Below are 143864 nucleotides of genomic sequence, written 5' to 3' on the forward strand. Positions count from 1 at the left end.
CAATGGCGTCGTCATCGTGGTTACAATCTTTGCTCAATCCGAACAAGAACTGGTTCGCCAAGCAACACATGCAAGCCCTCTCCAATCGCCTCTGCAATTACGGTTTGGACCTCCAATCTCTCTCTCTTCTCTAACTATAGTCTACGCATAGGTTGTGTGTGCGTGTTTTATTAGGGTTTCTGATGGTTCGAGGGGTGATGATTTGCATTTCTAAGGGCTCAGGTATGACGATCTGTATGATCCGATGTCCGATCTGGAGATAAAGGATGCTCTGAATCGGCTGCCTCGCGAAATCGTAGACGCCAGGAACCAGAGGCTCAAACGCGCTATAGACCTATCTATGAAGCACGAGTACCTTGCTGATTATGCGTTCCAGCGTTTGATTATGCGTTCAAAGATTAACTATGATTAATATAAGATTAGAATTATGCAACTGCCACTGACAATGTGTACCGGTTATCAAATTTGCGGATATGCTTTTTACTGATTACAGTTCTTCGAGTGTTCAATTAGTAATTGAATTTAACGATTATCCTGTGTTGTAATTTTCATCTTAGTACGTGCTTCACACCATTTTATTCGGAATTTTCTTTGATGTCAATAGCAATACAACTTCTGTGCATCAATCTTTCAGCTCCTAATCCGGATACCATACTTTATGACTTAACTCCCTATCAAGTTCCTAATTCTGTAAGATCTCTTATGATTCCGATCAAGATCTATAAGACATAACGTTTAAGAGGTGATTCCTATGATTGTAATGGTTTATGATCGTGCTTGTTTTCTTGCTACTTTAGGCTAGATAAAATCTAGCCATGTCTATTGAAAATACCAAAATGCCTTCACCTTTTCCCTTGACTTCTTAGGAGCTGTTTAAAAGCCTTCAGAAGTTGTCAAATGCTCGAAATAGAAACCTTTAGTTGGTAGGGAGCAGGTGCCTTACAAAATGCATATATTTGAGGTTCACGACCAAACAATCTAGGATTTTTTTTTTTTTTTTTTAAACGAGTGAACCACAATCAATTTGTGACATTTCGCTAATGTTGGTTCATCTTATATGAGAGCCATATGTGATGATCTGATCTTGAAGAAACAACCTTGATTATCTGTTTTGATTTTGCAGGCAGTACAAACACCATTTAGGAGCTATCTTCAAGATATGCAGCACTTGTGAGTGCCCCTTGGACCCTGGTCATTATTTTTTACTGAGCATAGTCTCCTGTATTGTGTACAATAATTGACTATATTTTGTCTTTTTGTTAATCTCACTATGGTTGGAGAAGAAAAGATCTAAGAACTCCTTTTACATTTCACTAGTTACATTTCAGTAGTTACTTTATACCTCTTTTCCAACAATGCTAGTTGTTCTAGCATGTAGAATGTACTAGAATGATAGAATCATTTATCATTTTTATCTATTTGGGGTAATCTCTGGTTGTATTTGAATGCTCATTCCCAAGGATAGGTTTTGTGTTCCATCTAAAGCTTCCATTAGTTTGCTGTCATCTTTTTTTTTTTTCTAAAAAATTATTCTATTAATAGAAGGTTTTTAGATGCATGTTGAGGGGGCGAGAAGCCCCAGCTAACACCCCATTACTGTAATAAAAACAGTAAAATTGGATTTGGGAGTTGTTGGGACCAATAAACACCCTGTTGTTTCTGCTATTATACTTTTCCAAGGTCGACGTGAAGTGAGTGCTTGAAAATATGACTTTCAAATCTTCTAGCACATCTTAAATAGAGGTTGGAATCTTCCTGTAAATACCAAAAAAGAAATGCTTGTTATAGAAAAAACAGAGCTTGGGCTCAAGGTCGGCTCTTCCATTAGGCGACTTGGGCAAATGCCTAAGGCTCCTAGTGGAAGATGGCGCCCCCAAAAAAATATCTAAGTAGAAAAGTATCAAAAGTATCAAATAGATATTATGTCATTATTAGTTTTAAAAGTATTTCACATAATAATTGTTTCACGTACTCTCCTTCTAAGAATACACTTTTCTTTTGTCGTTCTTAGTTTAATATACAATGTGAAAATTATAAATAGTAAAATCTATTTTTCGAGTGTTCATAAATTTTTTTTGTATAATCCTTTGAAGAGGCAAGGGGCCACTTTTCTGAAACTTGTAGGTTATTTTTAGAACTTTATTGACAATAATGATTATAATTGCTTCTAGGGCTCGTTTAGATGCTAAGAATATCTCAGTACATTTGTGAATAGTAATGAAATAGTTTGAGTTAAAATGTTTTATTGGATTTTGGGAAATGAGAGAGACAAAATTGAATTTAAGAATATCTGAGAATATATGAGAATACATGAGAATAATTGTGTTTCTAAACGGGACCTAAGAGGCTAAGAGTCTAAAGCATGTCTTGTAAAACTAGATTTGGAAAAATCCTCTCTAAATTGAAGATTTCTAATAAAGATTAAGGCCCGGTTTGGATATACAAAATCATCTCATCTCATCTCATCATTACAACTTTTTCAAACTTTTACACAAAATATAATAAACAATTCAACTTTTTCAAATCTCAAAATAAAAATAATATTAAAAAATTATATTCTAACAATATTTTATTCAACTTTCAACAAAATATCTCATCTCATCTAAACTGCATAACCAACGAGGCCTAAGTCGGGTATTAATTGAAAAGGTGGTATAAAATCTTAATCAATAATTTTACTTTGCAAAACTATAGGATTTTTTTTAAAATTAAAATATAATTTAAAAATTAAAATCAAAATCAAAATAAATTTATTTAATTTTACTTATTAAAATAAATAAAAAAGCTTCAATCAAAATTTTAGCCTTAGGCCTTGAAACCTATTGAGCCGGCCCTGGCTGGGATGTGGCTTATTTTTTCCTATGAGAAATGCCTAAATTTTTAACTGGCTGATTGGTGGATCGTATTTAGAATTTTAGACAGGTATCTCAGCTCCATGTTGGCTTGGCATCTGTTGGATATTTCCATTTCCGTGGATGAATAATTTGCAATTGAACTTGTAATATAGACACATGCATATCTATTAACTAGGTGTTTACCAAACCGAAACCCTTACTTGTTCATCATCCTGTGCTGCATTGGCCTTCTTCTGTGGGGGAACCACCGATATGTTAGCACCAATATGTGAAGTTACTTTTTATTATTCTTATACATTTACTTATAAAAAAAAAATATGTGAAATTGTTCAGTTATCAACTTTGTTTTAATAGCAACGGTGTCAAAAAATGGTATCTTTGTTGAACTTTTTTTTTTTTTTTGATAAGTAAAGATATAAACTTTATTGATGTGAATGAAATAGGCATATACCTAGTACACAGGAAGTATACAGTTGAACACCTAGATACATTCTAAGAGCGTTAAACTAAAGATAGGAATTCATGTATATCATCCCCCATTTAATACAATAGCTGAAAACCAAAGCAATAAAGTGTGCAGAAAATAATTCTTCAGCTCCAAGTATCTTTGTTGAACTGTAGCTTATACAATTTGAAATGGGCTAAATGGCAGGTTAAGAAGGAGAGAGCAGAACGCGAAGCATTGGGAGCATTACCCCTCAATCAACGTACAATTCCATGACTAGTCCTGTTGCAACCAATCTCGAGTGTCGCTGAGTAATAAAAATCTATGGGTTACATTAGACAGGCTACTGGATGACAGATTGGATCAATATTAAGGCTTTTTTTTTTTTTTTTCTCTGAGTTTTTTTCACATTATTATTGCCTGGATATTAAATTAACTTTGAATAATACTGTTCCAACCATTGACTCTTTGTCTTCATTCAGGCCAAAAATGAAAAAGTTAACGTGGGTACTTCTGTCAAATGCGGAGAGGGTTGATATTATTAGTACTCTTTTGTTGTTGTTGACTGCTTTGTTTTTGGCAATGTCGTCCATCATTAATCTCCAATCCCTCCAGGTATGATTTATACGTAAATGCAAATTCATATTGCATAATAAGGAGTTAAAATTATGGGAGAGGAAGGCATGTAAAGAAATTTAAATTATATTTAAATTGTAGTAACCTGTGTTTTCTCGATCTGGTAATTAGATGAATGGATGGATCCCGTGAAGTAGTTTTTGTGATGCTACTACGGTGGCTGTGGAATTTGCAGTCCATAATATATATATATATATATATGTATGTGTGTGTGTGTGTGTGTGATTGAGGAGTAGTCTCTATTCCATGATGGAATTTTATCAGGCTTGACCGATGGTAGATAGTGAGTCATCAACTTGTTCCAAGTTCTTATGATGTGTCCTAATTCGGTTGGTCAAGCATGGTGTGCATATACGCTCGCTCGGTTGGACTGACGTGTAATGGTGTGATGTTACCCACCATGCATTGAGCATCTTCGGTTGAAAATTTCTCTCTTGAAGCCGCCGATCTTCTGCTGCTATTTTTTTTTTTTTTTTAAATCATATCTAAACCGTCAAGAAAAAATTTAATCATTTCGTTCATCTACGTCTGCGAAATCTACAAGTGAAAAGCAGTAATAGTCAATAGTGACTATTATCTGGTGTATGGATCATGCGAAGTTATTGTTTATTATTGCCAACAGGAAAATGCTGGATATGCATATCAATTCATCTTATTTTTATTTTCTTGTATAACATTATTCGTCTGTTTTTTAATTTACTATTATTAAGAATAGAGACCGAGTTAATAGTTTACGATCAACCGCATCAACACAATATAAATGAAATTTTATTGTTACAGATGTTTGAGACTACAGACTCTCGGCGAGGGATTTTTGGCAATTACGCCTCAAATAACTTTAAAGAAAAAATTCTCTGTCTGATGGCCTCAACAGTATGAATGTAGAATTTTCATAGCGTGAATGAGAGTTATGCTATGAAATGAAATAAGTTATAATATAAATAAATGTTTTAATCATAAAAAGTAAACTCATCAATTTGATGTGGTATGTTAAATTATAAAATTACTTTTATTATAAAGTATATCTAATATATCATATAAAATTTCAGGTTTATTATATATATATATATATGAAGTTTCTTTTATTTGAAGTTTAATTATGGGTAGTATGAAATTGTGTTGTCCATTTTAACAGCAGCAACGTAACAAGACGAGTAATTTAACATTAATTTCGTGTATGCACGCGCCACTATAGCCGTCGGAGCATTGTCTTTTTATGTTATTTTAGTGTTTTTTTTTATAATTTATTTCGTGTCTTGTTTATCTTTTTTTAAAAATAAAAAATTCAAAAATTTTGTCCCTTCGGACTTTGGTCCGAATGGTGTGATGTCCCATCTCTACTTTGAAAGTGTATGGAGTTGGTGTACCCTACTCCGCTTAGCTGGGATATGGGTTTTGTTACTTGATTACTTTTTCTCTGTCGGAGATAAAGATGTGTACGAAAGATTTTTTAGACTTAGATCTTTAGCGATCTGTCGTCTAGACAAGACCATGTCAACCACGGTAATATGCTGAAGAGCTGTTAATGTTTATATTTGACTTTTTAAAATCATATTTATATGTTTTCTTTTATAAATTATATGTGATCCTTTTATAATAATAATAATAATAATAATTAAAAAAAGAAAAAAACGTAACAAGACGAGTGGAACATGAATGAGCCAAACGCGTGGGCCATGGCCAGCTGTAGGGGAGAACAGTCATGGACTCACGGGGGCTGCTTTCTGGGCAGGAAAGTAACTGGACGTGGACGCGATGCCTGATCAAAGTTGCCTGGCCAACTTCCCCTGCACGCGACAAAGAACAGAACAGGGCCGGCTTTCCCGCAACATGGGTGTCGTTTATGTAAAATTCTCCAAGTGGCACTTCATATATGATATACCTCCAAAACAAGGCCACCTTCCTTTCTCAACAGATAACCACGTGCCTGTAAAATATCTTTCACACTTTAGAATTGTTTTCCTTCCCATTCCAAACTTTGATTTGGTATCAAATATTGACCGTGAAATAAATGCCCGTAAAATCCTCCGGGTGGCACCGCCCAACTCAACGGCTTCTCCTCTTTATGATGAGGCTACTAGATTGATCGTTGATCTACGTGTGCACCACACGTGTTCATGCAGAGCTCTATAATCCCGAGGTGCCCTCCAATGTCGGTGGAACGGATAAAAATCTATTTATCATCTTCATACAACACATATCATATTTATTTTTTTTTATTTTTTTAATTTTTTCTATAACAAGTATGTGATGTATAGATGATAAATAGAACACCTCAATTAGTTTAACAAAAATAAAATAAAATAAAAAATAATTTTAAAATAGCTATCTAAAAACATTAATCATATAAAATAGCTAATCGTCACCTATATATAACATTAATCATATAAAATAGCTATCTAAAAACAAACTAAATTATTAAAGCTGTCGATCTGAACCTCTCACTTGGACTTACACCATGACTTATTTGGAAAAGTGAAAAAAAAAAACCCATTTATTGTAATGGATTATTTGGAAAGAGAAAGTAATAGTTCTAGCATATTATATCAAAACATGATAGTTATAAATTTATTTTTATATAATCCCTTTATGAAGGGAGCACTTCTAATTGATACCATTTCCACAACTATCATATTTACTTAGAAGGTTTTAAAATGTTGCCAACTTTATTTGTGGTACCTAATTATTTTACCTTTATATTAAAAGTATTTTAATTTTTTTCTAATGGCAAATGTTCGTATCAAATACGTTATAATAGAATAAGCAAATGATAAAAATTAAGTAAATAAAAATAAACTTTTTTGTTATAAGATTGAATATTATAAAGTCTTTATAATATAGATAGAAATAAGCATGTGAGTAAGATTTGTTATCTTCACTCTTAATTATTAGCTCGATAGTAGTATATATGTACTTACTAACAAAACTAATCTAAATAAGCTAGTTAGTAGAAGGCTTGAAAAGAAAAATATAAATAAATAATTTGTAAAAAGAGATCAAGATCTTTTATTGTCTCTTATGAGATGTGAAAAAAATAAATTAACGTGAGAATGTAAGATTTTATTAATCACAAAAAAATAGGTGCAAGTATAGAAAATTTGTTGACAAATAAAAAGAACCTAGACAACTAAGTGAGATTTTTAAAAATGTTTTGGGAGATAAATTTATTTTATATTATGACATTTAAAAAAAAAAAGAATGAAAAACTTGAGGACAGGGACAGACGTGCAATAAAGGTAGGAAAAGAGAAAAAAGGGGACGAGCTTGACTTTTTCACCAAGTATTGACAATGGCTTAATAAAAGGGATCTTAAATCAGATAGTTAGGGACTTCGGGGCGACTGAGAGAGAGTTTCTTTAATCTCAAGATGAAAGTTTTAGGGTGAGTTTGGATGTTGAAGTGAGTTGATATGATAAAATATTATTAGAATATTATTTTTTAATATTATTATTATTTTGAGATTTGAAAAAGTTGAATTGTTTATTATATTTTGTATTGTGATTTGAAAAAATTATAATGATGAGTTGAGATGAATTGAAAGTAATTTATGTTCCAAACGCACCCTAGTTTTATTATTTTTTTTTAGGCTGTAAGGGTCACTGACCTGTTTGTATAGTGAGTAATGAGAGATTATGAGAGACTGTAAAATACATAATTTATAATAGAATTACCTTCTAAACGATCCGTTTACATAGACCATATGTCGAACCACATAAATTTATGTGTCTCATTCCTCATTTATGTTTGCTTTATGTGTTTTCTATTTACTGAAATAGTTGTATGTACGGATATCGTACCGTCGCTCCGTACCACAGTCAAGGATTCCAAACGACACTGATCCAGGCTCAAACCGCACCAGAGGCCAGAAATAACTTTTTATCCTCTTCCAGCTTGTTCCTACAAAATAGGTCTTGATAGTAAGATTTAGAGGTGAAAATCAAAACCGGTAAACCGGCCCGAACCGATTGATTCGGTCTGGTACCGGTTTCACCTTTTGAAAAACCGGCTGGAATTGGTCCAGTTATGGTTTTCCTTTTTCTAGCACCAGACTAGACTGTATTTATTTTTTATATATAATATATAATTTTATATAAAATAATTTTCTATTATATGCTAAATTACTAATTAATATAAAACTAAATTTTAAAATCCTATTACTCATAATAATAAAATAACATAAAATTAATATAATATTTGATATAACATAAAAATAATATTATAAACTTTAATATAACATTTGATATAACATAAAATAAAATTAATATAACATAAAATTCTAATCTTAAACATTAACATTTGATCATATATTATTAATATAAAATATATATATATCGATCATATATTATTAATATAAAATATATATATCAAAGATAAAATATTTTATGGCATAATAAATTATAATATATTTTTTTTCATAAATATGTTTCTATACATTTGATCATATACATTAATATAAAAAAGATATGTAACCATCATATAATATATTATCACTAGCATATATGTAACAAGTATCATATTAATTATTATTACTGACATATATAATCAAATATATAAATAAGCTAGACACTAACATATTATCACTAGCATATTATCACTAACATACATAAATTATAAATAAGTTAGACACTAACTTATTAGTAGTTAAATAGCTATTACTATATCACTATTAGTAATCCATTGTATATAAATAACTATATAAATTATCATAACTATATATAATATTAGTATTAGTATAATATATAGTATTAGTATCAATATAATAGTATAATATACAGTATATTAGTATCACTATAATAGTATAATATATAGTATTAATGTATATATATAATACATATACTATATATATTATATATATGTATATATTATATATCATTTTATGGCAGCTAGTAATATGAACTTGTAGTAGATTTTTTTATAGCAGATTTTATATTTTTATAGTAGATTTTTCTATAGCAGTTTTTTTTATAGCAGATTTTTTTATAGTAGATTTTTTGTTATAATAGATTTTATATTTTTATAGCATGTTTTTCTATAGCGGATTTTTTTATGGTAGATGATTAAAATTGAAAAACTGAACCAGAACCGAAAGTACCAGTTTAGGGATGTAACTGGTGCGATATCGATTTTTCAAAACTCAAAACTAGTATATAATGATTCGATTCCAAAATTTATTTAAAACTAAATCGAACTGAACCGGTTACATCTCTAGCCAGATCGTTTACGTTTTGATTCTCGTAATCTCTTTATGTTAGGACCGAAACCACAATATTCATTGTTAGATTAATAATCACAAAACTACACCAATAGCAACAGCAACAACACTACATTGGATGTTGCTTCCCAACATCCCGTCGCAGTTGAGCAGTTTATTGCTTGTTGCCACTTAGGGAAGTAGCCAGAAATTTATAAAAGATGTAAATATTGTTTGTTTTTATAGATGAGATAAGATGATATGAGTTAAGATTAAAATTAAAATAAAATAATTTTTTTTCGAATATATTTTTTAATTTTATTTTTATTTTAAAATTTAAAAAAATTAAATTTTTTATTTTATTTTTTATGAGAATTTTAAAAAAATATAATAGTTTAATAAAATAAAATAAATTAAGAAGAATTATGAGCCTAAAATGAAAAGTAAAACAAGAATCCAAAATTATCCTCCCCTAAATGACAAGAGAAATGATTTGTACAAGTCTCAAATAAATAAATTTTATACAAGTCTTTGTAAAAAAGTAGACCCCACCTTAAAAAAGTATAAAAAAAAGTATTATTTATTAATTGGACTCATTATTTTACAAAAAACTTGTATGAAATTTGTCTATTTAAAACTTGTATATAACATTACTTAAATGACAAATTATGGGTGAAAACCGACTCCATCGGCGCGGTTTTGGGGTAAAATTGACGCCGACCAATAGTTTATTTTTGGGGGAGGAAATTGACCGAAACTGATCGATGGGGAGAAGAAACACCGGCTGTCTCGACACCGGCAGTTCTCTGGTAGTTCACGATCGATTCATCGGTGAGTTTCGTTTGAGAGAGTAGAGAGAAAGAGAGTGTCGTAGAGGAGAGAGAGGGGATGAAAAATGAGATTGCGTCACTGGGAAGAAGACGCCCGAGGAAGAAGACGACCTAATTTTAAAAACCAAACGGCGTTGTTCTATTTAATTTTTTTTAATACGTTATGAATAAAACGACGCCGTTTAGTATAATACCAAACAACATCGTTTCAGTTATGTTAAAACATAACTACAGACTTAAAACGATGCCGTTCCACTTAAATTTAAGTGGAACGAAATCTTTTTGAATACAAAATATATAAAAAAATAACATTTTTTTAATTGACCAGTTCAACAGTTTGAACCAGGTTTGAATCCAAATCGGCCAATATCGATTTACGCTATTTTTTACAACACATTGACTAGTTCTTCAGCAGTTTCGACTGATTTAAACTCTCACAACTGGTCTGAGACAATTTAGGTCGGTTTCTCAATTTCTTGTACAGCCTTACGACAAATACCGACCATCGGTCGGTGATGAGTCGTTTCTGAAAGCGCCCTCAAAGAGGGTGCAAAACTGACCGGAATAGCCGGTAAAAGGTCATAAAAGAAGCGAATGGAAACCCCACAACCCCCTCATATCAAACCGCTACGTGGCCGATCTTATCCGTTTCCAATCCCTCCACCCTTTAAAAATAGTAAACCCCCAACTATTAAGCCACCTCTCTCCCACCTTCTTTTCCATTTTTGCTGTCCAAAAAAGCTCTCTCTCACACACTCTCTTTCTGAAAATCTTAAGCTTTATCTCTTCGAACCCCTTCTATATGGCTGCGAATCTCATCCCCTTCCGACCATCCCGGATCCGAGCTTGCGCGACGTCGGACCACCGGAATCCCGATCAGAACCGTCCAACAAGCGTCTCGTCGCCCAACTGGTGGACCCCGATCTTCGGATGGTCCGCTGAGCCCGACTACATCGACTCGGGGAGCAACAAGCAGATCCACAACGGCTCCGAGAAATCGGACCAGGATCTCTACCCGAAGTCTTCCCGAACCAAGTTCACCCCGGGTTCCTTCACGGAGGAGAAGGCGAGACAGCTCCGGATGATGACGAAGGAGACGGAATCGTTTCACGACGTCATGTACCACTCCGCCATCGCCTCCCGCCTAGCCTCGGATTTCAAGAAAAGCTCCGATCTGTGACCTGCGGCGAGCTAAGGATATATTTGGAGATCCGTAGTATCGGATTTTTATATGTATTTTTTTTCTTTTAATTCAACCTTTTCTTTGCAAAATTTAAGATAAAGAAAAGTGGAAAATGTTAATATTAGGTGATGTAATTACGTAGTTAATGCTGTTAATTAATTGCGTGATGGACACGACGATGTAGAATTTATGGATAAAGATGTGATGTTTTCAGAACTTGCTTTTTGTCAAAGATGATTCAACGTAGAGCAGATTTGCAGCTAATAATTGGATCAGGTTTTAATTTTAAAAACTGATATAGATATAAACAAATTATATAAAAAAAAAAAACAGATTTATTTTATATTAAATAATTTTATAATTTGAAACATACGTTATTCTTGAATTTATTATTTCTCTGTGAGATGTCACGTAGGCATGAGATCATAGTCCATGTACAGGGTTTTATGCTAAGGAAAATGCTGTCTCGTTGGGAGCTTCGCTTCTGTTGGGTTTAGTTTTTTTTTGTGTTTTTTTTTATAGATATTTTTAATAATTTTAAATATTTAAAAAAAATAAAATAAAAATTATAGTATTATTTTAATCACGAAATAGAATAAAAATTTTTATTCTACTTTGTGATATAATTTTTATTCTATTTTGTGATTAAAGAAATATTTTTTAATATTTTTTTTTATTTTAGGATTAAGGAAGTGTTTTTTAATGATATTTTTAATTTATTTTATTTTTTAAAAATATTTAAAAGTGTAAAAAAATTTATATAAGAAATAAATTAAAAAAATATACATAGAAAAGTACATGTTAAGTCTAGCAGAGGTTGTAGCATGATCAAAATATTTTTTTTTAAAAAAAAATTATAATATTATTAAAAAATACTTTCTTAATCACGAAATAAAACAAAAAATTATAAAAAAAATATTTTTATAATTTTTTATTTTACTTTCTGATTAAGAAAATATTTTTTTAATGATGTTTTAAATTTATTTTATTTTTTTAAAATATTAAAAAATATTAAAAAATCTATATAAAAAATTATTTAAATAAAATATATGTAAAATAATAATACACCCCTAACAAGAGCTCTCAGCTGTGACATCACCCTTATGCTAATCCGACTTCATTCTGCAATTATTTCCAAAGTTGTAATCAAGCATAGCATCTAAAGGCGAATATGCCTTTCATGTGTCATTTTAATTATACAAAACCTTGATGAAAGATGAATATTATAAGTTTTGATAATTTGAGTAATTTAGGATTAAAAGATGTAGAATGTTTGTTTGATTAGATTGGGAAATTACTTAATCCTTAATTCAAAGTAATTATTATATGGTTAAAGAATTGGAAAATAAAATTGCATAATCATTCTTTGTTGGAGTCTTATGGAGAAAAGAGACATTTCAATCCTCAATTATCATAAAGCAGCTTCGCAGAAAAGACATTTGAGAGAAAGTTGAGAAAAAGCGTACACTCTTGACCAGACTTTTCTCCCCCCTCTTGTTTCCTTTATTGTCATTTGTCATCACCTCAACTCACTTTATAAAACAATTTGTTCCTTTTTTTTTTTTTTTAAATTTTTCGTACAATTCATCCATAAATTTCGAGGAACTAAACAAATTAGAGAAATGATAATAATAATTATGAGTATATAATTATCGTATAATTATTTTAAAAAATATAAATAAATATAAAATTTACATAAAAAATAATAATTTTTTAATAATAATTTTTTTTTTTAAATAACTACACAATACTTACGTACTTCACAACTGTATATAACATTACTCTACAAATTATAATCCATCAACCAATTCCCTGTTAAGACATTCAACGACATCGTACGTCATTGGTGAATAATATAGATGCCAACAAATCAGAAGTCACCACGTGGTATTTTGCTTCCACCTCAACTATCTCATTTAAAAAATAAATTATAAGATGAGTGAAATTCGTGATAGCTTTTAATTGGCTAGCAAACCTTGTATAGCCATCTCAGAAATCAACAAGTGTTAGCTTTTACACTTGACCTGGAAATGCAGACACTATTAACCAAACCTTGTATAGATAAATACAAGATCCATGGTAGACAGCTCCACCAAACCTTGTATTTGTGTCGTTCATTCTTAAACACACCATTCAAGCACTTTCCTCCAACCATAATGTTTTCGGAGATTCTAAAACTCATATTGAAGGACCCCTCTACCACAGCAAAAACTACAACCGATTTAAGATGCACAGTTCCTCTCCAACCTCAGTAATATGTTCCAAAAATATGAAATTTCTGTAAAGAAAAGCAGCTTCACCATTTGGCAAATGGCAATTATTTCAGTTGCAACATGAGATGCAACACGTTGCAGGTCTCAAATGTTTGGCTAAATGAAAAAAAGTACAAGATGCAGCAACTATAGTTTAATCGATGAGAAAAATACAATCAAAATTTCCCATTTTCCGTAATCTATTCATCAAGTTAATAGATTATCTGAGCTGAACAATATCCGCAAACCAATTAAAGGGGAGAAATATAGGCAATCAAATATCTAAATCCATGCTCCAAGCTTTCACTTGCTCTCTATATCGTACTGATCCGTTCTGAGTATGTCTATAAGGAAAAACAACAACACATAGAATACAAAAAATATAGGGTCCTCGTCAACAGTAAGAGAGGTTCCAAAGTTGTAGCTCCTCATATATTATCTGAGTACAAATTCTTGAATTATCACCGTAATAAAACAAAGTTGTAGCTCCTTATAAATTCAGTGCAACTTATTTGCCTACTTGAGTCTCTATAATATAAGAAAACCAGTCCAATAAAAGGATAAGAATTGCAAGGAGGAATATGACCTTTTAAAGATTGAGTAAAAATGAAGGGGACCGAAGAACGTCATAGCCAAATCCAAATTACTTCCACCAAAGGCAAGAATGAAGAAAGACTGGTTGAAAGCCAATTCAAATGCAGCCAAAAGCCAAATAATGCATAACCATCTCAACAATTGTAAATGGTCAGAAGTTATGCCACAGGGATGAATATAGTACTGCACAGTATTTTTTTTACAAAGTTGTCAATTTTGCAGTATAGTTTATTTCGGAACCAACTCTTGTCCACATATTTGCCAGAGGTTCAACAAATGCCATTACTTCTGGTCAGTTACAAAATAAATGACTCGGTTATTGGTGAAATTGTGTTCTCAAACTCCAAAAGATGAAAAACAAATCATCCCACTTTTATGTGTTTCAATTATCATGAATGATGAAAAAAGACATTAGACTGCAATAACATACAGACAGCAGTTCAGATACGAAACTCAAGGTTTTTTTTTCCTTTTTTGGTTATGAGAGCAGAGGATAATCATGCAGATCAGATCCCCATGACTTCAGCTGGAAAATATGTTTTACATGCTTTCACCAGAGCATCCTACCCATACTGATAATGCTCCTGATATCTTTGTGAAACCAAATTTTTTTTTACAAGGGACCTACCAACTCTTAAACATCAAAACTTCCCAAAGGATCACATTATTGCCACATTATAGGAGATGGACATGCTGAAAATCTTTAGTCTTTAGAAAGAGAAATTACTCTTTCAACGTCAACATGAAACGTCATAGTGATAGCCACTATGAATTGCTAGAGCCTAGACAAATTAAGAAGGAATACAAATTCTAACAAGCCATGCTTTTTTTACAAGTACAAATTCCATTACGCCATGATTCATAAGCTATTAAAATAAGCCATAAGTTTTTATTTTATTTTTTATAGGTATTTTTTTATAGCTATCGTATAGTGTTCAATAAAAACATGAAGATATGATCTAGTGTATGCTTTTATACTAAAACCTCTATTCCCTAATCACCAAAGCGACGCATTTATAACTATTTTTTTTTTTTATAACCGTGGGTGTCCAAACCAGCTTGCACACACCTCGACTAATCTCATGAGACCTTGAAGTTAACAACCAGGTAAACCTCCAGTGGCCCTAAGGGGACTCAAACTAGTGACCATTGGGGAGCAAACACAAGGCCAGACCAGCTGAGCTACCCCTCAGGGTTGAGGCATTTATAACTATAGGAGCTAGGAAATTTCTAAATATATGTACCCATTGAGAAGTGCTTTAAATACAATGAAATTAATTCCACTTGTTCAATTACCCAACTACTTTTATTCAACAAGATTCTTTCAGATGCAAACATGCAGGGACACAATCTCCAGAACTGGGATAGTTGCCTTCCTCGAACACGGAAGGAGAAAGATCACCCCGCTTTCTGAGGAAAGGTATATCTATTTAATTCAATAAATAAAAAGTAGTAGAAACTATCAATGCCAAGTGCCAACCTGCTCTGGTCATAAACAAAGTCCAGGAGGAACCATCAGGAAATTTAATTCATTTTACCACGACAGTATTCACTTCATGAGACATAATAGTTATAGTCATTGTATCACGAATCTAACACAGCTTGAAGAGTGGTTTTAGTGAAGCAGTACAACAAAAACAAAATTTATATAAAAATAAAGAGTTTTTCAATTTCCATATGGCATACAACCACAAGGTGAAAAGTTAATTAATCCATTCACAATATAATCAATGGTAAAAGCAACCCAGGATCAGAAAGCATAGTGACGCAAAAAACACATGCAAATTGAAAAGGATACACCAAATACATGCCATGAGCAAATGCCCCTGCCAGCACAAGCGTAAACAAACGATCCCTTAAAACCGGGTTCTTCCTCAGAGAGAGTCGGACTGAAAATCAAAATTCCCACAAACCGTATTGTAACTATTACTCAATTTGAAAAGGCTGAAATTGCACAAATGAATAGATGAAATTAAAAAGAAAGGCGAGACTTACTGAGAGGAAGGACAGGGGCATACACAAGTGGAAACAAGAACTTAAATGGGGGTCCTTTCCGTTGCCTTTTTATCGCGGCTTCCCTTTTGATAAATTCATGCACACAAATTGACAGAATAATTAAAAGATTGATGGGTTTTACAGATCAATCTTCAAAAAAAAAAAAATATATATATATATATATATATATATATGGACGTGGGCGGTTGGTTTGTTGTTAAGGAACTTACTGGACGGAAGGATCGGACGGCGAGGCCATGGCGGTGATGAAATTGAAGAAGGGTCGGCTTTCTATTGCCCGTGCTGTACGACTACGAAAAAATATATCAAAGTTGGTGTGCGATACTGCGACCCGCTTGGCGCTAGGCTTACTATAAATTTCGATTTTTTTTTAAACGATAAACACGCGATTTTATGTTTGGATGCTGAAGTAAGTTGAGTTGAAAACTTGAGATGATAAAATATTGTTAAAATATTATTTTTTAATATTATTATTATTTTAAAATTTAAAAAAGTTAAATTGTTTATTATATTTTATGTTAGAATTTGAAAAAATTATAATGATGAATTGAGATGAATTGAGATGAATTTAAGATCTAAACTCATTCTAGAGTTTTAGCAACACTTTCGACAATTATATTTAAAAATTAAGAATATTTTTATAAAATATTTTATAAAATAACATCATTTTATAAAAATATTCTCATTTTAAAATATGTATTATAAAATATATTATATGAATATCTATAAATTGAGATTTGATTATTCTTGCTACATATAGCTCGAATATATATTGTATTTGAGTAATGTTAGATATAGTCGTAAGTTATAAGAAACTGTATATTTTTTATAAAAATAAAATATAATTTATAATTAAAAAATTAATTTTTTATATGAATACCATATATACTTATTTTTTTTAAAAATAATTACGTGATATTTAAACTCTATAACTTTGCTCCTAGAGTGCTCCACTTTGCCTCGTTGTGCAATTATTTTTTAAATATTAAAAAATACACTTAAAAAAATATACATTTTCGAAGCGGGGTAATTTGGGAGACAAATTAGCATTTAAAAGAAAAAAAATTATACTTTTATATTAAATTATGTTTAAATATTGAAATGAATTGAATTGAGTCATAAATAATAATATTTTATAAATTTTATTAAGATGTGTTTAACTTTTTTAAATTTAAATAAATTTAAATTTTTATATTAAAATATATAAAATAGATTTAAATTGATTTAAATTTTTTTATAAAATTTTTAAAAAATAATAATTTTTATCAATAATTAATTTAAAATAAATTAAAATCAACTGAATTGATTTAAAAACCCAACGCACCCTTTTAAGGGACAAAGTCGGGTTTAGAGACAAACTAGCGTTTTCTTTAAAAAAAAAAAAAAAAAAAAAAAAAAAAAAAAAAAAAGGGAATGAAGAGTAAAAGCGGACAAGAATCGGACGGTGAAAGAGTGTCTAGAACAGAGCAGAAAGAAAGTAATCAAATCCAATGGTTAAAAGAGTTGCGTCAAATTAAAGCCACGCAGAAAGTGAGAAAACCTTATAAGGCACCCCTAAGTCCCAACCCTCCTTTCCCTCCCCTCTTTTCCCATCATTTCTTCAAAACTTGTCGCCGGTCTCCTCTGTCACTTCGCTGTTCTCTAAAGTTTCGGATTCCCTCTTAGCTCCGACGCAAATCAAATGGTACGTCTCTCTCTCGGAGTTTGGCAGCTGATCGTTGAGTTTGATGCCCATTTCCCGTGGTTAGGGTTACGGTTAGGGTCTAGGGTTTTAGCTCATCGATCTCTTTCCTTCTCTCTTTTTCCAATTAATTTTTTATTTTTTTATTTTTCTAATTTGCTTTTGTAGGCTCTACCGAATCAACAGACTGTTGACTACCCGAGTTTCAAGCTCGTCATCGTCGGTGATGGAGGCACTGGTATATATATATTTTTTTACTTTTTATTGAAAATTATGAATTTTTATATGTTTGTTTGTAGCAAGTTGTGAAGGTAGGACTGGAGTTTACTCCTACGTGGTCTTATCATTTAAACTGATTCTATCACCGATAAGAAATTCTGATTAGGCTGTGGTGGTTCCGATTGATAATTCTACTCTTTGTACTATATAATATAGGCTCTATTTGGGCTTTGCCTACTTCATTCGTATCAATAAAATTTTCATTTTACTTATAAAAAAAAATAATATAGGCTCTATTTGTTTCAAAAGAGTGTTGTTTCTGGACATATTTTCTGTAAACTGGTACACTATTTCACAAATGAATTAGTTTGTAAAAAAGATGACCACATGCTCTCGGTGAAACTAGAGAAATATGCCGATCGCACTGAGTCTTTCATGTTTTTTTGTTGATTTATCCTGTCGTTTTGATACTGTAAGAGTCTAGATTTTGAAATGAAATGAAATTAATAATCAATGTGCATGTCGTTATTTATGAATTGGTGTGCAGCTCTTGCCATGTAAGTATATTTGTATATTTGTACATATGTATATTGATCTCAAGCCCTGTGGTATTGATTAAGCTGAATGTTTTTTAACCGGACAGGGAAAACAACTTTTGTGAAGAGACATTTGACCGGGGAGTTTGAGAAGAAATATGAACGTATGTCTCCAATGGTACCTTGCTTTTAGTTAATTTTAGTCAGTGTACTCAAAATATGAAGATATCATGGAGCTTGATACGTCCGAATTTCTTATTTGGACATTTTAACTTCTAAGATCACTGTTGTAATAATTTTTTTTTAAGAAACAAGGTAATTTTTTATTCATGTCTTTGGTTTTTTGGCAAATAGCTACTATTGGCGTGGAGGTTCACCCATTGGACTTCTTCACTAATTGCGGGAAGATCCGGTTTTACTGCTGGGATACTGCTGGTCAAGAGAAATTTGGTGGTCTTAGAGATGGATACTAGTGAGTAAATGTTTTTGGATTCATGATATTGTTGTTGCCTTGTCAGATTTGAATGATTGTTCCTATTCTTTATGTTGCATTCAGTTAGTCAGATATAAATTCTGATTACCTTGTTATTTTCCCATTATAGCAAAGTATAATGTCTGACCTTCTGGAGCTTCTATGGTATCAGAAGAATCAGTAGAATAGCTAATAGCATAAAAAACAGGATTCCTGATAGCCTAGCTCCAACAATTCGCTGCAGATTCCAGTTAAGTATGAAGAAATAGGGTTTGGGATTTCTTGTTAGTCATGCAAGCTGAAACATGACAAATCAATTTTGATTTGTGGATCTAGATGGATATCCATAAATTTGATTATGCTGCGGTAGGATAGACAAGATTCAAAGGAGAATTAACCTGTAGAAAGAACATTGTCGAACTCCTCTACTATTGGGAGAGAGGGAGAGGAGCAGAAAACCAGTGGAGGTTATTTTGTATGTTAGTTATGGTTTGATATATGATGTTTAATATACTTATAAAATATATATATGATGTTTAATACTTGTTAAGGATTTCTTCTCATTTGTCAAAAAGTTTGAATTTCATTTCTCAAATATGGATGTAAGTAGTTGCTTTACAATGTTGATATGACTGGTTGGTTATATTGATTTCTCTGATGGCTCCCTTGTGCTGCCAGGTTGGTCTCACATTACATTTTCTATTTATTTTTTGCAGCATTCATGGGCAATGTGCAATAATTATGTTTGATGTTACAGCCCGGTTGACATACAAGAATGTTCCCACATGGCACCGTGACCTCTGCCGGTGAGTTAAAAAATGCTCCACTTTAAATGATTTCTTTTATATATATATATATATATTTTTTTTTATCTTCTCATTTCGTGATGTATTTACATGGCTTCTGCATTGCAATCATAGGGTTTGTGAGAATATACCAATTGTTCTTTGTGGAAACAAAGTTGATGTGAAGAACAGGCAAGTTAAGGCAAAGCAGGTTACATTCCACAGGAAGAAGAATCTGCAGTACTATGAGATATCTGCAAAGAGCAATTACAATTTTGAGAAGCCTTTCCTATATCTTGCCAGAAAGCTTGCTGGGTAATGAAATAGCATAGTTGTATAATTCTATTTTTAGCGTGCCAGGTTGTGTTTATAATTCTATTTTTAGTGTGCCAGGTTGTGATTGAAACTTGAGCTTGACGACTTCTTTTGTAATTTAGGGACCCTACTCTCCACTTTGTGGAGTCTCCTGCTCTTGCTCCTCCAGAAGTACAAATTGACTTGGCGGCACAGAAACAGTATAGACTTCCCCTTTGCCTGCTATTGATTTGGCGTAGAATATTTTTATACTTTTGTAGGACCATTATCCTGTCTACAAGAATATGTTAAAAGCTACTCCTAATAGAAAGCAATTGGGGTCACGAGAATGTTCTCCACGTGCATATTCTCGTTGATATTTTTACTTCACTTGGTTATTTTCAATCGAACAGACGTCGGAAATTCTTTTTTAACACAACTTGATTAAAGCAAATGCTTCTTTTTCAGAAGCTAATTGATTCTGGTATTTTAAAGTATTTGAGTTGTGTAGGTCCTGGGGCAGTCTTAAGTTTGTACTGAGGTTTATGTGTAAACTCATTTAATCACTTTTATCTACGCAAATAGTTAGTCGTTTGCCCCTTCTCTTCTCAACTCACGGTTAGTTGTGCTGTTTCCTACAGGCATGAAGATGAGCTTGCTGCTGCAGCTAGTCAGCCTCTTCCTGATGACGATGATGATGCATTCGAGTAAAGCTGGAAATCTTGGAGAGGGCTTTGAATCCATCCTTTTTTTTGTCTTTCTCTTATGCTGCCTTTATATGTGCCCAATCTATCCCCCTTCGAATTTTTCAACAATATATATGGCAGGGTTTAGAATTCATGGAGACCTTATGTTAGTTAGGTTTTTCCTTCAGCTTTTGTTATGTCGTTGGTTGTGCTGGTTTTAGTCTGTTATTATTGGAATCTCATGTGGGTTTTTTGAGAGTTACCGAACTAAATAGCAGTTTATGCATCCAAATTCACCGTTTCGCAATATATCACCCGATGCCGTGCTGTATGCCTACCAAAGGAAGAAATATTAAGGGCGGAGAAAAACAAAACCAGTTAGAAGATATCATTTTTCAACGAGTGAACCTCTCTTTTAGGGAGGGCGAAGGACTTGTGAAGCGACTTTATTTTGGCCGAACTTGGAGATTGAAATCCTCTCTATTTCTTGATGATGAAGATAAGCTAGCCGGACTCGAGCTTGGATAGAGTTTTCTTTCAAATTGAGAGGAAGTTTCAACCTATTTAAGGAATTGCCTTCAGTTTTTTTTGACTATGTGAGAAGTACATGCATTTTTACGTGTTAAAATTTTTATAGATGGATTGAAGGAAATCCAGGTTAAAGGAAAATTCTGCCCATCCAAACTTTCCTTTAATTGGCAATTTACCTAAGAAAATAGGCAGGAATATAATTTTAACTTTTACCAGTGAAGCTCAAGCAGATCCCAGCTTATCAATTGATTCAATTTTGATTTAATTTGGAAGCCCCAGTATCAAAAAAAATATGAAACAAACCAAGTGGGGAGTCGGGTATTGAATTTTACTGTAGCTTATTTTGTTAGGCAATGGCAGTGAGAGCATTGGGTCCGGGTGCTTCCAGGACCATTAACATTACCCACGATATATGGGGATGCCTTTCGGGTCAGACAGGCTGAAATGTCTGAGCCCGAAGGTAAAAGTATTACCGGTTGAATGAATGTCTTCAAAGACATGTTCTATTTTGTGTCTGTAGTTTGGACAAGTCAGAACCGGCACAAACCTGACTACATTTCAATGTACCAAAACAACACCAAAGCCAAAAACCTGACTCACATGTGAAATCTCACATGGCCGCGCATAGGAAAAATCTAATTATTAACGATTCTACGTACTAATACGCGCATCTATTCAATATGATTAGTCAGAAAGTAGATTTGATTGAAAATAATACTAATTTGAATTTATAATATGAAGTCAACAACATTAGTACGTAAATTGGTATGCAAACTTGCTTGTATATAGCAAAACTCTCGGGCATAAGGTACTTGCTGCATATATATATATATATACACATTTCTTTTGGTGGCACAAAAACACAGAGCACCCACTTGTCCACAAAACAGTCTCAAAACTATCCAATTTGCCAATGCAAATGCTGCTGTTGCTGCATTGCCCATTGGCACCAAAAACAAAATGGGCTCCCTCGACCTAGGTCTTCTCCCCCCTCCTAAGTTAAAAACATGAGTTGCAGTCAGTCTCTCCCACATTGGCATTTGGATTTGTCCTTATCGGTGTCGGTTCGAAGAACACTGGATGCAACCTTTTGGGGGCGATCATTGTGGACACTGCACTCAATGCACGCCCACTACTCGTCTACATCATTCCAACCAAGTGTGGGGCATGTGAAAGCTGTTCCTTAGCCCTTGCCAGCATTTGTCTACCATTTTTTTTTATTTATTAAAATTTTTTTTATGTGGGGTTTTCTCCCAAAGGACCCCAGTCCAAATTTCAGGACCCTTATTACCTCTCACTAAAACAACAGACAGGCCCCATACGTAAGAGTGCAGGGGTTAAATTTTTTAGACATTAGGCAGCAAACTGTGGCTTTCACTGTCGGTGGGTGGTCGGAGGAGTTTTGCTTGGGCTTGGTCCAAATCATTCAAAAAAGCCATACTCTTTCTAAAATCTTTTCAAAAGTCAGTTTCTATTGCTATTATCCTCAATGGGCTCCCTTTGCTCTGACCATCCATCCCTCTCCTCCTATCTTAGCTTCTTTCTGGTGGAATGGCTATTCTTTCTTTTTCTTCTTCACAAGTGATAATTCCTTTCTTTTATTCTTTTTTTTTTTAAAGTCCCTATGGATTTCGTTTTTTGGGTCTAAGATTTCATTAATTATTCTTTCAATGTATACGTATGTGCATGTGTATTTCCTCTGCATATCTTACTGTATAATAATGCCAAGAAAGAGGGGTAGAGGGACATGACATGACACCTAATTTTGGTGGTAAATCAAGTCTCTCATGTGTATGATATTGGAGATCTTTCTGTCCCGAATACACTTAAGTACCAAACAAAACCATTTGTCCCCCCAAAAAATAAGAAAGAACAAGAAAACATAACATGTAGACATTACATAAAGGAAGGAAAAAGAAGAAGAAGAAGAAGAAGAAGAAGAAGAAGTGTGGGGAGGAGGAGTACTAATGAAAGATTGTGACTTATCATCAGATGCCCATCATGTGAATATACGAAATTCAAATACAGAAAAGAACATAAATATGGAGTAGTCGTCATGGTAGGGCAAAGGTAGCATTATGAAAAGAAAAGAAAAAAGATAAGAAAAGAAATTGAATGTTGCCTGTATTTCATGTAAACTTGAAACAGGACATGTTCTGAAAAGAGCGCATGTGCCTACACATAAACGGGGAAAGGGGGCATAAATAGGAGGATAGGAAGCAACTGTCATTGTCTATGCCATATGCATGCATTGTTGATGGGAGTTTGAGAATAGGGAAACCTGAATTTATTGTCCAAAACACTGGTAGGTTCGCCTCTCTGTCTCTGTCTCACCCTGCTTGCTCATCATCATCTCCTCGGATTTTCATTTTTCACTCTTTCTACCTCATTTATCACCTAAAATGCTCGACCACCATTTATTTTTTTCTTTCTTTTTGGGAAGTAATCAAGCCACATTCTTCATTTTTCTTGATTGATACTGGGTGTTCTACATATTCGATAAGGAGTTTTCTACAATTGCATCCTAATCTGACGATTCCCAAGAGTATGAATCCAAAGTTTTAAACCGAGAATGCCTAAGCAGCATTATTTTATTTATACATAGACTTTTGGGCTGCATTCCTTTGCTATACATGTTTTGTGCAGCTATAAAAGAATAAAGAGCATTGATGTATTGCTTGTATAGTTTTTTTTTTTGAAGAATTTTTTGCAGACAATATACTCTGCATTTTTTTACCAATATAATGACAGTGCAATAATGGTTTTCTTTATTAATTATGGAAGAGATGAAGATGTAGGGAAAAGGGTTTCGGGGACTGGGATAAAGAAAACACAAGACGTTCTATCATGTCAAGAAACGATATGTATAAGACTCCAGCCAGTTAGAGAATTTATGCTTGGATTTGAAGCTTGTGCTTTTCTGCATAAAGCATATCATCATTTTTCCTGTCATTTCTTGGTATTGACGTTCATTTTGCCTTCATGTTTATTGGCTGTATTCCCCCCAAAAGTTGATACAAAATCCTCCTTTCTTACACCTTTTAATCAGTTTTGGATTTGCATGTGACTACAAGTGTTCACACCTTATTCTTTATTAGAAAAGAAAAAAAAAAAAATTGTGAAATCACAACAACTTGTTCTAAAAGTCTATACTTTTGAAAAGATTAAAGTTCATTTTATATATAAAATATTTAATTAAATGAGATGAAGTTTAGAATTAAAGTTCAAAATTAAGATTTTTGTTCTGATACCATATGTAATCATCACTTTTCTTAAAAGATTAAACTCATGAGAAGATGTAGATTTTCTTATTTAATTTATCTCTTAATAATTTTTTTTTAAAAAAAAAAAAGATAATTAGTGGAATATCAAATTGAGGCACTAAGAATTTATGGTAAATTTCTTCCACTAACGTTTTGTGCTCTCCATTTTTAGCTTCATGCACTATACTAAACTTTGCTTCTATGGCAGGAGATGGAGAATTTTTTATGCTAGTAGTAGGGGTGTAAACTCAAACTAGAAAACTGGAAAACCGGATCGGACCGGACCGAACCGGACCGGTTTTACCGGTTTTGAACCGGTCTGGTCCGGAACTGGTTTTTAAAACGTAAAAACTGGCCGGTTCCGGGATTTTTTGGACCGGACTGAACCGGACCGGACCGGTTGATTAAAAAAAATAAAAAATAAAATTTTTATATATAAGTTTTATACAAAATATTTTATATATATTAAATATTAATATATAAGTTTTATATATAATGTATAATTATAAATTTTTATGTGAAATTTTATATATAACATATATATTCATATATGAAATAATTTCTTATTATAATTTATAAATTATTACATAAAATGTTAATACTAAATCACTAAAAGTTTATAACTAATATTAATATATAACTTATAACTATATCAATAGTCTAATATTAATACTATTATATAGTCTAATATATTAATAAAAGTATTAAACAATTTTTTTTAAATCAATTTTTTTTTTTTTTATAAACAAATTTTTAATGACAAATTGTGAAATTTATATTTTAAAAAAATTGGAAAACCGGACCGAACTGGACCGGAAACAGGTAAAATCGGAAGTACCGATTTAGGAGGGTAACCGGTGCGTAATCGGTTTTGAAAAATACAAAACCGGTACATACCGGTTCGGTCCTAAATTTTATCCAAAATCAGACCGAACCGGACCGATTACACCCCTAACTAGTAGTATAGAATTTCTTTCACAAACTATAACTACAGCATTTATTTCCTATATAAACACCAGAAAAAGACATTCCTCGGGGGTATTAAAATGATATTGCACCACATATTTGAGTGGTGGTTTTGTTTTTAATTGAAATATTATATTTTTAAATTACTAAAAAATTAAAAAAATATATAATTTATATAATTCAACTTTTAAAATTATGTCAAGTCAGTACTTTGCTCATCCATATTAGATATTACAATGTAGTTTAAAAGCATGAAATATAATTTTATTTTTCAAATATTTATACTATATATGGTTTGATTTATATTTTATTGCAAACCCATAAATGATTAATTTAAAATCATAAAGTAGAAAAGAAGCAAGTGAAACATATAACAGAAGGCATATTTGGGAAATTTTAATTATATATTATATAGAGAAATAATAATTACAGTCGTAAATAAATAAATATTGTACAATCATTTTTAAATAAATAAATAAATATGAGACTCATATAAAAAAATTTAATAATAATTGTACTATGTTTATACACTCTACGATTATATTTTACGTTATTATTTTATTATATATTATATATTAAAGAAGAGAAAAAAGAAATTGGAGAAAATAAAATGATGAAAATAAAACCTTATTATTTATTAAAAGTACAACTGAGAAGACATGGCCGTTGGAGAGAGACATAAATGGACAAGGATGGTTTTAAAGAGACAAAACATAGAACATGAAATGTAGTACATTGTGTTTAGTTTCCCTTTTATTGAAATAAATAAATTTAAAATATCCACAATAAATTATTACAAAGTTGTGATGTTTCTGAGAAAATCTGGGGAAGTCAGAAATAAAAGGTAAAATAGTCATCATAGGTGGCAGTGAATTGTAAATCAAACAAATAAAGAAGACAGAGAGAGATAGAGATATTTTTTTTAATTTTAATTTTAATTTTAATTTTAATTTTTTTTTAACTGAAAAGGTGAAAACACTGACCCTCGATTCACGAGGGTTTTGGTTGAAAAAAAATAAAAATAAATTAAAGAAAAAAAAAAAGGTACGGAATTTCCTTTGCCTCTGATTCTTATATATTACTGCAACTGCCAGAGGTTGTTATCTTTGTACTCAAAAACAAACCTGACCCTGACCCCTGCCTTCTGCCCCTCTCTCTCTGTATTTATTATATATATCAGAAGATTTTTGGAACCATGTGATTTTTCTCTTTTATTTTTCCAAAATACCCTTGTCATTCAAGATTGGGATGGCACAATTCAATGGGCATAACTCATGATTTCATCATTACACATTTCAGTTACACAGCTTTTTCCTTTTCCTTTTTTTTTTTTTTACTATTTAACATCCTCCACATTTTTTATTTAAATATTTTCTATAATTTAGAAAGATAAACATGAGAAATTATAAATATATATATATAATCAAGACTTTTTTATAATCTTATTTTTAATAGAGGGTAATTATGTAAAATTGAATTGTAAAATATATTAATTAATTGTGAAATAAATTGTAAAAAAATTTATAAGTATATTATACAAAATTGTGGAATAATCATCCCAAGAGTAAGATTGTATTTTGACACTAATTATGGAGGAAGATCTAGGAAATAATAACACCTTTTGATTAAAGAGAGGTTATTTAATTTAATAATAATAAAATGCCCAAGAGATAAAAAGGCAAGATACCGTTATCACCACTACTCATTACAAGTTCAAAGTTTTTCTATAGCATAATAAAATGCTTGGCTAGCACCTAAGTAGCTAGGTCAGAAGTGATTCTTGCTTTGAATTTATTGAAAAAAAGCACTCAATTAATGACAAAAAATAAGGGCATCTCTCCCATCACCCATATGGCATCTCCATTCACCTCCAACTTTTGTTTGACATGGAATGCAAGTAAATTAAGAATCTCATGTCACAAAATCAATTTTAGGTTATATAACTTGATGAATTGGATATTTTTTATAACTATTTAAGAAAAGTTCAGGTCGCATTTGTATTCATATTTTAAAATAATTAGTTAAAGTTATAATTATTCTTTCTTTAAAATTATCTATATTTAATTTGGAGTAGTACAGTTCAAAATTAGTTATACATGGACGAAAATTGGTTATACGTTATGTTTGTTCTTTATGCACATGATCAAGTTAAATGTGACATGTACAATGACTCGGAGGATACGATTTTGAGTACTCAAATCGAAAAATCTTCAATCCAAAAAAACGTTTTGTTTTGATAATCTTTTGGGTATCATTTCTAAGTCATGAAGAAAATGTCATGATCATGAATCACTTAGATGATCTTGCTTTTATTAGTTTTTGAGTTGACATTTGGTCTATATATGATTTGTTTTGTCATCCATTAATTAGGATGTAATGCATGTAACGATACAAAGGAAAGAAAGAAATTAAAAAAACATTGATCAGAACATATATACCTAGCTAGCTCGCTCTCCACCAAGTCGATGACTAAGAACAATGGATGCAAGTTTTATGCACCTTAGTCGATCCTTGTGCATGGTAGAAGCGCGCATGAGATTTCTTATTTGCCAAATCATGTCGAATCACTTATTCTACTTTGATTTTCCTAGTCTTGAGCTGACGTTTTAATTTAGTCTATGATTTGTGTAATCAATTGAGAGATATTGGATTGCCATATAAAAGGACTTATAACATCATTCTCCACTAAATTAAGATCATATATGGTGAAAAGATATATATATATATATATATATATATATATATATATATATATAGGAAGATCAGGAGGAGGAGGATCTTCTAAGTTGACCCCAAAATCTAACACAAACCGATGGGAGAGCGATCGAGCGAGCTAGGCTAGCTAGCTTGCTTTTAGCAAAAGCATGCGCAAAACAAACGCATGCTAATCTTTGGTGGTAATTATAAATAAAATTGCGCTTTTAAATGTTGATTTTGAATCTCTAAGTGCGCATGCATGTATGTCTTGATCACCATCATCGATCGACAATATATGCATATTTTAAGCAAAATTTATGTAGTTGTTACTATTTACATTATCCCCACTAATGAAAACTTAGCACCAATTTCTTATAGAATTGGATTTGGCATCGAGTAGAGTATCCATGGATTCTTCAAGAGCTAGCTACCTAGCTAGTTTTATATTAATTATATATTTTGTTCATCATGTTGAGGTCAACGAATTAATTTCTTGTGAAAAAGATGGCCGGGAAAGAAAATAGTACTCTACCTTTTGGTAGAAAATAAAATATAATATAAAAGAAAATAGATAAACGATAAAAATCTAGGGAAATATATGTTTGAGGGTTACATTTTTACTTTCTCAATTGTTATTGAATACAAAGCATACATTCATATTTATAAAAAAATTACGTACATTGAAATCAATAGGATATGTTAAACATTATAAAAATCAAATCAAAATAATATCAAATTAAAATGATTTTATAATGATGAAAATCAAATGAATATAATATATATTAAATCAAATGATATCGATTATCTTCAATATCTTTTAACGTTGTTTGAATTAGGTAAAGGATGATCATATATATTTTGACTATTTAATCACGGGAAATAAATAAAATAAAAAATCATATCGTGGGTATGGGGATTTGACAACGAATCATACATAGGAACATATCCCCTTTTTTGCCGCTCTTCATCATGTGGCTTATAATGTTCACCAACTAAATCTTTTATCACGCAATTTCTAAAGTTTCTTAATTATTCATGATCTTCTACAATTATTATCAATTATTTCCATGGAATTAAGCAGCTCCAAATTAAAGTCTATCGTTGAATTTTGCTAGCTTTTCTCTTCCACCTAGTCATATATATACAACCACATTTTAATTGTATATATATGACTGTTTTCGGTCACATCTTCTCAATTATTCAACCTATCATCTTATATATAATTAAAGCATTACAATTTTTAAACTTTTCGTTCAAACTTTAAGATTTAGAATATTGAAGATATATATATATATATAGATAAAATGTGGTCTTTGTAATAGCAACAATTTTATGTATAGTTATTTTTGTATATTCTTTTGCGTACAAATCGACGTGATAATTGGTTAAATCACTTTTTTTTAATATAAAATAAATGTTGAATTCTACCACAGTGTTAAAAAATACGTGTAATTGACTTTATATATCAGAATTCTTGTAATACTTATAGTTGTCTGTATATATCTTTGAATAGTATTAAATGCTTAATGAATATTCCGACGTCTACATATTTAAAGACATTTTCACAAAATAGACACATTGAACATTCCACTAGGATTGACCATCTAGATAGTGTCACATCTATATTCACATAAGGAAAATATTATTTTGACATCTAAATTTGACACATCTTTTATTTTTATTTTTATTTTTATATTTACTTAGTGATTAAGGAAGTAACTATTAATGTATTGATTTTTTTTTATATTTTTTAAAAATGATAAAAAAATATAAATTAAAAAATTAAAAATAAGATGATGAAATTGTGCTAGTCTACCGTCCAGCATTGCGGCACGTTCAACGGTCAATGTTGGGCAGCAACCTAATACTACTCATTCTCATAATTTTTCCTTATCTTCTCGGTAAGAAACTAATAAATTAATATATATATATAGATATGTTAAATTAAGATTTTTTTTTTTAATTTTTAGATTGAAAAGTGCAATGTGTCAATTTTATTAGTGCGCACTAATAAGAAGAAAATTGAGTTTGGTTATTCGGCATGGTTTGTTCTTGATTAGTACTTGTGTTATATCTCGCATGATTGACAACTTAATTTTTATATTCCGAAGTGACCAATGGCTATTTATAGAAGAAAAGTGCTAGAGATCATCCACTGTAGTGGTGCACACAATGTACACACTACGTGGATGCCTCTCATCCACTTGTTTTTTTTTCCTTCCTTCAAATGCAGCAGCTTCTCTCTCTCATCTCTCTCTCACCAGCGTCTCTCTCCCATCTCTCTCTCTCATCATCTCCGCTCTCTCTCATCTCTACTTGCTCTCTCTCTCTCTCTCTCTCTCGTCTCACTCTCTCTCATCTCCGCTCTCTCTCATCTCCGCTCTCTCTCTCTCTCTCTCTCTCTGCTCTCTATCTCATCTCTGCTCTCTCTCTCTCTCATTTCTGCTCTCTCTCTCTCTCTCCTCTCTGCTCTCTCTCTCTCGTTTCCGCTCTCTCTCATCATTTCTCTCATCCATCTCTAATTTTAAATTTAATAAATGTGTGGTGTAAATTTTGACACATAATGTGTATAAAAATGACTGCTATAAATAGTGACTTCTACCAATAATATTTCTTTATAGAAATTACAGATAAAATAAGAACGCACTAATTGCTTAAATTCTAGAATTTCAGCTACCTATTTCCTTGATGGAAAATGATTCTTGGCTCTCCTCGAAGTTATCGCTTGGGTCTTTTATTTTATGTTTTATTTTTTAATTTTTAACAAAGTAATTATTAGTGAAATGATGTATTTTTTTTAAAAATATTTTAAAAAAAATCAATTGCACTAATAATAAATTTGAAAGGACAAACTCAATGAAACTACTAGCAGCAGCCTTCCTTCGAGATAACCATCGAGTGGTACTTGGCATGCATGTATTACTTGAAAAGCAGGTGCTTAATTAATTAGCAAAATCGAATTTAAATGACATTAGCAAAATCGAATTTAAATGCTATATATATATATATATATATATTCCTCTAAGTTTTTAAACTTCGAAGTGACCGAACTGAAAATGAGATCATGTGAGGTCGTTATTCCATAAAACTTATCATCAGTTATCACATCATGACAACATTTTACAATAATTAAATAGATCAAGGAATTAGTGATTAATGGAGATTAATTGTCTCCATTAATATATATATATATATATATATATATATAGAAGTTTTACGTAGCATTCAGCAGAAAGATAGAAGAGCTAGGCATCTGGTTGGAAATGGTGTTGATCATCATGTTCTGTCAAACAAAATCTAAAAAAAAAGGGAATGAAATTTGCTTAAATAAAGCAAAGGCCAGGGGGTGCGTATATATATATATATATATATATAAATGATATTTATAGTTGTGTAAGTATTGTGTAATTTTTTTAAAAAAAAAATTAATAAATACAAGATTCATATAAAAATATTTAATTTTTTAATAATAGATCTTAATTTTTTTAAAATGATTGCACGATGTTTGTATTTTAATATTACTCCTATAGATATATATTATATATATATATATATATATATATCATCAGCTATATACAGAGAGAGAGAGAGAGAGAGCTGATGAGATGAGTTGCAGGCTTTTCCTGGTTGGATTATTTTGGTCACTTTCGAAAATTCCACCACTGGTTCTAGTGATTGGATATTGAAGCTTGTCCTCTTGTTTTCTTTTATACAGAGAAAAATATTTGTAGGGCAATGCCTTCGATCCCGATTCTCTTATTTTTCCCCCAGCTGGCCCTTTCCAAAGTTTCGTTTGTATCGGCCAATATCTAACTAAAGTTAGACAGTCATGAACAGAAGAAGTTGGAGCCGGACGAATTCAGATCTTCCTTGGAACTCTATAATTGGATGATCCAATCCCTCTCTCTCTCTCTCTCTCTCTCTCTCTCTCCAGAAAAATATGCATTTCTTTTTCAGTTCAAATTCAGGACCCTAATTTAGACAGATGATCATTTCGTGCTATTTGAAAAGTGGTGCTTGAGGTCCTTCAATTCCAATCTATATCTTTTGCATAATTAAGACATACATGCTAAAACCATATAATCACAATCAATATATAAAATTCATACCAAATTATAATATATTGTCCCACATATATGTATATATATAATCCCACTCCTCATGTATTAAAAAAACAAAAAAAAGTCACTAAACGCCCAAGATTTTGTTTATACATGAAAAAGTTGAGCAGAGTCCAAGTGTAACTCATGTGGGGTATTTTATTTTTAGTTAAAAAAAAAAGAAAAAGAAATAGAAATGGTAGGACCAAGAGAGGGGCACAGAGCCCCAACATGTCTTGGGCCTATTAGGACAAGATTAAGGAAGGGTGCCTCTAAGTGGGCACCCCATGGTTGGGTCGACCGGAGCATATATCCCCACCAAAACCACACAAAGAAACCCTATAATAGACAGCCTTGTTCCCATGTGCACAAATTTAAGAGCAACATTCCAAAAAAACAACCCCCTTTGTGCCCTTCTCTCTCTCTCTCTCTGCCCAAATCATCTTTTCGGGAACAAGCTAGGAGATCAAAGAAGCTAGCTGTTGGGAACCACATGACCCAGCCCAGCCCAGCCCCCCCGGCTTCTCACTCTCTTCTATCCCCCACTACTTCTTGTTCTTTTCCTCCAAGCTAGCTGCGCAATTTCATGACTAGCTAGAGTGCATTCTAAGAAATGAACAGCCCCCAGGCAGGCCATTTCTATATATATATATATATATTCTTAATTAGATTAAAAGAAAGAAGAGAAGTAGGAAAGAAAGAATGATCAGATGATGCGCGCATAGAGCTGACTAGTCTAGTCTATATATATGCAGCCTGGCCTGGACCGTTTTGCAGCAATATTATGAGTTTTGTCACTTTCAATACACAAAACCAATTGCTATATTGATCATAATTTAATGCGTCCCCACTCCTTTTCTTATTACCTGGATCCATCGCTCACTCTTATACTACTCATATATGTGTGTATATGCACGAGAACGGTCTTGGATGCGTTAGTCCCGGACTGCACCTAATATAATGATTTAAATAAAATAAATAAAAATAAAAAAATCAGTAGTTTATTAAATGTAGATGATGATCTAATTAATTAATTCATCCCATTAACATGATGATGATTAATTAATTATGTTCCGGCCAGTATCATTTTTTTCGTGAGTTTTAATTAATTTGGGAATTAATTAATTAATTGATCTCAAAATAGAAGTGTGGTACGTGCATTGGGTAATTAAATGAATTACATTATGCCTAGCTTGTTTACATCATGATCTGATCATCATCTCATGCACGTAAACGACTAACCTCATGCCATATATATATATATATATATATATATATATATATATATATACACGTTAGACGTACATACCTCTTTCAAATAATCAGCCATTGCTAATTACAGCTAGCTAGTTATATACATACGACCATCAATTTCCAAGATCCCTCAAATTAATTAACCATTCTCCAATTTTCGACCCTTTGTTTATATATATAATATGGTCTATTTTTCCTAATGCAACATATATAGATTAGTACTTATCCATTTTGACACTCATTATATATATATATATATATATATATATAAGTAAAATGAGTATTTATAATAAATTATTTGTAATAAGAATTATTATTATTTGTGACGAAAATAGACTCATTTTAATATAAATTATAATTAATTTCTCTTACTCAAAGAATATTGATTTTCCATTAATGTATATATGCATAAAGTACGTAGGGGAGGGGAACAAGGGTCAAAACAGGCATGGTGCATGCTTAGGGCGGCCTCTTTCATTTCCATAGTGAACCCTTTGGGTTAATCATATATACTACTGAAAACAAATAATCATATAGATATATATATATATATATATATATATACACGTACGTGGAGATCATGTTATATATACAATATTTAATGCACATGATATTATATTATCTAGATCAATTAGATCATCCAAGTTAATTATATTCATATTTAAGAATATAAATTTCTCTACTAATTGATCATATTTAGATATGAAAATTTGTATTCACGAGTCGGTTATCATGTGTAGAGCGCTAGCAGATTTAATAATATGCTTACAAGATATAATTTGATCAGTAAGATAAATTTTAAAATTTAACTGATCTTATAAATAAATCAAATATGATTATTTAAATAATATGAATAGTATTATGCTTTAATACATACCGATTTGAGAATAAAATAACTCTTTAGATAGAAAGAAGCAAGAATATATAACTGATCTTTAGATATTTGGAAACAAAAAATGTATAAACCTCGTATAGATGCTACTCGATCGATGGAACTGTTGAATCAATAGATCATATATATGGCACTAAAAGGGTTATACCAAATTAAAAAAGTTGGACAGTAAGTATTTTAGCAGTTAATTAATACGTACGTACCTTTATCGAAATTAATCGGTTAGTTCATAATGTTCATTAATTCTTGACCATATAAATCAGCCTTTATTACAATAATATTCTATATATAATGTGCACATGATCATCATGATTCTTATATATATTAGAATTAATGTCCTCCCTTGATTTACTTCCATAATTTATATCTGAATTTAGTTCCCAAAATAACGTCCCCTCAAATCAGGTAATTCCTTAAAATAGACGAGTTAATTAACTTTTAGTTTAATTTCCATATATCCATGATCCCTTGGAAAAATATAAACGTTTTGGAAAAGTTTACTTGCAAGTGAATTCGAGCACCAATATGCGCTCATCGATGCTGACATGTAAAGCATCCGTTTAATAAAACAATGCGAATTGAAACGAAAATAATTTTCGTGAGAAAGAATATTTTCTTTTTCTCTCAAAACTTTTCTTATTTTTTTTTCTTGTCAATAAAAAAAAGTCATGTCTATATCAATACACAGTTTGGTGCACTAAACTGCTTGTACCTAGCAAAGCTCAAATTTTTTATTCAATTTTTACTCATTAATTCTCTCTCTATCCTCTTAATTGCTAGAAATGAACATTAATAAATTTAAAATATTTTTCTATATATATAATAGAGAAAGGTTTACTGAAGGATATATACAACTAATTACTCATATAGGAAAAAGAAAAAAGGTCAGTTATTTTCAGTCAAAATTTGGCTAAATTGAACTGACCAGCCAGATGCTAATTAATGATCTAGAATTAAAATTTTAGAGAGAAAAAAAAGGAATTAATCTATTTTACAATTAATATTCAAATAATCAATAAAATCATGTCACTCCATTAAAAATAAATTTTAATATTATAAAATTATCCTCTATTTTATATAGAGTTGTAAATTAATTATAAAATAGTTGTAAGGTAATATTTTCCATCTAGTTAAGAAAGATAGCCAACATGCATTTTTCATAAAGCTTATTATGTACACACACAGGTTTTTAACTAAAAAGATAGTAACAGAAGAAGACAAGGGTAATATCGTCTTAAAATGATTAAAAAATTAAAATACCTTCCTCATTCGTTGACCCTTAGAATTCCAATGGCGGCCCCTACGCCGTTGGCCTTGCTTTGCCCCTCCTCCTAACTAAAACCTCTCTCTCTCTCTCTCATCTATGTAGTATTAAAGCCAGCACACTACACAACAAGTAAACAGCATACATAGGCAAAGCAGATAAGAAGCAACTGCTAAGGCTTCTCTGCTACAAACAGACACGAGAGAGAGAGAGAGAGAGAGAGAGAGAGAGGTTTTAAAGAATTCAAAGCTAAAACAAGATATGGAGGAGCTCTTGTCTTGGCTTAAGCTTCTCGTCATATGGGTGATGTTCTTAGTGTTAGTGCTGAAGGTGGTGGTATCGCTTTGGTGGAGGCCCAGAAGAATTGAAGACCATTTCTCAAGGCAAGGGATCAGAGGACCCCCATACCGTTTCTTCATTGGAAATGTTAAAGAACTCGGGGGGATGATGTTAAAAGCCTCCTCTCAGCCCATGCCTTTCTCTCACAACATACTCCCCAGAGTCCTCTCCTTCTACCACCACTGGAAAAAGATCTATGGTATTGCTATTCTTTGTTTTGTTTTGTTTTTGATCAGTCACAGACACACACACACTCACACACTCAAAACCAGTAATTCTTTTTCTTCTTGTTCTTAACATGGCAGGGGTTCATTGCATTAACAATGAGTTTTATTGTTTTAATAAACATTTTGGAGCCATTTAAGGGGTATTAATGTGGGTTTCCGAGCCTTCTCTTTCTTAGCTTTCTATGGCTCATACTTGATAATTATCCTATTCTGTGTGTGCCTTCAGTTATGATGTTTCTTTAGCCGGTTTCACGATCAGTCCTCCAGAATTCGTGACTTTTCAGAGGCTTATTTTTTAGTTAGGGTACTTCTTTTCACACCTTTTCAGGCTTTTTCCGAGCTTAGATGCTTGATGTTGAAGCTCAGATTTTGGACTGTTGCACTTCTTTCTTTTCTTTTCTCTTTCCTCATTTTCTTTTTTCATCCATCCCTCCTCCTCCTCCTCTGGGAAATTCAAGAACGCTTTATGGAATAAGATTTTTTATATACATGTCTCTGACCATTCTAACATTGTAGTGATTTCAATTTGTACTTTTCTCTCCCAAAAAAAAAAAGAAAAAGTTAAAAAGAACCAAACTCCAGAATCCTCATGGTTAAAATTTTATGACTTTGAGGCCCTTGGATGTGGAGTTTCCGTTTTTACTTTTCAGTTTTCTTTTGTCCTTTTTTTTTTTTCGGTTTTGTTTTGTTTTAATAGAAAGGATTGGATTTTGACAATGAGGTTGTGTCTTCGACAGTAGCTCAAATTTTAGTTGTCTTCTTCCCATCTTTATTTTGTTTTGTGCCTCCTCTGTGGGTGTGTGTGTCTGTGTAGGGTCTACACCATCCATGTTTACTCTGAATTAATGGCTGTCATGTTTCCTGCTCATTCCTCTTTTTGCTAACTTGATACTTACTGCTCAAGGATGTGTGGTAGTTCCCTACTTCGTGAAAAGCTTATCTTTTTTTCCCGGCCTGTGTCTGTTCTAGATCTCATTCTAATTACTACCCAATAAACATAATTTTCTTTCCCCCCAAACACTTCCTGATCTCAAAATTTTTCTTTTTTATCACACTAATTAATTATACCATGAGATCAGTAACTTATCATGTACATGTCATTAATTATTTTACAGGTGCAACATTTCTCATGTGGTTAGGACCCACGGTTCGTCTCACCATTTCCGATCCAGACCTCGTCAAAGATATCTTCACCTCCAAGTCAGAGTTTTATGAGAAGATTGAAGCACACCCACTTGTTAAACAGCTCGAAGGTGACGGCCTCCTCAGTCTGAAAGGAGGAGCAAAATGGGCTCACCACAGGAAAATCATCACCCCTACTTTCCACATGGAAAATCTCAAAGTAAGTTCATATAATTAATTTTTTTTTTTTACTACAAAAAGGAAAGAAAAGAGAAAGGTACACATATATAGAGATACAAAGTTTACCATTTGTTGTCGTGTACGTATTAGCTGTTGATACCAGTAGTGGCAAAGAGTGTGGTGGACATGTTGGAGCAATGGCAGCTTGTTGCAATGTCCGAGTTGGGAGAGGTTGAAATTGAAGTTTCGGAATGGTTTCAAACCCTAACAGAAGATGTCATCACGAGAGCAGCATTTGGCAGCAGCTATGAAGATGGAAAAAAGGTTTTCAGATTACAAGCACAGCAAATGAAGCTAGCTGCAGATGTTTTTCAGAAAGTTTTCATCCCTTGCTACAGGTAACCAAAAAAAAAAAAAAGATGAAAGAAAAAAGTCATGATCAGTCTCTCCCTTATAGTAATACCTCTAGTCAAATCAAGATTTATATGTTCTTGATGATGATGATCAATCAATGTCGGTACAAGTCATTATCAGGTGGTCACTTATCTTAATATGCCATACATATACAAATTACAAGTATATATGCATGAGATTAGTGATTAATTAACTGAATGAAAAGAAAGTTAAGATTTTTTTTTTTTGGTTGGATGAACAGATTCCTGCCCACAAAGAGAAACATGAATTGCTGGAAGTTGGATAAGGAAATCAAGAAATCTGTGGTGAACTTAATCGAACGGCGGAAAGATGAGAAAAATAATTCTGGTAGGGATTTATTAATGCAAGAGAAAAGTCCAAAGGATCTGCTGGGCCTCATGATTCAGGCTTCAAAGTCTTGCCCATCATCAAATATCACTGTCCATGACATTGTTGAAGAGTGCAAGAGCTTTTTCTTTGCCGGCAAACAGACCACATCCAATTTGATGACGTGGACTACTGTTCTTCTGGCTATGCACCCTCACTGGCAGGTACAGGCACGTGAGGAGGTCCTGAGGGTGTGTGGATCACGTGATGTACCCAGCAAAGATGATGTTGTCAAGCTTAAGACGGTAAGCTTTTGTATTTGTATGTTGGATATTAGAAAGGACAAAGAATCATGTTTTTGTCTCTTAGCACATGTTTGTTTCGTGTTAAAAACCAAACTGCCACCTTTCGCTTTTATTGTTTCTTGTTTTGGTGGGAACATTTAGTGGCATTCTTGTCATTTTGAAAGAGTTGCATTTGGAAGATCAAGACTCATGAATTAAACCACCTTATTATAATTAAGAGACTTGGGATATATATATATAAATTACAAAAGATCATGTTAATGTACTGGGCCATGATCATGATCGATCATCTGTTGTGCAGCTAAGCATGATCTTTAACGAGTCCCTCCGATTATACCCCCCGGCGATCGCAGCAATCAGACGGGCCAAAGTTGATGTAGAGCTCGGAGGCTACAAGATCCCATGTGGGACCGAGATTTTGGTTCCAATCTTGGCCATCCATCATGACCAAGCCCTGTGGGGCAACGATGCCAACGAATTCAACCCAGGTCGATTCTCCGAGGGCGGGGCACGGGCAGCAAAGCATCCGGTTGCGTTCATTCCATTTGGCCTTGGTGTCCGCACATGCATCGGACAAAATCTAGCCATATTGCAGGCCAAGTTAACGCTGGCAATCATATTGCAGCGCTTCTCCTTTAGGTTGGCTCCAAGCTATCAGCATGCACCGACGGTCCTGATGCTACTCTACCCACAATACGGTGCACCCATCCTTTTCCAATCCCTGTCCCATCCTGATCAGGGCCACAAAGATCAAGGGTCCTCCTAAGATGATGTTGCTATCTCTACAGAGACCCAACATCCCGATCGAGTGTGAGCACGCCTATATATGCTAGCTGCATTAATATTAATGTTGAGTGGGCATGCAGAAGTAGTACCCATCATGATTGCCTTGCCTTTGCATTATTCCTGAGCGAGCGAGCGAGCGAGCTGATCAGAATTATAAAGATATATATAGGAGCTGCTGCTGCTAAGCTAAGCTAAGCTAAGATCGATCGATCGATCGATCATCTTTTAGGGAGAAATGTTTGTGATGTTATTCATGTTGGTATTGCTTGATGACGAGTAGTACTACTGACATCCATGTCCATGGTTTTTTGTTTTCGTTTTTGACCAGAAGAATGTTTTACCCTGGCATGTAACCCCGGGCGGCCCCCCCATGCATGGTTTTTCACCCCCCCCAAGTCCCTTTTTTTGTATGTAAGCTCTGCTTTTAGTTGTAGGATTTAGTAAATGGCTAACAGTTGTAGGTTATATAAAGCTAGCTCCTAGTGGTCTCATATGTATGTATTGTATATTTTTGCACATTTTCTACACAGTTTTGTATTAATTACTATGTTTTCATGAATGTTATTAATTGGTTGGATATACATATATATATGGCTCTCTCTCTCTCTCTCTCTCTCTCTCTCTCCATTTAATTAGCAATGATAAAAAAGAAGAGAGTACTAAAAAAAAAAAAATACTCCATTAATTATTATTTACCAAATGAATGGGATATATATGGAATTGGCGCAATTATATTGCATGCTTGGTTAGGTACCCTTGTGACCACCTAAAACAAGGAAAGACAGCAAAGACTTCAAAACTGCTTAGTTGTTGCCTAATATTATACAAAGGACGTATCTAGCTAGCTAGCTAGGTCTCTTCTTTCTTTTCTTTTCTTTTTTAATTTTATTTATTTTCTGAAATGGACGTTACAACCTATATATATATATATATATATACACATATATTTACGTGGGGATTTACAATTAATATTGAACTCCATGCATGCACTTATCAATGCAAGTGAAGATAGAGATGATGCACATAAAACTTTGCTTGTTTCCCGGGATGATGTTGTTTTATGCTTTTATTACTACTTATAAAATTTGGTTTAATTTGTTGGTTACGAGTTAATTAGATTAATGCATGTGAAGTCCCTTACGTAGAGATTTCTAGGTTTCTTAATTAATTTGTTTGCTTGTTTTTATCTACATGAGTATTTAAGGCATTAATATATATTTATTATAATGATATTATTGTGCGTACTCGATCGATGATCTTCATGATTTATCCACCAAAGGGTTAATTGCATGCTCTAATTTTATATATAGCAATTAAAAATAATGCTGTTCTCAACAAAATTAACTAATATTCCTTTTAGATTTTTAAAAACAATTAATATTAGAATGAATGAGAAATACTCTTTGATTGATAAAGGAGAAATTATATTTGCAAGGTTAAAGGTGCTTAAATCTCGTGTGATTTATATGAAAAATTATTTTTTAATAATAGACTTCTAGTTTTTTCAACAAATATACATAAAATTTATATATTTTAAAGCTGTATTTAGCATTACATTAATTAAAAATAGTTTTATATAATTTTGCATTCGCTGCTAATTGCTTGTTATCATACGTACAATTATGGGGTTTTTATCTTTTTGTCAAATGACCCAAAACAACGTATTTAAATATACACCAAATGCTAGGGTGCACACCAAATGTACACTTTAAATATACACATTAGTGTAAATAAGTTTTTTTTTTAGGTTTTTTTTAAACATCCTTAACAATTATGAAAAAAAATTAATTATATTCATAAAGATTTTTAATCATCCCTATTTCATTGTCATTTATGCGATATTAAATTTAATAGATAAATAAGAAAATTAAATCACTTTCTAGTTATAATTTGATAACACATTCGAAGATAAAAAATAAAAAATAAAAATTTTTAATAGTATTTTTTAGAAAATAAATAATTTATCAGTCATTTAAAATAACCAATGAAATAATGATAGTTAAAGGCTTAATTAAAAATATCTTCTTCTTTTTTAAATGATGGAAAGTGACTTCAATTGGGATATCATTTTTAATAATATAATCAAATTAAAGGCCAAATTACTTATATCTTTATCAACTTAGCATAGTTATCACTAACTTCAAAAATAAAGAAATATATCAACTTCATTGGACCATCACATTTAATTAATCCATCAAACTTCCATGAAATGTCAAAAACACACACTAAATTTCTCTCACTCTCACCCTCTCTACCTCATTGGATGTTTTCGTTTCTTTCTTTCTTTTTCTTTTTTTTTTGGAAAGAATCATAACTAAAACCATGAAAATAATAATAAGAAGAAGAAGAAGAAGAAACTCTCTCTCCCTTAATTATCAATTAGGTCACCAGTAGTTGTAATATCCTCTGTTTTTCTTTGAGAGAGTAAAAGAAAAAAAATAAAAAATTCTTTGTTCCCCAAACATTCTTCAAAAAAGAAAGATTTCATGCATTATGGGAGGGACAAGATAATGCAGATGGGATTCTCCACACTGAAGAGAGAAGTTTCCTTCCCTAGCCTCTTGCATTGGGGGAAGGTTCCCTCTGCATTAAAATAAAACAATTAGGAGCACCCAAATCAGTGAGCCTTGTGTTACTACAAGATTAAAAGCAAGGACAGATGCAGTAACCAAGGCATGAAATGTTCTTTAAAAGCAAAGATAACTGTAGTCCAGCATGCAAATCCACTTTTTCATTTGTTTAAACACATTTTCCTTTATGGGGTTTAGGAGTACTTTGAGTTAATTAATGTAATATAGTTATAAGAAGCTGTAAGATTTGAGAGAAACAACATTTCCATCGTTTTGTATTACTTTTTGGGATCTTCTCATGCTCGATCTTGTGGGGAGAATTAAGCTTTTGATTTTCTGATTTTTATGGTCCCCAGGAAGCATGTGGTCAGATCTCTCACCTCTTCTCTTTGCTACTTGGGGGGGGTACTGTTTCTTAGCTTTTGTTAAAGGAATCGATAACACGCCATGAAAGCATGTGATCCCATCTAGTTTTCAATTCCTTAACCCATCTCTTTCGGCATGTACATGGCCCTTCTCTCCCTCTATCTCTCTCCTTGCATACACACCGTGCGGTATTAATGGCCACCATAACCTGTTTATTCTCCCTTATCAGCTTCCTAATCTTGAACAACGTGCATCAAGGACAACCACATTATTATTATTATTATTATTATTATTATTATTAATTATGATTTCTATTAATATTTCAAGTTGTTGTTATCATCATTCATTCTTTCTTCCTTTCTTTGAGTCCTTGTGGCATTCCCTAAGGGCATGTACCCAAACAGCCAGCTGACAGCATTGCCTTATAGGGTACCCCAATTGCATAAAAAATGAATATAGTATCGTTTCACGTACTCTTTTCTGCATTATTATTTTTTTTTAAATGTGTAACGCGCTTCTCCTAAATACCAGTAATCTATGTTCTCATATCTTAGTCTCAAATCCCTTTTTTTTTTGTTTTCCTTTTTGTGTTGGAGGCTTCTGCTCGTTTTTGTTCTTTGTCTTTAGCATGCTTCCACATCAACATATAGCCACTGTCTCCTTCCAACTTGCTAGATGACAAAGTTTACATTCCAATGTGTCTATCTCAAAAGGTCAAGCTACATTAAAAATGATTACCACTTCGGCTTGTGGTCCTCTTGCCTCTTATATGAGAAAGATCAATACAAATTCAAATTAGAGTTGCCTGAAAAACTTCTTTTGCAAAAACGTTTTGAATTCATAATCTCTTGATTTAAGTGATCTGTAGATATCATGATCTAAACCATTCAAAACAGTAAATGGTTTAAAATCTAGGGAACATTAGATAATATGATTTCACTTTGTGTTCTTTAATTTGCAGAGCATGTTCTTCTTGTGCCATAGAAGGTCCTGAATTCAGATTACATGTGCATCTCTGACTTTAAGGAAATAACCAGACTGTTGACAAAAGGAAGTAGTAGTGGAAGTCCAGTTGTGGTGCATATAAACCAATATTATTCAGCTCCAAGGATGTACAAACTAAGAGCCAAACTATTGAGTTTACTTTTACAAAATAGACTTGAAAAATGTTTGACAGTACTTGAAAATTGAGAGCCATCTGGTTGAAAATCATTATAGGGCAGTCCATGTTATCTATATCCGACAATGTGCCAGCTCATTGCATTATCCTAGGAAGTAAAATGGATTGTTCCCTTATTATGGCCCAAATTCCAAAGCAAATACTTAAAACCTGTAATTAAGGCAAAGTCATCTCAAATGAAAAACCACCATAATAAAGTAATCCCAAATGTCCCCTGATTTTGCACTTGTGCCAAAGCAATTGAGCTGGCTAATGTCTGCCCTTGATTAATGCGACCTTGTCGGTCTGTCATATAACAAAGGGCAAGGGCTCTCTGTTTTGCATGATTGGCCAAATTATGCCCCATAAGCATGGCACTTCCCTATTTTTGTACAGCATCCATATCCCAGTGTTTCTGTTAGCAGAGAGGTCTTAATTAATGCCATATGATTACTGAGAAAGACCTGGTTGTATTGGGCAGTTTGCCAGATGTAATTGCATTAGTTTTTAGGGAAAAGGTTATAATGAGGGCACCCTTCATGGCTCATGCTGATTGTAATGAGACCTTCTCACATAGACATTAAACAAGAAGTGTATGATACAGAAATACAATCAGATCCCAAGATATGCTCCTATCCACACCTTTAAGAGATATTTATCTTTGAGGCCGGGCTTCCAAGACCCTAAGACAATTACTATTTACTGCAACCAATATTTGACAAACAAGATCCATATTAGACTTTCAGATAATGCAACAGGGGAAAGTGCAATTTTTGGTTTTCTTCTGTAAGTTTTACTTTGTCAGGTGCTTTAATTTCTTTTTGATAAAAACATAATACCATGATGAACATTCTGTTGGTGGAAAGAAAAGAATTTGGAAGTATTTGTGAATTTCTATCAAGGAACAGTTGGTGGGGGGGGGGGGGGGGGTTTGGCCTAATAGGGTTGAAACATTAAGAACTTTAGGTCAGGATTTTGGACTGTTAAGAGCACAACTTTCTATCTCTCTCTCTCTCGGAGTCAGAAAGGGGCATGATCACATGGGAGTTCCAATCATGAAGGAAGCAAATGAGACAATGGCAGAGGATTTGGTGGAGCCACATAAATGCATGACTCATCTGTAGGCTTTCTATCTATCAACCCCACTTTTTAAAATCTTTTAAAGCCTTACAAATAAAAAAGAGGCAACTCAGCAATCAATCTCAAATAAATCCAAGGCATCTGAGAGTACTCCACTCACGCATTTACATTGTGTGTCAATTTAGAATGTAGCATCTGCAAAATGAATGACAGCTTGGAACCTTGTTGGTCATTTCAGTGGCCAAAGCCACCGATGCCATTGCCCTTTTAATTAATGTTTGATGAGGATTTTATGTAAACTACAATCTGCAGAAGAAGAAGAAGAAAGGAATCTAGATGTGTTCATTTCCATTGAAAAAACTGATGCCGAGTATCATTGTGATTTGTGCCAACCAGATAGAAGCTGTAACTTTATTTTCGGTTGCCACTGTACTCAGCAATTTAAATATTTTGAAATCAAACGTTTTAAATGTTTTTTTTTTTTTTCTCCTCAACTAGAAATCATGTCCACAAGGTTCTCGTAGTGGGATTTTCGGGTAGAGAACTAATTTTACGGTAAACGAAGGGCTGGGGTTGGGGAGGTTGGTGTATTTTAGGAAGGTTTCATGGCTTTCTGGATTATTAGGAGCTCTCTAGTATGGGTTAAATATTTTCTTGTATATATCCAGTGTACTTAATTACTCTTATTGATATATATATATATATATATATAATATTTTTACTTATATATAAAAAAAAAGTTATATAATGCAAGTTAGCGATTATGTGGACTAAAATGAGGTGATACAAATTCGGAAAGTGGCTGAAAAGTATGCAAATCTTCACCTAAAATTAGACCAATTTACAGCTTTGAGATTCCTATATAAAATGTTGACGCCTTTGTTTTAAGTTACAACTCCCCTCCAAAACCAAACCATTTCTTTACAAATTTTCTTTTTTCAATTTAATCATACGGACCAAATGATTACTGTTACTAAATACCAACTTCTATAAAGCCATGCATTCCATCAACTATTTCATTAGAGGGCTGCTAGAGATACAAAAGAATCACACACACACACACTGATGTGGCACACTATCAATGTGTGCCATGTGTCCATTTTCCCTAGCCCCTTATTCCCCCACTTTCCCTCTCTCCTCCTTCCCCCTTCAGTCGTGCGCCTCACCCGACTCTATCTCCCAACCACAGAAACGCTGCTGGCCACCACCAACTGCCTTTCCCCCTCACAGGTGACCTCCCGACCTGACCCAACCCCCCACAGTGCAACCCCTCTCCTTCTCCTCCTCCCGAAATCAAAGCCCCTCTCACACAGCTTCTCCCTCTCACTGCTACTAGCGCTGCCATCGCAGCCCAACTGCGCCACCGCACCTAGCCCCTCGTCAACATAAGCTTCTCCCCCAGCCACCAGAGCCTCTCTCTCTCTCTCTCTCTCTCTAACCTCCTTATCGGCGCTCCATGCCGGCGGTGCCGCTTGGACTGTCAGCATCTTCTGTCCACCATGAGGTGGTCACCGACCACCATGGCCGGCAGGGGGAGGGAGAGAAAGGAAAAGAAAAAAAAATAAGGAGAGATGTGTGTGCCACATCAGTGTGTGATATTTCTTTGTGGAATCCCTTTATGTCTAATGTTTTCCATTTCGTTATGAGAAATTCTATTTGGAAGTCAAAGCACATTCTCCATGTCGTTGACATGGAAAGACTTGATTTGTTAAAGAAATTTCATATTAAAATCTCTTACAAATCAAGTCTTGTCAAGTCAATGAAATGGAATGTGTGCTTTATGACTTACAAGTAGAAAAATTATTATTATGTGAAAATTTTGTAAAACCCACATTATAGACTTCCCCTTTATTTTATTATTTTATTATCATATTATATATATATGAAGATAAAAATATAATTTCGAATAATATTTCTAATTTATATTAAAGTAAAGTTATTAAATGGGAATTGATATATTTAATCAGATTGTTAATGGTTTTCTAATTTTTGTTGTCGGCGGCTATGGCACAAATGTCGGCAATGTTTTGGTAATTGGGCTAGAGACTGGGCCTAAGAAAATGGCCTAAGCCCAGGGCTCAAGTTCATATCAGAGGACATGATTTATTATTATTATTATTATTATGAAAAGGATGCGATTTTTTTAGTGAGAAAAAGGCGGGGGGACTTCAACCACGATCAGCCAGCCAGAAAACATTTAAGTAATCTTCCCTCACTGAACATCCCAAAGAATCGTTGTTTTCAATTGTATAAAGTTTTCTGAGATTACAAAGACTGTATGTGGTTCTTTCAAACAGTCATAAATTATCAGAGTTTCTTTCAGCTTTGTGATGAGTTCTATACACTCCATTGATTTAGAACCAAGCTGAAGGTGATATTTCTAACAATAAACAACTGCATCAGGAACCAGATAAAACAAAAATCCGATTAGACCTTCTAAACAAAGTTGTAAATAGTTCAATTCGCTATTAGGACAGAACCATATGTTGTTTCATCCTGTGTCTGATCTAAATCCTAATGGAAGCAAACCTTTCCTACGGTGGTTCAAGCAAAAAACTATTCAACCTGGCTAATTATCATGTATATACATGGAAAAAAAAAATTGAGGACTATCAATACTCTGTCAGATCAAATGTAACATTAAATGATTCAGAACGCTGCAATAGAAAGAACCGAACAGACATAAGCCATCACAACAGTAAAGAAAACATGACATAGTTACCTGCTTTACCAGGAGAGTTGGCCAATCTCTTACCGAGCTGAAGAACAACAGATTTCAGGCCTAAACAAACCCGATATAAAGACCTGAATAACTCACTCAGTGGATTATGTATTGCCCATGTTTTGCTGCTTACACAACCTTGGCTAGGATCTCATTTATGCAAACAACTTGGGACAGTAATTGTGTGATATGCCTTGGTAGTCATAGCCTGCTTAGGTGCAAACTACAGGACTGCTCATATGAGTTACTACAATGAGGATTTACCATTTGGGTACATCTATCTGGCCCAGAGTAAGGCTCCCAGCCGGTCAGGTGAATTCCTCATTTTTACACCAGCCAATAAGGATCTGCCACATAAGCATTGCAACAAACACAAGTTTACACCCACATGCAGTAGATTACACTTTTGGTATTTCGATCTCTTCCCCTCTCTCTCCCTCCCTCCCCCCACCCCCGTCGCCTGCAAGCCCCCCCCCCTCTCTCTCTCTCTCCAAGCAAATACTCTCTCCTCAGACAAAACCAGACTCCGATTGTCTCCAAGCAAATACTTGATTGGAGAGAGAGAGAGAGTACCCTCCATCGAGCCAAAGCCCTTAACTCTAGAATAAAAACCAGATGGAAAAATAAAAATAAATCAAGAACTCAATCGATCTCTTTATGAGACCCAACAAAATCCTCCAAGATTTTTACCACCCCAGCCCTCTCTCTCTAATAAATAAGGTAGAGTGACAATTTAAGGTGGGGAGTTTTTCAAAAATTTTTCTTAGAAGATGTAAATAAAAAACTAAGGAAAGCCCGTCTTTTAAGAATCATTTTACTCGTTATATGCACAATAAAGCAGAAGATTAAAGCAACCAAACAAAAGCTCAAACATGGTATTAACCTTGATCAGATTATGAACTTCAAAACAACCCAGCTCAACCCAGAAATTCTGTTCGATATATAAAGAACGAACACGATTGCCCCACTAATCTTTCATTTACAATGAATACCCTAAACCATCCAAAGTAGACCAAGTAGACAAAAAGGGTATACATAGAGGTTTAATGGGCTTCTTTTTTTAGGGGGGTGGTATACAAAAGTAAAAGAACTCCTCAAATTATGCAGCTGTTTGATCTTTGGAGCTTGAGGGAGCGTACAAAAATGGCTGAAGAAGGTCAGGGAGGAGGGCCATATCCTGGCAGATCATGAGGCCACTGAGCTGGTTTTCAGTAGGTGGAAACCAAAACCAGAGTATTTGCTTGGGGAGAGAGAGAGAGAGACGGGGGAGGGGGGGGGGGGGGAAGAGATTGAAAAGCAAATACTAAAAGCGTAATCTACATTGGGTGTAAACTTGTGTTTGCTGCAATGCTTACATGGCAGATCCTTATTGGCTGGTGTAAAAATGGGGAATTCACCGGACCGGCTGGGAGCTTTACTCAACTAATATTAGTCTCCCAAAGAAACAGAGCATTTCCATTAATCAGTTTCATCAAAGTATGAAACTATGATCCATAAGAACACAGCTTAAAAAATTTATGCATTACCCTCGCTGGCAAAAGTTAGCATTGCCAACAGCTTGTGGAATGAGAGCCAAAAAAGTGCTCAGACAATCAAGAAAGAATATTATAAGTCTGAAAACTTGTTCTTTTTCAATGATGTAATTGCTGGTGTCAAGCTTATATTTTAAAACTTTCACAGGCATCTTGGAATATGTTCCAAAAAGTAGATAAATAGCAAGCAATAAGAGGTGGCACCAAGAGCATCAATTTTTGATTGGAGAAGAGAATATCATCACAACAACGGAAGTCTTTCTTTCTATAGGTAAGATAAACAACAACCGAAGTCTTGATTCAATCTCCCAAACTTTTAAGGCTATAACCTTATTGAATTGAAGTTCCAAGCTTCATATAGCTTGTGTTCTTTTTGACAATTCAGTGTAAGCATAAGGAGAGAATACTGCCAGTTATATAGAATTTACCCCCATGTCAAGGTATATGTGATCAATCCAAGTACCAGGCTTTTATTTCTACGTATTCCCAGGCTCAGGTATAAAAAGTAGGAAATTTACATGTGAGACATATACAGACAAGCTGAAGCAAAAGTTAGAAATAAAACCTTCAAGCATCCACATATCAGGTCATCCCGTGGCAGCCACAAGATTCTGGTCTTACATCCTTCAGCAACACAGATATCTAAGGCTCACAGATGGCCTGAAATGGAAGAATGCAGCGAACACAGAAATTAACAAAATCAGCTGATCATCATCAGATGTCCTAATAGACCGAGAGGAAGGTAGCAAACCCCAGAATCAGCTTTAGAAATTTAGGAGTGAGGTGCACAAGCCTCCTACTTCGGCCCTGGAAAATACAGGGGAAGCATCAATAATGTCCCCAAATGAAATTTGTCACACTGCCTAATGCCAACGGTATAGCGATAATTCATTTCAAATGATAAATCCCATGACATTGTCATATAAACATAGAAAGTGAGGAATAGCTCTCTTTCTACTCAGGGAACCGTGGAAGAGAACAATCATATTAACCCCTTTATATGGAACAAAGTTTAATGAGAAAAATGGCATAAAGTGTAGGAAAGTCATAAGCATAATGTTCAGAGGCCCTTGGTGAGAAAATAAGATCCTACTATAAATATAAGAATCATATGTCTAGTTCACATGTCAACTATAAATTCAGATAGTAAAGCAGAAATCTGATCTGGCATATCTCTTTGTATACAATCCTCATTATCTGCCAATTGCTTGCAGCTTTATGGTATACTTCTTTGGTAACATAGAAGATACCAAACACAGAAATAATAGCATGCCTAATAGAAAAAGCACACAATAAAAAAGAAGACAAAGTCTTATACACGAGGATGATCATAGAAACCTTTATTACTTGGCATAGTTTGTGGTACATACAATTCAAACTAGACCACTCTTTATTATAAAACCAAAACAAAACAAAAATGGGAAATATCTCATCTTGCTTCTTACAATGAAGTGAGGCCATTAAAACAAATGTTTATCAGATCCTACAGTAGAAGAAGAAAGTAAAAATGAAAAAAAAAAAGTTTCCCAGATTTTCTTGTCATCTAATTCGAATGCAGGGAGAAGAACTTAAGTTTCTTAGCTCCATTAAATGTTCATCATTTGATATATGGAGTGAAAGACGAAGATTTGTCACCAATTCCTCTTGTTCCCAACTTAAAGGTCCTGATGCATGCAATGCCTCTATAGTGCAACGGTAGGCATGCAACTCTAACCTATGTATTTCAGCTGCTAGTTCCCCTTTTGTAGGAAGGAGACAATTTCCTTCCTCATATTTCCACCAAAAAGAGGATTCAGCATCACTAGAATGAAAATCACCATCCTTAATACAACCTGTAGAAACATTATGGGGCACCTTATAGGAACTGTTGTTAGTAATGCTACAACTACCAACAGAGCATGTAACATCATCAGCATAATTTGATTCTATGTTTGCAAATGAACACCCCACAGTGCCAGTTTGTCTCCTCCTTGCAACGTCCACTTCAGGAATCCCAGTTGTTCTGTTGTTAGGGGAAGCTTTTTTGAAGTTTTCACCCTGCATGTTTCTTGGGAAAGCAACAGCATCTGCCTGCATGGGCAGAGTGGACGAATTAGCAGCCTCCACTCGGTGGCACCTGCCTTCTTTTTCTGTTGCTCTAAATTTCATGGAAACTCCAGTATACTCTTCAGCTTGAGAATAGCAATAGGGTGACCCTCTCTTCAAAGTTTTGGAAGAAACAACGTGGGACTCCTGGAAATTAAATCTGTTCTTAACAGGGAAATGATCATCTTTTACACGTAGATTCATCCTTGTGTTTTTATTCTGAAAGCTTAATTTTAGCTTGCGCTTCAGAGTTGAATTTTTATCACGTTTTTCATCTTCAAAAGAGCCAGAACCCTGCATGCAGAAGCAAAAGAAGCACAAATTCACACATAAAACACATATAAAAGCCCTGTTGGTCAGCACTCACTTGTAGAAAAATTAGAAAAATGTGCATCGATTGCAAGGTAACAAATATTTTCTAAACTAAATAACTTGCCAATTTTTTTCATTCTGTATTTGAGAATGAGAAACCTAGCTCAACTTCACACTCTTTATGAGACTGAAAATTATCTATTTTCTGGTAAATATTAGCAGACGCTACAATGCAAAAACACAAATCAATTGGAAACAAAATGAATGCAACGAAAACTTGAGGAACACACCAAACTGTTGAATGCATTCAACTGGAATATTGGAGAAGAAAGTGCAGATTAAAATATATTGGTGTCAAATTACCTTTCCTATCACAACCCATTTGTCATCTTGCCAAGACTGTCTCGCCCGGATGTCAAACTTGAAGACTTCAAATTCCAGAGAGGATCCAAGCAACCTGACTAAAAAGTGATTTTCCCTCAAAACCTGTGAAACAGTTGCCATTTTCCAGGAAAAGTTGTCAAACACCTCCACAACATCACCGGCAACCCAGTTCTCAGAAACTTCAAGTGGAGGAGGGCAAGGCCTAACGGCCTTTCTGGATACGCTCTCCACAAAGGTCCCACCATTGGCAACCTTGCAGCCATCATATCTGACAGTGTAGTTGTGACTATTAACACAGATGATCTCAGCACAACACCAGGAGCCTGAAGGTACCTCCTTTTTACTCAATACTTCCACTTTACTCCCTTTCTTGAACCTCATCATCACCAGTAGGATTACTCTGAAAAATCCAGTCCAGAACACCTATTGTCAATGATACAATGAATGCAAGAAACTGGGCAGAACTAAAATTATTCAAATTTTAAATTATGAGCTGAAAACAAGATACAATTTCATAAGAAAGGGTAAAAAAAAAATTGATCAAGGAGTCATAGTTTATCAAACAAAATTATGAATTTATAATACATATTTAACCAAACAAAATTACGAACTTATTATTCTCCTGTTTTGATTTATTTTGTCATTTATGATTAAAAGAACACAAGAACCAGATTATATGGGTATGTTATTGGTTTTCTCGGGTCCGTATCAATAGATTATCTAAGATTCAAAATCTTGATCTTTTTCCTTTTCCTACCTTTTCTCAACAGCCAAACAGAGTATCAAGAATAAATACACCTGTAGCTCCTGTAATTTAATAGAGAATACAAGAGACCAGAGAAGAAAAAACACGTGACATTCACTCACAATACACACGACACATATATATCAGAAAATTAAATGAAACTTAAGTTCTGCTATGTTTGGCTGCTCAGAAAATGCACGAGAATTCAGAATATCAAATTTCAAGATTCTCGTTGATCATTTAAAAAAGATAAATATCACTGAGTAAGCTCAATATAATTTCTGCTCAGGTTTTTTACATTAATCATCTAAGGTACAGACAAACAGCAAAATAATGCTAACAGAAAAAACGTTTAAAAGGCAGAGGATTTCCTATCCTTTTCCTCCGTTTTCTCAGCAAACAAACGGAGACTCAATCAAATTGGGCTCCAAATCCAAAATCAGAACTTCCCAGAAACACAATAATATTTATACCCAAAAAAAAAAAAACAGAGAAATTTTGAACCACAAAAAAATCCAAGATTACATGAATTGAATAACAGCGATGAAGAGATGTCACTGACCTTTCTCGATTCTCAGAGCCCTTCCTTAATCACACAAAATTTTCACTCTCCCTGAGATTATTGTTGTTGTTGTTGTACAAGCTTTAATGCTTATTGCTAATTGAATATTTATTTATATTTATTTTTTGGATTTGGAAATATTAAATTATTAAAGAGGAAAATTAGCTTAATAAACAACGAATAAGGTATGCTTTCAATGCCAAGTTGCCAACTGCCAGCTGTCTCGTTCTTATTGGTAAGCCCGTGTTTGTACTACACGCACTCCAATCTTCAATTTTTTTTAAAAGAAAAATATAGTCCTAAATTCTAATAATACTATTTTTATCAATTTCAAAAAGCTAAAGCCTAAAGTGATTGGGTTTCTTGGGCATTTTGTGCGTTTTATTTATTTATTTATTTAAATTATATACCATAGGATGAGTGCAGGATTAGTTCAGTCACGCTTAAGCAATCGCCAAGTATTTAATTTCTTCTAAATCATTATTTTCTTGGGTTATGAATTCTAAAACTAGGCTTGAGTTGGTTACGAAGTTCGGAGAGGAAACGAAATATTATTATAATATTATTTTTTAATATTATTTTTATTTTAAAATTTAAAAATTAAATTATTTATTATATTTTATGTAGGAGTTTGAAAAATTTGTAATGATTTTATATGAGATAAGATAGTTTGGTTTTGTGTAACCAAACCAACTTATAAATTTGAATATTTCCAACTCTCATCGGCAAATTAGAACAGTGTTAGGTCTATATACAAATTTTATACAAGTAAGTTCACACACTGACGTGCTCAATGTAATACGTAAGATCTATTTTAGGGTAGAAAGGTTTTACAATCTAATGGATCACATTAAAATTTAAACTAGCCAATATGTAAACTTTCTTCGGTAAGATATTTGGCTAGACGAAGCACTTCTCATTGGTCATCATATTTATCGGCGTAATTATTTTTCTAGTAAATATATGTGTTTATGCATTTGTTTTATTGAAATTCCATTTATAAATTATGGATATATGCATTTTAAACATGAGTTAAGACGCATGGAGTCCTAAACTTAAGAGAAATTAATTTGTCTAAGGTCTCCTAAAGAACTCAAGGGTCAAAACTGTGTTGGAAATTGTTAGGAGTTTGAATGGCAGCCAACCAGGTAGTTGTTCTATTTGACTAGGGCTTTCTGAATAATTCAACACGCATATTTTGTAATTTTGTGTTCATCTAACTAAATAAACAATGAAACACCAAAAAAGATTATAGCCATAAACACATATCCTTGCTGCAATTAATAATTACTTACCAAATCTTTTTTTGTTTTTTTGTTTGTTTTTTTTTTTTTTTTTTTTTTTTTTTATAGGGAGTGGGGAATTCGAATCTGATTCTCCTGTTTTAAGACCAGACCTTATGTCATCTGGTCCAAAGGACCTTGGCGAAAATAAAAAAACATTACTTTTTTATACTATATGATGTTGTCTCATTGGATAGGAATTACAATGCTCTCATGGAAACATCCATATAAAAAGCACAACTTCTAATCGTGCACTTATAAGGACTCTCCTATGCTATTACAAACAAAGGATTTGTCAATTGAGTTATTGTTGAACCGATGGTGTTACACTAGTAACTGCCTCAAGAAACTCCGCAAAATTTTAAAAAAATATATATAGAGTAGTGTTACTCATCATCTTTTTTATAATCATCATTTCATCATTTTATGATGTAGTATTAAATTATTGCAAACTATTTGTTATGTTCGACTGTTAAACCAATCAGTTCATGCCACATCAAGAGATACTGAGAAGATGATAAATAGATTTTACTCCTAACTTTTCGCTAATATACAAGTTTATTATTTTAGCGAACTTAGTTTTCGATCTTCCTCTAGCACATCTCTTATTTGGGGAAAGAAAAAGGGACAAATTTATTTTTGGACACAAAAAAAAAAAAGCATGAATCTGGAATATACGTCTTCTCTTGCAAGACATCCCATTTTCTTTTACAGGGCAATACTCTTCTTTGCTTGAAGCTCAAATATCGCTTTTGCCAGCCTTGTTTGTTTTTTTTTTTTTTTTTATCTGCACACGTTGCTTGGAAGCAAAATACACGTTTAGGCCAAAAATGGCACAACCACAACCTCATTTCTTCCATCATTCCAATCATAAAGATATCAGAATCATCAAAATCAGCAAAAAAAAGACATGATATGACAGTTTCCTGGGCCAAGTGGAAAGCTTCTTCGTTCATCTCATTTCATATAAAGGACCCATGTCAAGCACTTGTCTCCCAAGTCTGATTAGCTTTTTGACCATATGATATTGACATGCAATAAAGATCACTCTGGGAGGCCAAGTGTTTATAAGCATTGATATTTTCTATGCATTAATATTGGCAAATGAGTTCTCTCTTACTTAAAGTTGGTGTATAAACACACTACTATGAATATATTACAATTATAAAAATCATCAAGTATTCCTTTTGATGATAGTAGAATAGTACCTCTTACTGCATCATATCAGACTTTTCCATCAAAAGTTGCCTTCACCAGGTTGGGGGATTAAGGGATACCTAAATATATTTAGGAAGCAATTGGAAAAGGTGGGTCTAGGTGTATGTTAAAATCATATTTGAGTTTGGGCATGCTTGTTTATTGAATACTAGTATTGCAGATATTGTAGAACTTGATGAGCCAGAACCAGAGCAAGAGCCATAGGTCTTCATTAGTTTTATCCTTTGTTTTGATTTTCCATTTAGTTTAGTTAGTTTTGAAACCTCCTATCATTACATAGAACAATTACATTCAAAACCAATACGCAGTTGAGAACCAAGAAGTACAACACTAAAATCAATCAGCTCTACTTGAGCAGAAGAGGAAGCAAAGCAAGAAAGAAAATGGTCACATTTGAGTTACATCCAGAGAATCCAGAGAATCAAACCACAGAGAATCGAATCAGGTGGTTTGATATACCTTACCTGGATGGGAGAAAATCCAGAGAATCAAACCACAGAGAATTAATATAACTGGAATAAGGTGAATGACATTCTCTCCAGATAACCCAGGATGGAGAGCAACATCTTTTTTGGTTGCATCAGAAATGGAATTGTACGTTGGCAAGTCATCGGAAGCTGCAGCTTTCAGAGGTGGGGAGCCTATGTCAGCAGGCAACAGGTTGACCAAAAACTCATCGGAAGCTCGAGACGTGCTCGATGACCTATACATTCTCGAGAAGAATAAGATGGAATCAAGCAGCTATGAAAGATAATGGAAGAAAAGCCAAGAGCTGCGAGATCTTATAGAAGGATCAAGTGGCAAAAAAGAAAACCCAGCAATGAAAAGAATAAAAGCCTGAAGTTAAGGCGATGCAACCTAACTTCCAGGGCCAAAAATGTCTGGAAGAGGTTGAGGGCGTGGTATAGGACTTTCCACGAGTTGACTATAGAGTAGTATATTATGTTCCGAAGAAGCTTTGGGTGTAAGTGGCATGCTTGCTTTGACAGTAGATTGTAAAAGGATTCGGCAGCTGTCTAAGCATGAATCCACCTTCCGTCCTAATCTCTTATTGCGATTTATTGCGTTTGGATAGTGAGGTATTCTCAAATATTCTGTGAATAATAATAAAAAAATAATAAAAAAATAACGATAGAATATTAAATAGTAATGAATAATAATAAAAATTAGATAAAAAATAACAATAAAATAATAAATAGTAGTGAGATATTCACCTTAATACCCAAACTAGGCTTTATGAAATTGGATGATCTTTTGCGGAGAAAGATAGACACAATATTAAATGATTGGTGTGGAGGAGTATGAGCTTTATGTTTAGAATTTTTCATATTAAATAGTCATATGGGATCCACTTTGCCCAACAGCTCTGTACAAATATTAGTAAATAATGTAGAACTCGCACTATGATTTATCTTTTAGACTTAAACCTCCAATTCGATTAGGCAATTGAAGGAATCTTTATTCCATTGCAAAAAGCAGAATAGAAATTGGGGCCAAGGACGGGGGCTATGGGGCTACCTACAATTCATATTATTCTTGACTCTTGAGATCACTGAGCATCAAATGGACAAACCATCCAACCCCATATGGCTGTGCCATCACATCGAGCCAAATAGTTTAGGTGCATATATAATATCAAAATAGACAAGCCAAGAACGTGCTCATACTCTACTCATAAAGTATTGGACTTGTCAAGTTGCAGCTCTCGAGTCATTTTCAGCTCTAGAATCATAAACAAGATTGCAAGTTGCAACTGGATATGTATTTACCCTTCTGTTTTCAATGTTAAATCCTTTTTTGCTTTGGAAACACTAGTAATTCTTACAGTCACAAGAACTTGTAAGCCTGAATCATGGAAGACAGGACCACAAGTTCTCTATCAATCCAGTAAGATAATTTCTTCTAATCATAATACTAGACAGTTGCAATAACGCTTTTCCCTTTTTGCTATGAACATTTGTATACACCAAAAACACAAAAAGATAACGGGCTTTTAGTATAATGCCGTAGAGACAAAATCCTGGTGAAGTTGAAACATGAATTGTCACTTGTCATTTCGAATCAATTAGAACCAAAAAAAAAAAAACCAACCCGGGCCAAAAATGGCTGCAAAACTCCTAAAGGAACCCAGAGACATGATTTCTATAATTAGCCAAATCTGAGCATCCAGTCGGCAGTCAAACATATTGGACACGTTCATTGCATCCAAGAATTAGAATGTAGCAAAATATTGTAGTAACGGGACTACAGACTTCTTCCCAGTAATTCTCACAACCGCATCTGCAGACAAACATATCTAGATGGTCATTTGCCAATGAACAAATTATAGGCAGGAAATTACATTATAATTGCCCAACACATTAGAAAATTTGAACCCCAAGCTCATGTAGACAGGTCTAGAAGCACCCAACATTATTCAACTATAATGCTTACAACCATCAGAATCAGTTGTTGAATTCAAGATGGGCAACTATTGTTAATATTTAATTGTAGTGCCATATGGTGAAAATTTCAGAGAGAAAAGAAAGATAAAATCACGTTGTACTGGATCATAGGTATTGACAATTTTTCTAGTGAGATTCCTAAAGTTGGGTTATTCTTAAACTGGATTACTTAACATTGTTTACCAGAATATTTACCAGGTTAAGCATGTTAAGCAGTTATTGGGGAGGGGTCACTCTTGGACATGTGGCCCCAACTCTTTCTTAAAAAAATGAAGAAGAAGAAGAAGCATGTTAAGCAGTTTTCTAACAAATCGACTACCAGATCCAATTGCATGCATGAACTTCTTCATGCATCTGAAGGATGCTTATTATGGCTGGAAGAACCAGGACAATCTGGGGTCAAGGCAATATAAGCATATTGTGTCACAATCGATGTTACATCCAGGATGCATAGATGTACCTGTGTTGATGTTAGATCAAAACTATGTGATCTATCTTCATTCTCACTCAATGTAGAATGTCTTATTGAAAGGTGGAAGCAGCTTGCCAGTATGCTGCTTGATCTCACAACTGAGCTCAACCTCCAGAAGTCTATGATTTTCCTTGGAGCGTTTCATTAAGAAAGAAACATTTAAGTCATCCCCTCCACAGACTCGAATTGAAGGATGCATGAGGAAAACCTGCCCAATAATCAAGAAGATAGACTAGATTAATGGGTAATTTACTAAAGATGCGTGCAATTTACAAAAGACAAAATAAGAATCATAATAGTACGAGTAATGAATGAAATGGACAGGCCCGACAATAAGTACTCCAATATAAGTAAAACTTCATGGCAAATAGATAACACAATACAGATGGAAGTTTTTAATGACCATTCCAATGGACCTAATAATATCATTATGAAACTTAAAAATGCCTTCCTCCACCATTTTGGCAAAAGTTATTGTATTGAATGGAAATAATCTAAATGATTTTCTTTTAGCATTTCATAGCTCCTAGTCCCCAGCTTGTATTTAGGTGTTTCTGCTTGTATACTCCCTGTGTATTTGGGCTATGCCTATTTACTTGCCTTAATAAAATCTCTTATTACTTATAAAAAAAAAAAGAGAAATAAGTCAACCCCAAAACCCCAACTTTGAGTAGTCTGCATTAAAAAACAATGACAGGAAGACAATAAACCCAAGACAGCAGGACAGTGGACAATTTCACTCTCAATACATTTTTTACCAATCCAAAGATTAAGCAATTTACTGAATAGCCTACTAACTGACAAAAAATATGATCCCAAAATAAGCACAATGGCAATCACAAAACAGACCGTGCAGAGAATCGCCTATTGAAGATTTGTAAAGATGCACACAGCATTTTTCCAAATCTTCCTAACAGAACACCGAAGTTCATTATTATTATCATATACTCTCAAGGGAATCAAAATTAAAAGGCAGATATTTTTGTTTGTGATGGAATAGACCTGTTGGCCCCAATGTGTCCCATTATCAATGCTAGGAGCAGTTGTCAACTCAATTTCTTGCTGAGCTGGGTCCTCCGTTCTTCCCTAATGCAACAGGAAAACAAATATTTTTATATTATATTAGCATTCAGATGCTTTAGAGTCCTAGCATGTCATAACCAAAAGGGACATTGAAGGTCAACTCACTCGAAAATGAACATCGAACCATCCCCCAAACCCACAGAGCCTTGTGTCTTCCAGAATTATTGAAGATGACAAGTTTGATCTGACTTCAAGGATGTCATTCACGGTCACAGTCAAACAATCAATCTCCTTTACTACAGCAGCTGTCCCTATAACTTGATGTGGATGAAGATTGTTCCACAATGCCGTCTACAAAAGTAATGTGGCATACATTTGAAGATGCAGGACACCCATGAAGAAGCATATCCATATAGACAAGCATGCAAAGCAATGATTGCTTAGATGCCTTGCCGAATCCCCAAGGATTGCCATATCTCTTGGGCGTAGGAGCAATAGAAGAGGTTCAATTACAAGTTTATTCACATTTCACAATTATTCAACACCAGAAGATGTGAGAAAAGAATCACTCATCGATTTGGACTAAAACAGAATAAACATTAAGGTTGTGTTTGGATGTTGAAGTGAGTTGAGTTGAGTTGAGTTGAGATGATAAAATATTGTTAGAATATTATTTTTTAATATTATTATTATTTTGGGATTTGAAAAAATTGAATTGTTTATTATATTTTATGTTGAGATTTGAAAAAGTTGTAATGATGAGTTGAGATGAGTTGAGAGGATTTTTGAAACCAAACGAAGCCTAAATTGACACCAAGAATAGAGAACTAACCTGAAGATAGTATTTCCTCTGCTCCTCAGAAAAAGGCTTTGTAAGAACACTCATGTCGACACCATAGTTAGTTTTTGTTTCATTTGTAAAATTATACCAATCTTCCATAGTTTCCCGATAGTCGCTCACTTTCTGATCTACCAATCCAGACCTGATAGGAGCCACCCACATCCGGGCATGACTAGGATACCTATGAAAACAAAGTTTCCAGGGTCATGTCTCCATATGTCACTTTGAACCATCCAATGCATTTTTTAGATAATTAACAATATCAAAGCACTCCCAACAACCTCAATTCAAATCGTCTTCTTTGATTAGAAATTTATCCAGTACAGAAATCTCTGGCGCAACACTTCATTCATTCCATTTTCAATCCTAGTTATTTTAGAACCATTTTTAAGACAGCATACAAGTTATGCCAAAAGCACTAAATTTTATTTTATATCTGTAAAAAAAATTTATTGATAGAAATAAAGCATAATTCATAGATATAACTAAAGGGCAAGCAGACAGTAAAGTAAGAGATCGGCATATAACACAGTCCAACAGGACTACACTACTATTACCAATAAATCTTACCGCGAATGGCTCTATGGCCTCATGGCAATAATCTACAAAAATAGTTATGAGTATTTTGTACATCAACAATAAATGGCTTGGTTTAATACAGAAATTCCACAAACTCTGAGGACAAAAGAACACTTTTTTTTTTTATTGGCACCGGATGTCCAGGAATAGCGTCCCAATTAATCCCGGGGTGCACAGGCCCTAGGTAAGGAGTTTCCCGCAAGTGCACCTCGGGTAATTCTAGGAGAAAATCCCCTAGTCCAATGCCCTTAGGGATTGTTTTCACCCAAGGGGATTTGAACCTTAGACCTAGGGGGAGCATACCCCCAAGTCCAAGGCCTTTACCACTTGAGCCAACCCCTAGGGGTTGAGGACAGAAGAACACATGTCAACGTACAATCACCACAGCATATGTGTGAACTTAATGTAATCTGAGATCATTGGGATGTACAATCTCTTTTTTTTCCAGAAAACCTTCTCACTTTCAGAGTGCAAGTCTCACAAGCTTATCATGAAAGCATGAGTACCTAAATACAGACACCTGTGTTTGAATAGCTGGTGACTTAAAATCCATCGGTAGGGAGCATTTTTTTAAAAGAGGGTAAGGCACGTCATTAAGCAAAAGAACCATCATGTTAAGTGTGGTGGCAGCTGTAGTAGCAGTTAGTATGACACAAAAAAGTCAAGAAAGGGACAGCTGCAAGGTTTGAACCAAGTAAGAAAAAAATCAGAATGCGTAAATGAGTTGCAACACTTCTTTTACAACTAAATGAATTGCGATGCTTACATGACTCCCGTTGGCTTCAGCCAGCGATCACGTGCACATATCACCGAATCAAACATAGATTCACGCAGAAGAAAGTATCCCATCCACTCCGAGATAATCACATCAACTGCATAACAAACAATATCAGAATTTGTACCGATGGCATATAAGACTAAAAGGGGTAGACCCATTTTGAATTTAAAGGGGAACTAATTACTTTTTTTGATCGGTAAAGGGGAACTAATTACTTAATAATACTAACCTTTCTCAGGCAGAGTGACTTCCTCCATGGAACCCTCAATCACTTGAACGACATCTTCCAAGTTATTTGCTTTTACAAGTACACGTGCGTGCTCTGACATTTTAGTTGCTTCGACTGCATAGACCTTCCTTGCACCTGCTTGTGCCGACCAAATAGCCAGAATACCACTGCCAGTTCCCACATCCAACACAGTCTTCTCCACAAATCCACCAAATTAATCAGAAATATATCCCAAATGCAACGACATGCGACAATTAGAAGTAATACTTCAAAAAAAAAAACCAGTACTCCCGAGAATTGCCAAGAATCCAAACTTCCTTTTTTTTTCCTTTTATAGTTATGATTCCCACGGGTTCTGTTATAAAACAATAAAAGGGAGCGCACACATTTACAAATGAAGCCCATCTATTTAAGAGTTGAGCTTTATGCACAGTGGAAGTGGAATTGCAGGGCAAATGATTGCATTCAACATAAGAACGGATGAAACGCTATTGAATATCAATTGTAACTAAGTTTTCAACAAAAGCCTTGAGTTTGAGAACGACAAGCTTTAACCCTCAGTTTCCCCCCAAAAAACAGAAGAAAACAGCAATGCTACTCGTCTTGTGTTTGCAGTAGTCTTCCCAAATCAAGACCGCAAAACCTATACGAATACTTGTCCAGCCAAACTCAACTAAGCAAAGCTTCAATCTTTCTCTGACTCCAACCCAATTTTCCCAAACAAAAACATACAAATCAAACAAGCTCACATGGAGATAGGGAGAAAGAGATACCTTTCCTTGGAAATGATGCTTGTTCTGGAAGATGGAGTTGAAGTAAGCGTCCATACGGACTCGGTCAGAGAGCATCTCCTTCTGGTGGTAGAGAAAGGCGTAGGTGCAGAAATACTGGGCGAAATCCACGCCCTTGTCCACCGAAGTGGCGCTACGGTCCCCACCCACGACGCCGTTTTGGTAGCTCCCCATGTCCGACACTCACACTACCTTCTCCTTCACAGAGAGAGAGAGAGAGAGGGAAAGAGAGTTGTTTGTTAGGGCAACGTTCGCTATAGGCTATAGCCTATGCTGCCTTTGGGTCGCGGTCTTTGCTTGTAAAAGCATGCCACGTCATACAGCACCACGTCGGCGGAACCCACATGAGCGATTAGGCTGCGTGGGGTTTTCAAATTCAGTTTAACAAAATTTAGTTTTAAATTAAATCTAATATTTAAATATTTAATTTTTAAATTATTAAAATCATCCCAATTCAAAATCTTTTTATATGTATAATCAACAAGTTTTTTTAACTTAAAATATCTTTATAGATAAGATTCGTAACCTTTTTCAATTTCTTATAAAAAGTATTAAATTCATCTTAATATCTAAACACACTTTAAACTTAGTTTAGATAGTCTTACATAACTCTCTCCACTATTCAATTCATTATTATTCATAAAGAACTCAATTCAGTTGAGTTTAGCTTAACATTCAAACGCAGCCTAAGGCCCCGTTTTGTTGATGGAATCAATTGAGATCAACTCATTTCAGTCTAATTTTAAACTGAGTCTAACATTCAAACATTTAACTCTCAAATTACTAAATTCATCTCAATTCAAAACTACTTTATATGTGAAACTCATAACTTTTTTCAATTCAATAATTATTTACACGCGGGATCCCAATCTTTTTCAACTTCTCATAACTATATCAAAATTCATTTTAACATTCAAACAATTTCGTTTAGTTTTTAAATCCATCTCAACTTATCATTACAACTTTTTTAAATTTCAATACAAAATATAATAAACAATTTAACTTTTTCAACATCTAAATGTAATTTAAATATTATTTTTGAGTAATGATACAGTGTGCAAGTAACAATTATTTTTAAAAAAATGAGATTTATTATTAAAATTATTATTTTTTATATAAACTCATTTTTATTTTTATTTTTTTAAATAATTATGCACACTCATAATTACACTATCATATTCCTAAAAAATTGTAATGTTTGATTCTCGCTTCGGAAAACAACTCGTCTATTGTGAGAAAAAATAAATTTTTAATGTGTTTTAGATTTATTTATTTATTTAAAAAAAAAATGTGTACAAATATGCCTCACCCTAAATATTGATGGAGTTGAAGTAAGCGTCCATGCGGACTCGGTCAGAGAGCATCTCCTTCTGGTGGTAGAGAAAGGCGTAGGTGCAGTAATACTCGGCGAAATCCACACCCTTGTCCACCGCAGTGGCGCTACGGTCCCCACGCACGACGCCGTTTTGGTAGCTCCCCGTGTCCGACACTGACACTACCTTCTCCTTCGCACAGAGACAGAGAGAGAGAGAGAGAGAGAGAGAGTTGTTTGTTAGGGCAACCGGCAACGTTCGCTATAGCCTATACTGCCTTTGGGTCGCGGTCTTTGCTTGTAAAAGCATGCCACGTCATACGGAACCATGTCGGCGGAACCCACATGAGAGAGAGTAGGATATCATTTTATTTAATTATTATAATTTTTTAAAATTTTAATATAAAATATAATAATAATTTAATTTTATAAATTTTAAATAATAATAATTTTAAAAAATAATATTCTAATAATATTCTATTTAATTTTTAACTCTCATCTCATCTCAACTCAATTTAATATCTAAACGTAATTAAATATTATTTTTGAATAATAATATAGTGCACAAGTATCAATTATTTAAAAAAAAATTAGATTTATTATTAAAAAATTATTATTTTTATGTAAATCTCATATTTATTATTTTTTAAAGTAATTACGCGATACTTACACACTCACAATTACAACTATCATATTTCTAAAAAATTATAATATTTGATCCTCCCTTCGGAAAACAACTCGTCTATTGTGAGAAAAAAATAAATTTTTGATGTTAGATTTATTTATTTAAAAAAAAAATGTGTACAATTTATAAGCTTAAATTGTACATATCATTTTTCTATAAATAGTTTTCATCTCAATTCACAATTGTGTGACATAGTATAGGCCAATTCAAGAACTTTTGGAAAATTTGGCACAGCCCTCGTTATAATGTTTTTAGCTTTGGCCCATGATTCTTGCTAAATAAATTCCATAGCTACATAGGATATCATATTCTTTTAAAGTTTTTTAGAGTTGATATAACCCAATTATAATGCATTTAAAAACTTTAAAAAAAATTCTAATTAAGTAAAGAGATTAATTGTGATACACATTCTAATAAGTGATAAGAATATGTAGTATATGAGATTCCGCATTATTTGAAAATCAGAAATTTTTGCTTAGTATAATGTTATAATAGAACTCCAATTATATTATTGATTGGTCCTTTTGGAGTATAGAACTAGATGTGACTTGGGCCTCTTTTTTAACGTTATAAATTATATCAAAGCTTTTTCCAACCAGAAATGTGATATTTCACAAAAGAAGATTTACAAACTAAATATTTCATCTATAGAGATATTTCACAAAAGAAGATTTACAAACTAACATAATTTAATGTGATATGTGTAATACTAATACCCCGTTTTCCCAAGATTAAGAATAAGGTTATCTATAGAAATCTCGGGAACCAGAGTGCTACTAACCTTGAATTAAAAGTTTTTCTTCTTAATGAAGTGTCAGATAACAAATATATCATAAATAAATAAAGAAAATTTGTATTAAAATACTTCAAATCCAAAATAGAGTCTGCATAAGCATCTATTAAAATTAACTAGGTCTCATGTACTTCATAAGAATAACTTAAAATCATAAAATTGAGCATATCATAAACTATCTAGGCCTTTGCCTCGTCTCCTTAGGCCAAGTCCCGTTTTGCAGTTTCATCCTCATAAAGAACATCATCTAGTTGGTTAAAACATAAAAACATACAAAAATTAGTCAAATACTTATTAAGTAATACATCATACAGTAAAAACATTAGGGTTCCTTAGAAAACATGCATATTAATAGCCACTACGTAAATAACATGAACATGAATTAGATTTGTGCATGAAATGCCTTAACTTGTCTTTCACTTGTCATAGACTGGTACCATTGTTGACCCCCATGAGTTAGGGTTAGTGAATCTTAAGATCTTGATTTTCCCCGTGCCCGCAGGTTGTGAAATTCATACATAAGAAAGACACACAGGGTGCACAACTAGCATGTACAACACCCGACAATGTAGTATACCCTTAAACATATTATATCTGTTTCATATTATAATATAGGTCATTATGTATCTTAACAGTCATACTTCATCATAATCATAAATCCATTTTTTTGTCATATCATAGTCATATATTTCAAATGAAATCATGTCTTATCGTATCATAGATTTCAAATGTAATTGTAATTTTTCATAAAATGCATGTTGTGATACATGTTTTTCCACATAAAATCATGATTTTTCATAAATATTTTGATGCATAACTCCCATATAAAACCATAAATTTTCATAAAATATCTTGATACATGTGTCATGCAACTAATATGAAACTTCTGCATAAATATATTATGGTAGTAAAAAATCATTTCCTTTTTATTATTTCAAGAATTAGTTACAAAGAACATGAACAATAAGAAATCGAAGTAATTTACGTGCCTATTTTATAGGTAATCAACTCCACCTAGAAAATATCATATTAACGCTACGAGATAAGTAGCATAATCATATCTTTACTTATATGTACGATAAACGACATATATTTCCTAAAGTCTAAAATCCTCGCAATCCTGAAATCACATTTAACTCAATAATATTGATGTGAAAAACCTAGTACTTGGAATCCAACTTCGATTGCTAATTCCAAACCGTGACTGTAAGTGGCTAAAGAACCGGGGCATATATGTAATCTAACTTATAGAGTTGTAAGCTTTACATGTACATGTCTAAAGTTGCATTTAGATAGTGAAGTGATATTAGATATTTTGTGAATAATAGTGAAAAAGTAATGATAAAATAGTAAAAAATAGATGAAAAGTAATGATAAAATAATAAATAGTAGTGGAGTATTATCAGAAGACTCAACTATCCAAACAGAGCCTAAAACTTTCACTTTAGGGACCAATGCATGGACTAGATGACTTAAATCTAAAATCGAAGAGAGATTATAGAGAGAGTCCTCACGTATGATGCAACGTGTGGGTGGAGGATCTGAACATGGTATCGACGGCAATTGTTAGTGCGACGTGGAAGGTTGGCTGTTGAGACTGCCTTGTTTTTTGATAGCTAAAATAGGGGATGTTCGTGCATGGGTTGGGGGCTGGTTGTGGTCTTGGCATGATAAATGTGGGATGTATGGCTTGCAGTTTACTTTGAGAGACCACGGGGGGGCTTGTTGGTTGTTCCTATGGTGGTGCACCGTGGTTTAAGCGGTGCTCAACTAGGTGGTAGATGCTCAAGATGGTGGCATTCGGTGCAGACTCTCGTAATGACCTGGAGGTGCTCTGTTTTGAGGGGGGAAAATAGGGCTTAATCGAAAATTATCTATAATTTTCGATGTATCACAATATGTTAATTTAAAATTTTATTTTTGTGAAATATTTTATAGATCTAACACTTTTCTTTTTTTATAAAACTTCATTTTTAAACTCTCAATATATACCTAATTTTCAAAATTATACCTAAAACTATCAGTTTGATATCCAAACTAACAATTTCTTTAAATTTAGACCATTCATTCAATTGACCCGTTATATATGATGGAATTCTAATGACCTCTCGTTAAAATTCAATCAAAATAGTTTATAATTAAATATTATAGATAATAAATAAAATTATTAATAAGAAATCAAAGACTTTAACGGGTCAAATCGAACTACTTAATGGGTGACTCGGGAGAGCCTTGTAGACTAGGTCGGTGGTTGCCGGGGCAACCCGTAGGGTCAGTGCCCTTGGTGGTAGCCACCCGCAATCTAGTTTTGTTCTTCATATTTTTTCTACAAAATTATTATAACGCTTTTGTTGTAAACTGTCTTGTTTAATTTAAAATTGATCTCTAATTATTAAAAAAAATTTTAAATCTCGTACAATATATAATAAACAATTCAACTTTTTTAAATTTAAAAAAATAATAATATTAAAAAATAATATTTTAATAATATTTTATTCAACTTTCATATCAACTCATATCAACTCACTATCTAAACCTCACCTAAAAATAATTAGATAATTTTAATATTTATAACAATGTGTTTTAGGGCTTGTTTGGGCATTTGAAGTATTTCAGAATTTTGTAAATAATAATGAAATGATTTGAGTTAAGATATTTTATTAGATTTTGAGAAATATGAGAAAAAATATTGAATAAAAATATTATAAAAGTAACAAATTGTTTAAATATTACTTTTAATGTTATTTTTGTTTTGAAGCTTAAAAAAATTGTATTAAGTTTTGTATTTTGTTTTGAGGTTTGCAAAAATTATAATGATTAAGTAATAATTAAATTTAGAAGTTAAAAATTTAAAAATTTGAAAATGAAAATTGTTCAGTATTTGAGTGATTTTAAAAATAAATTATAAGAAATTTTGAAAATTTTTCATCTCATCTCTTTATCCAAATAAGACACAGGAGAATTCAATTTGACATGTAAGTCAAACATAGCCTTCAAAGAAATGATGAGATGCAAACTGAAATATATTGGTAGTTAGCATTCCAAAGTTATTGGATGGTAGTTTGGAGTGCAAATGGAGATTATAATACTATTTTGAAAGTGTAAACAAAATCTCTCATTTTCTTCAGATTTCTATAATAATAATAAAAAAAAATTGTCAAAATAGTAAGAAATATTTCAAAAAGCTAAATACGGAAAAACCCGAAAAACAAAAAATTAGGGGCCTGGGTCGGGCAGATAGAATGCTTCCCTTCTAAAATTGGGTTGAAACGTAACAACAACATGATTTCTTTCGATTTGGATAGTGAAATTGTTTCAATTTATCTTATTTAATTATTATAATTATTTTAAATTTTTAAATAAAAATAATATTTTAATTCCTCAAGTTAATATAGATTTATATGTGTCTGATGAATCTTCAAAATTGGAATTAAAAAAAATAAAAATAAAATTAAGACTTAATAGTTAAAACAATTGGAAAGACTGATGCATGCATATTTATCGAACAGTTATAATTTTTTAGGCTAATTCGCGCTGTGCCTATTTATTTCACAATTTAAATTACCTCAAAATTAATTTAAAAAATAATTTACAATCGAGAAAGGAAAATGTTAAATGTACTTAAGAAAAACTTACAAAAAACTTACTTCTCCACATATCAGTTATTGATATACTGAAAATTATGAAATTTGAAATTCAAGAAAACTAAAAAAATGAGTCTTGTAAGTAAAACTATAAGTACATATAGTATTACTCATTGAGAAATAAATATGGAAGAGTTCAATTCCAATAAGGGTGATAAATACAATATTTATTATTCCTCAAATTGTTCCACAACTTGCCATATAGTTTTTAAGGAAAATAGATTTTATAATTTATAAGGAGGAGGGGTGGGTCTTTATACAACTTGCCAACTATATATAGTTTGAATGAATGAATGACTCATAAAGCATAGCAGCTTGTGTTTCAAGTTGTCAAAGTTCTCAACCACCGCGCGACATTTATACATTAATTAATTTGTTGTAAATCTACATTTTTTTTTTCCAGTTGTAATTCTTTCATTCGTCGAATTTTCGTGGGAAAAAAGAAATGAACTTTCTGTAATTATAATCTGAATAATTTTCGTCGACCTCTAAAGTACTGCTTCTGTGTCTCTGTTTATCATGCGTCTAGTACAGGCCGCATCCTCATCCATATATAGATTGTGGCCTTTAGTTTATTCGTTTATTTTTTTCCTTTTTCAAATGAAGGTGTCTTTTTCTTCTAGAAATATACATTTAAAAAAAAAAAAAAATCACTTGGTCATGAATCGTTGGATATGCTGAAAGCATGCATTATTTCAACAATGGGTGCGTGGCCTGTTCCATCTTCGTAGTAATTGGTGCATGATATTCGCGATAATTTGGCATGTTTTAATTTTGAAAAATGTTTTGTATAATTTTAAGATACGCAAGTTTAATGTATTTTATTTAAAAAATAAATTTTAATTTTTAATAATAGAATTCATACACTTTATTTAAAAAAAAAAAATGTACAAAAATTTATATACCTTAAGTCTGCAACTTGCATTACTCTTTATTTATGTATTTATTAAATTTTCGTTTGTTTTCAGATTAAAATTAAAAAGTTGAATAAAATATTGTTAAAATATATTTTTTAATATTATTTTTATTTTAAAATTTAAAAAATTAAATTATTTATTTTATTTTATGTGAAAATTTAAAAAAATTATAATGATGAGATGAAATATTTTTAAAGTTTTGAATTTAAATCCCGAAAGCAAACCGGGTTGTCTTGACTTTTAGGAAGCATTCATTTAATCCTTTATTTTTTGGCAGGTAATAAACTGAAATTATGAATCGAATGATGTGATCTTCATGATTAACAAACATTAACCCAGTCTAGCGTTTGTCTTGACTTTCTAATTCTTTATATATATATATATATATATATAAATTAAGGTGGAGCGAATAAGTCAAATCTCTAATCACAAAGTCATGAATTATGGTGAGCTATTTTAAATTAAGTTTTTACAGTTTACATCACACACCATCTACGGCGTGATTATTTTCTAAGATATAGAAAAAGAAAAAAAAAAGTTACATGCATTAAATAATTCTTAACCTTTCAGAAATAATAATCATTTCTCGGGACGCCTCATTAACCTTTCAGAAAGCAAGACGGAAATTAGGTGCTATGCTTGTTTGTTTCTTCTGATACTAAATAAAGATGAGAAACTGCCATAACTTGGTCAACATTTTGATGGAGTGAAGTAGATGATCAAATGGTTCTAATGACCAGAAACATAACCTTTTTCTTTCCATTTCTACTCGGGGACAACAATGATCAAGCTCTGATATAGTGATATATGGAGGACAAGAAAGCGAATATAATTGCTGTTGCAACAGTGATCACCGTCATCGTTTTTATCGTTGTTGCTCGTGTCAGTCTCAAGCTTTCCAAGACTTTCTTTCTCATCTTCGGGGCAGGTATTGCAGTGATTCTTGCTGTTCTTGCGTACCTAATAATCAGACGCCATTATAATCGCAGGAGAAAGTTTTTGGAGTCAAGGTTAGTCTCAGAAGGCCGAGAGCTTCGTATAGAGTATAGTTTTCTCAGGAAAGTTGCTGGGGTTCCGACAAAGTTTCGATACAGGGAGCTCGAGGAAGCAACAGACAATTTCCAGTCATTGTTAGGCCAGGGAGCTTCTGCAACAGTTTATAGAGGAATCCTAAACGATGGCACTGCTGTTGCTGTGAAACGGATTAATGGAGAAGAGCACGGGGAAAAGGAGTTCAGATCGGAAGTTTCAGCCATTGCGAGTGTGCAACATGTAAATCTCGTGCACCTTCTTGGTTATTGCTGTAATCCTGGGGGACCTCGTTTTCTTGTTTACGAGTTCATCCCAAATGGTTCTTTGGATTATTGGATCTTTCCTAGAAGGGAAAGCCGGAATCGGCGTGGGGGGTGCTTGTCGTGGGCGTTAAGGTATAAGGTTGCCATTGATGTTGCTAAAGCACTGTCTTACCTCCATCACGATTGCCGATCAAGGGTCTTACACCTTGATGTCAAACCAGAAAACATACTTCTTGATGAGAATTATAGAGCAATTGTTGCAGATTTCGGTCTCTCAAAGCTTATGGGGAAAGATCAGAGTAGAATTGTCACAACAATCCGAGGGACTAGAGGTTACTTAGCACCGGAGTGGCTATTGGAGCAAGGAATTTCAGAAAAATCTGACATCTATAGTTATGGGATGGTTCTTCTAGAGATGATTGGAGGCTGCAGAAATGTTTGCTTGATAGAAACTAGTACCGGAAACAGGTCTGAAAGGAGGTGGAGATATTTCCCGAAAATAGTGAATCAGAAAATCAGAGAAGGGACGCTTATGGAAGTGGTTGACCGGAGGCTAGTAGAAGGTGGAGGTGGAGGTGGAGGAGGCGCCATTGATGAGAGGGAGGTAAGGAGATTGGCTTATGTAGCTTTGTGGTGCATACAAGAGAGGGCTGGGATGAGACCTAGCATGGCTCGGGTGGTTGAGATGCTGGAAGGTCTTGTGGCTGTGGACGAGCCTCCTGACACGCGAATGATCGTTGTTGATCTATTGGCAATAGACGACGATCAGCATGAATCGGATGCTCGGAACGGGCCGCAGGTTGCAGCAATGGCGGCACCACGCCTAGTGGATAGCAATAATCTTCCCATCTCATTAGCAAATTCATTTGCCATGTCAATTCTATCTCCAAGATAGCTCCAATAATAATATTAAGCTTTCCACTGATCACAAGGTATCTTGATCTTCTTACTACTTTTGTATACTTTGGTTCTTGGCAATTTAATATTTGCACGTCAGATGAGTATGATAATTAGCAAGCATATTTTGTTTCAGTTTGTGTACAGATCTAGAGGATGAATTTTAATACAGAATGATGTATTTCTTGTCCTCATTAAATCAGGTATTCGAGACACAGCACTCTCATGCTTTACACATTTTATCAATTTAAATGTAGAAAATTCATCATCTTGATGTTTTTGAAGAAAAATAATATTCTTGTAAGCGAGTTCGCGTATCAAATTGCATACCAACAGGTAAGAGATTCGTTTAATAAAATAGAGCAAATTGAAGACAAAAATGATTTTTATAAAATAGAGAACCTTATTTTTTTTTCAAAATTTTTATTTTTTTATTTTTTTAATAAAAATAATTATATTAATATTAATACGTAATTTGGAATACCTAATCATTTTTACCTAACAAAGCTCATCAACCAACTTGCTTGTCGACAATGGTCGGGAGTTGTGACATAGTCATTATTGTGCTCCAGCTGTGTGTCATTTAGTGGCTTTAATTTTTGACAGGGGTAGTTGGTTTGCCAATAGATGTTGTTTCATCATTTCTTCCCTCTTCTTTCATTCTTTGTTTTTTCTCTTAAATGCTGACTTGTCTGCCGTGTCAGTTGTGTGTGCATTCAAGGCTTGCAAGAACTGAAGCAAACTACAAGGAAAATGAACAAGAATGGTAGCTGCTTAGATTAATCGGATTTCGTAATAATATTTAATGAGTAATGATAGAGAGAAGTCATTATAAGAGTATATATTTTATATTTATTATATAGTTACTTCTAATTAATTATTCATAATATTCATTTAGAGAGATGTGTAGTTTAGATGATATCACATTATATGTGCAAAATAGATACTCTTAATAATAACTTCTATATTTATTTATTCATATTTAATAGTACTGACTCAGAAACTGAAAACTAGCATGAAGGTGGTCCAATGTCGACCTTATCTCCGAATAGCACAGTTGCATGGAATATATATATATATATAGAGAGAGAGAGAGAGAGAGAGAGGGAGAGAGAGAGAGAGCTTAACTATATGTATTATGTAGGGAAGCAGCAGGCATGCATTAACATGTTAACTTTGTAACTATATATATGAGTAAATGTTTTCAGATTTGGTGGTGTACCGATGTTGTTTAATTTGATCACATGAAAAATTAACTATGCTCGAAATTTCGTCGTGTGCAAGCATAATCTCCATATATATAGCTTCTTGGTTAATATGTTTTATATAAATTGTGTGAAAAACACCCAAAAAGGTAATTAAATTGTGTGAAAAACATGTGTTTTTAAGTTCCAGATCAAAATGAAGTCGTGCATCGCCCAACATTTTAAGCTGCATTTTTGCACAAGACTTGGCTCGTTTGGATAGTGAGATGAGATTGTTTTAGATGAATTGAATAAAATATTATTAGAATATTATTTTTTAATATTATTATTATTTTGAGTTTTGAAAAAGTTAAATTATTTATTATATTTTATGATTTAATTTAAAAAATTTGTAATAATGAGATGAGATAGTTTTTCTATCCAAACAAACCCTTAACACCTCTTAGGTCTTGAATTTTAAGGATATAGATAGTCAAAGTCAAATATCCAGACAGACGAGAATTAAATGATATTTACAAATATGAAATAAACAAGTATCACATTTTTAAAAAATATATATATATATATATAAATTCATGTGAAAAAAATTTAAATTTTTAATAATAAAATTTACTAATTTTTAAAATAAATACGTGACACTTACACACTGATAAATATATCTAACATTATTCGTCGGACAAACCACATTAACACATTAGGGGGAGAAAACCCAAGTCGCGACAATTTATAAGTACATATTGATATAACGACCTTTTTATCCATATATTTTCATATGAAATGGAGAGGATCATTTTCCTTTACAGCAGGGTATCAAATTGCTAGCTAGCTAGTACGTCAATGCACTGGCTTGACATATAGGATCTAATTCTACGTACGCATAGGATCAATGCACTGGCTTGACACATAGGATAGATATATCTAAGAAAAATAAACATTTATAATGAATTATTTATATCTAAAATAATTATTTAAGATGAAAATAAATTCATTTTAATATAAAATAATTATTATTTTTTATAAAAAATAATTAATCACAAATAAATAATTTTCTTATATCCAACCAATTGCTCTCACGGCGATAATCAAAACTAGGTCAAAGTTATCTAATGGTCACAAATTAAAACCAAAAAATCTACTCAACTTCTAACTATTCACACAACTTCCACACTCCACATTATTTTTAATTTTTATTATTTTTTTCTTTTATTAAATATTTATTATATGAATAATGAATAAAAAATTTGAAATAATTTAAAAAGAATAAACTCAAAAAAAAATATTAAAAATTTAAAAAATTTAAAAAGGTGTAGAGTGTGGAGTGTGGTGGAAGTTGTGTAGCAAAACTCAATTAAAACACCCTAAAGTGAGTCTTTCTTACAAGCATTTTGTAAAATAATCTTCCTACTCAATTCTCTCGTTGAAAGTTACCATTGAGATTTATTTATTTATTTATTATTATTTTTTCTTAATAATTAAGTAAGTATTTTTTTATAATATTTAAAATATATTTTTAAAAATATTAAAAAATATAATAAAAAATTCTAAAAACAACTAACGGAAGCTTAACGGCAGCTTTCAAGTGTGTGGGAGTAGCACCGTCATTTCTTGCAATAGGGAGGTCAGTTATGGTTGTTACTCTGTCAAATTTTGAACAGGTCCGCTCCAATACTCCAATGATAGGGGGGCATATTAATTATATATATAAATAATTACTTAATTAATTAGGATATAAATAAATAAGAGTTGGGACCAGTCTAGCTGAGAAAGCCTTCCCAGTCTTGGTAATGGGTAAGTCTTGTGTATGAAGAACGGATTCTGAAACTGTGTCTACTCGATTTTATTTATCAACACGTGGCGTACATCCTTTGCATTTCCTCGAAGACTCCGAATTATTCGAATCGACGGTTGAAAATGATTGCATATGTATGTGTGCTTTAAACTGGAGTTTGTTCATAGGGATCCTTGTAGGCCATGCGTGCAGCTGCAACGAGTAGACAGCCAGTACGAAACCGACAAAAACACGCACAAGGTGACATTCCAACGGAAAGTTGAGAACTGAGAGAGAGAGAGAGAGAGAGAGAGAGTTGGTGTTGCCTCGGAGCCTCTGCAGTAGTCTGCATATCGATTAAGGTTTGTGCTGGTCGCTAAATCCCTAGAATCCCATTTGGAATTTATCCTTAATTCTTTGATTCGTTTCCATTTGTGTCTCTGTTGTGTGATAATCTTGTGCGTGAGCCGCTGTCCGTGTTTGGAATTAACCGGACTTGAAGCTCTGTTTATTGAGTACGGGGTAGAACTGGATTTATTATCGTTTTTATATCTTGGGTTTTGAATTTTGAGTAGGTGTAATTGTGTTGTTTGTTTTAATGAATATTTCTTCTTCGTAGTGAGGAGTTATTGTGAAGATTATTGATCGCCTCATTCTTCAATCATGGGTTAAGGCTTGAGATTAGGAAAGGTTTTCGACATTCTACGCGAGCTTGACAATCTCTGGGAACTTCGCACTGGCTCTGTTCCAGTCCTCATTTTTTACTTATTCCTTACGATGACATTTTAAGGAAATGGGCTAGTCTTGTTTGTAGTATATTTTGGTGTTATGTCAAGAACTTCTTGTGCTTGGTTAGTAATTTGGGAGTTCATTTTTCTTGCTTTTCAAACAATCATGATGGCAATTTTGTTTTTAAAAGCAGTACTAGTACTTCTGTAATGCAAATTACATGGTTCCTCCATGTTTGATATTAGAAAGTAGCAAGGAATTAAATGACTCATTAATTCCTTTAAAAAGAAAGAGGGGCAGGCTTGCATGTCTGCATGAGCAAATGCTTTCACAGATACAATAAATTAGTGAAAAAATGGAAATAATATTCTATTTTCCAGAAAACTGACGTGCCCAATTGTATGCATTTATTTTTCTTTTAGAGTTAAATGACTCATTAAAATATCTGTAATAACACATGTGACTATGTAAATCAAACAAAAGGGGAGAAGTTATGGTTGACTCATTCTCCTTCTCTTTCTGCATACATGTTATATTACGGGTTTCTGTTTTCATATCCATTTATATGTTTGGTCAGTCACATGGTTTGAGGCCACCTATACACTAAAGGAACGAGAAGCATTTAGACTTTTAACGTATTTAATAATGCACAATATCCCTTGAGATGTCAACTTTGGTATTCTAAATGGTCATTCTTTTCTTTTCTTTTCTTTTTCCTTTTTTTAATTTGATAGAGGACCTGGTCACTGTAGGCACCAGGGGAGCATCCAAGTGATTGTTTTGTTAATAGCTTCATATCGATCTACAACATTGGATCTAGATAGTAAACAAGAACACTCATGTTTCCATTGTGCAGGATTCTGTGCTACTCTCAATTACTATAGCTGGTTTGATTAGTGCAATTTTCTTGGGGGCTAAGATGAGCTTTACTGGCCCTTCAGTGGGTTCTGGTTTGTTTATTTCCCTTGCTCTATTTTGCTTTAGTCTGATAGAGATGATATTGGGGTTGTAATTCTTACTGTTCTTCATATTTTTCCATTGAATTTCATTGCAAATATACTTGAGGTGGTCGAACTGCTAGGAGGTTAGTTGAGTTCGGAAGGACCTATGTGGTGAGACCTAAAGGTAAACACCAAGCCACTGTAGTTTGGCTACACGGCCTTGGTGATAATGGCTCAAGGTAATATTCCATTGCTTTGTCTAGTTGATGTTTAAGGTGGTTTTTCCTGTATTGGTATATTCCATATTATCAGCTTGTGTTTTCATTTCTGTACTTTTCAGTGAAACAAAACTTGAGGCATGATTAAGTGTAGAGTGTTTCCTTCCAGTGGTTTGCATCTGCACTTTCTAGAGAATTATTAAAAAAAATCGAGTTTTCAAAAACAAAATCACATTTTTGTGCTTCATCTTCTCGACTCCCACGTGCCCCCATCAAAAAATCTTTAAGACTATTGTTGCTCACCTGGGATAATAATATGGCTTGTACATTGTTTTGTTTGTCCCCTCAAGAGAGGTCAGGTTCTAGAGCTTCCATTTCCTCCTGTAATCATATTTTGGTTGACCAGATAACTGTTTAATAAAGGAAAGGAAATCATGGACAAATTATTGATGTAGGATAGAAGTGAGAACAAGAGATAGAAGCAGAGTAATAGGAAATAGAGAAGAAAAGGAATAGAAGAGAAGAGAGGAAGAAGAAGAAAGCAAAAGAGGGGTTGGAAGGAGGCAGCTGTGGCGCTCAACTCTTAATTCAAAACCTACCATTCCAATGTTCCTTACAAGTCTTTAAGTAGTAGGGCAATACAAACCCTAAATGAAATAAATAACACATTAATAAAATAACAAAAATAGAATATGTCTTTAAATAGTAGGGTAATACAAACCCTAAATAAAATAGACAAGACATTAATAAAATAAATAAAGCATTAATAGGAGATGTCCTCATCAATTATGACTCATTGACCTTGTGTTTTAGGGACTTGCAAAGGAAATCATGGACATAATATGACTCATTGACCTGTAGTGTTTTATGTATTGCAAGTCTCTCTGTTGAGTAATATATACTAACTGCAGTCAAATTCATGTTTTGATGCATAGGTGGGTTGTCAACATCAGTTCTTAAATCAGGATAGAAAAGGGTCTGTTGACATGTGTGCATGCATGTTGGCATTGGTTGTGGTTCAGTACAGATGGCTTGTGTTCATTTGTTTTAGCTTCAGCTGTCTTTGCAATGCTAAATTCCAATGTCAATAGATATTATTTTGTCCAGCTTTATATTGTAACAGATGTTTCCAATTCAATTTGAAATGGAATCAACCCACTATGTTTCCATTGTTTTTGTCACAACCTTTGCTCGGGTCAAATTAACTTTTCTGAACACCAGTTTAAGATGAGTGCATTTTGGAATTCATATACATCTGACTGGAAGCACTAATAATTGATTTTTCACATTTCTGGTTCAATGGTGGTCTAATTTTCATGTGTTTTGGTTCTTTTTTCCCCTCTTTTTGGCAGCTGGTCCCAACTACTGGAGACCCTTCCTCTTCCAAATGTAAGGATAAGCAATTTTAAGTATACATCAAAACTCGCAACTTTATACTTTTATACTCCAGAAATTGGAGGATAAACTTTGTTTCATTAACATTTCACATCTTTTTGGTTATGATATCAGATAAAATGGATATGCCCAACTGCTCCTACCCAGCCAATTACTGTTTTCGGTGGCTTTCCTTCCACCGCTTGTAAGTTTACTTGCTATGAAGACGTGGTTATATTTCTTTCACTTTCACTGCTCGTAAAAAGTGGAAAGTGTGTTGTGTTGGAACACTAGAGTTTTGCTATTCCTAATATTAATCCAACGTGTACTATGACGTAAATCAGGGTTTGATGTGGGAGACCTGTCTGAAGATGCTCCTGATGACTTAGAGGGTTTGGATGCTTCAGCAGCGCATGTTGCAAATTTGTTGTCAACAGAACCTGCCGACAGTAGGTTTTCTTTTGGAGCTTTATCGTATGTGTGATGATGCTGCAATTTTGGATTTTCTGGTTGAAAAGCTTTCATGAATGCTAGAATGTGCAGGACACTAATCTTGAGCATTGGAATCTTGCAACAGCCAGTCTTAACTCTTAGGGCTGGTTTGGTTACACAAAACCAAACTATCTCATCTCAACTCACATAATCATTACAATTTTCTCAAACTTCCACACAAAATATAATAAATAATTCAATTTTTTCAAATCTCAAAACAAAAATAATATTTTAACAATATTTATTCAACTTTCAACAAAACATATCATGTCATGTCATCTAAACTGCGTAACCAAACGAGGCCTTACTGTTTCCTTTTTTCTTTTCTCTATCAAAGCTCTTTCCAGTTTCAAGATGTCATGCTTCCTTTTTTTTTTCCCTTTATGTTTTCTTGATGATCACATGAAGCGTAGGATGTTAAATGCCGCTGGTCTTGACAGAACTTGGAAAGGCACTCCATATTAGACAATTTTTTTTCTTTTATGGGTTCTTTTCTAGGGTTTCATCTCTATGAGCTAATCAGAAAGGCTCTTATTATATAGAGCAAAGTCTGTGATAGAGCCTAGGAAAAATATTTTGCCCCCTTTTTTCCTTTTGTCTTCGTTTATGTGTGGTGATTGGCTTAGCCTTAATTGCCTTGTTTGAAATTGTTTTAGTGTACATATGAGCTGATCAGGTGCATGTCTATTTTCACATATCACTTTGTTTCCGCCTTCTCTTCAAGGAATTTTTTCTTTTTAAATGTATGTACAAGCATTGTATTTATACTAGATTATCATATCACTTTTTGAATTGCACAATGCACTGAGAGGGCAGTAGGAAATCCTGTGGATATAAGTTTTTTACTTGTTGAAAGCAATGATCTCTTTGATATTAAATACTTTCATCTTGCTCTATTTATGATTGGAAAAGAGCATAGTTTATTTCCCAGAGCTGAAAGAACTTTCCTTGGAAGAGTATTTGGAAGAGCAAGGTGCCTTCAAAGGTTGCGTTCTTTGGCTGGTCTGCTTCTTTAGGGAAAATTCTGACTTTGGACAACCTTAGGAAGCGTGGTTTAATTTTTATGGATTGGTGTTTCTTATGTAAAAAATCTAGTGAATCGGTGGATCATTTGTTATTACATTGTGAGGTGGCTAGGGCGTTATGGTATGAAGTGTTTAGTAGGAGTGGAATGGCTTGGGTGATGCCTAGGAGGTTGGTGGATCTTTTTGCTTGTTGGAGAGCTTTAAGGGGTAATTTGCAAATTTCTGCTGTTTGGAATATGATCCCCTTATGCCTTGTGTGGTGTATTTGGAATTAGAGGAATGGTCAATGCTTTGAAGTAAGGAACGCTCAGTGGAAGAACTTTGATGTTTTTTCTTTAATACCTTATTTCAGTGGGCTTCGGCTATTGTCTTTAATGGATCTAGTGTCCATAATTTTCTTATTTATTTTTCTAGTTCCTGGCTTGTAACTAGGTTCAGTTTTTGTATACTTCCTATGTACGTAGTTTTATCTTGTTACTTGTCTCAATAAAATTTTTCTTATTAAAAAAAAAAAAAAACTTTCTGAAGTCCTTTGTCCTTTGTTAATTTCAATTTTCTGCTGTCATTGACAATGACAACTGCATTTTATGCTGCAAATCTTCCGAGGGATTAACCTATACTTTCTAATGCCACGATAGATAAATTTAATACCCTTTTGATGTCTTAATGTGACCTTGGCTTTATAATTTTGTGAAGTGATGCCTATTTTGTTTCATAATTTTGACAGTTCTCTCTGTTTATTTTTTACAGTTAAACTTGGTGTTGGAGGTTTCAGTATGGGTGCGGCTACTGCACTATATTCTGCCTCTTGCTTTACTCAAGGGAAATATGGAAACGGCAATCCATACCCGGCCCAATTAAGTGCAGTTGTTGGACTAAGTGGCTGGCTTCCTTGTTCAAAGTTTGCATCCTTACAATCCGCCCTTCTCATCTCCACTTTTCATTGTTTTTTTTTTTTTGCTTTAATTTGATACCCATGTTAAATTCTTCCCAGGACCTTAGCTAACAAGTTACAAGGGGTGGATGAAGCTGCTAGGCGTGCTGTGTCCTTGCCCATTTTGCTCTGTCATGGCAAAGGTATTCACAAAGTTTTGGAATATTCAAATGTTTCAGGTTTATTTTGGATTTACGGGTTTCTTCATTTACAAGGAGTTGAAATTATATGCTTCTCTCTGTAAGTACCGGTGTAATGAAAAGTTGATGCAGCACCCATTTCGTTAGGGGTATGAATTGGATTGAGATGCTTGTCTTATCTAAGCCAATTAGTACGTCCTCCAGGCTTGATTGCTATTCTACCTGAGATCAATTCAAAACTTTAGGAGTTAGAGGTCATGCCTGGCGGTTTTTACTTAGGCTCGGGGTCCACACAGGCAAATCGAAGTCTTGTTTTTTCTCTTTAAACATTTTCTAAAAACTATTTTTTGATTGTGACGCATGCCTAATATTTGAAGTGCATAGAAGTATACCTTGGGGCAAGCTGGATTATAGTTTTGTAGCACGATATTTACCACCATTTCTTAATTGCTGGGAAAGTGAATCTTTAGCTAAACTAGTAGCTTCCTACTTTTGTATTTACCCCGATGTGAACAATTTGTGCTAAAATGTTAATCATCAATGCTAGTGATGCATAGTTGTAGTTCCAACTTTTGCATTGCCGAAGGAGTTGCCATGATCCAAGCACTGGCATGGCAGCTATTATGGGGTAAGCTGTTGCTACACAAACTGATACACGTATTGTTTGTTTCAGCTGATGATGTGGTTCTTTATAAATTCGGTGAGAAATCCTCACGGTCCTTGCGTTCATGTGGATTTCAGGACGTGACATTCAAAAGCTATAATGGGTATGCAGTTGGAGATTACCAGCAAAGCAATTTGTGAGTTTTGATATATCTGGAGCAATCTTAGAGTTTTGTTTGAACATGCAGGCTTGGTCACTACACAATCCCTGAAGAGATGGATGAATTCTGCACTTGGCTAACTTCGAAGTTGGCTCTTGAGGGGGCCTCTTCATAAGATGATGTAAGATTTGGAGTAACAGCAAGCGAGCAAGAACAAGAAACCAAAGGGCAAGTATGTCTACAGTTGTTAGCAACAAATTTGGGTTCCTAAGGAGTAACATTGGGTGTTATTGGATATTGTTTTGGCTGGTTGGCACCTTGATAAGCCATATTCGTGAACTGCAATGCCATTTATTTGGGGTAATTAAAAAGCTGTTTGGAATTGATTATTTTGGCATTCCATCTGCCATCTGAACAGTATCTGCTGGTTCTGTCTCATTTCTTATATCCGACTTACCTATAGACTACATTAGCTGGTAACCTCTTCTGATTGATCTATACATCTGGACTCGAGATGTTATTTTTCTGAAGAAAAAGATACGTAGTAGTAGTACCAATTAGCTTTTTTTTTTTTTTTTTTTTTTACAAAATTAAAATAATTTGAAATTTACAGGGGATACTCCAACCCCAGTTAGGAACAGATTAAAGATGCATTGTGGTATTACTTTCAGTTCTGAGAAAAAAAGCTGCTTCCGACATTATGAGTGTCAGTTTTTCTTTTTTGTTCCTTGCATGAATGTCAGACTTAAATAGAAGCCATTGTCGTGTCTGCTCCGTTCCCTGCTTGGCTGGAAGCGAGAAACTTCTCATCTTATTCGGCAATGAGTTATAAATCCTCCAGTGTTTTGGTTGCTCCTGCTTTACATCCACTGTATTCCAAGTTTCGTAACATTCAAAAGTGCAGAATTCCAATGTCGTTTACAGACTCGGTCAATATTTTAGGTTCATGTCAACCTCAGCGTTGCCATTTAGAGACAATAAAGTTTCATGATTTATTATATATAGTAGCCAGGACTGGCATGGAACTGGAAATCTACACCAACACCAAAGACACATTTGTTGCATGCATTAAAACAACTGTGCGGTTTAAATGGCATGGGAGTCTCCTTGTAGGTCAGCTAGCTCCGCCTTCTGAACTCTTGTCATCAAACAATAGAACTGGAATCAAATCCAGCCTGAAACAAGAAGGAGAGGGTAATCCCCCTTGTATGTATATATATATATATATATATATATATATATATATATATACACACACACACACAACAGTTTTGGTGACAAAAATTTCCAGCGCTCATGTTCACCAAATTGCTTCACGAAACTGAAGTAGACAGCCATCTTTTAGTTCCAAGCTCATAATACACTACAGAATATTCAGTAGAGATGTCATTTCCCCTTCGCAAAAACCGCCATACGGAACAGAGCATCCGTAGAAAAATGACCAATTACAGTTCATAATTTTCAGTTCTCAACAGATGAAAGAAACATAAAGGATAAAAAGTGGAAATATGAGGGAAAAATGAAACAATTACGGCAAGTCAAGCAAAAAGTTTTACATGCAAGCAATGGGAACAATGGATTATATTCCCCTGTTCAGTAAAGCAGCCTAGTTTCACTTGTGTACCTCCTTAACAAAGGCCATATCACCGCTTACAGCCATTGGGGACAGCAGACTCTTCTCTTGATCATCATCAATCTCTGTTGACTCGCGTGCAGTGGTGGTCGACAGAGATTCTGTACCATCTTCTTCTAAAACAAACAACCACAAAAGCAACCAAAACACTATGGTAAAGGAAGCCATTGAATATATGGACTAGATGTAGAGTCAGACTAACTTTATACAGATAACGGGTTTAAAAAAAGGGTGCTCACCTGAATAGTCGTGGTACTCAGGCAGCTGTTTGACAGTAGATACTTGAAGGCTTTCAGGAAGCAGACAACCACATAAAGCACCTGATAAAAAAAGTTGAGTTATAATCTCCAAGTTATATTTAAGAATAACGATGTCATGTGTATGTGGCAATCGAAAATATCAATACCCATGCTACTTGCTTCACATTCCAGGAAAAAGGAAAGATCAAAGAACATGGAAAAGACAACCCACAAGCAAACTAATAAATTAAAAATGCTTCTAAAAACATGGTTCATCTTCATTCCATGAAAGTTTTCAGACATAGCCACCAATTGAAAATCAATCCTTGTGCAAGAAGTCGAGGCATAGGATTGGTGACGTAACGAATCTAAAGATATAAACACTACATATGATGTCATGTTTTCCCTGCTCTGTAGTCCCTGTACACATTACCAACTACATTCATTTACAAAAAGATGAATATGAAAATGACTCACTTTAAATGTTGTACAATGATCCCTAGTGACAGGGCTAACAGCCTTGAGTGGACATGAAGATCTAGTGTTTTAAAACTCTAATTGCAGCAATGAAGCTAATTGCATCTACTATATTAAAAAAAATGAAGCTGATTGCATCTATTCTGATCCATCAACAGGACAGGAAAAAAAAAATCAAACAAAAATGTTTGTGTGAGAGAGAGGGAGAGAGAGAGAGAACGAGAAGTGAGTTAAGGAATGCAATAATGAAGAGAAGAGGTAAAATTCTTTGTCCCTAGTCGGGCAAGCCGATTCACCCAACCTGGGATGTGTTTTGCTGTCAGTCTCCATGAAATGTCATCTGTAAAATGGTTGCAATTCTTGGAAATGAGGTGATAGGTATCCCCATGGTACTCGGATGCCACATTCTCAATAAATACTCGGAATTCTGATGGAAGCATAGTTATGCGGCCCAATGGGACAGAACATCGGTAAACAAAACCTGGGCAAGTCCTTGGCTCCACTTCAAAAACTCCACTTGCTGGGAAGTCATGAGCCCCGAATCCATACTCCCTACCATGGACTGTCCATAAACAATGATATGGATAGTGTATTTAGACTTATTAATAACAGCCAAAACTAATAATAAAGAAATTTCAAGGAAAAATTCATGTCAACACTTCACTAGTCTTCAAAAAAGAAGATTGTAAACCTTGCTTTAAACACATGTTCCAAGACATCTCAAATAGAAACCACAATCTCTCATAAGTTGGAAACTTTGGTTTTGATAGAACAGACTTTGCATAGAGAACTCAATTACACAAATCTCTCTGTTTCTCTATCCAGTTGATTAGACCAAAACAAGAAGAGAGAGAAAAACACATCCCACTTTAGGCAGTTAGACAAAAGAATTACAATTTCACCCTTCTAGATTCTGGTAGACGTAAATACATAGGAGGATTGAATAATGAACCAGGATAACTGCATTTCCATATTCTAAGAATATCAAAATTGACTCAACTGAACTGTTCAAGTATGTCAGTTGAATTGAGTCCTTTTGGGGCAAATTAATTTTTTTACCGCTCTACAGGAACTTCCCTTGTCTTATTGTTTTCTGAAAAATGTACAATATTTCACATTTTCTTCAAGGCGAACAATTGAATTTTACATTGAAAGGCAAATGGCTCACCTAAGATGTATTTTTTAATCAAAAGAATTATATTTGCAAGTCTGTGTGAAGGACACAACCTCCATACCACTGATATGACGGTTCGATTTGTAAGAGAATTAAATTTTAAACTTCTCTTACAGATCAAAACATGCCATGTCAGTGGTGTACAAAGTGTATCCTCTACACCTGATTGCAAGTAGAAGGACTCGTTAGTTAAACAAGCCCAATTATGTGACCGAAGGGACTCTGGCAACACCAGTCCTTACCTACAACAACTGCCAAATTACCACGACCCAATATATTTAATCCACTTTCTAGTTAGTTACCGCCAAACTGAAGTACTATAACGGCATGCAAAAAAATATTTAGCATCACATGCAGGCATATGCATCAGTAGCATTCTAAAACAATTTTGTTTGGTCAAGAACCATTAGTCATAAATAAATGAAAGCCTGTTCACTACAACTCATTTATTTCGGAACTTCTCGTTATCAAATGTAAGATCAAATAACTCATAATCCGCGCATAACGAGATGAAACTTCATGGAAAGGAACATTCAAATAATGATTTGAGAAGACTCACAAATTCTCCCAACTTTTCACGCAGCCACTCAAATCTACTGTTCACAAATCAATGACCAAAAGAAGGCGGGGAGATGAAACAAAAACAAAATATATATTACCTACTAGAGAGAAATTGAAGCAAATGGGATGAGAGAAAAAAAGAAAAAAAAGAAAATCCAAAGACAGCATCATCAAGAAACAATGAAACAAGCTAAGCCAACACCCAAAACATACAAAAACAAAGGCCAAAGGATTTCAGAGAGCATAAAAATAAGAAAGCCACAATATCATATAATTACCGAACTAACTAACCTTCAATGCCGGAATGGAAGATCCCAAAACCGAACCAAGACATGTAATTGTTGAGAGGGGTGAGATCGTACACGTTGAGCAACACCTGGGTCTCTCTGTTCTTGTCGTTCCCATCGCATTCAGAGGTCGAGTTCGAGGAGCTCTCTGACCCCATCTTCCAAAACTAAAAAAAAAGAAAAGAAAAGAAATAGAAGGCCCCAAATACACCAAAAAATAAAAATTATTGGCTTTTGTTTTCTTCTCAGGCCTCAGAGGGAAAGAAAGAGATAACAGAGATCTCTCTCCGGCCAGAGAGGAGCGAGGGGAAGAAAAAGGTTTGGGGACTTTTGAGGAATTAAAGCAAAAGTGGCAAATGGAGAGAGAGCGAGAGAGAGAGAGAGAGAGAGGGGGACAGGACAAAGGTGCTTATGATTTATGATTCTGTGCACACAGCACCATAATAATGCTCTTTGAGTTGGGCTTATGATTTCTATCTTCGACTAAGAACATTGACTTCATTAAAATTATCTTTAAAATTTAATAAAAAGTACATAATTTTTATAAATTTAAAACTTTTCTAACCATAACTTCATATTGAATTAATCATTGAATTCATCAAAATAATAATATAATATTATTTTTTTAATAAAAATATTTTTTATTTTTTTTCATATTTTACAATTACGTTAATCATATGTTGATTAATAATTTAATTTTATTCTTATATTATTATTACAAGACGGTTGGAGATTAAATGTGAATAAAAAAAAACCTTTGGAGATTAAAAGTGAATAAAAAATAGATTTAATGAATGAATAATAGATCTTTAAATTTGAAGAAACCTATACATTTATTGTACATACAGTCGTGGAATGCGCAGTCGCCGTGCAGTTGCTTTAAAAAAGAGTGGGGTCTACTATTAAAAAATTAATTTCTTTTCAGGTGGGTCCCTTATTTATTCACTTTTTTCAAAGCGACTGCACGGCGACTGCACGCTCACGACTGCAAGTTTCATTTCTCATTTTGTAATAAATGAGATCAAGGTCAGGAGCTTAAGTGGAGGGGATAGACAGATAGGGAAATTTTTTTTATGTTTTTCCTTTCTTCATAAAAACTCGAAAGAATCTAGAGGCAAAATCAGTAAAGTATATTAATTAAGTTCTAAAAATAAGAAATAATAACATGATGGAAATTTTGGTTATTTATGTCAAATATAACATTTGGAGAGTGAGTATAAAACTATAACTAAACTCTACGGGTAGGTTTGGAGAGTAAAGATAAAACTATAACTAAACTCTTAAGGATAATATACTTTTTGACCTTAATAATAAATACATCACCCATCTCTTTTTACAGTATTCCCCAGATGAGACTTTCATCATGGCAGCAGGCACATCAATCCACGGCAGGTTTTAGCCAATTCAAATTTCAAGCACCAACGTTATGAACATGGATGGATAATAGGACGGGCCTTAGCTACAGCCAAGAAGGGAACTTGGCAGCAGCCCAAGTACTGCCAAGAATGAAAATATTTATTACAAGCTTCATTGTTCAAAGAGACTTTGATATAATTGCAGCATAAGGCAAAATGAAGGAAAGCTTCTAGGGAAAGAAAATGTGATTCAATTAAAAGCTTTTCTATAGATTACAATTTCTTTTAGTAACATTCCAGCAACTTTAATCAACAAAACCGTCCCACGTCCAGTGGAACAGAATTCCGATGCACAAGTGAAAGAACTTCCAACTCTTCTTCCCTTCTGTCCACCTGAAAAACACAACAGAAGCAGTTAGGATGAATACATTCGTCCCACTATCAATGATAAGGAAAATAATTGGCAGCTACTGTTCACGACGGATTTAAAGCAATACTTTTGAGACCTTGAAACAAAAACAATGAAACAGTGCCCACAAAGTTCTGCAATTATGGCTCCTCGTCTGGAGTTGTCCTCCTCCGCCACAAACGGCGCCTCCAAGGAACTGAGCCACCATCAGATGAGTCATTGTCCTCGTCTCGGGAAGAAGATCCAGTTTCACCATCATAGCTCTCCCCCCAAAGTCTACTAGATCTCCTTCTAATGCTCATTTGTGCTCTGGTTCTCGAGGTACCAGACCAGCTGCCACTTCTTGGACTAGAACCAGGTCGAAAAACCCGAATGAGAAAGAATACAGTCAGCCAACCCCCATCATCAATGGGCAAAATGTTGTCATCACCCCTCTCCTCTCCAAATGAAGATTGCAGTGTGCTGAGCAAGTCTCCAAGGTCCCTCTGTCGCTCCAACCTCCTCCAATTACGCTGTCGCTCTGGGTCAGCCTCCGATGGGCGCACAAGGGGGTGCTCAAGCCTAGCATGCTTCCTGAGATCTGTATAGGTGCCAGTGAAAGTACATGTCTCACAGGAGCAGCTCCTTAATTTCGCATTCATGAAATGACGAGCAGGCTCAACAACAATCCATTCTTGTATCTGTCCACGACATAGGGGGCACACTAACTTTGGTTGCTCCTGATTCTCACAAGAGATGGGATGCAAAGGGGGGTGCACTTCCTCACTTCTTTCTTCTTGCACCTCAGTAACTGTTAATTCTGAAGTCTCATTAGGAGACAAGCGGGTGGTTGAAAGTTGAGTGTCATCAGGTCCCGTCATTGTTGATGAGGTTTCTAAAAATGACTTTCGGAACTGATCAAGACAGTTTGAGTGGCGGTAGCTAGTATCACACATGTATGGTCGGCATCCCTTCTCACGTGATGAGCAGATTAGCAGAACTGCATTGTGAGGATGTTCCATGCAAACAGGGCACCTAGCTTCTTCCCATTCCTTTAAGTTTTCCTTCGTTTCTAAAGGAATTCTTGGTGAAGATCGTCTAGCACAACTAGAACTGCATGAAAAAGGAGATGCCCTGTACACATCACGAGACATCGAACGGTCTCTTCTCTCCTTTGGCATGTTGAAAAATCTCGAGAAGAAGTCAGGCACCTCCAAAAAGCAGCAGAACTATAGAAAACTACAAAAGAGAGGACCTCAAAATAAGTAACTACACCACTTGGCACCTAAAAAGTATTAAGGTTTTGTGCAATGCTGGTATAGGCAAAAAAGTACCAAATAAACATTATAACTCAACCTAAATTACAAATGATCCGAACAATCCCCTGAATAAGCACATGCTGAGTTTGCAAAATTGCAGAGGTCTATGAATTTTTTTTTACTGGGAACAACGTCCCGACTAATCCCAAGGGTGCAGCGGCACTCAGCTAGGAGTTTCCCGCATGTGCACCTCAGATAATTCAAGGGGAACCCATGCACCCTCCCCCCAAAAAAAAAAATCCTATAACCCCTAGAGATTGTTTACATTCAATGGGATTCGAAGAAACAAAAGCTTATATGGAAATTGCAAATATCTAAGCAAATTATTGATATCCATGGATAATTAATAATCCCACCTTCCATTCAAATTCATAGATCTCATGATGAAATGCAGCAGCAAGTTTTAATGCGTAAAACCTTGGAACAGAAAAATTGCTCAGAAATAAGTGCCCAGAGTGCACTAGCAAAATCTGAGATACCTACATCCAATATAATAGTTCAGGGTACTACCTTGTCTATATCACAACATAAATATATTATAGTAGCCTTCTTACAAACAGCACGTTGGATTTGAATTTGCTCAGAATACTTGAACAATGAGTGGTGGGCAGAATAAAGATGAACTATATGAAGACTACACAACTCAACAAGCCTTTATAACCAACTTCTTGAGATCAGTCAAACATTTTACCTCCGCCTAAATCCACATCCTCAGCGACATCATTGCCATCACTGGCATCCTCCTGGACCTTCTCTTTAAGGTTTGTTGCCATATTGACATTTGGGAAATCTCGGGGTAATAGATTTGAAGTCTTCCTTCAGTGCCCCCCCATCTTCGTTTGTTAATATTGATATTTCAGAAAACTTTTGTCTAAAAGTTCACAGGCGACTAAATGTACCCGTTAAATTGTGTCCAACAGATGAAACTACCATCCTACACTTGAGAAGTGAAGAATTAATATGAGAGAGAGAGAGAGAGAGAGTTGAACTAAAACGAAGATAGAGAAACCGAAATCCTTTCTGCATGCTTGAGGGTGGTAGAATTTGAAGAATCTCCAAAACTTTTGAAGTTATAGGCTTTAGAGCATCCCCATCCGGATGCCTAAAACACTATTATCTCTAAATTATAGGGAAAATTTTAGGGAAAAGCTCAAAAACCCCCTCACATCCCATTCCCTATTTTAGGATTTTGATTTAGGAAATGAACAGTGGTTCCCTAAATATAGGGAATCACTATTCATCCCCTAAATCATTTTTTATTAATATTTTATTTAAATAAATAAAATAAATTCTTTTTTCAATCAACTACATTTTCTCTTATACTCATATTTATTATACTTTTAAATAATATTTTTAAAAATAATTTAAATAATTACTAAAATATAAAAATAATAATTTTAAAAATATTATTAAACCCTTAAAAAAATAATTTAAATTTTTATTTAAAATATTCACTATAATAATAGTTCAAAACATAAGAAAAAATATTAAGTAGTGAAGTTTGAAAATGGAAGTGAGAGAAAAAAGTAATAAAGAAATAATAGAAGAATATTATTTTAATAGAATAGAGAAAGGATAGAGAATGGGATGTAGAAGGTTTTTTAAAAATGAGTAAAATTTAGGATAAAATTATAGGGAGTGTCCTTTTTAGCTAAAATTTAGAGAAAAATTTAGGGAATCGGATGGGAATGCTCTTAGAGAGTATCTGTTAGCACGAATCCGAATTAAGTTATTAACATGGGCAACATGAAAATCCTAAAGCTTCAACGATTCCAATAAAATCTATCAGAAAGCTATCGCCTCATTAGCACAACCACGAAGAACGGTACCCTGTTCTGAAAAAAAAGGTAAATGCTAGGTTTTCAAAGTTGTGAAATTTCTGTAATTTTATTTTAACCCGGCATATGGAAAAACTGAGATGTAAAACTCAATCTACGACCAGACGATTCCAAACAGTGTTCTCTGCTATTAATCAGAACCAACCTTTATCGCGTAATAGTTTTCAGGGAATTCAAAAAAAATAAAATAAAAAAATAAAAAACCATATCCACTACAAGCATCAAGCAAAGAATTAACTATTATTTGCAGAAATTAAGCTCATACAAAGCAAGACAGACAAAGTTCACAACAAAGTGATATCTACAACACCCATTCTCCGCACATCCTCAGCTAAACAACCAGCTCAAACCCCAAATATCATTTTTCCTAAACACAGCCACCTTAAAAAAATCCCCAACTCCCAAACCCTAATCGATACAAAGTTTCAAAACCTAATCAAAGTACATCATCGGCCCGCCAAAAATTCGATCCGTACAGTCAACCATCCCGCAGATGCACCAAAAATAAAGACTCGCAGATCCGATTACAATCGAACCCGGAGCTGGTATAAAATCAGAGATCGTATAGTAGATTTACCAGAAGTCCGAGAAGCCGATGGAAGAACTAATCTTCTCGGATTCTCTAGGAACAAACACTTCCTGATACAGATTCGATTCGATTCGATTCGATTCGGTAAGGAACCCTGAGAGAGAGAGAGAGAGAGATAGAGGGAGACGGAGAGGTGAATTTCGAGGAACGCTGAGAGAAATATAAGGGCAACGTACTTAAAGGAATGACCTGACGTGGACAAAACGGGTTCGCTGGTGCTATTTATAAAAATGCTTTTAAATTTGTTTTTTTAATTCAAACTTTTATTATTTGAAGTCGGCGCCGTTTTGGTCTATTTGAAGGCCTATTCAAGTTTTCTTTTTAAAAAGGAAAAACAAAATTCGCCCGTTATTATTATTATATTGTGTTTTGTTGGATTTAGTACCTAATATTAACCATTCAATATGGGAATTTTTTTAATGAATATTGTGAGTTGGAAATACCATTTTGGCTCAGTTTGGTTTAACTTATCTCCTCTTATTATTATAATTTTTATATAAAATATAATAAATAATTTAAATTTTTTAAATTTTAAACTAATAATAATATTAAAAAAATAATATTATAATAATATTATATTCAATTTTTAAATTTCATTTCAACTCACTGTCTAAACCTAACCTCAATATGCATCCTACATGCTGCCAAGACAGGATTAAAACAAAATCTAGAAACAACAAAAAGTTTTTAGCATATTCATTTAACAAAAAATCTACACAACCTCCATACACCATATTCTTTTTAATTTTTATTATTTTTTTTATCAAATATTTAATATATGAATAATGAATAGAAAAATTAAATTAATTTAAAAAGAATAAACTCAAGAAAAATATTAAAAAAATATATTGTTTAGAGGATGAGAGGTTATATAGTATTACTCTTCATTTAACATACAGCTCCACATCGTTTGTCATAGCATAACGGCCAGACAAAAGACAATCTTAAAATGTACCACATCAACGAGTGTGATTAAAAGATAACAAGATTTAATATACATTTTGTAAATAAGTCTAAATATGTTTTATCTATATCTCAAATGCCTTTCATTGTTTTTTGTCTGACAAAATTTTGTAACTTTAGGTTAATTTTCAAACTCTCAAGTGGCAATTTCAATGCCACCATCAAAAGCTTCAAGGCCAACCGTCAGAGATTAGAAGAGATCAATATCAGGAGAGAGCAATTACCATGGTAGATACAACTGCATGAACACTAGAAGCCTTGACCAAAAATAAAAAAATACAAACTCAGTCATGGTCTTGCCTGTTCAGTGATGAGTAAATAGTCAAAATTAAACCAAACTACATAGCTCTTATTTTCACGAACATCAACTTCTGCCTATACACTCCCTATAACACCAGTTTCTGAAAAAATAACAACTGGCTTGATTTAATTTACCCTAAGGAAGAGTTATTAGCAGAGCAGACATGACTTTGGACGGCAAAATTAACCATGTCACGGCATGCCATGCCACCCCGTTACCGATGATGATCCTAGAATATTTACAAAATTTGCAAAACCTAATTCATGGCTGCTGACATAGTGCGTAGCTCCTTTGCAATCTCTGAAAAGGCAGGCCTAGAGTCGGGATCAGATGACCAGCACCTCTCCATCAATGATCGCCATGTGGGGTCACACCAGCTTGGAATTTCAGGTCGTAGGTTGCCTTTAATTTTGCCAGCTGAAATTTATTCACCAAGTCTTAGTCAGCATTGATTGATATGGAAAATAAGTGTTTTCAGTTTAGGTGGCAATTATAATGTAATTTCTTATAACATTCAAACGCTTAATGCATTATACTTCCCAATCCTAAGTCAATCTATCATCATTAAAAACCTAGAGTCATAACATGGCAAGTTTAAAAAATTAGATGTTTCATGGTATGGCGCTTAATATACTATATAATTTTTTTTATTTTACGAGGAGGGGAGTGTTTTGAACCTGATTCTCTAATTTAGAGACCGGGCCTTATACCATCTGGTTCGAAGGACCTTGGGCGCTTAATATTCTATCTTGATTACAAAACCAAAACAAAAAACAAAAAAATGATCCAAAGAGCTAACAACTATGTTCTTGACTTCTTTACTAGCATCAAGTTGAGGTGCGTGGATTACAGAATAGAAAATATTGGGGAAAAGAGAGAGGTTATTAGAAAATATTGCCAACTCATGAATTTATCAAAAGATAAGAGTTACAGATATCCACTTTCCATCAAGATTTTCGAATTAAAAAGTTACCTATTATTTCCTCTGAAAGCAAGTTTGCATAGGGTTCCTCCCCCGTCAAGATTTCCCACATGACTATTCCAAATGAGTAGACATCAACCTAAAATGGTGACAACATATTTGAAAATCAAAGTGATTTAAAACAGAAATAAAACTTATATAAGCATCTTTACCTTTTCGGTAACCATTCTGCCGTCACTATTCAAAAGTTCTGGACCCATCCATGGTATAGTTCCTCGTACTCCACCAGATACAAGCGTCCTTTGTTTAATTTTCGATAAGCCCAGATCACCAATCTGAAAAGATTGATGGTAGATTTTTCAGTAAAAACAATGAAAGTTTCTGAGAAGACTGTGGACCATAGACCAAGTCTAGCAACAAAGAAAGGCAGACCAGATAAGAAATTCTGATCAAAACCAGCAAAATCAGAAGATTACCTTACACGCTGGTCGATGAGGGTCCCTCATATTGACAAGGAAGTTGTGAGATTTTAAATCAAAGTGGACAATATTCTTCCCATGTAAATATTCCATACGAAAGGCCGCATCCAGTGCTATAATTAGCCTCTTCCTACAATCAATTGTCCTGTGATTCAGAATTGGCAAATTTAGAGAAACGGGTTCCTACAATGGTTGAGTGACAAATCCAGAATGCATAATTAGAAAGGTGTTCATACCCCTCGCAAGATAAACCCCAAAATGCCTACTCCCACAACTCATACTTGATGATGGTAAGTATTTTTTTTATAGAAATGATAGTTGCAGTTGTGAGTGTGCAATCGCCATGTAATTACTTTGAAAAATATAAATAAATACAGGACGCACATGAAAAGAAATTAATTTTTTAATAATAGACCACATTCTTTTTTTAAAGTGACTATATGGTATTTACACATTCCACGACTGTATATAGCATTCTTCTCATTTTCTGAAGCTCCGATCATTCATCTCCCACCCAGCTCAACCCCAAGGGGTTCAAAAAAGGTTTGCCAAATAGCCCTTCTTTTTTTTTTCTCAACAGCCCTAGCTACTTCACTTGCCTATTTAATTTCCTTCTTATTCCCCAACAATTTCCATGCACTACATGATTATAACATGGCAGATGTTTACGACTCCCTCCCTCCCTTGCATGGATTTCAACAAACAAAACAATGTTACATATGGTAAGATGGGTGAGGAGCATATGAGGGTTTATATGAAGAGATTTTGTTTTCCATTGATTACCATGTAATAACTATGTCAACCAAATCTAGGACTTGCAGTTTTCCTGAATACTTTCGCACGTTAGGGTGGTCCAAAGACTCACATGGAATAGTAATCGATAAATGTCGACTTTCAGAAAGGTTATATTATATAAGCCAAGGTCTGTTAACATCTATTTAACATGGATCACATAAAAAAGTAAGTAGCAAGTGTGCCCCACATTGATATGTCTAAACAACTTATCAAGCATGTTTCACACTAAATAGTCAAACTAAATGAATTATAGTTTATACCATTTTTTATAAGTGAGTCAAGGTTACACCATTAAAACAAGATGAGCACCATACCGATCTTTTCTTCGTAAAACTTGTTTCGGGGAACCACTGACCATGTATTCTGTCACTGTTGCCAAATTTGTCATGGGTCCGTCTGTAACTACTCCATAAAATGCCAAAATATTTGGATGGTGAAGCTCACCCAGGACGTGAGCTTCCTTCCAGAAGTCTGCAACCTGCAAAGAAGAAGATAATAATAATTCACATCGTCTTTAAGTTTCTGTTATCTTCAACCTATGCATACAATTTCCTTCTTGTAAGAGTTTTAACAGATTTCAAGAGAGGAAGCTCCAAATTTATGCTAACTACTGAAGTAGGAAGAACAAGGAATTTGAGTTCATGGATAGCACACGTGAACTCAAATTCCTGGATGGCACACATCCAAATCAGCAGCTCAAAAATTAAATTATCTCCGGCTCAGGCGTCAAAACACCGGCATGTTTACCAAGAATTCAAGAACTTTACATGGAATTAGCTTAGAATATAATAGTCACCATCGCATAGTCTCGATCAATACTTAACACAAGGATTAAACCACTGAATTAAAACTTAGATTTGTATGGATACAATAGACAAGTGATTTTACGCTGAGCTGAAGTTCTTAGACAGATCAAATTCGATAAATATTTCATTTATGAGAACAATCAGATAACAGAATAATTTCAGCACTGGTAATGTGGGAAGAAAATGAGTAATTACCAATCGGTCCTTTTCCAAGGAGACTTCAGTGAAGCAACTTGGCTTTATCCTCTTAATGGCAACATCAGACCCCTTCCATTTTCCATAGAAAACAGTTCCATATGTGCCTGAACCAAGCTCCTTTATATATTCAAGGTCGGTATTTCTAATAGTCTGCATGACAAGGCAGAAAGGAGCTTTTCGTGTTAAGTCTGACTGAATGTAACCTCTACCTATCTAAGACATAGGCATTATATATGTTTGATGGAATACCTGAAGCTCTCTCCTGGCTAGATGAGTATAAAATACAGCCAGCTCACTAGGGATTCCACCAATTACCTTAGAGCACTTGCGACTTTCATTGTTGTCAGCCTAAGAAACCAGAAAACCATTAGTAAGTCAGGGGCACTAAAAGTTCACTGCCAATTACTAGCAATGAAGCTAGCACATAATTCTTTCTTCAATTCTCTTTGGTCTTCCATTTAAAAGGAAAAAGGAATAGCTTAGTGAATACATTTTCATCAACACTTGAACCAGATGAAGGGTATCGGTGAACATCATCTTCATTGACATGATCCTTAGCCATTTTGTCTTCAATATTCTGCGAGGAAGAATTAGGTGCAAATCCATTTGATTCATCAACTTGAGGATGGGTGCTTAATTGTCCTTCACCCATAAGATCCACAGGTTTTGATCGAGGTATTAGCAAGTCGTCAATAACATTGCTGGTAGCATGAGACAAGAAAGCAGAATGTTCGATTTCTCGGGATGATGACAATGAAATGTTATAAAAACAAACATCCATAGAAGATGCAACTCCACCTTGAAAGTTATCAGCGCCATTTCTGTAACTGCTCAATGAGCTAATGCCTGCTTCCACACCTTGTAGCTTATTATTGCACCCGAATTCTGTTTCATTGCTGTAACCTGTGTTATTTGTAAGACTTGAGATGTTGATCAACTTCTGTTCATCAATAAGGAGCGGCTCCTTCTCAAGATCACAATCAAGGGGCTGCCAACTTGCGGATACTCCATGAAAATTTTCAAACAGAGCTTGATATGGTTCCATACAATTAGAACAAGCGGAGAGAATTTCCCGACCGTCAACAGTTATCACAGGTGACAAAGGACTCTCAATACGGGCACATGGACCATGGTAAGCTAAATGAGATTCCTCAGGATTGCAATCTCTGTATTGTGAAATTTCAGGGCCATCGTGCTCTCTTAATTTCTCATTTCCATACTGGACATTAAGAGATGGAGTCTCTTCATTGAAGACAGGATCCATCGTGTTTGCCCTTCCTTCCAATGCTTGGTCAGAGAAACCAGACCACGGTTTCAAAAAATTGGGATAATAAACCCTCAGAGACTGACCCTGCTTTGAGATGTTCGAATTCGGTCTCAGCCCATGGTAGAACTTCCCCACGGGAATTCTTCCATCCAATTTAACAGTCCGATGGTTACCCATCTCGACTGGATTGTGCCTGTGGTTACGTACATGGTATGAACTAACTTGCTGATTTATAGTATCATATACACCAAACCTATGGTTACGTATGCCACGATGTAAGCCACCCGAAAAGCTTTCACCTATACACGAAGACCTCAGAGGATAAGCACTCCTAAGCCAATGATCATTACACAAATGCCAATTGGCCTCCCTTGGCATTATGTTCTCCCTGTTCAATATACTCCTCGGAGACTGCTCAATATTCCCCAACTCTTGACTAGCGTTGCTACCATTACAAGTCAAACCCATACAGGGACCATTCGATTGCCTTGAAAATCTTCCTGCGGTTGCAACTGTCTGACTAGAGACCGCAGCATTCACCCCAACCCCGTTACACCCTAAAAGTCTATACTGCCCTGAAAAAAAGGGCATAGAACTGCTAGTCTCCACACATTGATACAGAGGATGCAAGTGAGAATCCGGAAACTCCAGTGGATTCCCATAGTTCTCACTCTCCGGCAATTTGATGCTCCCTATTTTATTATCTTGCATATCCACTCTGTAACGGTCCTCAAAACCACGATTCATACTATTACATCTCGTTGAAACTTGGGGCTCAGGGGCCAGATCTATCAATGGTGGATCACATTTCTGGTTCTCCCAACTAGAAATACCACATGCGGTCCCATCAATAAAATCCGAATGTTTTGCTAACAACTGTTGTTTCAACACCTTTTTCCGAAGCGAATCATCTCCATATTTCACTACATTCTTGGCCACCTTACCATCGAACTGACCTCCTCCAGAAATATGGTTCTCACTCTCACAGCTTGGGGCCTCAAAACCACTGACACTCTTCACACGACAAACCCCCTTTTTCCCCCACGCACAGTCACTTTCCGTACAACTCCCAAGAAAATTACCTCCCACCTCATCAAATCCATTGGCGTTGTCATTATCATCGGTACTAACGAAGAGCCAAAGCCTGGTATGCTTACCGTAGAGCTCGAGCTTGTCGTACTCTTCCATCATGCAGTGAACGTCGTCGTCGGAGGCGACGGAGACGAGGATAGGGGCGTCAGTGGAGGTGCTTTGGGGGAGCTGGTATTTGATGGAGAAGGAAAGAGAGCGGGAGGTGGGGAAAATATCCGAAATCCTAGAGCGGAGCTTTGAGAAGCCGATGGAGCGGTCGACGGAGATTATTCGGTTCTCAACGCCCGGGTGCCGAAGCTTTCCCGAGGGTGGTGATCTGGTCTGGAACTAATCATTGAAGCTGCAAACAAGCCTGGCCTTCTTGGAGGTTCGATTGCTACTTGGCCTCCTTCGCCGAGATAGAACGGGTGGTTCTATCGTGGAGGTGGCGCGGGGAGAGAGAGAGTCTTTCGCTCTTCGCGGAGCCCGAGAGAGAGGGGAGTGAGTAGTTTACCGTTTACGTGTGCGAGAGAGAGACTCGGAGAGGTTTTTATAGTTGTGGAGAATTGGGAAGTTTGATATTTGCGCTTCGATTTTCCTGAATAATTCAACTTTGCCACTACCATACCAGTGCGTGCCCTCAGGTGTTTTTTGTTTTGTTTTCACCGGTTGAATCGTTTTGCCAGTAGAGTTCGTCTTAATTGCGTTATTGCCACTTCATTTGGCTGGTGTTCTTGTGATCATTTTTTTTTAAAAGGAAGTCAGTTTGAACCGACCTGGGAATCGCGGGGTAACCGCTTCCCACGTGACAAAATAGAAACGACTTTTTGTCTTTACCTGTTCGTTTATCAGACCACTCAAATTGCAGTTTCTCCCATTTCCAGAGCTCTCTTGAAGTCCACATTCCTCCTTTTCTCCTTCACCTTTTATTGAAAGTTCTCACTCTTTTGTCTTCGCCAACCTCATAGTTTTCTCTCATTCGTTTTGATAAAACTCCAAAATCTCTATTGAAAGTTCTCACTCCTTCATTTTCGCCAACCTCATAGTTCTCACTCTTCTGCTTGGATAAACTCTAAAATTATTGAAAGTTTTAACAAGGAATTGGGTGATTTTGACAAGAAATGATCATTACTTTACCGCTACCAACCGATCCAATAAAAGTAAACAACAAGTTATGTCGTAAAATGCAAAGGCCATATTTTAGAAGAGATCCAGAGTTGTGCAACAAAAACTCACCTGAGCAGCTACGAAGCGACGACAAAGTGGTTGAGGCGGCGGTAGAGCACTGTGGACGAAAGAGAAAAAAGTGATGAGAGAGAGAGAGAGAGAGAACCTGAGAGGTGTGGAGAAGGAAGTTTACATATGCTCCTTGCATGCAACGTGAGGGTTGCGGAAGTGGTGCTGGACATCACTAGGCGGTGGATGCTTAATCTCCGGCGTCGTCTGTTGTTGCTAATGGTGGCGTTGGTGCCCAACTATGGCAAGGAACGGCTCTCAGTTTGGACGACGGTACTCTACCTCCAAGGCCTCAAAACATAGCAGCTCCAATTTTCGCTCTTGACGGACGTTGGTGATGGTGGCATTTCTGTGTTGAATGACCGAGGAGTATGCGTCAACAGGCGGGGCTAGCAACTTGTGGTGGCGTTGCCGTGTGAGTAGGGTTGATTCCTGTTTGATGACACGGAGAGGCTGGGCCGTGGGGGCTATCCCACGGTGCTACAACTAGGCGTGGTTGGTTGCTTCCGTTGTGTGTCCTACATGTTTTGGAGGTGGAAGGTGGTTCGTGGAGGAGGAGACATGTGGCGGCTTGCTCTCAAGTTTGGGGTGACGTTGCTTTGTTTTGGTGTATAAAAACAGAGGAGGAGGAGGCTTGCATGCGGTGGTACCTGCGCTGGAAGATTGTCTGTAGGAGGCGTGAGGTGGTGGTCCTCCGCCTGGATTCTGGTGGCAAAGATACGGGGTGTGGTTGCAAAAATGAGCCTTTGGTTGTCATCATGTACTTGGTGCAGTAATGTCGTGGGTGTAGAATTTGTGTAACAGTGGAGGTTTTCTCTCGTGATTTTTTGTTGGTCCTGATGCTAGCTATGGAAGAGCATGTAGCGGTTCTTACGTATGGTGGTGCATCCGTTACGGATTTTTGCAACGGGTTATATATCGTGGTGTTACAAGGTGTCTACGGTGAGGTTCACAGAAAAGAAAAGAGAGGGAGAGGGAGGGGGAGAACATTGGGTGCGAGGTGGGTGCACGTTTGAAACTGACTGTAATATTATAAAATCTGACATTGTAATTTTGTTTTGCCTTTTCTTTGCTTTGCCTTGCCTTTTTTGCTTTTTGTGGTTTTTTTTTCTTCCACATAAGTTTGCCACATACTGCATTCCATTTACGCATGCCAATTGTACGTAGCAAAATTGTTTTTTTAATAGCAATGATACATATTACACATAAAATAAATGTATTTTTATAAAATATTATTATTTTTCTAAGATATTTTATAAAATTATTTTTGTTTTTAAAATATTATTACGTAAAGTGTTATGAAAAATTACGTGTGTTGATAAAAGAGAAATAATGTTGTTTTAAGTACTTTTATTATACTAGATTAAATAAGTTTTATTTGCAAAAAGAGTATTTAATAAACAATGCATAACAATTAGGCTATTGATATGAGTAAAGACTGATTACTCAATAAAAATAGAATTGGACTCAGTTTTACGTAACTTAGACTTATACGGGCTTAATTCTCATGTGTGTATTGTAGGTTGAGGCCCACATCTGCTAACTCAAAGGAGAAGAAGGGAAGATTCTAGATGGAAGGTTACGAAAAGCAAGAGAAGAGGGAAGAAACGGTTACGGGAGCAGAGCATGGAGAAAGGAAAATCCGTGGCGCAAAGAGAGAGAGAGATCCTGAAAATGGGTATAAAAAGGAAAGGACATACGAGAGAAGTGTTGATTAGTTGCAAGAATATGTTCTTTTGTTTTACATTCCATAGCAAACCATCGAAAGTTTTTAGGGTTTCTCTTGAGTCGATTTTTCACATTCACAATGGGGAAGATTGGCTAGAATGAATATCCGACGAGGTAAAACCATCTGTAGCAAGATGACAGAACCGATTTCTGTAGTATCCATAGGATCAATTATAACAAGTCACACACTCATATTCCGGAAATACAAAAACAAAGAAATTCCATGGTCGAACTACCAAAAAATAGAATGGACTAAAAGCGACCTAAATGTTTCACTTGGTTTTGTATTGAAAAGCTATTTAGTAGTTCTTGTTAATCTAATTCATTGAAATTCCGTCCAGTTTGAAGCTTGAGTTGCGGTAAAAGCCTTTTTTTATTCTTCATTTTTGCTAGATTTTTTGTACAAACATTCTATGCTTCCTGTTGTTAAGGATTGGATTCTAAAAATTGGAGGTTTGAAAGATTTGCTTGCTCTTGTTCTGTTGTTGACATAAGGCATAACAGAACCTTGAGTTAATCAATGTTTTTTTCAACCGAATGTTAAAATCAAATCTGGTTGTAGCTATAGTGAGGAAATTTTCTAAGTTTTGATACAAAGAATTCTGAACGTGTATTTCCAAAATTTTCAAGTTATTAACATCTTGATTGAGTTAGTAATTGATAAGAGGTACCCATAAATTTTTGTGAAATTTTGAATCAGATGAAGGAAATATCCCGCAACCCAAGTGTTTGTTAGATTGTCTCTATATTAATTCTTGCTTTTAAATCCTGGAAGTTTTCATGACTTGGAGTTAGTAAAATCAAGTATTACAATTGTTTCATTTTTAATTGCCTTACTCACCTGAATACAGATTTTCTTTTAGTGTGAATCTAAAATCTTCCATGCTCAACCATACATTCCATTGACAATAAATAATTCAGTGAATAAAAACCACTTCCATATCAAAACAGGTTCTCCATTTGTTTGGTTTTAAATCTTTATTTTTCTATATTTTGATTACTTAATCCGTGAGGTAGTGAAGAGTTTGAAACACATTTGTCCCTGTGAAAATGACCTTAGGATTTTCCTATTATTACAACTAATACACTTCTACACTTGAGAGTGATAATTTGGAGACCATCAGGTGTTTATTTATTTTTTAGTCCAGTTATTTATTTATTTATTTTTTGTTTAGTACCATAAAAGTGAAAAAAACTATCTCCATTGAAACAGTTATTCTTATTTCAATTTTCAATTTCATGAAGAATCATTTCCCATCTCAAATTTACTAAGCCAAAAAAATGACTATTGTATGAAAATGACAAATAAAAGACAAAGAAGAAGAAGTGGTCAGGTGGTGCTGATGGTCTAGAACTTGCCCATAGGAAGTGGAGCTCCATAAGAACATCGATGAAATTGGAAAAACATGGTGGTTCCTAACAGATTGGGAGGGGGAGATTTGGACGGTAGAATGGGTGAATGTTAGAGATGGGTAGATAGTAACAAATTGGATAAGAAAGTGATACAATCACAAAGAAATTTTATAAAAATAAACTCACAAATTGACATGATTTCATGTGATACGTTAAATTTATTTTACAATAAAAATAATTTTACAATTTAATGTGTTTTATCAAGTTACGTCATTTTATAAATTTGATTTTATAAGATCTTTTTATGGCAAAAATATTTCTCATCTATATACCATAACTGAGAAAAGAGAAATGCATGCTTGAACATTAGACAAAGAGAAGAGAGTTGAGAACAAAGGGAAAAATAGACTTGAATTAGTTAAAAACAAGTGGGAAATGAAAAAAGCTGAAGAAAAATAAGTCAAAGCCGATCTTCTTTTGTTAAATATTTTAACATGAATATTAATAATTAGATCTATAATTTTCTATAATCCACAATAATAAAATAATAACAGTTAGAAACATACATTCCTCCATTACAGTTTAATAAAGAGTCTGATCTGACTATTAGAGAATGATCACTCTAATAACTTTACCTCTGAATGTCTTTCGATTGCTAAAGGCACAATAATATTGTAGGTAAAAATCTTTAACCCCTCGTTATTATTTCTAGACTTTTGACTATAAAAAAATCTAGAGATTTTGTGTCCCACTGTGATTAGATATATAGTTAATCTTATCTCATTGGAGTTAATCTTATCCTATTGTGACTCATCAATTAAGTGATAAGTATTGAACTGTTCTAAACCCATCAAGATATGGGTGTGGAGGATATAGAGTTTAAATAAAACTCTTACATTCTCTTACTTGGCCCATACGCTCATACGCCCATAAAATAATATTTTTTGTTCATGGGTTTATTACAAGAAATTAATCATACAACACAAATTCATTTCCAGAAAACTTTTATAGCTCAAAATACATTTCATGAGTTTTGTAATATCAATGTCAAACTAGCTATCAATGCGAGCCATATTGGTCCTCTGTTATATAATCAACAAATTCTCCTCCATGTACCACAACACCAGTAACTTAATTCAACACGATCTTTAATTGAAACAATTAATGCTAATACAAATTCTCCTTAACACTTAGGTATTTCAATTTTAATTAAATATTTATCATTTGATGAAAAATATTCTGATGAGTTATTGCAATACTTTCTTAGTGGCTTGGCTACAAGTCGACAATTCTAAGTGCTAAAATAAATTTCTTCAATCAGATACTATACATTGTAGTCTCAAAGTATATCACAAACTCAGTTCCTATTGCACATGAAGCAGAAAATGATTTGTCTCATACTTTTCCACACTTTTCCATAAAATAACTCTACTATATAGCAAAATACATAACTATAACTGTATTTTCCTTCATTAGAGTAATCCCACAAAATAGGATATGAATAAACAATTACCTTAAGAGTATCAGTTATTCTTAAGGCAACATTATAGTCTTTAATTTCTTGCAATTAACCTTGCATTTTTTTCATAACTTTTGGGTCAAACATCCTTGGGTTACTTTGACAACAACCAAGAATGCCAACTAAAAAAAAGATATTCAACCTTATACAAGTTTGTATAATCATCAGATTTATTATAACAATCATATACATAACATTTTTAACAACCTAATCAATTCGAGAATAGTGTAAAATACTGAGCATATCACATTTTATTTTTAAAGCATCTATTGAACAACAATTCTTCATGTAAAAGCTTCCAAAACTCTATGCAACTATACTGAGACAATCTTAACAGTCATCATCTTGATATTAAAATTCAATCTCAATTACGAATGATGTCTCATTCATAAATTTTATTTTTAAAATTATTTAGAGACGTAACTTTAATGTCATACTACAAACCACGGTTTATACTGGCCAAAAAGTCATATACATGCATGACTATAAATACAAATATACTCTCACTGATCTTAGCGTATATACATTAACAATAAATATTTTTCTTAAATCTAAAAATAGTATTGTTATTATCAAATTTCAGAAACTAATTTTTAAAAAAATTGTTACATTTTCTAAGTAATCATTTTACTCGTTTCTTGTATATTTCAGATATTCATTCTATAATTATTTTCACATCTATTTGATGTAACTCTATACCATAATAAATTACTAATGTCATAGTGATCCTTAATGAGTTTTTTCGGATTTATTAGAAATCTCTTTCTAATCAATACTAATTTCTGAGTGAAATTCTTAATTACAAGTCTGATTTTATATCGTTCAACATTGTCTTTAAAGTCAGGGTTTTGTCTCCAATGCCCATTTACATTCTATTTTTTTTTATACATTTTAGACAATTGAGACGAAATTACAGATTTTACATTAATTCATAGATTTCAATCACTCTTTTATGTATCAGTCTTTTATAAAATCAGATATTTCTATAACTTGTGAAAACATGTGAACCTTCATTTACTTCTATGTCAAATTCAAATTTTGAAAATATATCATGTAACCTAACCAAAAATCAAATCAAGAAGATCATATGAGGTTACCTATTTTGATGTCTCCATAACCAATTCTTAGACAGTATTTCTCTGATGAGATAGATGATCATTTACTAATTATTCTATGTTATGATTAAGATAATCATAAAATAAACTATAAGTGTTTTCGAAATATAAAAATGCACTACACAACAATCATATATCTAATTTCTATACTCACATGTCCCTAAGCTTCCACTTCCATTAGACCTATTATTTCTTAATATTAAAAACAAAAATATTAGGTTTACTATTGGTGGATAGCCTATGAGTCACAATGTTGAATTGATGGTAATCCAAAATATAAATTTATTTATTTAAATTTCACGGACTGATATGATAAAATACCCAAGGACCAGAAAAGAACTTGTTTCATTTGTCTGGTTAGATGAGCCATTTTCGTTTGATTTTTAAACTCATTTTAATTTATTATTATAATTTTTTTAAATTTTAATATAAAATATAATAAATAATTTAATTTTTTTAAATTTTAAAATAATAATAATATTAAAAAAATAATATTTTATTATTTTAATTCAATTTAATTCAACATCCAAACGCTCGGACCAAAAATCCTGTTTTTCCACCTTAATTACTACCCTTTTGTCCTTTACTCCGATTATGAAATATCTTGATGAAAAATTTTAATTATCTTCGCACCACACATCACAAGCCAAGCAAAGCCAAGCGTGCACGTGTCGGTTGACCGCAGAGCAACACTAACAAAGGAGCGAGCATCCATCTCTTCATATGTAATGAAAATAATTTATTGCTTTTTGAAGTAATATTCTTTTGTTCAAAGTTCCAAAATCAAATACTAAAAGCTTTCGTGTTTTTATTTTTGGGTTCTTCGTATTAGACAAAATTCTATGATGGTTCTTGCTTTTCAATACCGAATTAGAGAATTAAAAAACAAAATAGGGAATAAAGAAAAAAAAAAAATAGACTTAAAAAAAGAAAAAAAAAATGAACCATTCCAAGAGGCTGAAGGACATTGACATCTCAAAGTCAAACCCATATTAGATAGGATCTGCTAAAACACATTTGAGTTCTCCTAATTTTTTTTTTTTTTAAATTTTAAAAGAGCTTATTGGGATTTCAAATTTATTTCATGGTTTTTTCAAAATTTATCAATTAAAAGCCAAACTCCCTCTCTCATTGTGAGGTCTTAAGATGTTGCCTTAACCAACATGCTTAGGCCTCCTAATCTGGGACGGGTTTTTTTCGGCCTGGTCTGGAATCTCATTATTCTGATTCGGTTCGAAACAAATCCGGGTCGATACTCGCATAGAAACACCCAACACCTTTTTTTTCCTCTCTCTCTGTGTTTGAATGTTTTGATTTTTTTTTTTCATTTCTCTCTCTCTCTTCGTTTGAATGTTTTGATTTTTTTTTTCATTTTTAGCAATTAAATAGATAGAAACTCAAAAGAAAAATACATATTATGTCTAATAAATAATTTATTTTATGGTTTTTTTTACTCTCTTGTCCATATAAATTTTTATTGGTGGTCAAAGAACATGTAAGTTTTGATTTAAAAAATTAAATAAATAGAGTTTGAATGCTGCATCAATATTTTTTCACGAAAAAATATTTAAACATGTAGGCTTTGATTAAAAAAAAAAAGGTGCAACCCGGAACTCGGGTTTTTAAAAACCGGTTTCAATTCGGATTCCGGCCCGGATAACCCGGTTTGGTTTTGAAACTCAATTACGGTCTGGGTATACTTGGATTTTCAGGCCGGAACTCGGATGAACAACACTAAACATGCTAAGTCGAGTTTTACTATTTATCATCTCAAACACTATACATTTGATAAGATTAAAAAAATATATATATGTAGTATGATATGTAATGTAAAAATGACGAATATAATTTTTCTTAATATGCTTTTTAATGGACAAGTGTGTGTGTGAGGTTGATTAGGTGGGTCGAAGCTGAAACTGGGCACACCTACGCCTAACGGATGGATGCCACATATGCTGCAAACTCGCCTGTACACAGAATATGTAACACCACAGGCAGAGCCCAAATCCAGCACAGCTATATGCAAAACGCACCGTTTTACCACACTTTTTCCCTCTCCCTCTCTATCTCTCCCTGCCCCACACTCGCCAATCCCTCCCCATGAGTTTCTCTCCCTCTTACGAGTTCTCTCTCTGCCGATCTCTCTCTCTTTTGTGCTGAAGGCCCAAATCACCACCACCATACGTCGAGCAAACCCAACACCGACAACCACCAGCAGCCGCCACTGATTTCGGATCAACCACGCCAAGACTCACCACACACCCTCACAGTCCTGATTCGAGCCCCATCGCTTGAGCGACGCCGGTAAGTTCTCTCTCTCCCTCGCGTTCTCTCTTCGCTGACTCTCTGTTATTCTCTCCCTCTCTGCACTTTTAAGCCGTGCCACCCACCCAGCTGCCAACAGCCCCACGCACGGCCAGTTCCATTCCCCAGTCGCACCACACGGCCACCCGACGTCACTCCCGTAACCCAACCAACCTCTGTTTATAGTCTCGAAGACAGAGCCGCCGTGTGCCACCGTATCCCATGAAGCCGGCATTTCCCCCCCTCCAATGTGTTACCCTCTTTCTGATTTCCCTGTTTAATCTCTCTCACCCCGTGAACTTTTCGGTTCTCTCGCTGTTTTCTTTCTCCATCGCTCACTCCGCTCTCTCTGTTGTAGGGTAACTCAATTGACTAGTGGAGGTCGTGCCTTTCGTAGTCTTTGTTTTGAAGTGCCGCTGAGGACGTCTCCAACGCCTTAAACAGATACCTTTGCCACCACGTCCACGGTGAATTTATCGTCGTCAAACTACTCATGAATGTTTTTTTTTACTGTGAATCTCTTGTCACCACGTCGAAATTGAATTTGTGAAAGTGTGGATTAGATTATCCCCTTTGCCACTCTCTTTGATTCTCTCCGTCCGTGTCTCTGCCCGTTTCAGCCTTCTCTCTTTTGCGGACTCCAACCGTTTGAATAAGTGCCTCAAAAACGAAAAGACCAAAAAAAAAAAAATGATACCAAAGCCACTGCGAACGTTAGGCACCGGCGCCGCTATCATTCTTGGTGGAATACTAACTCTTAATCTTGCTTCCTCCGCTACTATCAGAGCGATTCGTCTCACCAACGAAGCGAAACGGGTAAACTCAAAAGCGACGCCCCCTTGCTCCGAAATTGTATTCTTTTTTTTTTTTTCCTTGTGGCTCTTTGGCTTGTCTTTTGCTGAGTCCTATTTTTTTATTGGCGGGTTTTGGTGCAGAGAAAGGTCGCATTGCCTTGTGGCGTTTGCAGAGGCAAAGGGTTTTATATCTGCAAATTGTGCAAAGGAAATGCCACCATAAGTTGGTCGCCTTTGTATGACCCTGTTGCCATCAACCCTTGCCTTTGCCCTACTTGCGATGGAAACAGGTTGGTCTATGATTTTTCTTTTATTTTCTGCTTTTTCAAATATTTTCTTACTCTTTTTTGAAGCTCATTTTCAAGCGCTTGCCATTTAATTTTGTTTATGCTCTGTTTGGATGCGGAGATGTTTTCTGAGAATTGAACCGAGGGAAAAGGAAAAGATTTGGATAGTTAACCCTTTAGTTGTGTTTGCCCACACAAAAAAAAAGAAAAGAAAAAACCTTTATTTTCATCCAACAGTTCTCTGAAACCAAATAAACAGCTGATGAAACAAACACAATATGCGTTAGTGGAATTTGCTGAAAATTTTATTTTGGTATGCAAGTTGGAACGATGAAGGTCTAGTTTATTTTTCAAACCCCGCCTGTTTGCCTGCAAGGCATGATATTCCTGCAAAAAAAAAAAAAAAAAATCCCAATTTATTTGATAGCATGTTTTGAGAAAGCGTTTAGTTTTTGAGTTGCTATCATGGGAGGCTTATGCGTTACCACAATTTTCTGCTTCACAGGGTACAGCGTTGTCTTAATTGTCTAGGGAAGGGCTATGATTGACATGCTTGAGAGGCAGTCTAGAATTTTGCAAGTGAGTTGTATTTGCTGTATGTTGGAGACCACATTTTGTGTTACACTCAATTGCATTTAAGCTCGTACTTCTTTCGATCAATCATTGGTGCTTCAACTTGACTTCTATGAGTCATGTTACCAATTATTCAGCAGAAAAGTGTCATGTTGTCCCAAGTAACCCAAGCCTTGAACATCTTATCGTCGTATCTTTTAAAGGTGTCTCTAGCTCCCAGTTATAGAGAATACTATTTGATTTGGTATATGATGTTATTGCCTTCACTGATATATGCACAAGCTGTGTTTCTGAAGAATACCAAGGCATGGATCACAATACATGTGGAAGTGAATTGAGCAAAACTTTGCCTCGATTCCTTTTACCCAAAAAGAAGCGATTGGGCTAAGTTCTACTTAATGAAGAACGTGGCAGGATTCGGATAGGCTCAACGTTTGTCTTGATTGGAATGCAGCATTTGATTGCACACAATGTTAATGATTGTGGCCATGATATAATTCATAAATTCTATAGCGATAAAATGAATTTCGAGTATACTGCAAGTGTGAACAAGTTGGTATTGTTTGCTGAAGGAAATATATGAAATGATGAGCTTGGTCAAGAAATGAACTTATAAATAGTGATGACCCAGACTGTTTTCAACTCACGACTTTTGAAATTTTTAGATCATCATCGGAACAGGTCATGGATTTTCTGACAAATTATTGTCATTTGTGTTTGCAATGGTAGGAAAATCTGGTTTTGTAGGATATGTGGGATTTGTCATTACACTCCCAAGCATGTACACAACATCTGACTTTGTTGGTCCATCTGTTGCACGATCTTGCACACACAATACAGGAACCTGAATACACTGCGTAAGTTCAATGGTTGAACACGGGCTAAGCTGAAGTCGAAGCAGTTCAATCAGCTGAAGTGTTTTGCAATTCTATCCCATGCGCACGAGTCTGACGTGATTGTGGTGTATTTTTGAGGTAGCAGCTTCTTAGTCGAGGGCTGTTATTCCTTGAAAAATAGACAGACCGCGTAGAGGCGGCTCTGTTTTGCATTTGGTTATTCTACTCAAAATTTATTCCTACATTGGACTATCTATCTATTAGTCAAAATAATAATAAAATATTATAAATTTAATAATATATTTTTTAAAAAATTAAGAGCTATATGGAAATACATCAATACAAGTGAAGAGCAATATCTTAGGAGTGAAGCAAAAACATTCTAAATATTTAATACAACACCGTTAAGAAAAACACATCTGACTTGTCACATTTTTACCTAAAAAACATCCATTAATTTTCTTTTTGTTTCGAGCTCAAATACTAGCCCTGGGAGCACTAAAACAAATCAAAAATAAAAAAAAAAAACCTAAATCTAAAATATTGGACCTAGCAATAATAGGCAAAAAAAAAAAAAAAAGTTTTGAAACGAAATAAATGGTGCAGAAGAAAAGCAAACGAGTGAAATAAGAATTGGAGAAATGGTGTAGAAGAAAAGAAAAAGAAATAGCAAATACTTGAAAATATTTTTTAATTAATTTGGTCTAGTTACAGTGACCACCAAATATAACCACCAATCTCAAATTACTGTAGTTAAAAGTCATATTTTTTTTAAATTGTATAATATAATGTAGACTATTTTGTGGGGTCTATTAGCCAAACTCATTGGATTTGCATTTATATAATCAATGAGGATGCTCTCAATCGCTTAAAACATGGCATGACTTCTTTCTTGATGTGATAGATCCTCTTCTACAGGTTTGGTTTAGTTTGTTTGTGTTTTGGACGCATCCCGCCTCGCCTCCTGGGTAATCCAGTGATTCATTAGATTTATAATTTTTTTTTAATAAAAAAAATTTTAGAATCAAATTATAATATAATATAATTATAAATTTTATTCAAAAGAAATATAAATTCATTAGAGTTGTATTTTGGATTGTCTTGACCTTCTAGGCCAACTTTTATATAGGAGGCTAAGGCAATATAATAGTCATTCTTAAGCAATGTGAGACTTATTGTGACTCCTATATAAATGTTGGCCTAGAAAGTTAAGACAATCCATTAATTTGAATTTAAGTTTTTAAAAAATTGTATATATTTATATAAATATAAAAAATAATAATTTTTATTAAAATTTGGGACGGTGTTGAGTGGGGTACGGGGCGGGCCCCTGCTGGGGTCAGCCTGGCCTTCGCCCCCGCTAGTAGTTCTTCATGTGGGGCGAAGGCCCATGCGGGAGCAAGGCGGACGGGTAAGTGGGGGGCAGGCCCATGCTGCCCACCCCTAGCTAGGTTGTCCTTTTAGGCCTGGTTTGGATAGTGAGATAAGATGAGATGATATGTGAATAGTAGTGAAATGTTTGAGTTAATATATTTTATGGTGTTTTGGAATATGATTGTGAAAAAGTTAAATAAAACTATTATAAAGTTAAAATATTATTAGAATATTATTTTTTAATATAATTTATTTTTGTTTTGAGATTTGAAAAGCGAAGATTTGAAATTGAAAAGTGTTTGTGTTTGTGGTGTTTGGATCAAAGTTTTGAAACCCATTTCATTCCAACCTGAACAGTCAAAATTTTTCGTACCGAAACAGTAATCGGCATGGGATATGTCAATATTCCACTGACTCAAATTCCAGATGGATTCCGGTATTCCAGCCAGAATAGAAATTCTGGTTCGAAATTATGTTGAACACAAGAATGAAGTTAAATCAAGGTCCTTTTATGAATCAACTGAAGAATGAGCGACAAAATTATAGTTTTATGCTCTAGTTAATTACCCCATCTTTGGATCTCCCCTTTCTGGAGACTCCTTCCAGAAATCTCCAAAAGCCTAACGTTTGGGTGTTGAAAAGTGTTGAGAAGTGTTGAGAATGTTTGTGAATAGTTATGAGTAGAGATTGGAGTGAGTTTGTGGGTCCCATTGAGAGTATTTTGAGTTGTTTGGATGTGTGAAGTATGTTGAGTTGTTGACTTTTGAGTAGGTAGTTGAAAAATGTGTAGGTCCCATAAATATTATAGTGATTTGATTTTTAATAATAAATATTATAATGATTTTATTATAGTGATTTTTTAATATTAATAAATATTGTAGTGATTTTATTTTACTTTTATATATAATAATGATAAATATTATAATGATTTTATTTTTAATTTATATATAATAATGATAAATATTATTATGGTTTTATTTTTAATTTATATATAATAGTGATAAATATTATATTGATTTTATTTTTAATTTATATATAATAGTGATAAATATTATAGTATTTTATTTTTTATTTTTATTTATATATTTTAGTGTTTTTATTTTTTATTTATATATAATAGAGATAAATATTATAATGATTTTATTTTTTATTTATATATTATAGTGATTTTATTTTTTATTTATATATTATAATGATTTTATTTTTTATTTATATTTAATAGTGATAAATATTATAGTAATTTTATTTTTTATTTATTATATATTATAGTGATTTTATTTTTTATTTATATATTATAGCGATTTTATATTTTATTTATATATAATAGTGATAAATATTTTTTATTTATATATTATAGTGATTTTATTTTTTATTTATATATTATAGTGATTTTATTTTTTATTTATATATTATAGCGATTTTATTTTTTATTTATATATTATAGTGATTTTATTTTTTATTTATATATTATAGTGATTTTATTTTTTATTTATATATTATAATGATTTTATTTTTTATTTATATTTAATAGTGATAAATATTATAGTGATTTTATTTTTTATTTATATATTATAGTGATTTTATTTTTTATTTATATATTATAGTGATTTTATTTTTTATTTATATATAATAGTGATTATTTTTTATTTATATATTATAATTTTATTTTTTATTTATATATTATAGTGATTTTATTTTTTATTTATATATTATAGTGATTTTATTTATATATATTTAGTGATTTTTTTTATTTATATATTATAATGATTTTATTTTTTATTTATATTTAATAGTGATAAATATTATAGTGATTTTATTTTTTATTTATATATTATAGTGATTTTATTTTTTTATTTATATATTATAGTGATTTTATTTTTTATTTATATATTATAATGATTTTATTTTTTATTTATATTTAATAGTAATAAATATTATAGTGATTTTATTTTTTATTTATATATTATAACGATTTTATTTTTTATTTATATATAATGGTGATAAATATTTTTTATTTATATATTATAGTGATTTATTTTTTATTTATATATTATAGTGATTTTATTTTTTATTTATATATTATAATGATTTTATTTTTATTTGTATATTATAATGATGTTATTTTTTATTTATATATTATAGCGATTTTATTTTTTATTTATATATTATAGTGATTTATTTTTTATTTATATATTATAATGATTTTATTTTTTATTTATATATTATAGCGATTTTATTTTTTATTTATATATTATAGTGATTTATTTTTTATTTATATATTAGAATGATTTTATTTTTTATTTATATATTATAATGATTTTATTTTTTATTTATATATTATAGTGATTTTATTTTTTATTTATATATAATAGTGATAAATATTTTTTATTTATATATTATAGTGATTTATTTTTTATTTATATATTATAATGATTTTTTTTATATATTTAATAGTAATAAATATTATAGTAATTTTATTTTTTATTTATATATAATGGTGATAAGTATTATAGAATATTTGTGAATAGTTATGAGTAGAGATTGAAGTGAGTTTGTGGATCCCATTGAGAGTATTTGAAGTTGTTTGGTATGTGAAATATTTTTAAAAGTACGAGAATGCTTATAAAGTGTTGAGGATACTTGATTATCCAAACACAGCCTAAAATAGTGAAAAGACTTCTCAAATTTGACGTTTGACTTGTCAATGTTGTCATCCATCTCTGCAACACTTGGTCTAATGGACCAAGCTCCAACCAGCTCCATCTCTAAACGTCTAGCAACTTGGCAAACTTATCAAAATTGGGACAAAAGTCACAATAGTTCAATTTACAATGTGTGTATGTGTTATGGTTTTAAAAATAAAATAAATATATCAATAAATATGTGTTATATGTATGTGTATTTAAAATTTGTATTAAAAAATATTATTTCGTATGTTTTTAAGATATGTATTAATATTATTTTAGAATATAGTCTATATATATAATTTATCCATTTAATATCTATCCGAAATAATACACTGAAACATATCGGCATCGACATATTCCGTTTCAGTGACTAAATTGAGATGGTCACCGAAACGGATTTCAAAACTTTAGTTTGAATATTGAGATGATATGGGATGATGACTTGAAAAGACTTTACTATCCAAACCAGACTTAAATATGCTCCCAAAAGTGTCCCCAGTGCATTTTTGTTTTGTTTTGTTTTGTTTTTTATTTCTTTTTAAATGTTAAAAAAATACACAAGGTGACTTTTTTAAACATTAAAAAAAATGTATTAGGAGGCACATTTGGAAGGCAACCAAGCATTTTCATTTGAAATGTGTTAGCGATTGCATCTCCTCAATTGATTTGGAGATACTGCTATAATCTAATTGAGAAATACTATTTATCATCTCCAAACTATATACTAATATATTAATTGTCATTTTTATTTATTTAAATATATATAATATGTATTTAAATAAAAGAGTAAAAATAATAAATTATATATTAATATATAATATAAGAGATGATAATTATAATTTTTGTTTATGGTCAAGGTAAGGAACGAAGAAATGTTTGGTTGTGTATTTGTTTTGACAAAAGAAAATGACGTCATTCCCTCTGTTCAGCCTTCCATTAGTGATATCTCTCTCGTCCATTCACTTTTGCATGTTTTCCCCTTCTATGGGGAAGCGTTGACTTCTGCATGCATGTATCTATTGAGTGTATTAATTTGACCGTACTCCATGGGAGAAGCATCAAGTATTAGTTTTGTGGAGTTCTTCTGGACATCAGCCTATAGCCGCAACACGGTTTTTTTTTTCATCCAATATATTTAGTGTGCAGCGGCTGTTATGTACAGTAAAATACGATTTATATTTTCTCTTAATTTTGACTACGAGATCGTTTCATTCTCTCTCCATCTCCTGCCCATAACAACCATTTTATCTACACACTCACATCGCTCCTAATGTTTTCAGGTTCGTACAAGGAATTTTAAGTTGAAAAGCGATAAAGTTATAACAATTTTATAACTATTTTATAATATTAAAAAATTATTTTTAATGGAATATATGATTTTATTGATTATTTGAAGTTTGAGTTATAAAATATTTATAAAAAAATTATAGATGTATTATTACTCTTTCAAGTTGATATGTAGCGCTTAGTAAAATATTTGTATGGCGTAATTTGATTTAAAAGATATATTTTAAAATTTGAGTCTTATAAATCAAATCTTAACATTTAAACGATATGAATAGTTTACTCTACACACTACTTGAAAATAGAATAACTCTTTTAAAAAAACCGAAACCTTAAAAAGCTTAGTAAAAGACTGTCGATTTGATGGTCCCCTACCAAGAAAACATTAGTCATAATAGATCTATCTTTAAAATAGATTAGGCTTCATTTGTTGGTTATACAGAAGAGAAAACGTGCAAATAAGGATGAGTAGTTTGAGAGAGCGATCTCCAATTTCATGCAAGTAGAAATTATGTTGCATTTATTCAAATATTATGGTCCTCTTGTAGCTTTATATATATATATATATATATATATATATATATATATGGGAGATGAGGATTGGATTCTTGATTCTCTTAAATATGTTACCAATTGATCCAAAAGATGTTGATGGTCGTCTTTTAACTTCAATCCAACATGTTGGGTACTATATATGGCAATTATTTGCCTCATCAACTACATATTGCTTTCAAAAGGACAAATTATAGCTTTGACTAAGTGCATGATTCTTGGGATTTTGATTTGCTTATGCCAACTTGTGTGATATGATCTGATTGTGTGCCTCCACATGCTGCTAATATAAAAACAAGAGGTAGACAAAATCAGTCGTAATTTAGGATGCGAAATGTAATTTATGTTTGTTTTTTCAAATTATTATGTGTTAATTGACCTCTCTACTCTGTTATTAGATCATCATATCTATTGACTATGAAGAAGACCAGTTTTGAGATGTTAGTTTATTTTCTACCACTTTCTGCTTTATTATATTACTGTAATCGAAGATAGATCAGTTCAACTAGAAATCAAACAGAATTACAGAATAGTGACCGCTTTCCTCGAAAGTCATTTTTTTTGTTTTTTAAATCAGCAAACATCGAAGTGAATTAAACTCGGATCAAACATCTCATTCCATACGTGATAGGTTGTTCTCTGTCTCTGTCTCTGTCTCTCTCTCTCTCTCTCCTGCCAATATTGACTCTGCCTTCACTAGGTGTACTGATGTCCTTCTCTTCCATCGACTTCCCATTTGTCTTTGCTCTCTGATCTCTCTCTCTCTCTCTCTCTCTCTCTCTCTGTGCGTTTCTGAGCCTTGAACCCTTCCTTCAATGGCCAACAGGGCAACTTCTTCCTTAACCATACAAATTTTTCACTGCTGCTTTCTGTTATGGCTATGTCAAGCAAGGGATACCCTTAAGCCAGGCGAGAATCTGGGAGAGAATGAGACCTTAGTTTCTTCAAATGGGATCTTTGAGTTAGGCTTCTTCAGCTCTGGCGGGACTTCCTCGAGCAGCCACTACTTGGGAATATGGTTCAAGAATGACCCAAACAAGAAACCCGTTTGGGTCGCAAACCGTGAATCGCCCCTCTTGGCCTCCCCCGGAATCCTTTCTATCAGGTACGATGGGAATATGGTGATCACCGACAGGAAGCTAATTCCCATAATTGTGAACGCTGCAATGCTTGCCCCGAGTAGCAAGACAATTGCGACACTTCTGGATTCAGGAAATCTTCTTCTTAAAGAAGGAGATAGCATTGTCTGGCAGAGTTTTGATTATCCATCCGACACACTTTTGCCTGGAATGAAAATTGGACGATTCAATTTAGGCACTGAACACTTAAGAAAACAGTTTCTCGTATCGTGGCAAAGCTCGTCTGTCCCTACTACAGGCTCTTTTGCTCTGGGCCTCGATGAATATAACATTACACATGTCAAGGTTTGGCACGGAGATGGTTTCTCAAGGCAGATTGGATTTTGGGATGGAAAGAGGCTTAAATTCCAATTTGAAAGCTCGTCACATGACTACAATTTTAGCTATGTTTCGAACCCAAATGAGGTTTACTTTTCTTTCCAAACTGAAGAAAATCGTAATTATTCATGGTTTGTGCTGTCTTCATCTGGGCAAATTCAGGAGTACAAAATGATGGGACAGAAGATATTAATGGAAAATCGTTCAATTTGCGAAAATACTACAGCCAGCAAGGCGACTGACTGTTACATAAGAACCCCGTACATGTGCCAGAATGGAGATACGTTCTCAGAAATTATAGGGTCGATGCCAGATTCAGCAATCGTAAGCGGTTCAGTTCATCTGGGTCTTAGTGACTGTGAGATATTGTGCAAGGATAATTGTTCTTGTGCTGCTTTTGCATCTTTCCGAGATGATGGCACCGGATGTGAACTTTATTATGGGGAGAAAAAGGTTCTTTTGCAATTCATTGGGGAAGGAAAGGCGACAATATACGTTCGTGGGGACACTTCCACAGAATCTGGTAGGCCTTATTGCCCTTGAAATATTCTGAACATGCATTTTGATCGAAATCACCATGTTATAGGCGGGTGATCATTGACAGGTGCAGGATCACAATTTCGGTAACATGCAACATGCCTAAATGAATGTATAGTTCATCTGATAACATGCTACTATATAGTTGTAATGCATATGTATTGTTGACAGGTGCAGGATTTCAATTTTAGTAACATACCTGAGTTAATGTATAGTTCATTTGACAGTCTTAATTAACACTAGAGGCAAAGGCATCTTGAGGTTAGTGAATAATGAGATGGTTGAATTTATTTTCAGGTGAACATCACAGCAGGAGGCTGTGGTGGCTTGTATTAATTTCAGTTCTTTCTCTGATTTTGCCCGTCATAGTTGCCTTAGTTTGCTACTTCCGATGGAGAAATCATCGTTTAAAAGACTTCGGTCTGAAGCGATTCCAGGTTCAAGTAGGCTTTTATCTAGAAGCAGTTGATAAAGATAAACGTAAAGACGAATATGGTAGAAAGAAGGATCACGATCTGCCACTGCTCAGTTTTGATTGCATAGCAACAGCTACAAATAACTTCTCTGATGAAAATAAGCTCGGGGAGGGTGGTTTCGGGCCTGTTTACAAGGTAATCCATGATATAAAATGACTTCCAAGAGTGACTTATTTTCTTTGATTTATTAGTTAGGCATAAATAGATCAGTAGACGATTTAATTTGTTAATGAAGACGACATGTCGGGTCTTCACTTGTAGCTAGACTATGTTCGAAGAAACAGACATGACGTTCTTCTCATCCTCAGAACTATGGTTATTGTCAGTTCATAACTATATCTGGCCGAAAAAGAAGAGTTATATGAGCATCAGTCGGGGTGAATATCTATTACAGAATCTATATAATTAGAAGATACAGTGAGATGGGACTTATTTTGGTCACTCAGCTCTACATTTCCACATCTGATATTTGGTGTAAAAAAATATTAATACTCAACCAAGAGTTGTTTTAATTCAGAAAATAACAGACAAAATGACGTTTTCAGGGCACATTGCTCGGGAATGAAATTGCTGTGAAGAGACTTTCTAGACAATCTGGTCAAGGACTGGAGGAGTTCAAAAATGAGGTTCAGTTGATATCAAAGCTGCAACATAGGAACCTTGTTAGACTGTTGGGTTGCTGCATTCAAAGAGAAGAAAAAATTTTAATCTACGAGTACATGGCCAACATAAGCTTGGATTCCTTCCTGTTTGGTACGTTATAACCTTATTTCAGTTTCATCTTTGTGCATCTTTTGGTGTTCTTTTGTTTACCATTAAATGTAAAATTTGAACCAGATCCTACAAAGAAGATGTTATTGGATTGGAAGCACCGTTTCAGCATCATTGAAGGGATAGCTCAAGGCCTTCTTTATCTTCACAAGTACTCTAGATTTAGGATCATTCATCGTGATTTGAAAACCAGCAATATATTGTTGGACGCCGACATGAATCCCAAAATATCAGACTTTGGCATGGCAAGGATTTTTGGAGATGATGAAGCCCGGGCAAAAACAAGAAGAGTTGTTGGGACATAGTAAGTCACTGGTTGTTCTTTAAGCAATAACTTAGCATGGATATACTTAGCATGGATTCCCCTTCAAGCACTAACCACTTGGTGTTAATTGTTGAGACAGCGGTTATATGTCGCCGGAGTATGCTGTAAACGGCCATTTCTCGATAAAGTCTGATGTGTTTAGCTTTGGAGTCATTATGCTGGAGATCCTGAGTGGCAGGAAAATAGTAACCGTTTGCCATTCAGATCGTTTTTTCAACCTACTGGGATATGTAAGTAACTACAAATGTCCTACATTTGTTTTTCATACTTCTATTAGTTTAAAAGTTGGCTTCTTGCCCCACTTCCTAACATGTTGATATATGTTTGAAGGCATGGGAGTTGTGGAAAGGTGGAAAGGGCTTGGAGTTAATGGACCCAACACTGTCTAACTCATGTTTGTCAAGCCAATTTATGCAATGCATTCAGGTGGGTCTCTTGTGTGTGCAAGAACGTCCAGAAGATAGACCAACCATATCAGATGTCATTTCTATGCTAAGCAATGAGAGTACAAATTTGCCTGCTCCCAAAGAATCAGCCTTTTGCATCCGTACAAGTTACTCTGCTTCACCTATGCAGCAAACTAATTCTGTTAATGATGTAACAGTTTCAGGCATTGTCGCTCGATGATAGCTAGCTAACAGTTTCCCAGAACTGTTCTAAGTTCTGAGATCAAGGCCCAAGGGCATGCAATGGGCATTGTATTATTTTATAAATTCTTTTACTATTATTCTTTAATAGTCTTTTTGATCCGATGGGGGTTTGAATGTTGAGACGGGTTAAACCGAAGAAGGTTCAAATGGGCTATTCGTGGAGCAAAACAGAAAATGAGAGAGTTATGCTCTTATAAACCAAAACAAAGAGAGTTTTGAGAAATGTTGATCTTTATTTAATTTTAAATTTTTCATCTTTAATCACACTTATCAATATGAGATATTTTAAGTGGTTGTCCCTTTAAACTAGGATGAGAAAATCAAGATGTGGAGTAGCATTGCTAGGTGTGACAATACGTGGGGTGGCAATATGTAACATGATCCGTGAATCTAACACGAACATGACACGAAATTAATGGATTTGAATTTGATATAAATGGGGGTTTGGTCAAAACAAACTGACTTGTTAAGACATGATTAATAAACGAGTCAATAACGAATCAACCTGCTTCATCTGAAATCAATTGGCAATAACCCGTTTTAATTTTATTTCAAAATTACAATTTTATTATTGTTGGGTTGTAATATTGGTATTTTTCAATATTCTTATATTTTTATTGTTGTGATTGTAATTCTAGACCCATGCTTATATTTGTTATTGTAGGGTTTGTAACATTGGTTTTATTACATGTTAAAATTTAAAAAATATTGATATTTTTTGTTAGTAGGTAGTCTTATTATTTTCTTAGATATTATGACTACTAATAAATACAAATTTTAAGTTTTATGTAAAATTATCTTAATCAGATCAAATGGATTATGCGTGCTAGTTCAATCTATTAACATTAAACTGGTTGAAATGAATTGTGTCGTATTGACTTATTTCTATGTAATTATTAAACGCGTTAAAACCAACATATAAAAGAGAGAATAACTCTATTTGAAGAGATCTTTATACTACACACCATCTATGTAGAATAATGTAATTTGAAAAATAGATTTTAATAAAAAAGATTATATATGTATGGCACAACATCTTGATTTCTCACTAAGAAAACAAAGTATTGAATCCCCACTCCCGCACGTATAAAAAAAAAAAAATTATCATAGAATTGGACTACGAGTCTTTAAATTTCTTAAATATATATCTACCTAGACTTCTAGGCAAAGTCTTAATTATTATTTTAAAGAATAATGTTACATGTACTTATAATTTTACGTACATGATTTATTTTGTTAGTTTTTTTTTTTAAATTTAAATTTTGAATTTCAAATTTAAACATTTTTAATATATTAATAACTAACATATGAAGAAGTAAATTTTTTATAAGTTCTTAAGTCATTTTTCTATTTTAAATTAATTAATTCAGTCAAACACAATGTTTATGAAATAAAATGAAATCCACTAGAAGCCGAAAAAGCACGTACGTACTACATTTAATTGAAAATAATGGTTGAGATTTAAGGACGCATCATTTAATTGAAAATTAATTATGGTTGAAATTTAAGGACATTATCATGATTTACTCTGAATTAAAACGAGTGTTATACGTAAAATTTTAAATATATGTAGAACTACTCTATACAATATTACTTTTTTCATGCATTTACTAGATCTGTCTAAAACATGAATGGGTGTCTTGTTGAAATTTCAAAATTTTTATGTTTTATTTGACATTATGATAGTTTTATAAAAGAGTAATTCTACATATAACCGTAAAGTGCGTAACCGCCGCGTAATCGCTTTGAAAAAGAGTGGGGTCCACTATTAAAAAATTAATTTTTTTATGTGGATCCCATGTTTTATTCATTTTTTTCAAAGCGATTACGCGACGGTTACGCAATTCACAGTTGTAAGTATATTTTCTCTTTATAAAATGCCTGCTTGATTAAGGAAAAAAACTGAAAATATTTGTGCTCGTATAAGAAGTGCATATGGGAAAAAAGAAAAATTCTATTCATCATCTTCACACATCACACACCACACATAGTTTAAGAAGATTAAAATAAAAAATAAATAAAAATAAAAATAAATATGGTATGCAGTGTGTGAAGATGATGAATAGCAAAACTCGAAAAAAATAGACGGTATAATTTTATTATGTTTATGCACTTTTTATATCTCTATTTTTTCGTCCCTACACTTCTTATCCTTGCATACAAAATTCCAAAAAGAAAAAAGAGAGAAACCATTAATTTGTTTGTGTTACTGATAATCCACCATGGACTTTTCACAGAAGTAATGAACCTATTAGAAATAGATACATCATTTTTATAATTGTTTTCAGAACTACGGAGAGTATTTTTATGAAATCCCATAACTATTTTACAACTTTATTTATAAAAAATATTGAGTTATGGAAATTCATGCCCACAAAGTGCTTGACAAAAGACCTGAAGAAAACCTATGTATTGTATTCCTTTATTTTTCCATCATTTCTCAGTGCATTAAATTACAAAAATTTACAACAACCTAATTCTATGATTTTATGACACTTGTCCCTTTCCACGAATATTTCTTATTGCTCGGTATTGTGCTTCCAGAATCATTTGCCTTAGTGGTCCTGCTGCATTGCTTCCTTGCTGTCATTGCTCTGTCATGCAAATATTCTAGTATTGTATTGCTGCTATTCCGTGCTTGTGTAGTAGAGTGCTTCGGTGAGTGTTCTCTATCCTCAACAGCCCTTGGGATTCAAGCGACACTGGATTGAGAGTGAGGCTTGAATGCAGTAAATTAAAACGTGCAGTAGATAAAAGTTTGGTCAAAATGTCTGCTAGTTGATCTTTGCTAGACAGAAATGAAACAATAAGAGTCTTGGCTGCAACTCTATCCTTTATAAAGTGATAATCTAATTCTACATATTTTGTTCATGCATATAGAATTGGATTTACAGTTAAATAAGTTGCCCCCAAATTGTCACACCATAATTTTGGTAGATCTTTCAAAAAAACTTATTGTTCCTGTAAAAGAGATTGAATCCATAATACTTCACAAGTGGTATTAGCAATGACTTTATATTTAGCCTCAATTGAAGAACGTGCAATAGTAAGCTGCTTTTTGGAGCCCAAAGACACCAAATGAGAACCAAAAAACACACAAAATCCTCCAGTGATTTTTCTATCATCCGGGAATCCAGCCCAATCAGTATCAGAGAAAGCCGAAATATTGCATGAAGAAGATTTAGGGTACGTTTGGGTGTTGAAAAGTGTTGAGAATGTTTGTGAATAGTTATGAGTAGAGATTGGAGTGAGTTTGTGGGTCCTATTGAGAGTATTTTGAGTTGTTTGGATGTGTAAAGTATGTTGAGTTATTGACTTTTGAGTAGGTAGTTGAAAAATATGTGGCTCCCATAAATATTATAGTGATTTGATTTTTAATAATAAATATTATAATGATTTTATTATAGTGATTTTTTAATATTAATAAATATTGTAGTGATTTTATTTTACTTTTATATATAATAATGATAAATATTATAATGATTTTATTTATAATTTATATATAATAATGATAAATATTATAATGATTTTATTTTTAATTTATATATAATAGTGATAAATATTATAATGATTTTATTTATATATATATAATAGTGATAAATATAATAGTAATGTTATTTTTTCTTTATATATTATAGTGATTTTATTTTTAATTTATATATAATAGTGATAAATATTATAGTATTTTATTTTTAATTTATATATAATAGTGATTTTATTTTTATTTATATATTTTAGTGTTTTTATTTTTTATTTATATATAATAGAGATAAATATTATAATGATTTTATTTTTTATTTATATTTAATAGTGATAAATATTATAGATTTATTATATATTATAGTGTATTTATATTTATTTTTTATTTTTTATTTATATATTATAGTGATTTTATTTTTATTTATATATTATAGCGATTTTATTTTTTATTTATATATAATAGTGATAAATATTTTTTATTTATATATTATAGTTATTTTATTTTTTATTTATATATTATAGTTATTTTATTTTTTATTTATATATTATAGTGATTTTATTTTTTATTTCTATATTATAGTGATTTTATTTTTTATTTATATATAATAGTGATAAATATTTTTTATTTATATATTATAGTGATTTTATTTTTTATTTATATATAATAGTGATTTTATTTTTTATTTATATATTATAATGATTTTATTTTTTATTTATATTTAATAGTGATAAATAAAATCACTGATTTTATTTTTTATTTATATATTATAGTGATTTTATTTTTTATTTATATATTATAGTGATTTTATTTTTTATTCATATATTATAATGATTTTATTTTTTATTTATATTTAATAGTTATAAATATTATAGTGATTTTATTTTTTATTTATATATTATAGTGATTTTATTTTTTATTTATATATCATAGTAATTTTATTTTTTATTTATATATTATAGCGATTTTATTTTTTATTTATATATAATAGTGATAAATATTTTTTATTTATATATTATAGTGATTTTATTTTTTATTTATATATTATAGTAATTTTATTTTATTTATATTTAATAGTGATAAATATTATAGTGATTTTATTTTTTATTTATATGTAATAGTGATAAGTATTATAGAATGTTTGTGAATAGTTATGAGTAGAGATTGAAGTGGATTTGTGGGTCCCATTGAAAGTATTTTAAATTGTTTGGCATGTGAAGTATTTTCAAAAGTACGAGAAGACTTGGAAAGTGTTGAGGATACTCTAGTACCCAAACACAGCCTTGAGAAAAACAAACCAAAGTGAGAGGTGAGTCTAAATGCTTAAGGATTCTTTTGACTACTTGACAATGTGAATTTTTTGGATTATGCATGTATTGACAGACTTTGTTAACAGTGAAAGATATGCCAGGACGAGTAATGATAAATATTGAAGACTTTCTACTACACTCTTATAAGTGAGAGGATCTTCAAATGAGGAATTGTCAAAGTCCGAAAGTTTAGTGGTGACAGACATTGTGGTTGGAACGAGTTTCGCATTTTGCATGTTTATTCTTTATAACAGATCCAAGATATATTTAGATTGACAAAGAAACAGACCTTGATTGTTTCGACAGATTTCAATACCTAGGAAATAATGTAAGTGACCTAGGTGTTTGACAGGAAAAGCAGTACCAACAGCTAAAATGAATTCTGAAATTAAGCTAGAATTTGAACCCATAACAATGATGTCATCCACAAAAATAAGAACAAAGATGACATGAGAAGTGTTTCTATAGACAAACAATGATGTATCAGATTTCGATTCTTGAAAACCCAATGAAAACAATTTGTTGCTGAGTTTTGAGAACTAGGCTCTAGGAACCTGTTTAAGACCATAAATGACATTTCTCAGCTTACACACATATGAAGGATACTCAAGATGCACAAAAATGAGGTTCAGTTGATATCAAAGCTGCAACACAGGAACCTCGTTAGACTGTTGGGTTGCTGCATTCAAAGAAAAGAAGAGATTTTGATCTATGAGTACATGGCCAACAAAAGCTTGGATTTCTTCCTGTTTGGTACGTGATGACCTTATTTCAGTTTCATCTTTGTGCATGTTTTTGGTGCTCTCTTTTTCCTCACTAAATGTAAAATTTGAACCAGATCCTACAAAGAAGAGGTTATTGGACTGGAATAACCGTTTCTGCATCATTGAAGGGATAGCTCAAGGGCTTATTTATCTTCACAATCACTCTTGATGTAGGATCATTCATCGTGATTTGAAGACCAACAATATATTGTTGGACGCGGACATGAATCCCAAAATATCAGATTTTGGCATGGCAAGGATTTTTGGAGATGATGAAGCTCTGGCATAAACGACTAGAGTTGTTGGGACATAGTAAGTGACCGGTTGTTCTTTAAGCATGATCTCAACATGGATTCTCCTTCAAGTACTAACCACTCGGTGTTAATTGTTGAGACAGTGGTTATATGTCGCCGGAGTATGTTGTGCACGACCATTTTTCGATACAATCTAATGTGTTTAGCTATGGAGTCATTATGCTGGAGATCCTAAGTGGCAGGAAAATAGTGACCTTCTGCCATTCAGATCGTTTTGTAAACCTCCTAGGATATGTAAGTAACTAAAATGTCAAACATTCTGAACTCAATTTATTCTTCATACTAGTGTCAAACATTCAGATCGCCTTCCATATCAGACGTTATTTCTATGCTAAGCCACGAAAATACAAATTTGCCTGCTCCTAAAGAATCAACCTTCTATATCCGTACAAGCTACTCTGCTTCATCGATGCAGCAAACTAATTCTCTGAATGATGTAACATTTTCAGGCATTGTAGCTCGATGATAGCTAGCAACTTTTTCAAATTGTTTATTTGTTATCAGTTATTTTTTACGAAAATGATTATTTCTTATTAAAATGAATCTATTCTCACCACAAATAATTATTTTCATCGCAAATAACTTGTCATAAATTTTCATTTTTCTTGCAGTAACAATAGATAATAAATGTAGTAAGGCATGCAAGAACTCATGTGACAATAGATGAATACATGCGGTACCATATACTTTGCCAAGTCGAAGTACCGGAGGAAATTAAGAAGCAACACACCATATATGATAAAGCATATGTATTATGTCTTCATCTAGATTTCATGACAATGTGCCATAAATTATAATTAATATTTCTTCTATATTTTAAAATTACCTAATAATTTAACTGTACCATATTTGTTTATGAAAAAATTATGACATGGAAAATGCGAAATATCATTGTTGGGGGGAAAAATACATTGGCCCATAAATTGGGCCCAACCCATCAAGATATTACTAGGGACAAAAGAGGAGACAAGATAAAAAAAGGGCTGCACATGTCAGGGAGGATAGAAGAGACATGAGTGAGACGTGAGGGCTGCACATGTCAGGAGGGATGGGGGGACAAGAGAGATATTAGGGCTGTAAAGTGACAGATGGTCAGAAGAGAAGGCAAATGGATCACGCAAATGAGATTTACCAAAGGCAGGCTGATATGTACAGTAGGGGGTCAGACAAGCTTATAAAAGGGGATACCCAGACAGCCTTAAAAAAGACTTCTTCTGAACTGATGAAAAGGGAACGATCCAGACGAATGAATTAATGGAAATATACAGAGAGGAAAAGCTCCAGCTTCTCTACACAGTGAGGCATGAGAATCCATGAGTGATTGTAAACAGATACATATTATATTGGAGACTTCTCTCCGCAAACTCCGTAGACATAAGCATATTGCCGAACCCCGTAAAGCTTGTGTCGTCTGTTGATGTCTTGTTTCGAGGGCCTGGGCAAATCCACACCCCCAGATCCATGAGTGATGCATGCACGTCCGCTCGCATGTCCCTCGTGCATTGTGCGGGAGAACGGGGCCCAGCCTCCAGCTTTCCGATGGCTCGCGGCACCACCCTGTGAGCCCAGTCACCCGCCGGCGGTCACCACCTGGATCGCCGGCAGTCTCGGCTCCAAAAGACACGGCCCCCACGGGGGGGTCGTGAATAGTGCTCCTGTGCGTACCACGCCGTGCACATGTAGAGCAGGCAAAGCCCAGCCGCCGCAAGGTGGGGGAGGGGGGCCAGTGCCCACCACGTGGCTCGCCGGCCCCGTCTGTCCCTGCCGGAGCGTCACCAGCAGCCCCTCAACCCCGAACTTGAGCTCTTCGGAAACAAGCCACCCACAGCCTTGTGCTTCCGCGCAGTAGCCCAACTGCTACACGGCCTATCATCTGTCTCCTCTGAGCCTATCATCGGCCGGCCACTCCCTCCGGCATGCTTCCGCACAAACCACTTCCAGTAATACCATGGGAACGGCGCGGTCACCATGCACAGTTTCCAGCTCGTTCTCCAACTACGACAGCACCTGCACTTGTGCGGAAGTTAGTAGGTCGGAAACAGCTGCTCGGAAGTTACTAGACGACCTGCTCAAAACTCGCCCCTATGGAAAACTATTATTCATAAATCACTGCGAGGGAGTATACACATCATTGCACGGGCTTACCACTCGAAAGCTCAGTAACCACCTACACGGGGTTCCTCAGCTCAATAACTACCAAGCAGGGGAAACAGAAGAAAAACTACTGTTCGGAAACTCACATGCTCGGAGGCAACAAAACTTGCATGAAACTCAGTTCGGTAACTACAGAGCACAAGTCCTTCAGCTCAGTAAAATACATAAACAGAGGAAACAACACACGTGGACTCTTCAGCTCGGTGAAGCACCTGCACAGGCTTCCCCCCCGCTCGGAAAGCCACCTGCACGTGAAATATATCTACAGGGTTACTCACTCGGAAACCGCTGCACGGGAACTTCCACTAGCCCATCAGTTCGAAACAGAACCACCTGCTCGGGTCCCACCGGCTCAGAAGTTATATGCACATGTCTCTTAGCTAGGTCCCTCAACTTGCTCGCTCCTCAGCTCCGTGATCACCTACATAGGGTTACTCAGCTCGGTAAAGCTATGCAGACAGAGGTGACCACATGCACAAACTACTCAGTTCGGCTACTACATGAACGAACTTCCTCAGCTGGATAAAATGCATGCACGGAGGCAACACAACAGGCATGAAACTTTTTTTCCTACTCGGCTCGGTTTTCTTGCTCGGCTCGGTTTTCCTGCTTGGCTCAGCTGTTCTTCTCTGCTGCGCTATTCTGCTCTACATTGTAGAGTTATTTTTCCTGCTTAGCTTGATTTTCCTGTTCGGTTTTCCTGCTCGGCTCAGCTGTTTTGCTCTGCTCTGCACTGCTGAGCTATTTTTCCTGCTGGCTCGATTTTCCTGTTCGATTTTTCTGTTCTGTTCTACACTGCTGCGTAAGCAAGCACAAACTCTCATTGATTAATCAACAACTCCAGGTTTGTTACTTTCAAAGTTCATGTGAATTCTGTTTCTACTAACAAAGTTATTTCTATCATTGAAACAAACTGCCAAGAGCGAAAGGTCAAGAACTGCCTGGCCTACCAAAAACAAGCCTGGTCTCTAGATTGACCACGAAGTATAAAGCATAGGAACTGAGCCATGAGGTTGGACTTGCTAACAGCTAGTCTCAACGCAGTTTAAATGACTTGTCGAGTTTCGTGCAAAAAGAGAAAAGGAAATGCGTTGGTAAGGGAGCAGGGCCCACGGGCTCTGCCAACCTGTAGGAACCAATCCACGAAGTATAAAGCACAGGAACTGAGCCATGAGCTCGGACCTGCTAACAGCTAGTCTCAACGCAGTCTAAATGACTTGTCGAGATTCGTGCAAAAAGAAAAAGGAATGCGTTGGTGAGGGAGCAGGGCCCTCGGGCTCTGCCAACCTATAAGTGCCAATCCACGAAGTATAAAGCACAGGAACAAAGTCATGAGCTCTGACCTGCTAACAGCTATTCTCGACGTAGTCTATATGACTTGCCGAACTTTGTGCGGAAATCTCCATTGAACTGAATCTCCATCGAACAGAATCTCCATCGAACAAAAATCTCCATCGAACAGAATCTCCATCAAATAGAATCTCCATCGAACAAAAATCTCCATCGAACATAATCTCCATCGAACAGAATCTCCATCAAGTGGAATCTCCATAAAAAACAGAATCTCCATCAAACAGAATCTCCATCATAAGAAAAATGAGTCATTAGACTCTCGCGAGTTAGCGCTCTACGCGGTCGAGCTCGACTCTCGCACTATTCGAGCTTCGCGCTCGCGCTTTACACGGTCGAGCTCGACTCCCGCACCATTCGTGCTCCGCGCTCGCGCTATTACGTGGTCAAGTACACTCCCGCACCATTCGAGCTTCACGCTCACGCTTTACGCGGTCGAGCTCGTCTCCTACACTATTTGAGCTCCGTGCTCGCGCTTTACGGGGTTGAGCTCGTCTCCCGCGCCATTCAGGCGCTCACAACATATGCGTACTCATTAAAACCCTGGATATCAGTTCGCAAACCCGATCACCTTCGATGTACCCGCCCAAAAGCTGAGGAAATAGGAGCATAAAAAAAATATTGAGGGAATAGGAGCGAAAAGAAGATATTGGGTAAATATGCGCGAAAAGAAGATATTGAGTAAATATGAGCAAAAATATATTGAGGGAATAGGAGTGAAAAAAAAGATATTAAGGAAATAGGAGCAAAAAGATATCGAGGGAATATGAGCGAAAAAAAGATATTGAGGAAATAGGAGCACAACAAATTTTCTTTACAATTTCCAGCCCCAAAATGGTGCTAAAAATTAGCGGGGTTATGTTGGGGGAAAAATACATTGGTCCATAAATTGGGCCCAGCCCATCAATATATTACTAGGGACAAAAGAGGAGACAAGATAAAAAGAGGGTTGCACATGTCAGGGAGGATAGAAGGGGCATGAGTGAGACGTGAGGGCTGCACATGTCAGGAGGGATGGGGGACAAGAGAGATATTAGGGCCGTAAAGTGACAGAGGGTCAGAAGAGAAGGCAAAGGAATCACGCAAATGAGATTTGTCAAAAGCAGGCTGACATGTACAGTAAGGAATCAGACAAGCCTATAAAAGGGGATGCTCTGACAGCCTTAAAAAAGACTTATTCTGAACTGATGAAAAGGGAGCGATCCAGACGAATGAATCAATGGAAATATACAAAGAGGAAGAGCTCTAACTTCTCTACACAGTGAGGCATAAGGATCCATGAGTGATTGTAAACAGATATATATTATATTGGAGAGTTCTCTCCGTAAACTCTGTGAACGTAGGCATATTGTCGAACCATATAAATCTTGTGTCGTCTGTTGACGTCGTGTTTCGCGGGTCTGGGCAAATCTACATCCCTGGTGCCGCGATGTGAATTATTTGGCGCCCCTGGCAATGTTTCGGTGCAACTATACCGTGGGGACTTGTACGTCGACGACATTGATTAAAAAATAAGGGCAGGAAATAGTAAAGAGAGACGAAACTGATTTTCCTTTTCACAATAATCAAATTATCTTTCAATCTACAGGTATTTGATTATTTATATCCTTCTCGTTTTCCTCTGGTCGAGAAATGATCAGTTGTGTTATCGGGGTCTACTGATTGCAGACATGTGCCGTATATGACCAAGCATTTGATGCTCGATTTCCAGGAATTGGCAATGGAAAATTGGAATCCATTCTCCCATTTGATTTCTCTACTCTGATATTACCCAATCACATCAATTGAGCCAAGGAATATCAATTAGGGTGATTTGGATATTAAAAATATTTCGGAATATTTAGAAATAATAATAAAATAATTTGTGAATGGTATTAAAATAGTTTGAGTTATGATATTTTATTGAGTTTTGAGAAATGAGAGAGAAAAAGTTGAATAAGAATATTATAAATATAATTTTTATTTAAAAACTTAGAAAAATTGTATAGAATTTTGTGTTTTATTTGAGATTTTGTAAAAGTTATAATGATTAGATGAAAAATTTAAAGATTTAAAATTTAAAAAATATTTTATATTTGAGTAATATTTAAAAATGAAATATTTAAAAATATTTCTGTTCTCAAACAACCCTTAAAGAGTTAGGAACAGATTGACGAGAAGATAATAACACAACACCACAAAAAATGGAATCCAATATACAAAGCTTTCAAATGTAGAAAATCGATCTATTTCTATTTCTAAAAGAAAGATCGTGTGTCAAAGTGAATAATAATCATATGAACAAAAAAGTCACAACAAAATAGTCATCTACCAGCTCAGGTGCGTCATGGGGATAACGCACCCGAGCCGTTCCCTAGACTTTTTCATTGACAAATGACAGTGACAAACCAGCTCGATCGCTTCAAAGCTGTTAGTTTTTTTCTAAGCAAACGTCGACATTACTTCAGTTCTGACGTATGCTAATGCTTTCCCTGTCTGTCTATATCTCCTACCAATATTTGCGTTTTCCTTCACCGATGATTATTCACTTTGAGACACGATCTTTCTTTTAGAAATAGAAATAGGTTAATTTACTACATTTTTTTGTGAAAACTTTTGTATATTGAAGTCATTTTTTTTTTTTTTTTTTTATGGTGTGTTTTTAAATCTGGACTGTTTGGAAATACAACTATTTTTATATATTATCAGATATATTTTTCAAATATTTTATTTCCAAATATTATTCTAACACAAAATATTTTTCAATTTCAAATCTTTAACTTTATCTTCTAATCATTACAAATTTTCAAAATCTAAAACAAAATACAAAATACCATACAACTTTTCAAAACTTTTAAACAAAATAATATTAAAAAAATTAAATTCAAATAATTTTTTTATTCATTTTTTTCCTCTCATTTATTAAAATCAAATAAAATATTTTAACTCAAACTATTTTATTATTATTCATAAATTATTTTATTATTATTTATAAATATTCTAAAATATTTTAAATATCCAAATCGCCACAATCGATCTTCCTTTTGGTCAATTGATGTGATTAGGTAATAGCAGAGTAGAGAGGTCAAAGTACTCTCGATGTAGGATCATCCATCGTGATTTGAAAACCAGCAATATACTATTGGACGCGGACATGAATCCCAAAAGAGAAATTATACTTGCAACTGCTTGGGAGAATCGCTGCGTAACCGGCGTCTACATGAAAAATGAAACTGTGTGTTTCGTATATACCAAATGACTGCATTCCATCATTTTTGCCCTCCTTCTTGAAGAACTATTCATTCATCTTCCCACAGAAGAACACGAAGCCTTTCTCCCAAACAGACAAAGACATGGTCCTAGCTTCCTCGTTTGCAAGTTCTTCTTCTCATCTTCTTCTTCTTAACTTCTTCCTCAAGCTCCTAATAAGAATTAAGTCCTCCATTAAATGGGTATATTGTTCCCTTTGTCTTCCCACAGAAGAACATGAAGCCTTCCTCCCAAACAGACGAAGACGTGGTTGCAGCTTCCTTGTTTGCAAGTTCTTCTTCTCAGCTTCTTCCTCAAGCTCCTAACAAGAATTAAGTCCTCCATTAAATGGGTATATGACTAGACCCCCGAAATATCCGGAAAAATAAATCAACCCACAACGACAAGCACAAATGCAACCCACGATGACCCCCAAAATATCCGTAAGAGCACAAAATCTCAGGTGAACCAGGCTTCAACCCACGATGACAAACACAGATGCAACCGCCTGGGAGAAACACATGCATATTCAGTACCCAACATGGTAGTGTGCGTGATCTTGAATACCCAACACAGATTCGATACCCAACACAGATGCAACCCACCAGCTGGTTCACCAGATCACCGCTACAAATATGGTTCTCCTACCCACAACGTGCGACGTCACTCACTCTCCCTCAGATGCTTTTTCACCTTTCTTCATCTTTTTTTTTTTTTTTGCACATGAAGGCCAATTATGCGAATAAAAGAGAAGCATTCACAAAAAGCCAAGGGACAATCTCATCTAGGTCATAGACGCCAGTGAAGTTTCATCATCTTCTTCGTTACCAACTTTAGTCGACCAGTGGAAGTGCCTTGGGGAGTGGTTGTGGCTTCGTGGAGAAGACGAAAGGGGGAGTGGCCGTCTGTGGCTTCGTGGAGAAGAAGATGAAATTTTGCAAGTGTTAGCTAGATTTCTTCTTCCTACGTAAAAATGAAACACTGCATTTCATTAATGATGTGGAGATTACCCACCGGTTGCACAGCCGTTTCAAGAAGCATTTTTCATCCCAAAACATCAGATTTTGGCATGGCAAGGATTTTTGGAGATGATGAAGCTCGGGCAAAAACAACCAAAGTTGTTGGGACCTAGTAAGTGACTGGTTGTTCTTTAAGCATGATCTCAGCTTGGATTCGCCTTCAAGTACTAACCACTTGGTGTTAATTGTCGAGACAGTGGTTATATGTCGCAGGAGTATGTTGTGCACGGCCATTTCTCGATAAAATCTGATGCGTCGAGACAAGAAAATAGTAACCTTCTGCCATTCAGATCGTGAACCTCCTAGGATATGTAAGTAACTAAAATGTCAAACATTCTGAACTCAATTTATTCTTCATACTTGTGTCAAACATTCAGATCGCCTTCCATATCAGACGTTATTTATTTCTATGCTAAACCATGAAAATAGAAATTTGCCCGCCCCTAAAGAATTAGCCTTCTATATCCGTACAAGCTACTCTGCTCCATCTATGCAGCAAACTAATTCTCTGAATGATGTAACAGTTTCAGGCATTGTAGCCGATGATAGCTAGCAACTTCCCCAAACTGTTTTAAGTTTTAGATAAAGGGCTTTTGAAATGGAATTGTATGTTGAACTAAGCACGTAATTGTAATATTGTATATTTTATAAATTCTTTTGCTGAAATTCTTTGAAAGTCTTTTGATCCAATGATATCTTTAGACACAAGTTTCGTTAGCTCACATGTTCATGTCGTTCAGAACTTCAGATTAGACTTCGTGCATATGAATATTACCAAAATATCTGTTGGGAGTTGTAGAATATTTAAGGCTGAATTCTTTAAGGCTTTTCATAGCCGAGTGCAACAATACAAACATCTTACCCAATTCATCTTATCTTATCTCATTTACTTTCCAAGCATTATTCAAATACACATATTACTTTTAAACTAATCATTACAATTTTCTCAAACTTTCAGACAAAAACATAAAAAACAATTTAACTTTTTCGAATCTCAAAATAAAAATAATATTATAAAATTATTCTAACAATATTTTAATTTTATAATATTTTTTATTCAACTTTTTTTTTTTCTCTCCTTACCCAAAATCTAAAAAATACTTAATTCAAACTATTTTACTATTATTCACAAACCATCTTACTACTATTTACAAAACTCTCGTCTCGTCTCATCTCATTCCTGAAGTCCTTAATCTATCCATCAACCATAACATTTGTTGGGAGTTATATGCACAAAAATTAGCCATAAATGTTTAGAGCATGAGAATGAGATGCCTTTCTCCTCGAGAGTGATCAAGCAGTATGTTAGACTGTGGAGAGGAAACTCAGGCCTGTTAAATATCAACCCAAAGTGTGAATATGAATGTGAAATTGTCTTGTATAGCTGCCCCATAAATTAAGCTTGTCCTCAAGCATTTAAGTGTGTCTCCAAAATATCATAATTGTCTCCCAACAGTACCTCAATTGTCAATGGAGGTGGCTGTAGATTAATTTGTCCCCTGAGCTTTCTCCTATAAAAGGAGATCAGTTGTAAACGAAACTAGCGTGTGGGAAATCCAAAGAAGCAGCCATTTGCAGTGTAGAGATAGTTTTGTTAGAGTTTGTATATTTTGAAGAAATACCTTGAAATATATTGTTTTTGCTACAGTGGACGTAAGCAAGTTGCTGAACCACTTATATAGAGTCTCTACTTGTGTTTGAGTGTGTATAAATGGGTGGTTTTGATACAACAAGGCCCACCTTTGATCAGGGGTTTCAAAGTTGAGACAGGGATTGATATTTGATCGATCCCAAGAAGGTTCGAATGATATATGGAGCAAAACAGAAAATGAGAGAGTTATGCTATTTTAAACCAAAACAAATAGATCAATTTTGAGAAATGTTTGTACTTCATTTCAAACTTCTTCTATCTCCAATCACATTTACTTATATGACATATTTTTAAGTAATTTTCCATTCAAATGATGGAGATGATAAAATCAAGATCATGAAAAGTAAGTCATAATTTTTTTTTCCCGAGCACTCTTTTCTTCATTTCTTTATTTCTCAACCAACTAGCTAGACAATCTATTAGTTGGGTTCGACCCAAAACTACCGTTGAGAAATCAAAGATGTTATGTATGTCACCATATCTGCCTCGATCTAACAAACTAAAATATTAATAGCACAACATAACGTATATAATACTTTATAGGTTTTTACATATGTGTTCCTCACTCATTTCTGAATATCATTTCAATTTTCGAGCATTTTTCATGTTATGCCTTCTACCAGCTCTTGTGCATCAAGATTTCTCCACGTTCTTCTTTGAATTTGAAGGCTTCAATTACGTACAAAAAAGATAGATACATAAAGTGTGCTCTATAATGTTTATCGAGCCTTTGATCATTCTATCTTAAAAATTCACATATTATAAGAAAATTGTTTATTTGTTACCAATTATTTTCTATAAAAATGATTATTTTATGTTAAAATAAATATATTCTCGTCACAAATAGTCATTTTCATCGCAAATAACTTGTCATAAATTTTCATTTTTCTTATAATAACAAAAGATAATGAATGTAGTAAGGCATGCAAGAACTCATGTGACAATACTTTGCCAAGTCGAAGTACCGGAGGAAATTAAGAAGTGACACACCATATATGATAAAGCATATGTATTATGTCATGATCTACATTTTATGACATTAATCATGTGCCATAAATTATAATTATTATTTCTTCTATGTTTTAAAACTATCTAATAATTTAACTGTGCCATATTTGTTTATGACAAATTATGACATGGAAAATGTGAAATATCCTTTTCTTGGTCTATCGATTGCTCATGTATTTTTGCTGAATAAATCTTCACAACCTCTTCACACTCCACATTCTATATTTTTTTTTAATTTTTATTATTTTTTTATCAAATATTTAGTATATGAATAATGAATAGAAAGTTTTCAATAATTTAAAAAGAATAACTCAATTTTTTTTTTAAATATTAAAAAATTAAAAAATTTAAAAATATGTGGAATGTAAAATATAGTGGAAATTGCGTAACAAAACTCATTTTTTCGTCCCCCATGGGCAATGTTGACTTATGCATGCATGCATCTGCACGTTGAGGAGTCCTAGCCCCTTGGACTGTACGTTAAAGTTTTGACCCGATACTAAGGAAGAGATCAGGTTAAGTACTATTTACTTGTTGATTATGAAATCATGCCATTGATCTCTGATCTCCGGTCTTCATCTCTTGCTCATATCGACCATTTTTCTTCACCTTTAATTTCTCCCTTAAATTGAGTTCCCTTTAGTCCCTCTCTCTCCGAAATTGATTTTGATCAGCTTTTGAAAGTAGACTAGCTTAACGTAAACTGGATTTTCTACGAAACTGATTTTCCTTTTCACAATAATCAAATTATCTTTCAATCTACAGGTATTTGATTATTTATATCCTTCTCGTTTTCCTCTGGTCGAGAAATGATTAGTTGTGTTATCGGGGTCTACTGATTGCAGACATGTGCCGTATATGACCAAGCATTTGATGCTCGATTTCCAGGAATTGGCAATGGAAAATTGGAATCCATTCTCCCATTTGACCCCTGTACTCTGCTACTACCTAATCACATCAATTGACCAAAAGGAAACTATGGCGATTTTGATACTTAAAATATTTCAGAATATTTATAAATAATAATAAAATAATTTGAAAAAAATATTTTATTCAATTTTAATAAATAAAATAGAAGAAATTGAATAAAAATATTATAAAAATGTTTTAAATATTATTTTGTTTAAAAGTTTTGAAAAGTTGTATATAATTTTGTATTTTGTTTCATATTTTAAAAAAAATTATAATTATTAGGAAAGAAAGTTGAAGATTTGAAATTAAAAAATATTTTATATTTGAATAATATTTAAAAATAAAATATTTAAAAATATATAAAAACAGTTATATTTCCAAACAATCTAAATTTAAAAACACACCACCACAAAAAATGACTTCAATATACAAAAGTTTTTACAAAAAAAGTGTAGTAAATCTATTTCTATTTCTAAAAGAAAGATCGTGTGTCAAAGTGAATAATCATCTTAAACTACGCGCACGACATCAGCGGAATCTTTACTCACAAGCTTTAAAATGTCTCCTATCCAATTTTATTTTAATTTTATAATATTTTAATTTAATTTTTTTTAATTTCTTAAAATCTAATAAAATATCTTCTTGGAGTGCCATTGCTAACAAGGGTGGCAAATAGTGTTAATAGGTTGTGTTCGTATCATATTAAGTCGTGTATATTATACGATATGAGTTAATTCGAACACGACCCGTTAAACTTAACGGGTTAGATTTCCAAACCTTAACACGACCTATTAAAATAACAGGTTGATACGATATGACCCGTTTTTATCCGTTATGAATTAATTAAATATATCGATCCGTTTCAATCATTTTATGTAAATGATTAAATTGACCCAAATAATTCATTTGACCTGATTAACATAATTTCACATAAAATTTAAATTTACAATATCTCTAAAAAATATAAAACTAACTACATAAGTCTAAAATTACAATCGAAACAATAAAAACACCAAAATTACAATTCAGAGTAAGTGTGGGAGGCGGTCGTGACTCATGAAAACTAAGAGAGAGTGAGGATCTGAGAGAGAGTAAGGAAATACGAAATAGGGTTAAGGGTATTTTTGGTTTTAGGTTAAAATGGATATAATTATAATTTTGACTAAAAAATTTAATGGATCTAAACGGGTCACTAAAGGGTTAAGCGGGTTGACTCATTAGTGACTCGTTAATAAATCGTGCCTTAACGGGTCAACCAATTTTGACCTGAACCCGTTAACATCAAAGCCAAACCCGTTAATTTCGTGTCATATTCTTGTTGGGTTAACGGATTGTGTCACATTTTGTCACCCGTAATTGCTGATCACGTGTTATCTATAAAAGAAACATCATCAAATCAAGCAAATGCCTCAAATCAAGCAATAGGAAGAGAAAGCAGATTCTCAGCCTCAAATCAAGATTGTAACAGTCAATAAATTACTTGTTGATTCTCTGTAACAGTTAGCCTTAATTCTAGGATTCTTACTTAAAATAGCTTATGTAAATTTTTATTTATTCTGTACCAACGATTGTAATGTGTGTGTGAATATTTTTGAAATAGAGCAGTAAATCAACTATGTGCAATCTTTTCTCAAACTCTATCATGGTATCATATGAGCCATCCTCCCACGAGAACTCGATCCCAAACTCTGAAAATACTTGCAACCCAGTCTCAAACCCACCATCCCCAACATATATTCCTCTCATTGCACTCAATATTACTGCCCAAATAAATGAAAAACTCACACCCTCAACATTCCCTCAATGGTATGCCCAGTTTGAAGCCCTCCTCATTGGATATAATCTATTCGATTATGTTATTGGTGATAATCCTTGCCCTCCTACCACTGATCCCTCCATTCCTAATCTTCAAAAAACTCATTGGGTAAGACAAGATAAACTTATCTTCAGTGCCATTTTGGCCTCCACTACCACCGCAATCACCCCTTTTATTTCTGCAGCAAAAACATCTAAAGATGCATGGACAACATTGTATACTCTGTATGTCAGCAAATCTCGCACTCGAGCAATGCAATTAAAGGAGGAGCTTACTATAATCAAGAAAGTGAATCAATCGTTTCAGGAATACCTACACACTGTCAAAGCCCTTGTCGACGAAATATCCCTCATTGATCATCCCATTTCAAAAGATGATCTAACTCTGTACATCCTCAATGGATTGGGAAGTAATTTTCGTGAAATCGAAGCACCTATTCATGCTCGGGAAAAGCCATTAATGTTCGAGGAACTTCATGATCTCCTCGTTGGACATGATGCATACCTTCGCCGTCTGGACGCCACCACTCAGCAACTGGTTGCGTCGGCCAACTACTCCAATCGGGGTTCGGGGACTTCCTCCTGCAGCCATAGCTCCAAGGGCTTCTCCAAAAATGGGTCTGGCCGTGGTAATAGTTCCTCCAAACCAGACTCCAACTCGGGCACCTATCGCCAATCTGGAGGCTCAAAAGACAATAAAAAAAATCACAAGTCCAATAGCCAACGCAAGTATACACCAAAATGCCAGATATGTGATGCACTGGGTCACACGACAAAATACTGCCCATGTCTGCATTGTGTTGAACATATTGCCAACTATGTGTCCACTTCTCCTGCCAAGGACACAACATGGCTTATTGATTCAGGAGCTTCACACAACATCACTGGTGATTTGGCAAATTTATCAGTTCATCTGAATACGATGGCACCGATGAAGTTGTTATTGGCTACGGTTCAGGTTTGCAAATCTCACATATTGGTTCACTGGTTCTCAACTCACCCACACGCACCTTCCATTTAAATGACACTCTTTGTGTTCCTAATATCTGCAAAAATCTCATTTCAGTACATCATTTTACCTCACAAAATAATGTTCTTGTTGAATTTCATAAATTGTTTTTCCTTGTTAAGGATCAGTCCACAGAGGTGGTTCTACTTAAAGGTGCATGTGAAAATGGTGTCTACACACTCCCTAAATCACTGGTGAAAGCTTCCCCGAAAATGGTTGTAAACGTGCATGAACGGACCTCTATAGATGGGTGGCACAAACGTCTTGGACATCCATCTCAAAAAATTGTTCATTATCTTGTTAAAAAATTTTCTTTTCCAATAATACAAGAAGGACATAGTTCTCATCTTTGTACTTCTTGCTCTATCAATAAAGCGCACAAACAACCATTTCAGTCCAATAGTCTTCAAAGTCATGCACCCATTGATTTAATTTACATTGATGTTTGGGGCCATCAACACTATTGGCATTGACGGATCACGATACTATTTAATTCTTGTTTATCACTTCACAAAATACACTTAGTTCTATCCTATGGAAACTAAATCTGGGGTTAGTGCGATTTTTCTGCAATTCAAACATTTTGTTGAAAATCGTTTTCAATAAAAATTCAAGTCTTTACTCGGATAATGGTGGTGAACTTGTTGCTTTAAAAAATTATCTTTCAATCCATGGAATAAGCCATTACACCACTGCACCTCATACACATAGCAAAATGGTGTATCCAAGCATCGTCATTTGGTAGAAACGGGCCTTACTCTTTTAACTGATGCATCCTAATAATTATCATATTGGCTCCATGCATTTTCTACCGCAGCCTATCTCATAAACTGATAGCCCACCCCTCTTCTAAATAACAAATCTCCATTTGAGGCCTTATTTCATCAGTCTCCAAATTACCTCAAACTTAAGAAATTTGGCTGCCTCTGTTATCCTTACACCAAGCCATACAACAACAATAAGCTTCAGCCCAAAGCCACTCCGTGCCTCTTCGTGGGCTATTCTCTCACCCAGAATGTTTATAAGTGCCTTGACCCGAAAACCCACAAACTTTACTTCTCTCGACATGTACTGTTTGACGAGGGTCAAACTTATTCTCACTTGCACTCGGTAGAAACAGAGCTCTCCTTGACATCTCCTTCGTCTGCGATGATGAAGCCACCCATAGCGGTATCGTCTCTGCCGGAACCACCACCATCGACAACGGGAGGCGACACCACTTTTGCATCACCTTCAGGTAACCAACCCCTTTCCACTTCATCTAATTTTCCTGAAGTGCATTATTCGCCTGTTTGCCCTAATTCTTTTAAATCGGATGAGAATGTGCCCTCTCACTCATATTCACACACCACTTAAGCCACACAAGCCACAACCGTGCATGATAACTCTCAATTGGAATCCAATATCGACACCCACCACTGAACCCACACAATGACCACTCAGTCCATGAACAATATTCACAAACCCAAACAGTTCAATTTCGTGACAAAGCACCCTTTTCCACCAACCATTGAACCTACCTGGTGGGACAAGCTATGTCAGATGAGCTCACTGCTCTCATGCGACATGGGACATGGGAACTTGTTTCCCCACCTCAAAACTACAAACTCGTGGGGTGTAAATAGATATTTCGTGTAAAACGAAAATCAGATGGAGCGATTGATTACTTTAAAGCGAGGCTTGTTGCAAAAGGGTTTAACCAACATGAAGGGTTAGACTACAAAGAAACATTTAGCCCAATGGTGAAACCTGCTACTATTAGAACTGTTTTGACAATGGTTGTAATGCAAAGGTGGTCATTGAGACAATTAGATGTCAACAATGTTTTTTTGCATAATAAATTAACTGAGACAATGTACATGGTACAACCACCAGGATTTAAAGATGTTACCAAACCGAATCATGTGTGCAGGTTAAGGAAGGCCATTTATGGCCTCAAACAGGCTCCAAGAGCATGGTATTCAGCTCTTAAATTAGTAATTATGGGTCTTAGTTTTCATAATTCCAAATCGGACTCATCTCTTTTTATCTGCAGTCAGCATTCCATTATATGCTATTTATTAGTCTATGTGGATGATTTGGTAATTACTGGTAATGATACACATTTTGTGGCTAAAATAATTGCACAACTTGGTAATTGGTTTTCTCTAAAGGACATGGGGCAGCTCTATTTTTTATTGGGCATGGAAGTTATTTCAACACAATATGGAATTTTTTTTGTCTCAACATAAGTACATTCGAGACTTACTGTCCAAAACCAACATGGCTAGAGCTAAAGATGTCTCAACTCCACTGTCAACCAGCACACCTGTCAAATTAATTGATGGAACATCCTCTACTAACAATACTGAGTTCAGAAGTGTCATTGGTGCTCTTCAATACCTGTCCCTCACTCGCCCAGATATCTCCTTCTCAGAGAATAAACTTTCACAGCTTATGCAAAAACCTACTGTGACACATTGGACAGTTGCGAAGCGACTTCTTTGCTATTTGAAGCAGACCATTTTTCATGGCATTCATATCAGAAAAAAAAATCCAGCTTTGAACTCACCACGTATTCTGATGCGGATTGGGCAAGCAACTATGATGATCGGACCTCCACCCCAGCATATATAAGTTTTCTTAGTGTCAATCCCATCTCTTGGAATTCAAAGAAATAAATGGCAATAGCACGTTCATCCACTGAAGCAGATTATAGAGCCCTTGAAAATGCAGCCTCTGAAACATCTTGGCTTCTCTCCTTATTCAAAGAACTCGGTCTACAACTAAGAGGACAACCCAAGCTACTATGTGATAATTTGGGGGCCACACACCTCAATTTTAATTCAGTGCAACATTCTCGAATGAAACACATTCAGATATATCCTTATTTCGTTCAAGATATGGTTCAACGGGGTCTTCTAAGTGTCCACCATGTTAACACCCAGGACCAGCTAGCTAATCTCCTCACCAAAACTCTTTCACCCCAAAGAACTGAAAGTCTAAGGAACAAGATTGGCTTGGCTAATGGCAGCTCAATCTTGCGGGTGCGTATAAAGGAAACATCCTCAAATCAAGCAAATGCCTCAAATCAAGCAATAGGAAGAGGAAGCAGATTCTCAACCTCAAATCAAGATTGTAACAGTAAATAAATTACTTGTTGATTCTCTGTAACAGCTAGCCTTAATTCTAGGATTCTTACTTAAAATAGCTTCTGTAAATTTTTATTTATTCTGTACCAATGATTGTAATGTGTATGTTAATATTTTTGAAATAGAGCAGTAAATCAACTATGGGCAATCTTTTCTCAAACTCTTATCATTATCATCTCTAGCTATCTAATTATGTTTTCGCTTTCCTAAAATGAGAACATAGAGATTGTAAAAGTGGGAATATGAAATGCAGCCACCGGTCTTCTCTAGGTGCCATGGATAATTGTGTGTGTTTTTAAATCTATGTATCTATGTTCTTGCTTTCCCCAAATGAGAACATAAAGATAGTGAAAGTGGGAATTTCATATTAAATGTATCAAAACAAATGGTTGCAAATGTTTTTTTTACCAATTGGGACTTATTAGTAGCTCCAAGCCACAACAGATCGATTCACTTGTTAGATCAAAGCAAATTGCCGATGGCAGACTCCTCCTTGCTTTGTCGAGAAGCATAAGCCCGAATCTATAGTTCATTACCTCTTTACTTTTAAT

At 34.0% G+C, this 143864-nt stretch overlaps 13 protein-coding genes, 1 long non-coding RNA gene and 1 pseudogene across 23 annotated transcripts in view; 9 read left to right on the forward strand and 6 right to left on the reverse strand.

Moving 5' to 3' along the window:
• Positions 1–3777, forward strand: part of LOC109017908 (cytochrome b-c1 complex subunit 7-2, mitochondrial-like) — a 3880-nt gene extending 103 nt beyond the window's left edge. Inside the window, exons 1-4 of one of the 4 annotated variants that reach the window (XR_004801308.1) lie at positions 1–102; positions 223–351; positions 1124–1170; positions 3508–3777. The exon at positions 1–102 is cut by the window's left edge and continues 103 nt beyond it. Coding sequence is in view for 2 of the 4 variants with exons in the window: in XM_035689148.1 (XP_035545041.1) it covers positions 3–102; positions 216–412 (297 nt within the window). In the remaining 2 variants the exon portion in view is untranslated. The other 3 variants (XM_035689166.1, XR_004801307.1, XM_035689148.1) reach the window with 3 other exon arrangements.
• Positions 3778–10419: 6642 nt separating this feature from the next.
• LOC109015696 lies at positions 10420–11356 on the forward strand. Its single transcript, XM_018998167.2, has one exon. It carries the CDS (start codon positions 10760–10762, stop codon positions 11135–11137), a length of 378 nt encoding a protein of 125 aa, XP_018853712.1. The 5' UTR covers positions 10420–10759; the 3' UTR covers positions 11138–11356.
• Positions 11357–13415: 2059 nt separating this feature from the next.
• LOC109006282 lies at positions 13416–16337 on the reverse strand. The gene is made up of 4 exons (XM_018985511.2): positions 16212–16337; positions 15982–16064; positions 15785–15875; positions 13416–13726 (listed from the first exon to the last, which is right to left on the reverse strand). Exons 1-4 carry the CDS (start codon positions 16238–16240, stop codon positions 13696–13698), a joined length of 234 nt encoding a protein of 77 aa, XP_018841056.1. The 5' UTR covers positions 16241–16337; the 3' UTR covers positions 13416–13695.
• Positions 16338–17529: 1192 nt separating this feature from the next.
• Positions 17530–20984, forward strand: LOC109006278 (GTP-binding nuclear protein Ran-3-like). Its single transcript, XM_018985506.2, has 8 exons — positions 17530–17686; positions 17852–17921; positions 18546–18602; positions 18793–18910; positions 19627–19716; positions 19831–20010; positions 20133–20210; positions 20631–20984. Exons 1-8 carry the CDS (start codon positions 17684–17686, stop codon positions 20698–20700), a joined length of 666 nt encoding a protein of 221 aa, XP_018841051.1. The 5' UTR covers positions 17530–17683; the 3' UTR covers positions 20701–20984.
• A 14750-nt stretch (positions 20985–35734) lies between these two features.
• LOC109006277 (cytochrome P450 734A1-like) lies at positions 35735–39925 on the forward strand. Its single transcript, XM_018985505.2, has 5 exons — positions 35735–36180; positions 37324–37550; positions 37661–37908; positions 38166–38556; positions 38858–39925. The coding sequence occupies exons 1-5, from the start codon at positions 35904–35906 to the stop codon at positions 39320–39322; spliced, it is 1608 nt and encodes a 535-aa protein (XP_018841050.2). The 5' UTR covers positions 35735–35903; the 3' UTR covers positions 39323–39925.
• A 10158-nt stretch (positions 39926–50083) lies between these two features.
• Positions 50084–52972, reverse strand: LOC109006275. The gene is made up of 3 exons (XM_018985502.2): positions 52860–52972; positions 51532–51952; positions 50084–51150 (listed from the first exon to the last, which is right to left on the reverse strand). The coding sequence occupies exons 2-3, from the start codon at positions 51934–51936 to the stop codon at positions 50311–50313; spliced, it is 1245 nt and encodes a 414-aa protein (XP_018841047.1). The 5' UTR covers positions 51937–51952; positions 52860–52972; the 3' UTR covers positions 50084–50310.
• Positions 52973–57282: 4310 nt separating this feature from the next.
• LOC109006274 (protein arginine N-methyltransferase PRMT10-like) lies at positions 57283–62771 on the reverse strand. The gene is made up of 8 exons (XM_018985500.2): positions 62500–62771; positions 61727–61919; positions 61486–61591; positions 60132–60321; positions 59465–59650; positions 59279–59362; positions 58265–58484; positions 57283–57640 (listed from the first exon to the last, which is right to left on the reverse strand). Exons 1-7 carry the CDS (start codon positions 62689–62691, stop codon positions 58308–58310), a joined length of 1128 nt encoding a protein of 375 aa, XP_018841045.1. The 5' UTR covers positions 62692–62771; the 3' UTR covers positions 57283–57640; positions 58265–58307.
• Positions 62772–70477: 7706 nt separating this feature from the next.
• Positions 70478–72335, forward strand: LOC109006273 (probable receptor-like protein kinase At5g20050). Its single transcript, XM_018985498.2, has 2 exons — positions 70478–72095; positions 72197–72335. Exon 1 carries the CDS (start codon positions 70676–70678, stop codon positions 72056–72058), a length of 1383 nt encoding a protein of 460 aa, XP_018841043.1. The 5' UTR covers positions 70478–70675; the 3' UTR covers positions 72059–72095; positions 72197–72335.
• A 2695-nt stretch (positions 72336–75030) lies between these two features.
• LOC109006271 (acyl-protein thioesterase 2-like) lies at positions 75031–82122 on the forward strand. 2 transcript variants are annotated; one of them, XM_018985493.2, is made up of 10 exons: positions 75031–75395; positions 76619–76712; positions 76828–76942; positions 78274–78310; positions 78431–78500; positions 78640–78744; positions 80563–80713; positions 80807–80889; positions 81560–81653; positions 81738–82122. In XM_018985493.2, exons 2-10 carry the CDS (start codon positions 76682–76684, stop codon positions 81823–81825), a joined length of 774 nt encoding a protein of 257 aa, XP_018841038.1. In that variant the 5' UTR covers positions 75031–75395; positions 76619–76681; the 3' UTR covers positions 81826–82122. The 2 variants fall into 2 exon arrangements, with proteins under 2 accessions (XP_018841038.1, XP_035547916.1); XM_035692023.1 differs by lacking the exon at positions 75031–75395 and adding an exon at positions 75863–75884.
• Positions 82123–82212: 90 nt separating this feature from the next.
• Positions 82213–86413, reverse strand: LOC109006272 (deSI-like protein At4g17486). Of its 2 annotated transcripts, none has more exons than XM_018985497.2 (5): positions 86026–86413; positions 84274–84561; positions 83523–83603; positions 83275–83396; positions 82213–83013 (listed from the first exon to the last, which is right to left on the reverse strand). In XM_018985497.2, the coding sequence occupies exons 1-5, from the start codon at positions 86177–86179 to the stop codon at positions 82951–82953; spliced, it is 708 nt and encodes a 235-aa protein (XP_018841042.1). In that variant the 5' UTR covers positions 86180–86413; the 3' UTR covers positions 82213–82950. The 2 variants fall into 2 exon arrangements, with proteins under 2 accessions (XP_018841042.1, XP_018841041.1); XM_018985496.2 differs by having other exon boundaries at positions 83275–83399; positions 86026–86408.
• A 1001-nt stretch (positions 86414–87414) lies between these two features.
• On the reverse strand, positions 87415–91706 carry LOC109006270. Of its 5 annotated transcripts, XM_035692575.1 has the most exons (5): positions 91499–91700; positions 89775–90017; positions 89440–89562; positions 87883–89003; positions 87415–87769 (listed from the first exon to the last, which is right to left on the reverse strand). In XM_035692575.1, the coding sequence occupies exon 4, from the start codon at positions 88943–88945 to the stop codon at positions 87926–87928; it is 1020 nt and encodes a 339-aa protein (XP_035548468.1). In that variant the 5' UTR covers positions 88946–89003; positions 89440–89562; positions 89775–90017; positions 91499–91700; the 3' UTR covers positions 87415–87769; positions 87883–87925. The 5 variants fall into 5 exon arrangements, 4 of the variants coding, with proteins under 4 accessions (XP_035548468.1, XP_018841036.1, XP_018841035.1 ...); XM_018985491.2 differs by lacking the exon at positions 89440–89562; XR_001998622.2 differs by lacking the exons at positions 89440–89562; positions 89775–90017 and having other exon boundaries at positions 87874–89003.
• Positions 91707–92735: 1029 nt separating this feature from the next.
• Positions 92736–99216, reverse strand: LOC109006269. Its single transcript, XM_018985488.2, has 9 exons — positions 99089–99216; positions 96465–98649; positions 96224–96322; positions 95972–96124; positions 95285–95448; positions 94173–94320; positions 93909–94031; positions 93748–93835; positions 92736–93191 (listed from the first exon to the last, which is right to left on the reverse strand). Exons 1-9 carry the CDS (start codon positions 99214–99216, stop codon positions 93031–93033), a joined length of 3249 nt encoding a protein of 1082 aa, XP_018841033.2. The 3' UTR covers positions 92736–93030.
• Positions 99217–107272: 8056 nt separating this feature from the next.
• Positions 107273–109490, forward strand: LOC109006268. Its single transcript, XR_004802611.1, has 5 exons — positions 107273–107567; positions 107926–108034; positions 108188–108383; positions 108503–108651; positions 109154–109490. It is a non-coding gene; the product is annotated as an uncharacterized LOC109006268 (long non-coding RNA).
• A 7155-nt stretch (positions 109491–116645) lies between these two features.
• Positions 116646–120247, forward strand: LOC109006267 (receptor-like serine/threonine-protein kinase SD1-8). The gene is made up of 6 exons (XM_018985485.2): positions 116646–117934; positions 118246–118559; positions 118970–119177; positions 119262–119499; positions 119600–119750; positions 119851–120247. Exons 1-6 carry the CDS (start codon positions 116770–116772, stop codon positions 120145–120147), a joined length of 2373 nt encoding a protein of 790 aa, XP_018841030.1. The 5' UTR covers positions 116646–116769; the 3' UTR covers positions 120148–120247.
• Positions 120248–125569: 5322 nt separating this feature from the next.
• LOC118348796 lies at positions 125570–126502 on the forward strand (annotated as a pseudogene).
• The last annotated feature ends 17362 nt before the right edge of the window (positions 126503–143864 follow it).

The sequence above is a fragment of the Juglans regia genome, chromosome 1 (assembly GCF_001411555.2).
Source record: "Juglans regia cultivar Chandler chromosome 1, Walnut 2.0, whole genome shotgun sequence".
Lineage (NCBI taxonomy): Eukaryota > Viridiplantae > Streptophyta > Magnoliopsida > Fagales > Juglandaceae > Juglans > Juglans regia.

What these genes read in the sequence shown, in the direction of transcription:
- LOC109015696 (XM_018998167.2), top strand. Translation starts at nt 10,760, where the DNA reads ATGGCTGCGAATCTCATCCCCTTCCGACCATCCCGGATCCGAGCTTGC.
- LOC109006282 (XM_018985511.2), bottom strand. Translation starts at nt 16,240, where the DNA reads ATGGCCTCGCCGTCCGATCCTTCCGTCCA. An exon ending in TGCCCCTGTCCTTCCTCTCA is followed by an intron (nt 15,876 to 15,981) that starts GTAAGTCTCGCC and finishes TTTGATTTTCAG; the next exon opens with TCCGACTCTCTCTGAGGAAG. An exon ending in GCTCATGGCATGTATTTGGT is followed by an intron (nt 13,727 to 15,784) that starts GTATCCTTTTCA and finishes AGACATACTCAG; the next exon opens with AACGGATCAGTACGATATAG.
- LOC109006278 (XM_018985506.2), top strand. An exon ending in GGTCTTAGAGATGGATACTA is followed by an intron (nt 18,911 to 19,626) that starts GTGAGTAAATGT and finishes TATTTTTTGCAG; the next exon opens with CATTCATGGGCAATGTGCAA. An exon ending in GACTTGGCGGCACAGAAACA is followed by an intron (nt 20,211 to 20,630) that starts GTATAGACTTCC and finishes TGTTTCCTACAG; the next exon opens with GCATGAAGATGAGCTTGCTG.
- LOC109006277 (XM_018985505.2), top strand. Translation starts at nt 35,904, where the DNA reads ATGGAGGAGCTCTTGTCTTGGCTTAAGCTTCTCGTCATATGGGTGATG. An exon ending in CCACTGGAAAAAGATCTATG is followed by an intron (nt 36,181 to 37,323) that starts GTATTGCTATTC and finishes ATTATTTTACAG; the next exon opens with GTGCAACATTTCTCATGTGG. An exon ending in TCCACATGGAAAATCTCAAA is followed by an intron (nt 37,551 to 37,660) that starts GTAAGTTCATAT and finishes TGTACGTATTAG; the next exon opens with CTGTTGATACCAGTAGTGGC.
- LOC109006275 (XM_018985502.2), bottom strand. Translation starts at nt 51,936, where the DNA reads ATGATGAGGTTCAAGAAAGGGAGTAAAGTGGAAGTATTGAGTAAAAAG. An exon ending in AATGGGTTGTGATAGGAAAG is followed by an intron (nt 51,151 to 51,531) that starts GTAATTTGACAC and finishes TTCTGCATGCAG; the next exon opens with GGTTCTGGCTCTTTTGAAGA.
- LOC109006274 (XM_018985500.2), bottom strand. Translation starts at nt 62,691, where the DNA reads ATGGGGAGCTACCAAAACGGCGTCGTGGGTGGGGACCGTAGCGCCACT. An exon ending in AGTCACTCTGCCTGAGAAAG is followed by an intron (nt 61,592 to 61,726) that starts GTTAGTATTATT and finishes TTTGTTATGCAG; the next exon opens with TTGATGTGATTATCTCGGAG. An exon ending in AGAGGAAATACTATCTTCAG is followed by an intron (nt 59,651 to 60,131) that starts GTTAGTTCTCTA and finishes TTACTTTTGTAG; the next exon opens with ACGGCATTGTGGAACAATCT.
- LOC109006273 (XM_018985498.2), top strand. Translation starts at nt 70,676, where the DNA reads ATGGAGGACAAGAAAGCGAATATAATTGCTGTTGCAACAGTGATCACC.
- LOC109006271 (XM_018985493.2), top strand. Translation starts at nt 76,682, where the DNA reads ATGAGCTTTACTGGCCCTTCAGTGGGTTCTG. An exon ending in CTTGGTGATAATGGCTCAAG is followed by an intron (nt 76,943 to 78,273) that starts GTAATATTCCAT and finishes TCTTTTTGGCAG; the next exon opens with CTGGTCCCAACTACTGGAGA. An exon ending in ACATTCAAAAGCTATAATGG is followed by an intron (nt 81,654 to 81,737) that starts GTATGCAGTTGG and finishes TTGAACATGCAG; the next exon opens with GCTTGGTCACTACACAATCC.
- LOC109006272 (XM_018985496.2), bottom strand. Translation starts at nt 86,179, where the DNA reads ATGGGGTCAGAGAGCTCCTCGAACTCGACCTCTGAATGCGATGGGAAC. An exon ending in TGAGTACCACGACTATTCAG is followed by an intron (nt 83,400 to 83,522) that starts GTGAGCACCCTT and finishes TGTTTGTTTTAG; the next exon opens with AAGAAGATGGTACAGAATCT. An exon ending in ATATGGCCTTTGTTAAGGAG is followed by an intron (nt 83,014 to 83,274) that starts GTACACAAGTGA and finishes AATATTCTGTAG; the next exon opens with TGTATTATGAGCTTGGAACT.
- LOC109006270 (XM_018985490.2), bottom strand. Translation starts at nt 88,945, where the DNA reads ATGCCAAAGGAGAGAAGAGACCGTTCGATGTCTCGTGATGTGTACAGG.
- LOC109006269 (XM_018985488.2), bottom strand. Translation starts at nt 99,216, where the DNA reads ATGTGGACTTCAAGAGAGCTCTGGAAATGGGAGAAACTGCAATTTGAG. An exon ending in CTCATCGACCAGCGTGTAAG is followed by an intron (nt 94,032 to 94,172) that starts GTAATCTTCTGA and finishes CAATCTTTTCAG; the next exon opens with ATTGGTGATCTGGGCTTATC. An exon ending in GCAGAATGGTTACCGAAAAG is followed by an intron (nt 93,836 to 93,908) that starts GTAAAGATGCTT and finishes TCACCATTTTAG; the next exon opens with GTTGATGTCTACTCATTTGG.
- LOC109006267 (XM_018985485.2), top strand. Translation starts at nt 116,770, where the DNA reads ATGGCCAACAGGGCAACTTCTTCCTTAACCATACAAATTTTTCACTGC. An exon ending in CTTGGATTCCTTCCTGTTTG is followed by an intron (nt 119,178 to 119,261) that starts GTACGTTATAAC and finishes AATTTGAACCAG; the next exon opens with ATCCTACAAAGAAGATGTTA. An exon ending in AGAAGAGTTGTTGGGACATA is followed by an intron (nt 119,500 to 119,599) that starts GTAAGTCACTGG and finishes TTGTTGAGACAG; the next exon opens with CGGTTATATGTCGCCGGAGT.